Genomic DNA, 125,089 nt, shown 5'->3' with positions numbered 1-125,089 from the left:
CCTCCCCTTATTTCTTCTGTAGTTTAGTATCAGTCTTGAGGGTAAATATGGAAGGTGACAGGACACTGATTGTTCTCTATGAGACTTCAGTGTTTGGGTGGGTGATTACACTTAAGGTGGGGAGGTGTTTTCATTGTTTGAAAACATCCTGTCCATTTTGGGACTGCATTACGTCCCTCCTTGTAAAAACCAGGGAAAGGCAGTGTTGTGGGTAAAGTACCAGGCAGGACCCCAAGAAATCTATGTTCAGTTATGAGCTCCATGAGGTGTTAGCCAACTTCTTAACCTCTTCGCTATCAAATTCATCCTGTGTAATGGGGATAACAACCCTTCCTTTTTCCCACATCAAGGCTGTGTTGATTGTAAGTATCTGGGACCAGCACTCTCCTGGTATGGGTTTGTACAGCACCTAGCGCAAGTAGGCTCCAATCCTGACTGAGGTCTCTGAGTGTCAGAATAATTAGTAGGTGTTTAGAAGGGCCCAGAAAAGGGAGGAAGAGGGGGGAAAGGAAGGGGGAGAGGAAGAGGCAGAGGGAAGGGAAGGGAAGGGACAGGATGGTACCAAATAATAATAATAATTGCCCGGAGTTATTATGACAAGCAGCCTGTCTGGGTGGATTGGCCACCTGGGGTGCATCAGGCAGGCCAAGCTATGAGTCCAGCAGTGCTCTGAGGACCACCCAATAGGCTTGATGCAGAGTGCTAGCTGTCTTGTTCCTGGACAGTCAGCCCTTAATTCCTGGCTTCTTTCTTAACTGTATGACTCTGGATTCAAGTCTCAGCTTTTACTGCTGGGTCTCACTTTCCAGGTCCTAGTAGTATACAAATACTAAAATGGCTTTTTGAAAAGCCCACTCAGCTGTTTCAGTGCTTTTTTAAATAAAATGCTAGGAATCAATGGCATGTCCACATGCAACTTCTACCTTCATAGGTAGCTGTATGTCAGGGGTCAGCAATCTCTGGCAAATGTGCCAGCACATGGCATGCAAAGCCATTTTGCTTGGCATGCCACCGCCAGACTAGGCACTGGGCAGCTGCTGCCAACCATGAAGCCCGGGCTGCTCACCGCAGGCAGCTGGGAGGCTGCAAGCAAGCTGAGCTCCATGGCAGGTAGCAGCTGCCCAGAGCCCAGCCTGGCTGTAGCTGGGAGGCCACACCAAGTGCCAGAGCCACAGCACTAGTTCTGTGCCAGTGGCAACTGCACTCACAACTTTGGGGTGCAGAATGGGGAAGGGCTTGGGGCAGTGCAATCCCAGCCCCTCCCCTACTGTTCACGTGGAGGTACACATGCAGCCACTGCCAGCAAAGAGGATTGGGTGCTTCGCAGCTCACCCTGGTTCACCAAGTTGAGGTATGGGTCAGGGTTGGGATGTTTTTAACACTCTGGCCAAAAGCGTTGCTGCCCCCTGCTCTACACCAACAAACTAAACGTCCTTACATGTGATCCTACAATAACAAACCTGTGAGTGTAACCCCTGCTCCTATCAGCCACTCCATGAATGGGTGTGTGAAACTGCACTTAAAAGTGACCCTGCCGTAACAAAGCAGTGTACTAAGCCTCAGGGTAAGTGAGGAAAGTAACACTGACATGAAATAACAGCCGTTGTTCCAATCCATCACGTGCCTCATGTCCAGGGATCCTGGTTTTTGCTGATAACACCCCTCCCACCCTCTCATTTTCAGATTAAAAAAGCAAACCCAAATCCACATTTTTTCCCTGATCCAAATGAAACACCACTGGTGATCACAGAAAAAATGTGGATTTGGGGTTTGTTTTTTAATCCAAAAAATGGGGATTTTTTTTTAATCAGAGAAAACCACCAGTATCCCTTCTCATGTCTGAGGGCAGAACAGCAGCTTGGGTTGTACAGAGCACCTATCACTAGAGGACTCCAAAGCAGCAGCTACTCCAGCAGCTGCAGCAAACTTAGCCTTGCTGGGAGTCAGGGGGGCATCTGCTGAGCTGAGGGTCAGCCCCAGGCAGTGACAGCTTCAGAGGGATCTGCCATCAGGGAGGACAAGGACAGCTTCACCCAGTGTTGTGAACCCACAGCACCAAGCCGGCATGCTCAGCAGGTTATCTAGGAGTGAGCCAGCCTTAAGAAAATGGAGTGGGCAACCCAAGCCACTTGAGTAACCTTGCAAATAAAAGTATCTGAGTTGCTACCTTTTTAGCTCCCCACTTGCCAGCCAGCTTTGGGCAAGAGTGTGGGGGATGTGGACCCACACATAGCGATGAGGGCACCACAGGGACTTTAACAAGGAGACACAGAACAAATGTGAGGAATTTGTGTCTCTTATGAAATAGTGAGTTGTCATCCAAGGGACTTCACTGCCCCCATCTGTGTGGAATTTAGCCTGCAGCTCATGGCTCTGAGCTGCTGTGAGGACAGCATAAAAATATGTGGAATTTGGTATCAAAGTAAATAGCACAGGAGCTACCATGCTGACTATATTATTCAGTTCCCTCCTTGCATCCTCAGCTGGCCTCAGACCTTGCAGCCACTGTTGGCCCAGAAGAAAACACTTGACTAAAATCTTACTTTGGAAAATAATGGCTTTTGTTGCTGATAGGAAGCCTGAGATGGCTTTTTTTTTCACTGTTGAGCAAGAATCATCTTTTATAAAGTCCTCAGGAGGTAAGTCTCATTGTCCCATACTGAGCCATGGGGGAAAGGAGATGATTTCCTTACAGCAGGACAACATTGAGATGGACCCAGGTGTATCTGGACTCCCTGTGATTCCTTAGTCCACAGCTCTTCTAGGAAAAGGGAAGTTTTTGGCTTAAGAACCTGCCAGTGCACAAACATGTTTCTTACCAATACTGATCCCTCTAGATCGGGAAACGGAGCGGAGTCCAGATCCCACTGATGCTGTGTCCATGTTGTCAAGGTAGCAGGGAGACTTTTATGTGCTTTTATCTTGGAATCAGGCATACACATTTTTTTCAATGGGGTATGTGACCACCTGGTTTCAATTCCCTGCCCTCAGGTGGTTTGAATTCTGCAGGTAGATGACATTTCTCTCTCGGGATCACTTTGGGATCAAAGCAGTTCTCTCTCGCCCCAGTCCCTGGCCTTGTTCTTGCCCGCCACGACTTGATGTTTTTCAGTGTCAAGATCCATTCATGGTATACTTCGTGGCCCAGGATCCCTTGGCAGTCACATCATGGGGCTCCGCCACCCCTGTACCCCAGCCTCACGCCACCTTTAGTGCGTTCTTCTTCTACGGGTCCACATCTTCAGCTGTAGAGTACTATTTCCCACCTGGCCTACCCCTGTCGTGGTGCTTGTCACTAAGCCTGGCCCACAGTCCTGCTGGCCTTCTCCCTGTTTGACCCTGGATGGGGTCTCTGCACAGGTTCTGGCCTCACCAAAATACCCTAGACCTCCCCTTCTATAGGGTTGCCACCTCAGCTCTCCCTCCCCAACCGGGGATATCCCCTGCACCAAAACAACTTAAATCACGCTACTCAGCCCTCGCTCTGCTGAGCCTTCTATCTGGACCTCATCAGTCCTTTTGAGCCATGCTTGACCCCAGCCTTCCTGGTGCCTCCCTCAGCTCACTGCACCAGGATGTGGCGGCGACACCCTCTCGATGTTCTCCAAGGGTTTCTCCCCCTTTGTGAGGCTGAGCCTATGCAGTGTCGCTCCGGCACTTCCCCTGTGGCCCACGCTGCCGTCCCTCTTGTGCTTTGGCGTGCCCTCTGCAGCCACGTTTCCTGCTCCTTCCTCGTCCTGAGCAGCCTCCCACCACGCTGTTTGTCTTTGCCCCTTCAGCACCTCTTCCACCTCCTCAGTCGTCCCGGTCGCCGCCTCTCTTGCTGGCAGAGCCGGTGGCTGTTCTCCCCAGGGGCTATTCGCCATTCCCGCTGGTGGAGCTGGTATCCGATCTCCCGTAGGGTCATCCGCTCCTTCTGCGGCTGCAGCTGTTATTTTTAACACTGCCAGCTGGTGGGTCTCAATGACGTCACCGGCTGGGCATACCCATACGAAAAGGTGGCTGATGCGCCGCGCGGGTCTTTCCGTCGGTGTCGCGTGCTCATCATCCATTTCTGCTGGTAAGTCCTGTTTATTATTTGGCTCCCTGGGACATAACCCCCCCTGTCAGTTGCCTTGTGGCAGTCTGAGGGGGCCCTTATCCCTCGTACCTGGGAGTTGCTGGAACGTGTTTCCTCCTCTTGGATCGTCCTCGAGGTCCTCGGACTCGGGGCATCTGGAGAGAAAGTCTGCTGTTATGTTGTCCTTCCCGGGACGGTACACAGTACGAAATTTGAATGGCTGTAACGCCAGAGCCCACTGCATAATGCGTGCGTTATCAGTTTTAGTGGAGCTAAGCCATTTGAGGGGTGCAGGGTCAGTAACAAGCGTGAATTCCCTCCCCAGCAGATAGTATCTGAAGTGGTCTACTGCCCACCAGATCGCCAAACATTCTTGTTCTACCGTGGCATACCTGGTTTCAGCCGGTAGCAACTTCCAACTTGCGTATGTCACCGGCCGGTCTATACCCGCATCCTGTTGCATCAGCACCACCCCAATGGCAACTTCGGAAGCGTCCATCTGTAACGTAAAAGATTTCATGAAATAAGGGGTATGTATTAATATGTCGTCACATAGGGCTTTCTTCAAAGCCTGGAAGCTACGTAGCATGGGCCCTGTCCACTTGATCCCCTTTCGATATGAGCCGTTTAGTGCCTCAGACAGCGGGGACGCTAGTTCCAAAAACCTGGGAATGAACCTTTGATAATAGTTCACCAATCCCAAGAAGGAGCGTAGTTGTTTTTGAGCGTTTGAGGGGGTTGGAATGACCAGATAGCGTGTACTTTGTCCTCCAGTGGCTGCATAGTTCCCTGGCCCACTAGAAACCCGAGATATTTTGTATACTTTTGAGCTATAGCACACTTTCGGGGATTCGCCGTCAGGCCAGCCTGGCAGAGTTCACTCAATACCGCCTTAAGGGCCCGGAGGTGCTGGTTCCAGAACTGCGTGAATATGACGATGTCGTCAATATACGCTGCTGCGTACTCCGCATGCGGCACTAGAATCCGATCCATGAGGTGTTGAAAGGTGGCAGCCGCTCTGTGTATCCTTACAAATTTGTATAAGCCCCATAGAGTCCCAAAAGCCATCTTGGGGCAGTCACATGGTTGTATGGGTATTTGCCAGTACCCCTTAGCTAAATCTAGGGTGGTTATGAATTAGGCTGCCCCAATGCACTCTACCAGTTCGGTTACCTGAGGCATGGAGAAGGTGTCGAATGTGTCTACCTCATTTAATCTGCGGTAATCAATGCAGAGCCGCAGGGTCCCATCCAGTTTGCGCACGGGCACTAGAGAGCTTCGCCATGGACTCCATGAAGGTCTGATCACCCCCATGACCCGCATCTTCTCTACTTCTTCTCGCACCTCCCCCGCTAGGTGATGTGGTATGGGCTGCCATCGGTCGCGCACAATGACATCGGGGGGAGTCTGGATCGAGTGATAGGTATTCTTCACCCATCCCGGCTCCTCCAAGAAGACCTCCTTAAATTCGTCCAGGAGGCATCCCACTTCCCTCCTCTGGGATGCTGTTAAGTCGTTGTTCACCCGTACGCCCTCCACGGGTGCAGGAACCCTGTGGCTTGTATCAGGTTCTTGATGTTCTAGGTCCTCGCACACCTCTTCTTCAGAGGTAGCCCACCCTTCAGGCTGATGCCATTCATGCAATAGGTTAACATGATAAATCTGCTTTGCCCTCGGATGCCCGGGGCGATATACCTTGTAATTGACAGGTCCAACACGAGCGTGTAATTTTGAATGGTCCCTGCCACTAGGTCAACAGCTTACTGTGCGAGGTGGGTAATAGGACTAGCACTTTCTGCCCTGGCTGGAACTCCCATTCCCTGGAGCGCACGTCGTATTTCTCCTTTTGGCGGTGCTGCACATGCTGTAGGTTGTCAGCACCCAATTCACGGGCGCTTTGGATGTGGCGCTGGAAATCCTGTTGATATTTGGAGGGGCTAGAGACAGCCAGGGGGCCCTGTTCCCATTCCTCCCTAAGAATTTGTAACAGTCTCCGGGGGCGATGGCCTAACACCAATTCAAAGGGAGAATAGCCCAGGGATTCCGATGGCGCGTCCCACAGTACAAACAGAGCTAACGGGAGCATCAGATCCCAACACTGTGGATCACCCTGGATGCATCGCCTGAGCACCTTCTTTAATGTTCCACTGAACCACTCCACCAGCCCATTGGTTTGCAGGTGGTACACCAAGGTCCGCAGTTGCTTGATTCGCAGGGTCTGGCATACCCCTGCAGCACTCCGGACATAAAATTTCACCCCTGGTCGGTCAGAATCTCATGGGGAATCTCCATGCGTGATATCCACTTCACCAGCTCCTCAGCAATTCGGGGGGCCATTACTGACCGCAGCGGCATAGCATTGGGGTACCTTGTGGCATAATCTACAAACACCAGGATGTATTGGTGTCCGCTACTACTGCGGGGTAACGGCCCAACAACATCCATTGTGATGAGGGAGAAGGGCAGGTCAATGACAGGTAAGGGTCTCATGGGTGCCCGTGGGGGCCGATCCTCCCTGGCTTTTTGGCACACCGGACACTCTGTGCACCGCCGGGTCACATCCTCTCCCGTCTTCGGCCAGAAAAACCACCTGAAGATTTTGCCTAGTGTTCGGTCCCTCCCCAGGTGGCCACCCACCAGATTGGCGTAAGCCAATTGCCACACTGCCTTTCAGAAGCAGGAAGGCACTACTAGCTGCACCCCTTCCTCTTGACCCGCCTCCCCACGCCTGGACTCAATATAAGAGATGCCGTCTCACCTCGAATCCCCTGTCCGAGTTGGGCTCTTCCCCTGGCTGAAGACTCTCATCCTTGGTCCTTGTCCAGAGTTCTTGCAGCTCTAGGTCCTCCTCTTGTGCCTGCCGGAATTGCTGGCTGCTAGCGATGTCTTGCCAGTCCATCAGGGGGTCTTCCGTCTCGGCATCACCGAGCCATTCCTCTTGGGTCTGCTGGGCCCGGTGGGTAGTCTCGACATCTTGTACCCTATCCATTATGTCATATAGTGGGGCCCAATCCCTCCCCAAAAGCATATCACACACTAGTCGAGATGTCACCCCTACTAATATTTCACCTTGAAATTCCATGACCCAGAGGTGTACCCATGTTCAGCATATGGCCTGGGTTTCCCCATGCAGGCACGAAACCCTCACTGGCTCCCCTTGATATTCGTATCTGGACAGGAGAAGCTCGGCTTTAATCAGTGACTGGGCGCACCCTGAGTCCAATACAGCCCAGACTGGGTGGCCCTCCACCTGGGCCCTCACCATAGGCTGCTTCCACGTGGGGTTTGAACCACCTATCCCAAAGCTACAGTCCATGGGTTCTCCTTGAACTTGTTCCTTGGGGCCTTCGGCCAGACCTCGCTAATATCCCTGAGCCCACCATCTGTCGGCGACCCGCCCTGGGCACTCCCGGGCAAAATGCCCCATCTGGCCACAATGAAAACATAACATATCCCTCCTGGGGGTTTGTATCCAGGCTTCCGTCACTCCCCCTCTCTTGTTGTCGGTTGTACAGGTCCGCGTCTCTCTCGCGGGTAGTGGCACTCCGCGGCTGTAAAGGACTCTGCCAACTTTACTGCCGCGTCACAGGAGTCAGGGGAATGTTGGCGAACCCATCCCTGGGTCCTTTCTTCAAGATCGTTTATAAACTGCTCCAGTATGACCTTATCTACCAGGGCTGCCAAGGTACTTGTGGGTAAATTGACCCACTTCCCGAAAAGGTCCCGGAGACACTGTAGCAGTAATCGGGGGCGTCTCTCTTCCAGTCCTTTCTTTGCCTGAAAGAGCCGGTGATAGTATTTGGGATTGATCTTGGGGCGATACAAAATAGCGGCTTTGACTGCCTCATAATCTCAGGCTTCCTCCTGTGTCAAGGCCCTATATGCGGCCTGGGCCTTGCCCACAGCCAGGGCCCCCAGCTGACTGGCCCACTATACCTTTTCAAGACCGATAGTAACGGCATGTTGTTCAAAGGCCTCGATGAATGCCTCTGGATCATCATCAGCTGTCATTTTAGGCATCCGGACTGCTGGCGGACCATGCTGCACCATCATATGTTGTTGCGAGCCCACTATCTGGGTCAAGTCTTGTAGGGTCTGTGCTAGTAGATCCGTCGAGGTCATCTTGGCTGGCTGCATGTTGGCAACTCGGACCCTTGACGGTTTCCTGGCCAATGCACCAATCTGTGACTGCTGGGTTTCAATTCCCCGCCCTTGGATGGTTCGAATTCTGCAGGTAGATGACACTCCCCTCTTGGGATCACTTTGGGATCAAAGCAGTTCTCTCTCACCCCAGTCCCCAACCCTGTTCTCGTCCGCCACAACTTGATGTTTTTCAGTGTCGAAGTCGGTTTGTGGTACACTCCATGGCCCAGGATCCCTTGGTGGTCACATCATGGGGCTCCGCCACCCCTGTACCCCGGCCTCACTCCACCTTTAGTGCATTCTTCTACGGGTCCAGGTCTTCAGCTGTAGAATACTATTTCCTACCTGGCCTACCCCTGTCGTGGTGCTCGTCACTAAGCCTGGCCCACGGTCCTGCTGGCATTCTCCCTGTTTGACCCTGGATGGGGTCTCTGCACAGGTTCTGGCCTCACCAAAATACCCTAGACCTCCCCTTCTATAGGGATGCCACCTCAGCTCTCCCTCCCCAACCGGGGATATCCCCTGCACCAAAACAACTTAAATCACGCTACTCAGCCTTCGCTCTGCTGAGCCTTCTATCTGGACCTCATCAGTCCTTTCGAGCCGTGCTTGACCCCAGCCTTCCTGGTGCCTCCCTCAGCTCACTGCACCGGGACGTGGCGGCGACACCCTCTCGGGGTTCTCCAAGGGTTTCTCCCCCTTTGTGAGGCTGAGCCTATGCAGTGTCGCTCCGGCACTTCCCCTGTGGCCCACGCTGCCGTCCCTCTTGTGCTTTGGCGTGCCCTCTGCAGCCACGTTTCCTGCTCCTTCCTCGTCCTGAGCAGCCTCCCACCACGCTGTTTGTCTTTGCCCCTTCAGCTCCTCTTCCACCTCCTCAGTCATCCCAGTCACTGCCTCTCTCGCCGGCAGAGCTGGTGGCTGTTCTCCCTAGGGGCTATCCGCCTCTCCCGCCGGTGGAGCCGGTATCCACACTCCCGCAGGGTCATCCGTTCCTTCCGCAGCTGCAGTTGTTGTTTTTAACTTTGCCAGTTGGTGGGTCTCAATGACATCACTGGCTGGGCGTACCCGTACAAAAAGGTGGCTGACGTGCCGCGCGGGTCTTTCCGTCGGTGTCACATGCTCGTCGTCCATTTCTGCCAGTAAGTCCTGTCTATTATTTGGCTCCCCAGGATAGGGTAACATTGTGTTTTTGACTGATCTCTTAATTTCGTCAAATCAGTCAAGAAATAGGAACCTACAAACTGTTATTGGAGGTTACACAATAAAGGAAGCTGCAGTGGTTTGGACACATCACCCACTTGTGGCAGACATCAAAGTGCAGCCACTGGCAAGGATATTAGAGAACTCATGGTGCTTGGGCGAAGTAGCTGAAGATTGGAAGAAGGGCAGTGTGGTACCCATCTTCAAGGAAGGGAGGAAAGAAGACCCAGGAAACTACAGGCCATTCAGTCTGACTTCAATCCCTGGGAAGATTTTGGGAAAAAAAAATCCAAAAAACCATTCTTGACAGGCTAACAGAAAGCATTCTGAGGGACAGCCAGCATGTGTTTGTTGCGGGTAGATCTTGCCTGCGCAACCTTATCTCCTTCTATAACCAGGTGATGTATCACCTGGACAAAAGGGAAGAGGTTGATATATTTGGACTTTAAAAAAGCTTTTGACCTGGTGTCTCATGATGTCCTCATGGAAAAATTGAGAAACTGCAGCCTTGGCTACTTCTCAGTCCAATGGCTGGGGAACTGGCTCCAAGGTTGGACCCAGAGAGTGGTAAATGACAGAACTGAATCAACATGGCACTCAGTGACTAGTGGTGTCCCTCAAGGCTCTATTCTCAGACCTGTACTTTTTAATGTCTTCATAAATGATCTGGACACTGGTGTCAGAAGCAGAATGGCTAAGATCACGGATGACAATAAACTTTGGAGAAGAGTGTCCACGCTTGAGGATAGGCTGGTGATCCAGGATGACCTCAATAAGCTTGTAAAGTTGGTGGATGAAAACCTGATGGCATTCAATATGGAGAAATGCAAGGTGCTCCACCTCAGGAAAAGAAACCCACATCACACTTATAGGGTCAGCAATGCTACGCTCACTAGCAGCATGACCAAAAGAGACTTGGGGGTAATGATTGACCACAAGATGAACATGAGCCACCAATGCAATACCACAGCTGGCAAAGCGAATAAAATTCTGGCTTGCATCTACTGATGCATCTTGAACAAAACCTAGGATGTCATCCTCCCACTATACTCAGCCTTGGTGAGGCTGCACCTGGAGTACTGCATCCAATTCTGGGCTCCACAATTTAGGAAGGACGTGGAGAAGCTTGAAAGAGTCCAGAGGAAAGCCACATGCATGATCAGAGGGCAGGAGAACAGGCCTTATGAAGAGAGGCTGAGAGCTATGAGACTTGTCAGCTTGGAGAAGCGCAGGGTCAGGGGGGACCTGGTGGCTGCCTATATGTACATAAGGAGTGTGCATCAGGATCTGGGGGAACGTCTGTTCACCAGAGCACCCCAAGGGATGACAAGGTCCAATGGTCACAAACTCCTGCAAGACCATTTTAGGCTGGACATAAGGTAAAACTTCTTTATTGTCCAGGCCCCCAAGGCCTGGAACAGACTTCCCCTAGAGGTGGTGCAAGCACCTACTCTGGACACTTTCAAGAAACGTTTGGATATTTATCTTGCTGGGATCCTTTGACCCCGGCTGACTTCCTACCCCTTGGGCAGGGTGCTGGAACCGATGTTACAAGTTCCCTTCCAGCCCTAATGTCTATGAAATCTATGAAATCACAAGAAGGCTGGACAGCCCTTGCCAAAACCATAATGCAGGGCACAGTGGAGGGAAAAATAAAAAGAGGTAGACCCAAGAACAGCTGGGGAACCAGTATTAAAGACAGGAAGGGGCTTCAACTGACAAAGTGCACAAAGCTCTCCAAACACAGGCCAGAGTGGAAGAGTTATTACAACATCTAAGGTGCTCCAATGGTCGCAGCAGCCTTGGGACTGGCCTGACCTGACATTGTGTTCAAGCTGGGTTTACTATTGGGATCAGAGCTAACAAGGACCATTAAAAAAAAGGATACAGATGCTGGATTGGCCTTTATCAAAATTCCCAGACAGCTCCCTGTTTGTGAGCTTCATGGAAAGCCCTGAGTTCAAGTCACAGCCAGTGGAATCTCTCAGAGAGGGGCTGGGCAACAGGACCTGGTTTATGATTCTCCCACCAACTCTCACAGCACTTACGAGTTCTGTGTTATAATCTTTTGCCACACTTGTTTTCCCAGTCTAGGAGATGTGTGTGTGTGGGGAGGGGAAGCGATCTGCTTTAGCAGAGAAGACAGAGGTCTGATTTTTCCCCTGATCTTCTTTTCCCTTGCTTTAGCTGTTGTCTGAACTTTTTCCTGGCAGTTCCCATGGCTCCACTCTCATCCATTCCCCCTAGAAACATTGTCTTGAGTTTCAGGTTTGCACAAAGGTAAGACGGGAAGGACTGAACTTGTGATTGAGGTGGGAGATGGAGACTTAGGGGTCTTCAATTCATGTCTCCATCTTAGACTCCTTGTGCAACCCAAGGCAAGTGAGTTTTCTTGATTCCCAGTCTGTAAAAAGGGGCTAATAATCCCTTTCACAGGGTGTTTAAGGCCAAGAGAAGCCATTAGTTCAGTAGGCCGCACCATCTCCCAAACTACTAGATTGATTGGCTCTGAACGTCCTGACCTCCATTGTATTACAGGCCATTCTGCTCACTCAGGTTCCTCTGTATGGAGACCAGCAGCTTGTTTCATACTTCCAGCATAAGAAGAACCTTTGTCCTCTCTCTCTCAGGGCTTGTCTGGATCCAGGAAAATGTCTGGGATGCTAAATTGTCATCTACTTGCTAAATAGTCATCTTCACTGATTCTGTATATGGACACTGGAAGCATAAAGAGCAGGGTTTGCGCCCTGGGCAAACCCTGCCAGGGGGAGAGACAGAAGAAAAGGGGGAGAAGGTGCTGTTGAACGCTGGAGGTGTTTCGGAGGGGGGGAATATTACCTATGCTGAGGACTTAAAAACAATCCCTAGCTGCTGTTTCCACAGTGTGGTCTGCCCTTCCCCAATGTCACTCTTACAGCAGCAGTGCAGTGTTGGTGCACCCGGCTGTTGCTTCAAGCAGCAAGCTGTGGGGCTACTCCTCCTGTCAGGGCACAGACCCCACAGGGTGGGGGACAATTCTGCTGCCACCACAAAGTGGGCACTCAGGGCTAAAGCCCCATTCACCCTCACCAAGTTACGCTACTGATGGACACTCATTCCATGCTGAGAGTGTCCTTGTGCAGGTTAGCTCTGTCCATTTGCGAACAAGAGAAGTCATGTGGCATAGCTGCCTGGCTCAGAATTCACACCTAGCAATAACTTTCCTATGTGGACAAGCTCTCCTTCACTTTGTGTGCTTCCTTACAAGTCCCATACTTTCAGTTTATCACCCTTGTTTCCTCAGCTGTTTCCCTTTGGGAGCTAAGACCCATGTGAAAAGACAGTGACCAGAACAGCATTATTTACAGATCAATGAGAATGCAGGGCCAGATGCTTCTTTTATAACAGGGGTCAGCAACCACTGGCACGCATGCTGAGCATGGCATGCAAGGCCATTTTGTTCGGCACACCACTGCCAGCCCAGGCTCTAACCAGCTGCTGCCAGCCACGGAGCCCAGGCTGCTCCCAGCAGGCAGCTGGGAGGCTGCAAGCCCTGCTGCAAGCAGATGGGGCTCCATGGGCTGGCTGCAGCCGGGAGGTTGCAAACAGCTGCTCTGGGCTCCAGCATGTCGGCACTCCGGCACATTCCAAGGTAGACATTGTGGGTTTTTTGGCACCCTGGCCAAAAAATGTTGCCTACCCCTGTTCTATAACATGACATCGTCTTAGCCGTAACACTAAACCACAAAAAAGAGTGGGAGGAGGACCCACCAACCTCCTGCATTCATTATTTTCCATGGTTTGAAGTGGGGTGAAATAGGATCACACTTGGACACCTAAGTCCTCTTAGATGCCTAAGAGGTGGAAAAGGTTCTGGCCTTTAGGCACCTAAGTCCATGTAGGCATGGTAAGTTGAACAGGCTCTGTCTCAGTCATTAGAGAGGAAAGGGTTAAAGCAATAAAAGCTTAGGCCTGTGTTAGCTCACCTAAAGCTTAGCATTTACCTCAAGATTAGGTAGCTCCCAGTTATCTTAGTTGCCCTTATGCTTCTGGGAACCATAATACAACCTCTTCCTCTGCACGCCTTCCTCTGACTCTCCCAGCCTCAAAGTAGTGGGTTTTTAATAGCTGCCATTTGCATTAAGGGCACCCTGTTCTGAGTGCCCCCACCCTCAACCTTAGGTTTACAAGCTGGATCTCCAACCAGTGCCTGATGGGGAAAAGCCTTCAAAGGAACTGACACCTTTATTGTTCAGTATCAGTGACTGGGGCTAACTCTACCTATTGTCTCTCTTTATGCAAACCAACCAGGACTGAATTAACTCTCTGTACCCAGTCTGGAAAGAAACAAAGGCCCATAGTGTCTAGCTAAAACAATAACATGCTGGCATCTCCCACCTTCTGCTTGATTGGATTTCATAGATTTCATAGACATTAGGGCTGGAAGGGACCTCGGGAGATCGAGTCCAGCCCCCTGCCCAAAGGGCAGGAAGTCAGGTGGGGTCATAGGATCCCAGCAAGATAAGCATCCAATTTACTTTTGAAGGTGTTCAATGTAGGTGCTTGAACCACCTCCGCTGGCAGACTGTTCCAGACCTTGGGGGCTCGGACAGGAAAGAAATTCTTCCTTATGTCCAGCCTGAAACGGTCTTGCAGGAGTTTGTGACCGTTCGACCTCGTCACCCCTTGGGGCGCTCTGGTGAACAGACGTTCCCCCAGATCCTGGTGGTCACCCCTGATAAACTTATAGGTGGCCATCAGATCAGCCCTGAGCCTACGCTTTTCCAGGCTAAAGAGTCCCATGGCTCTCAGCCTATCATCGTAAGATCTGTTTTCCTGACCTCTGATCATGCGCATGGCTCGTCTCTGGACTCTCTCAAGCTTCTCCACCTCATTTTTGAATTGTGGAGCCCAAAACTGGACGCAGTACTCCAGCTGCGGCCTCACCAAGGCCGAGTACAAGGGGAGAATGACGTCCCGGGATTTGCTCGAGAAGCATCTACGGATGCAAGCCAGCGTTTTGGTCGCTTTACTAGCCACAGCATCGCATTGCAGGCTCATGTTCATCTTGTGGTCAATGATGACCCCCAAGTCTCTTTCTTCTGTAGTGCTATCCAACGTAGCACTGCAGAGCCTATAAGGATGCTGCAGGTTTTTCCTCCCAAGGTGGAGAACCTTGCATTTTTCGGTGTTAAACACCATCAGGTTCTCGTCTGCCCATTTGCTGAGCTTGTCCAGGTCAGCCTGGATCACCCGCCTATCTTCTGGCGTGGATGCTTTGCCCCAACGTTTGGTGTCATCGGCGAACTTGGCCAGTCCACTCCTGACTCCAATGTCCACATCATTAATGAAGATGGTGAACAGGATGGGTCCCAGGACAGAGCCTTGAGGGACCCCACTGGTCACAGGGCACCATGATGAATGAGTGACTGCCAACGATTACCACCCTCTGGGTCCAACCATGGAGCCAGTTTCCCAGCCAGCGGATCGTGGTGGAGCCAAGGCCACAACTGGCCAGTTTGGCCAAGAGGTGATCGTGGGATACCAGATCAAAGGCTTTTTTGAAGTCAAGATATATGACATCAATCTCTTCTCCCTCGTCCAGGTGATAGGTCACCTGGTCATAGAAGGAAATGAGATTGGTCAAACAAGACCTACCTGCAACAAACCCGTGCTGGCTATCCCTTAGGATGTTAGCCTGGGCCAGTCTGTCAAGGACGGCCTCCTTAATAAACTTTTCTAAGATCTTCCCCAGGATAGAAGTCAGGCTAATGGGCCTGTAGTTAGCCGGATCCACTCTCCTCCCTTTCTTGAAGATCGGCACCACATTGGCCTTCTTCCAGTTTTTGGGCACTACACCAGAGCACCAGGAGTTTTCAAAGATCTGTGCCAGGGGCTGGGCTATGACGCTCGCCAGCTCCTTGAGTACCCTGGGGTGCAGATTGTCAGGGCCGGCTGTCTTGAAGGTATCCAGCTTCTCAAGGTGTTCCTTCACGAAGTCAGCATTTATGGAGGGTAGGGGATCCCCATCACCCGGATCTCCGTCCCATAGCAGGCATGGGCGTTCCATGGGACTGATGAAAGACTGACGCAAAGTACCTATTTAGTAGGTTGGCTTTTTCCTGGGCATCAGTTGTCAGTTGCCCCATCTGGTTCAGCAGGGGTCCAACATTGCCCTTGCTTTTCCTCTGGCTCCCCACATATCTGAAAAAGGACTTTTTGTTGTCCTTGATGCTTGAAGCTAGTTGGAGTTCAGTTGCAGCCTTGGCTTTCCTGGTTTGGTCCCTGCAGGACCGGACCAGCGCGGAGTAATCCTCCTTGGAGGTGAATCCCGTCCTCCATCCTTTGTAGGCTTTCCTTTTTAGCCACAGGAGGTCCGCTAGGTCCCTAGAGAGCCAGGAGGGCTGCTGTGCCTTCTTGCTGCCTTTCCTCCATGTTGGGATAGATTTAGCTTGTGCATTGAGGATCACTTCCTTAAGAAGCAACCACTCTTCTTGAACTCCCATCTCCATGGGGTCACGGTCCCGAGGGCCTGACCGATAAGCCTCTTGAGCTTGTCAAAGTCGGCTTTTCTGAAGTTAAGGACTTCTGTGTTGCTGACTGACTTGCCAGCTTTACGGCGGATGGTGAAGGTGATCAGCTCGTGGTCGCTGTCACCCAGCTTCCCATCGATCACTAGGTCGCCGATTAGGTCGTCCCCCGTAGCCAGTACCAGGTCGAGCAGCGCTTTGCCTCTCGTTGGCCCATAGACTTCTTGAGTCAGGTAGAGGTCATCCACGCACGAGAGAAAGCTTTGCGACCGCTCGGATTTTGCTGAGTGATCTTCCCACGAGATGTCTGGGTAATTGAAGTCACCCATGACAACCAAGGTCCTGGAGCAAGCGGCCTCAGTCAGTTCCCGGGCGAACTCCTGGTCAAGCTCAGGACTTTGAGTGGGAGGTCTGTAGTAGATTCCCACCGCTGGGTCCCCTGTGCCAAATTCCCCACGAATTTTTACCCAGAGGGTCTCTAGCTGTCCATGCCGGTCGCCAACATCAGCTTGCAGGGACATGTAGCTTTCCTTCACATAGAGAGCTACACCCCCGCCCCTTTTGTCAACACGATCCCTCCTGTACAGGGTATAGCCCTCTATACCCGTGGTCCAGTCATGGGTGGAGTCCCACCAGGTCTCCGTTATCCCAATGACATCATATTTCTTTGCACTGAGCAGGAGGACGAGCTCGTCCTGCTTGTTGCCCAGGCTCCTGGCATTAGTGTACAGGCAGGCAAGTGTGCCCTTGGGGGCTCTTGCCTTGCCCACAGATTGTGCCAGGGCTGGGGCAGGGGTGGGCTCCCTTAAGTGCCTTGGTCTGCTGGCTTTGCAAGGGTTGCTCAGCGGGCCAGCAGTGGCAGTCGTCCCCCCATCCCCCAACAGGCTTAGTTTAAAGCCTGGTGGAGCAGGTCAGCCAGTCTGGCTGAGAAAAGCCTCCTCCCCAGGGGAGAGAGGTGGAGGCCATCTCTTCCCAGCAGCTCGCTGCCTCTCTCACCAAAGAGTGGGCTGTGGTCGTGGAAGCCAAAGCCTTCCCGATGACACCAGCTCCGCAGTCTTTGGTTCACTACGTGGATCCTCCTCTTCCTCCTCAGCCCATAGCCCGAGACTGGGAGGATCAATGAAAACACCACCTGAGCTCCCAGACCCCTAAGCCCTGCTCCCAACTCCCTGTAGCGCCTCATGACCTGGCTGGGGGTGCTCCGAGCCGTGTCATTGGTGCCCACGTGAGTAAGGAGCATGGGGTAGTGGTCTGTGGGCTGGAGGAGCTGCAGGATCCTCGCCGCAATTTCTCGGATGCGGGCCCCCCGGAAGCAGCAGACTTCCCGGGCTAAGGGGTCGGGGTGGCAGATTGCCCCCTCAGTGCCCCGCAGGATGGAGTCTCCCACAACAAACACCTTTCGCTTTGACTTGGGGAGAGCGGGAGCAGTAGCTGTGGTTGAGCCTGGGTTGCCTGCGGGAGCTGGCAACTGAGCAGGCTCTGCTGGGGCTGCAAGAGGTGCGAACCTGTTGCTAAGCTCCGGCGAGGGAGGGGCCTTGGTGTGGTGGGCCTTGGGGCCCTTGACCACATTGGTCCATGCCCCTGACTGGGCAGAGCGGGAGGTCCCAGAGTCCTCCTTAGTCACGGAGGGAGACGGTGCTCTACCCTGCGGCTCCCGGGGGAGAAGGGCCTGGCAGTAGGAGTCTATCTCCTGCTCGCAGTCCCTGATGGCACGCAGTCTCTGGACTGTGGCCTGGAGCTCCTCCAGCTGGCACTCCAGAGACCCCAGTAGGGAGCAGACCCCGGCATTACTGCACAGTAGTGTTGCGTCACAGTTTATGTCTGGTGATGCTACTGTGCAGTACAAACAAACTACTGCGCAGTAAGCATCTCATATAAACAAGCCCACTGAGACCAAAGTTAACTCTCTATTCTGCCTCTGCAAGTGCTAGAGCAGCACTGAGAAGCGCATCTCACCCGTGTCATCCTATCCAGTCCAGGGCAAAGCCTGGAAGTTAGATTGTGTAGCCAGTCAGAAGGGTCATGAGTACCTGGGAATCTTAATATATGCAGAGCAGTGCTGCATAGGCCATGTCTGAATTTTTTTCTTGGTGGTCCTCCTGGCCTCACTACAGAGGCAATGCAGACAGGCATTAAGTGACCTGCCTGAGGCCATACAGGAGCCTGTGGCAGAGCTGGAGAACCAAATCTTAATCCTTTACAATGCAAATCTGTGCCTTGATCAGAAATACTACCTTCCTCTCCTCCTGCTGTGTTTGCATCTGAAGTTGAAGTCCAAACCAGTGTTTTAGGGGAGCTTGGAAGCATGAGAACCACAGGCTTGGGCACTGAGATAGGTTCAGACAGAGGTTACAGAGAAGGAATGCGGGAGACAGTGCAGCTCTTCCATTGCTAAAAGCAGAGGGGAGCTCCTCCTTCTTTTTGAGACCCGCCCCTGGTGCTCCCCCACTTCTTTTAGTCTGCTTCAGCCTTTGTGTTCACACTGTCTCCTGCAAAATAACAGCAGAGCTCCAAGCAGGAGAACTCAGTTCCCTCCCCTGGAGCTGCTGTGCAGTTGCTGAGCTGGCAGGAAGCATTGGCTCACTGGTAGGTCTCTTTTCAGCGTCAGGGCCCAGGCAGTTTCAGGCCAACATCTGCATTATTCGTGTGGCACTTGTGTCCCAACTATGCTGCCTCCTGTTCTTCCTGCAGCTCCACTGGGATTGAGCTTTTGCTGTTGGACAGTCTCTGTGCCTCATACCAGATCAGCTCTTTCATCTGGATACACTGAAGGGAGCTGCAGCTGGTTTTTTTTATTGTTCTGGCAAAAGCGACTTCCTTATGACTGCCTCCACTCCAGCCTTCCATTTCTGCTGAAATCTGAGATCCCAGATCCAGAGATCCCAAAGGAATTCCCACTAAAAATGTTCCAGCTAGTTGTGCAAACATTCCACACAGCTGGCTGAGGCAGGGTGGGAGGGGGAGCGAGTGGGCGGCAGGAGCCTGGATTTCCAACTTCTTGTTTTCATTCTCTTATTTTCATGGCAGTAATATCCTGTCTGGGTTGGCTGATTCTGGGGTCAAGACCAGCTCCTAGCTTAGGTCCCTCAGCTTAAGGACTCCTTTCCTGGGGTTTCTGCTTCTTGCCTAGGTCCTGCCAAGCCTGAGGTGGAAGGATGAGGCTGAGCCAGGAATGGTAGGATCCATTCTGAAAAGTCAGAGCTGGGCTGGATGCTGGTGCCCTGGAGCTGCATGGTCTGGCTGGTGCTGGGCAGTGAGTCCTGGCTCAGACAGCTGCTGTTGTTACCAAGGGCAGAATCGCGCCTGTTTACAAATGCTGGATTCTGGGTCACTCTGCAGTTATGCGGTGCCTGGGGGCAGGGGAGTATGTGCGTATGCATCAGTAGGGTGCATGGGAAGGGGCAGAGAGAGAGAGAGATAGAGCCTGAGAGTCAGCGTGCATATTACTGTCTTAAGGTCTGCAATCCAGGATGCAAGGGACTGAACTAAAAAGAAAACGGAGGTCTTTTCTTTTTGTCTGAGGTTCCTCTAGTTGTCTGGTGTATATATGTCAGCAGAATGCCATAGGTGACCCCCCAGCCTGTCCTGTAGGGAAGTCAGTCCACACTGCTCAGGCCCCAGGTGCACCTTGTTGTCAGAGAAGGAAGAGCTGTGCCTGGAGCACAGGTACGGGCCTGGTGATGCTGCCCACAAGGGAAGGATTGTAGCCTGTTCCTGTGTCCTGCTTGACCTTTGCTAGTATGGTAGAAGGGATTGCAGGGGAGGAGAGGGAATGAAGTGTCAGTGCAAGGAGCAGGAAAGTGTATGTGGGAGTTTTAGTAAGAAAATGATCGGACACAGCAGGCCTGGGCAAAGCTGCCGAGAAAAGGACAAATAAGGAGCCATGCTGTTAGCAGAGGCTTGCCTCTAGCTGCTTCAAATGGGCTACAGTGTGAGACTACTCAAAGGCACTAGCTGAGGGACGAAGACCAGGATTCAAAGCCTGGGAGTGTCCAGATGAGACTTGGCAGTCTTTGCCCTTCACTGCCTGTTCCCTGCTGTTCCTTCAACCTCACACTTGGAGGTAGAGCACAAAGACAACTAGCTCCAGCATCTATCTCTAAGAGTAGAATATCTGGAGAGGTCAAATGTTTCCACCCTCCCTGCTCTGTATGTTTTAGTTGCTTCCTCCCCCTCAGCCTTCTCTTTCTTCTTGCACTTGGTGGGTTCCTGGAAGAGTTCTCCCTTCCAGTCCCGAGATCCCTCAGTGGTTAGGAGACCAGCCTTGGGAGTTAATAATTACATGGAGCAACGAGTTAATGTGTTGCCTTGCAAAGCTAAGGATAGTTTTCCCGCCTCCCTGATGCTTCTTGGAGGTAGCAAAGGTTAGGGACACGGTGTCGCAAAAGAGGAGACAGGCAGGACTTTCGGCCTCAGGGCAAAAGGGAGGCTTCCGCTTTCCATGCCCCTCCTATTGACCTGTTATTTGTTCCCAGAGGCCTGCATGGATCCTGGAGGTGTAGTGGAACAACTGACCCACACCTGTGGATGACATGGACTCCTGTGAGTGGCTCTACTGTAAGATACTCTCCCTCAGTCACTGCATTACATCACCAGCTGTGCTTCGCCATGGATGCAGGGACCACCGTGTACAGTCTATGTGCTTTTGATTACCCATCTGAGACTAAAGCGAGGGAAGGGACAGCAGAGACCTGGAATGCCGGTACTCTCATGCGTGAATGTCCTGTCAGGGCGTCACAGGATGGAGAAGGGCCCTCGGCCATAGGAAGGTAGGAAGAAGTTGGTTAAGACCTAAGATGTAAGGGTCTTGAACTGCATCAGGGAAGAGCATGGTGCTTTGGCTTGGTCTGAGGTGGAGCTGAGGGGTGAAAAAGGGTAAGGGCCTGATGGTCAGCATTCACTGCAGGGGCTGGGACAGTGCGTGAGGAAGGTAAAGGTCATGCATTGATAGTCTAGCTTCTCAAAATCTTAATCCTAGCGCCTCCTTTTTCAGTATTCCTGACAGACAGCTGGCACTGTAACTCAGCTGCTTTATCTCCGTTTTCTGTATGTTATTGCATTTTTAAATTCCAGACTTTCCCACTGAGAGGATGAAGTCCTTTTCAGTGGTGAGAGGGATGTACTGGAGACGGGGAAATGGGGGCAGGCAATGGGGAAAGAAGTTGCAGTTGTTGGTGCGAATTTAAATCCCAGCCATACACTGTTATGACCCCCAGCTGGGCTGCTTGGCGTTCTGCTCGTCCAAAACTGCTTCTCCTGTTCCAACAGCAGAATAAAGGGCATCTCAGCTCCTGCGGATCTCAGCTCTAGGGGCAAGTCCTTTTGTTAAGTCCAGCAGTGCAAACCCCAAGCCTTCAGACATTATGAATCAGGACCCCTCAAATCAGAAGATTGGCTTAAAATCATGCAACTCTTTTTTAAAGAGAAAAATAAACTTCCTTTCCTTTCCATTCTGTTTCATTTTGCCTTCTTGTCTCCAAGCTCTTGGTGTGCATTAACTTCACCTTCTTAAGCTCTTCTTTGCAATCATGGGGGTTAGAAACTTGATTCTCACCTTTTTTTTTCAGTTGAATTCCCCTGCAGTCACTTGGTTCCAACCACTGGAGCTTTTTGAGAAACAGCCACTCTCACAAGTCTTGCATTAGACTGATAGAATTGACCACCATGCCTGCCTTCCCCTGAGAAATCGATGTGCTGGCCTCTAGCTCCACACGTCTGTTTCCATATGCTTATTTGCAGGGTTTGGAAAACGGTCTTGTGACTCAGCACTGGGCAAAGATTCAGGAGAGCTGAGATAAATTCCTGGCTGTACCACAGTCTCTGTGTGTGATCTTGAGTACATCATGAAATCTTTGTGCCTCAGTTCCCCATTTCTAAAACAAGGATGCTTGCAAGCTTTCCTTTTTCAGCAGGATGCTGCTTACTCTGCGTGCGGGCTTAACAAAACAGGTCCTGATCTCAGTGGTGTCTTACCAGAGGGCATTTGAATTGCACTAACAACAACCACAACATACAAGCAAGATCCCCATAGTACCAAGGCACTGAGTACTTGTGATAAAACTACCATAAACCAAATGGAGTCTCCCCCACAAAGGTTAAATACAACATGGGCTTCACAGACATCCGGGAGCCTAAACCACACGGCAACTTGAATGCAAACAATGTGATTCCAACTTTGCTGCGCTGTGTCTCAGCCCATTATAACTCTGGGGCAGAACCCGACCTTTAGGTACATTGCACCCACCACCTGCTTCTGGGTGGGTGCTGGTGGGGCCCGCCCCAAGCAGTGGGAGTTGACCCCTCTAGAATATGGACCCTGGCCAAGCTGGCCATGTACTTGATCAGAAAGGAGGGTGTGGCTGGCATGAATGGCTCATGCCTGCTGAGCTGGGGAGGACATGGTGACCACACGCAGGCGGTGGCACCAGTGGCAGTGGTGGGGGTGTGGCGGCAGCGATTGGGGAGTTCCCGCAGGTGGCCGCACTGATGTTGGTGGCCAAGGTGGGCCAAGTGGGGGCCACCCGCAGGCTGCTGCAGCAGTGTTGGTGGGGGGGAGGAGTGGCGAGCACTGACTGGCAGTCGGCAACCACCGGCAGCGTCAGCGGCAAGGGCGGGGGTGGCGCCGAGCAGCGACTGCTGGCAGGCGCCACTGGCACTGTGGGTGGCATCCGGTCTCAGGGGCACCCCCTACACATCGCCAGTGCTGGCCAGGTGGGTCTGCAGGGCCACTTTTCTCTCCTTGCTCCATTCCCATCTCCAAGCTGGGCAGCGTCTGCTGGCTCCTTGGCACTGCCCGTGGCGTGCTGCGCTCCGCGTCCCCGCTTGGCACGCTTCTTTCTGAACCTCTGTCAGGCACTCCTCCCCTGCCTGTTCGGTTTTTTTTCATTCTTTGTCCCATGGATTCTGCTGTCCCCTTTTCCTGTGGCCACCTGCCCAAGGGAGGCTGGTGAGCGACTTGCTGGGCTGGGTCCCTGCTTCCTAGTCAAGGCAGACATGGGGCGCCTAAGGCTTCCCCTGCCCTGGCGAAGGTAGGAGCCCCCTGACATCCTCAGGCGGGGGCGGGGGGGGTCTTTACAGTGCTGACAGGCCCTTGGGAGCCTGCCACCTCTCTCCCCTGCTGCATGCGCGCGCGGGCCCCGACTCGGAGCCCTCTGCTGGGAGGGGCAAGGACACCAGCCGGGGCACCCTGAGGAGCCGGCGGAGGCCGGGAGGGAGGAGCGGGGCATTGCATCCTGCAAGCGGAGCCTCCCCGAGGTCACGTGACCCGTTCCCCATCTCCCGGGCGGAGCCGGCGCCGGAGCGGGCCGGGCTGCAGCCCCGCGCCTCAGAGCCGCGCCGCGCCGCGGAGCCAGCATGTGGCAAGGGTAGGTCTGCAAGGCGTCCCCCCTGCTGCGGGCGGAAACTTTCCTTTGCCCTCCCTGTCCCTGGTCTGGGAGGCTGCGGGAGGGCACTGGGGTGCGCTCCGCTCCACCGCACCCCGCGCAAACCCTTCCTCGCCCCCCACCCCCCGAGCACCATGCCCCTGGGGACAGCAGCTGGCAGAGCCGGGGCGCGAGGTCCTCTGCATTTCCCCGCTGCTCCCTGTGCCCGGCTCGCCTTGGCTTCCCGGAGAAGTTGGGGAGGCTCCGGACCGCGACGTCTTCGCTGGGATGGTGTAGGCGGGGGTGGTGCTGCCTGGAGCAGGGACTAGATGACCTTGTGAGGTGTCTTTCAGCCCAACTTTCCTGTGACCCCCTTCTCGTTTCCCCCTTTGCTGTCTCCCCCCTCCAAGGCTAGAAGGGGCCGGAGTTTGGGCAAGCAGTAGCTGGCACTTTGCTGTGGCTCTGAGGAGAAAGCCCAGGGGCTCCTGGCAGATCCTGCGGGATTCCCACCCTGCGAGGTCTGTCTGGTACCGGTCCTGGGGACTTGGCTCGCTCTAATGTTGGCCTTGAGTGCTTGTGCGCAGACAGGACATGCTCCACGCCGGTGCTCCCCAATGGCTGGGGACAGACCTGCTGGTGTTTTGGATGGGGGAGAGGCTGGTTGTGTTTTTCCATCAGGATGGGCTGCTTTTTGGGAAGAAAGGAGGTGTCTTAATGCCTTCAGCTTCTTGTCCTTGGCTTTGAGCCCAGGGCCATGCTTTCTGCCTTATCTCCCCTAGCCCCTGTGTGTATGTATGTAAAGAGATGGATGAGTGGTGGCAGAGACCTTTGTCTGAGGAAGGTGTCTGTTTGCCCCTGGCATTTGAGCTGTCCGGGACTAAAGCAGAAGTCTGGTCCAAGCAGCTGAGGTGGGAACAGGGAGTGACCTGCGGTTGGTTTCTGCAGTATGCCCAAAGTTTCCAGAACGTCGCATCCAGGAGGCTGCATTTTTTTCCAGAGGTAACTGATATTATTGGCTACGTCTTTGAGGAGCAGCCCGCTTCTGTCAAATGAGGTATGCAGTAGAGAGCAGGCGAAGGGGAGAGACACTCTCTGAGCTGTTCCTTCTTGTTGTGCTTTGAGACCATGTTTGTTCATCAGAGGTTTGTTCTCCTTCAGAAACCTCTCCTTAGCTGAAGGATGGGGCTGTATGAGAGGCAGGAACAGGGGAAAATGTAAAGCAGGAGCCCAGGACTATGAGGAAGCCACTTGCTCAAACAGAAGAAAGGGAGGAAGAAAAAAGACAGGTAAACCAGTGGAACAGAAAAACAGAGGGAAAGATCAGAGAGTGTTAAGAGCACAGAAACAGACTGAAGATGAAGGGACCCCAAAGTGTTAATGGCAGTGAAAAAAGGTGGGAGCCTGGGGATCAAGCTCGTCCTTAGAATTTTAGGTCTGGATCCTGCTGAAGTCAGTGACAGCATTTTTTGCTTACTTCTGTGGGAGCAGGATGGAGCACCTAAAGAGGAAATTGTTTCCTGATATGAAAATTGCCTCTCTCAGAAAATGTGTGATTCACAGAGGCATTGCATTTCTCCTCTTGTGGTGAGATGGGGCAGCTGGCATGCATTACAGGCACCTTGGAAATAAAAAAATGGGAAAATATGCAGCTTCCAAGCATAATGAAACCATGCTGTTGCTAAGATGGGGGGGCTGCACAAGTACCTCTCTTTAAGGTTATCCCAGCATTTCCATTCTAAACGTTGGTTTTGAGTTATTAACACTTTTCACCCATTTCCTCTGTAGCTAGACTAGAAGAAGCCCAGATTTTCAAGCCTTGATCTCCTCTAAGGACAGCTTGTGTGAATGCATGTGCGCATGTGCACATATAGCTAAATCAATAAAGAACTGGACTAAGGCAGTGTGTCGTAACAAAGAGCCAATAGATATATTTGTGTAACACATCGTTCATCTGAAAATGCTAAGTATTACCTAAGCAACATCAAATATGAGAATGCCCTAGATTACTTCTCAGCTGATGAGTGTCTATACAGCCAAATACAAGACTGCTGCATACTGTGTTCCAGCATAGTAAAGAAGGAGCTGTGTTGTTGCGGCAGGGCAGAAGCCTTTGGGCACTGTGCTAGTGCGTGCCTTGGCCTGACAGGTGGGAGAGGTGCACATCTGAAGGTAGATGTGGGATGGCAGTTGTCAGCAGAGCAATGAGTTGGCTAGGGCTGCACTGTACTCTTGGGTTTGCACATCAAATCTTGACTCCAGTATTTTTCCATCTCTGCACATGTGGGTCCCAGGCCTGTCCATGGCAAGAGATCAGAATATCAAGAGGCGGGATCCGCTGTGTAGATTCAGTTGCAGAGTTTAGCCTGGAGAGACCCCTAGGCAGTTCGTACAGGAAATAGCCATGTCAGATCAACTCCACAGGAAACGATTGGGGCCTGCTGGCAAAAGTGCAGATCCTGCACATTTTTTTTTTCCTTTTCTACACAATTCAACAAAAAAGTTTCTAGCTAGCACTTCCCATGCTGACAAGCCTCTGAAACAAACCACATCCTCCTGAAAAACATGGGCCCCCTCTGCACCAGCAATTGCAAAAGAGAGTGAGCCTGCATCACCTGCCTGGCCTCAGTAAGGTGTTGCTTTCAAAGCCAGAGCAGGACAGTGGAGATAGTCTTGTCTGTGCCTGATGGGCTGTATAGTTTAAGATCCCATCTATACTGCATCAGTGCTAGGGTACGCTTTTGAGCAAGGCAGTCCTACGATAGGGGAATGCACTGATTCATCCTACAGTGAAGTCACAGTAGCTGCAGTTTAGGTAGGATTTAAAATGTCCTCTGCGACACCAATTTGTACAAAGTGGGCTCTCTTCTTCCTTATTCCCTGGCATACCCCTGCTTTCCAGGCTAGGTAGGAGTAAGTTTCTTCCTATTATTTTTCATTCTCAGTACATTGGTAACGAGGTGTCTACCCCCCAACACAGAGAAAAGGATCACGGCTCCTTTTCACCAGTACGGATTGTGTGATTTGGGAAGAGGTGCTACACAGCCGCAAGGTTGGCACCTTATTCCCACACCATCAGCACTTCTCCGACCGGTGGGCATGGGGATGGAAGTCTGAGTCTAGAGCTTTGCTACCTGATGGTGATATTCCATCACTGCATTGCTGCTTCAGTGTTATGACTATTTGTTAAAGGGTAAGGGAGGCAGGTAGAGCTTGAGGCTGAGAATCACAAAGCCTGGACTCTTTTTTATTTTTTTAACTTTGTTAAAGCAATTTGATATCTTCTACACTATATGGCCACAAAGCAGGCTTGCTAGTGCTTTATGTGGCAGCAGGTTAACTGTTGGAGAATGGACTCTGCTTTGGGGCTCCTGGTGTTTGTGCCCTGACTTTGCCACTCACTGGGAGGAAGCCTGTTACCTACTTTGTGTTTCAGCCTCCCTATCTCTCAAATGAGATCCCTCCCACACAGGGATGCTATTGGGGCTTTTTAGTTAGTGTTAGGAAGAAACTCTTACAACTGCCAGAGGAAGTATTTAAAGCGAGTCAGCAGTTGTAGCACTTATTGTGCTATTTATTTATTTATTTTCTCCTTCCTTGCTTTCCTTTTAATTAATTCTTCCCCACCTGATTTGTCTCTTCAGTAGTTTTTGCATCATCCTTTGCTTTTTATTGTTCCTCCTTTTTCATAGAGATGAAAAGTCTGACTGGGTACATCCAGAAGAGTGTGCACATGTGGTTTGTGGCGCTTCAGAGATGTCTGAAGTGCCTAAGACCACACATGGTGCACATGTACTCATTCGCTGTGCTGCTAATTTGCAGCGCAGTGCCAAAATTTGATACTGGGAGATCCCAGTGTCAAAAAAAGGTATGTGTATATAAATAAATAAAAGCGCTGTGGCACACATGGCAGCAGCCTGCACCACCAGAAACAGCCTGGCTATCCAGAGCCATGCTCTGGCTGCCGGCCATGCTCTGTGCAGCTGGATTGGCGCTGCTGCTGCCTCAGGAGGCCCCCAGAACCCAAGGTAAGGCTGCAGGTGCTGGCTCCAGCCTCCTCTACGCCACCTGGGACATTTGGTGCACACCAGAGCACACATGCAGGGTCATGCCTTGCAGCACAAAACAGTGGCACAAATATGTTCTGTTGCTATTTGTGCCTTAGCAAATGCACGCCTCTGTGTGTGTACGCTTGTCTGGATGTGCCCACTGAGTCCCAGGTAGCCCATGTCTTGGCTGGCGCAGGAGTGTCTCTGGAGGAGTCCACCTGGCCTAATATTAGGTGTCTGCAGTAATGAAAGTTTCTGGCTGATCATTTACACAACTTGAACAGCTTAATAGACCTCTTATAGTTCTCCTGTTTTAATATCGAATTCATCTTGGGTGCAAATCCACTGATATTCATTGAGGCATATCAAGGCTGGGTTTATCTCAGTTTAAATTTTCCTTTGATTAGTTTCATCTTATTCTTTCTAACGATACTTTATTAGGTCATCCTGACTAATCCTTCTACTTTCTTAGTGTTCATAACCTTCAAACACTTTCTTATCCATTTGTCAATGTTTTGGGAAGCAATGCATATTTGCTTGTGTTAAACTTCCCTCATCAATTAGTTGCAGCTAACCATTACTTCATTTCTCATGCTCTTTCCCGAGTTCTGCCTTATTTGCTGACATGATGGTAGATCTGCGGAAAAGGATGTTGCTTGGTCCCCCTAGTGATGAAGAGTAGACCTCTCACCTCTCTTAATAGTGATGCAGTTCTTCTATGTACACAGCCCCAAACTATATTGCCCAGTTTGCTGGTGCTGCATTGTGGGATTCTTGCTAATTTGGGGTTTGCAGGCCAGGGCTTCTCAGTGGAATGGCTTCTATTGACTTCAGTGGGCTTTGCATTGGTCCCTCCTTTCCTTGATGCATACAGCTGCTTTCCTAATGCCTCTTTCCTACCGAGTGTCTCTGTCTGGATTATTTTTGCTTGGGGGTATCAGGTTATGCTTTTCTAACCAGTGCTTATTCCCTTTCTTGCCTATTCTGTCCCTGCCCATACCCCTCTCCTTGGTGGTATTTTCAACATTTCCCAATTTAGCACTGTCTACACGTAAGTTAGTGAGCAGTTCCCTTCCCTTTCAGATCATCATAGTCTTCAGACCAGCCATCTTTATACCTTTTCTCTTGCCCAGCCTTCCAAGTGTTTTTTTTTTCTCTGCCTCTTATCAGCCATTCATGGCAGGGGGCTGGTCTTCAAACCTGTCTGCCCAGAATTCAGCTCACTTGGTACTTGATCCAGAGTCTATTCAAGTCAGGAAGAATCTTTCCATGTACATGAGGAAGCCTTGGATCACGTCCCTGCTGCTATGCAAATAATAATTTGAGGCATCCTGACTGCCCATACTTCTTTCTCTCAGTTTTCTTCCTCAAAACAGGTCTTGTGAAAGGCACTTGGCTTCTTTGCCTTTGCTTTTAATCCATCCACTTTATCATTCTCCCTGTTTATTAATATACTGACCTATCCTCAGTCAAATACATTCTTGTAGATCCCGTCAGTGGCAGGGGAATGGGGCCTTGCATGTGTGAAAAGTCTTCTTATCCTTCTTGGCCATTTGCAGCCTCACCCAGGATGCTTATCATTGCCTCCCAAGAATTACCCAGCTAGTCATGCTGCCGTTTGGTTGCCACCCCTTTTCCACATGCAGCAGCTGTCTTCTTTTAAGAAGGGTCTCAGACCTGAGCTGGCTGCTGCTGCTTCTTTGCAGCCATCTATTGGAGTGGCAGTCATACCCTCCCCGTCTGTCTTTTGCTTCTTCCTTTTTCTACCTCTTTATTTTCTCTTGGGATCCTTTTGCTTTGCCCCCTTGCACTTGGACATTGCTCCAGATTCATCCTCTGCTAGCTCCCCATTGCCTTTTACCTCTGCTGCTCCCCTTCATGGTATACAAAGCAGCAGAACACAAGCGAAGTGTTGCAGGCTGGCGGTCTCACTCGTATCTACTTCTGATGAGGCCAAAACCCTCACAAGGGGCTATTGACAAGTTATTGACTGACACCTGGGTTGGCTGCTTAATTGCATCTCAAGGTTAGTATGCCTCTGACAGCACTTTGTATCAGAGGCCACGTCGCCTGACAAGTGTTGGGTGGCTGTCTTCTCTGCTGAAGACCCCTCTTTTGTTTTAATCAAACATAAAATGGGCCTTACATATTCACCATCGTGTTCCTGTGGCAAAGGAGATAGGACAGCCCAGAATATACTAACTGATTGCCCTCCATATGGTCCACCAGAGGGAGCGAACAGTCTGAAAGATTGTAGTAATATTGATGGATCTGCTCTTAAATGGTTGGAGGAGTTGACTTTCTGAAGTCATACACGAGGAGGAGAAGACGACGACCCCTCTCGGATTCTAGTGGCACAGCTGTGCATATTCCTTATTCTGAATACCCACAAGGACTTTCCCCTTCCTTTTCTGCACTCATCCCCAGTTCAGGCAATGGGGCAGACTCCTCGCTGGATGTTACCTCTGTCCCAAAACTTTTGGCAGGACTGGAGATGCCCTTCCAAATTGCCTTTGGGTTCTCCAAATCTGCATGCCTCTCTTGCGAGAGCCTTCCTGCAGCAGGTCAGGAGTTGAACTAGTCACAGCAGGATGCTTCTTTGGGAGCCTGTGGCAGTTTCCTAGCCAAGGATCTTGCAGTGCCTTGGAGAGAAATCTGGTGGTCTCTTCAGAGCGGGGCTTGCTAGGTTTCAAGGCCCTTTTTCCTGCCATGGCTGTGTTTGTCAGTCTCTGAAAGCTATCTGTTGGGAAGAAAAAGAGGGGCTTAGCTCTTCAGTGAATGAAAGTACATGGGACTGGCCAGCCTTCTAGGGAGTGTTGTGGGGAGATAGTAAATATATAGAAACACAGTCTGCCCCTTCTTGGCAGGGGTGGTTGTCGCATGTGAGGGAAGTATGGGTTTGCCATGGAAGAGGATGAGGGTTTGCTTGCCAGCTGGAAATTTCGGGCCACGTAGTAATTCCCAGCCCTCCCTTGCTGGTGGGATAGCACTGTCCCTAATTTAACACCTGCTGTGTGTTTGCTTGTATCCCACACAAACCTGCTGTTGTATGCAAATGGGGCAGCGAAAGTGAGACATCAGAAATGCTAGGTTGTGGTGCTGAGGTTAGAAATGGCTCCAGGGTCCCTAGAAATGCCCCAGAGTAATGGGTTTGAGTCCTGCTGCAGTCAGCCTTGGCTGTCATGCTGCTAAATGAGACAAACTGAATTCTGCTGACTTTGCTGCATGTGTGCCAAGGGCCTTTCAGATGAGACCTGAAAAAGCAGGGCCATGACTTTGAAAAGTGACTGGGGCATTGAAGTCAAAGTGGGTAGATTTCCGTGAGTACACAAGGCCTTTTTTAAAATGTCTGAGGCTGAGCACCCAGAATTACTGCTTACTGCTCCCTGAGGGCCTGTCTATTCTGCATGGGGCAAAAAGATTTGGGGGCATTTGTCACAAGTAGGGGTGCAGCAGTAAAGATTTTCTTGGCTGGTATTGATAGCCGATTAACCAGCCACATCAGCTGATATCGATCTGGTAACTTGGGAGTTGTCAGCTGGGGGTACCTGAGAAGGCCCTAGGGGGTATGCACGGGCAGGCAGGGACGGAGCACTACCACACATCATCCCGTGCTGCCCACTCAGCTGGACTCGGACTCGGTGCTTCCTTTCACTCTAGTTGGTGCTCTGTGTTCAGCTGCTGAGGGTACAATGATCCAAAAAGGTTTAAAACCCCTGCGATAACTGGTATTTAGTAATTGTTGAACAAGCTTTAGTTCAAGTGCCCCCATTGCCGTTTCTAAGTGTGGGGATGCTGAGGCAGCAGACATGCGGTACTTCAATTAGAGCTGCTTTCGGACTCACTGTAATTAAAGTGCCATCCCGCTCTTCCCCCCCCCCCCCCCGGACTCCCAGAGCACATGTAAAAGTGCCCCATGCCAGTTGCAGCTCTTTCCCTTCAACTTCAGCGTGAGGGCAGCTGCCTGAGCACGAGGCTGCCCAGAGCTAGGTGGCTCTGGAAGCTGCTCTAATTAAAGCACTGCCCCCCTACTTCCTGGAGTCTTCCTTCCTGCTAGAGGAAGGACCCTGCTGCACACAGTGGGGGGAGTAGCTGCTCCAGCCCGTGGGGCATGGACCCCTGGGAACTCCAGATTAAGTCAGGCTGGGCCCGACCGGGCCGGGGAGCTCAGCTCTGACCGTCCCTCCTTGCCCCAGTCACATCTATGGCTTTCAGTGCCTCTTACAGCGCCCACCCTGGCCCCAACCCACAGTCTACACCAAGACACCACAGCTCTGCTCCAGCCAAGCCCACCAGTTTGGGGATAGGGGTGTATCTGGGATCATCCTGGCTCACAGGAGGAAACCCAGGAGTCGAGGGGCCCCAGCCCTGTGGGCAAAAGGGAATCCAGGAATCCAGGGGTCCCAGCATAATTAATTATCAGAAAACAGTATCAACTACAATAGCCCAAAAAAGCCAATAATGTTAATTTTCCTTTTATTGGTGCTCATCTGATATGCAACCGATATGTCAGTGCACCTCTAGTTAGAAGAGAAAAGGATTTACCCCATAGCTAAAATTCTCTGCTCTCCATTGCTGCACTGTCATGCAGCTGCTGGGTTTGAAGTGGTCCCCAGACCCAGAGGTGACTGCAACTCGGCAGTGAGATTCCAGGAGAAATGGAATCCCCTGTGTCTGTGGTTTGTAAAGCACTTTGTAGGGTGTGGAGAGAGGTTCTTGTGTAAATATATTTTATGGTGACCATTTGCTTGACACTTGGCAAACTGAAAAAGACAACACAATGCAAACAGGGAGCATCTTAAAATTACAGGCAGTGCAGTTCAAGCAGAATATCGCATGCACACAGATATGCTGGACAAATAGCTCTTCCCAGTTCTTATTGCATGTAACTGTTTCAGGCACTGGTTAGTTCTTTTGTCTAGTAGCAGTCATAATAGTCCTTTGCACTTACAGAACCCCTTCCAGCTCAAGCCTCAGAGTATTTTGCAGGCATAAATGGGTTGATAATTCTTGCAAGGTTCCTGAGCTGGAGAAATACCATCTACAGGTTCTGTACCTTCAAACTGCAGCACCCAGGGGTGACATGATGTGTCCGAAGCCACAAGGTTTGGCAGTGATGGGTCTTGGATTAGAACCCACAGGTCCCAGCCCTGAGCTTTGCCTGCACAGCCATTCTGCCCTTCATAAGGTGATGATAAGCAGGGATCCTGGTTTTCTCTGATTTTAAAAAAAATCCCCAATTTTCAGTTTAAAAAAAATAACCCCAAATCTACATTTTTCTGTGATTAAAATAAAACACCACTAATACATGATGTAAATATGTGGATTTGGGGTTACTTTTTTTAATCTGAAAATTGGGGATTTTCCCACCAGTATATATATTGGTGGCATTTAATTTTAATCAGGAAAAAATGTGGATTTGGAGTTACTTTTTTAATCCGAAAATTGAGGATTTTTTTTAAATTGGAGAAAACCAGGATCCCTGATGAGTGTCATTTTTAGCACCGAGATCCAGCTGGGAGTTTTGTCTCAGCCCTAGGCCCTGGTGGTGGTTGTCTTGCTAATCCATGTAGCATCCCTCTTCCCCAACTCCTAGGCTCCCTGCAGAACCTGGTTGGGCCAAGTCTGGGTGGAGAGGTTGCTGTCGCAATGAGGAGTAGGAGTTGTGTTCCGTCCTGGGACGGTTCAGCGCTCTCCTGGGATGGTTGGGAGCTGCATAACAGCAGAAATACATGGGGTGAAGTGGCAGCTGCCACCCCTCTCTACTCCCCCCGCCCCCCCTTTCCCTAATGGCTTTTGGACAGCAACCTTGTAAGGAGCTTCCTGGCCCAGCCTGCCACTGGGGACTCTGTGCAGTCTGTGTTTGAAGAGCTGAATGTGAGGAAATGGCTTGTTTAGGGCTTTCCCTTCCTAGAAGGGCCTCTGCTGGGCTTCAGAGAGGACCCAGCCAAGGGTGAGATGGGGGAAGGGAAAAAAAGAGGACCTAGTGCCTAGCATCTCCTGTGAGCCAGTCCTGTCCCTTGCATCTCCTTCCACTCCTTGGAAAGCCTCTTTCAGTGAGGGAGCAGGCATGCTGGGTTGGTGAGAGAAGGGAGCTGTGGTTGGCCTCCCCTTTCTAGTCCCAGATCTGGAGGGTGCAGGCTGGATGAGGGTTCATGCTTCAGCATCTGGAGTTGGAGACTGAGCCTCTGAGCTGTCACCCTCATACAGCTTCCTTTGGCTTGGAGCTCATGCTCTTGTGCGCTGTGAGCTGAAGCTCCCTTAATGCAGTGTCAGCCTCTTGCCGTGTGCCTGTTTAGCCCCCTGCATGGCTATACTGTGCCTGGAGAGGCAGTAAGCCACTTATGTGTAAAAACCTTTAGCTTCCAGCTGCCTCACTCAGCCCAGCACTGTGGTGTTCTTTCGTGGGCAGGCAAGCCAGAGGAGGGCCTTGCAGTGCATGGGGCATTGGCGTGGGACACTGAGACCGTGACATGTTTCAGCTTGCCTATAAATTTTGCTGGAGGCCAAGTCAGTTTTCAGGATTTCTGTCTTTTAAGCTGATCCTCTGCCTCTGTCTTAGTTAGCTTCACCTCCTGGTATGAAGCTTCCCTCAGCTTCTCCAAGTTACACTTGTTTGCCTGGAACATTGTTATCCCTAGTGATATGAGCAGCATCTCTCTATGTCACCTGGTATCAGAACACATGCCAGAGGGGTGTAGCAGAAATCTGTCTCACAAATGAGGCAGTGATATGCTCAGTTCCTGGTTCTGCTGTCTGTCTGTGCCCTGAATCCCTGACCTGCACAGACCATGTGCTGCCTTTCCCAGGATACTTTTCATGTTTGAATATGCTTGTGTCCTGCAGCCAGGCCCAGTTTGAGGAAGGCAGCCAGAAACAGCAAGTGGTGGGGCAATGGAAGCCGCTAGTGCCTTCCAAAGGTGGAAAGGAGCTGCTGGAGTCGAAGCCTTGTTGCCTGGATGCTGGAGGAGGGGATGAGACCCAGTTCACTGCTCAGCTCAATGTCTCCCGTCTACGCAGCTCCTCAGTGGAAATCCGGGAAAAGGGGTCTGAGTTCCTAAAGGAGGAGCTCCACAAAGCACAGAAGGTAAAGCTCTGAACTGTAAAGCTCAACCTCCCCCTGTGAGCCAAATACGGCCCACAGAGCCATGGCATCTGCGCCATGAGACTCCCCATGGATCAAGAAATATGGCAAAGGAGGAGTGATGGCAGTTAATATGGCCACTGTCTCCCATTACTGAATTTCCAAACCCCAGGGCTCATGGTGGGTCGGAGTCAGGCTATACCCCCTTCCCTCTGCTAGTGGAGTTGGAGCTGGATGGCACCCCCTTCCCCCTGCAGGGCTGGATCAACCCCCCTTCCTCCTGCATGGTGGGTTGGCACTGGGCTGCCCTTGCCCCCCTCTACATGGCTGGATGGGACCCTGCCAGGCCTACCCCAGACGCGGATCACCAGCCAGATCCAGCCCCTGGTTGAGCACCACTGCTCTGAAGATATTGGGCTTTGTGAGCCCAAGAGCGCTGGTAGAGCTGGGGCTGAGCCTGATATTCTTGGGAGACAGTGTTTGCTGTGATTTTGAGAGCTGAGAGGCTGAAGTTTCCATGCTTTTGACAGTGGAAATGTGCCTCAGATGAGTTGGTAACACATGCAGTGGAGTGATTAGGGAGGGGAGTGGAGAGCTGGAGTCTGCATGGAGGTGGCTGAAGGCTGGGATGCAACATTAAGAGGGAGAGAACTGGGTTGGAGGGGCAGCTAGGCACCTTGGGAGAGAGCAAGACCTGTGGGGAAGGTATGGGGGAATTGTGCACTGGCATGCACCTCTGTCCAGGGAACCCAAGTCCCCCTGTCTACCCCTCTGCAGGAGCTGAAGCTGAAGGATGAGGAATGTGAGAGGCTGTCAAAGGTCCGGGAGCAGCTGGAGCAGGAGCTGGAGGAGCTGACGGCCAGTCTGTTTGAGGTACTGCTAGCCTCTCTGCACCTTCCCTGACCCAGGGTCATTCTCTGTCTCCCATTGGACAGGTTCCCTCCACACCTTGGACTGCCTTGCTGGATCCTTTCCTGTGTTTCTCTTCAAATGCTGCCAGCTTGTCTTGTTACACACAGCAGGGACTGCTGGTCTCAAGGGCAGAGCCTGACAGAGGGCAGCTGCTGTGCTCCCAGTGTGGAGGGGCCAATTTGGGAAACAGTCTGTTTGCTTCCCTGCCCCTCCACTTTGCTCCAGTTGCTCCAGCAGTGGTGGCAGAACATGTCCACAGGAAGAGTATGGATCTCTGCCCCCCTCCAGTAGCTGGTGCACATATGATGCCTTTATTTGGCAGATGGTGTTGCTTCTGGCCAGGCAGGTTAGCCCTTTACTCAGTGCCCCTGGCTCAGCCCAGCCTTCTCTTCTGTTGTAACCTGTTCCCTGTTAGCACAATTTTTCCAGGCTGCCTGCATCTTTTCCAACTGCCCTAGATGCCAGTGCTGCCACCATGGTATGCCTGATGAATCATGGGAGCCATTCTGCACCCTATTGGAGACAGGGACTTTGTTCTTGTAACATGGGCACAGTGATTTTGCAGGCTAGTCAAGTCCTGGCTTCCAGCAGCAGTGGATACCTAAACGGCCAACACTGGACAATGGGGGTGAAAAGGGTTGTACTCTGTCACTGAGACATAGGCCCTGCTCCAGGGAGAGCCTAAGGATGCTCTTTTGGGGTGCATGAGGAAGGCACCATGGTTCTTACGGGGGGCAGGAAAGCTGCTGAGTGGCACTTACACATCTGGGAAGCAATGGTGAAGTGACAGGTTCAACTGCCAGTGGTATATATTTATGGGTGGAGCATGGTTCTTGGAGTCTGTCCTGCCCAGGCTGTGCTGTGCTGTGCTCTCGTAAGTGCATCACCCGGTCTGGGATGGGCAGAGTGTGACACGGTGTCTCTGCTGCAGGAAGCGCACAAGATGGTGAGAGAAGCAAACACTAAGCAGGCGGCATCGGAGAAACAGCTGAGGGAGGCGCGAGGAAAGGTGAGGATGGGGCTAATTCCAATGGTGGACCAACGGGCAGGGGCGGGAGGAGGCCATGGCTCTTCGGAGTTCTTATCATGCAATGTGACTTTAAGCATTGCTATGAGAAGCTGGGGGCGGGGCAGAAATGCAAGCATTGGTCCCCGAGTGCCAGAGACCCACGGTGTGTCACTGGCTAACTTTAAGTTGGTCTTGCAGCTCCTGAATCCCTCTTTTCTGCTGCTGCCCACTGTGATCTAGTCTGGTCTGGGCACAGTGGCACCTGTTGACAGGAAGAGGACAAAAAGGCCAGAGGTCTCATGCTGTCTGATCCCCTTCTGGAACTAAGTGTTACCCTGTTCCCTGTACAGTACATGTGGAATATGAGGAGAGGGATCCTGGAAATCAGGAGTAGGCCCAGCTCCACTGTTGTTAGAAACTGGACCCAGGAGTTCACCTGCACCCACCCTCAGGCAGGACTAACTGGCAGCATTACGTCATGGCAGAGCTGGGGCCAAGCTACTGCTCAGAGGCACTGCAATGCTGGGGGGTGGGATTCCCTGGTCAAGCTGCACCAGAGGGTTGCATAGCTGTGTCTGTTGGTGGGTCCTTGTCCAGGATGGGGTGAGGGGGAAAGAGCCTCTGGGCCCTAGAACCCGGATGCAACCTGCCTGCACAGCCTGTTGGGGAGGTAGGGCAGGAAGAGCAGGCTATGGCAATTGTCTCTGCTCCGTATAGATGCACCTCCCTGGTTTGGTGTCCTGTGGCAGTGGGCGAGCTGCTTGGATGCTTTGGAGGGATCAGGAGGAAGGCCCTAGGTTGGGCCTGGGTCTGGGTAGTGCCAGTGTCCCTTTGGGATGTGCATTCCCTGTGGCAGATCCTGTGGTGGGTATGGGGAGTGGCCTCTGTAACTTTCCTTTCTCTTCCATGGCCCAGATTGACATGCTGCAGGCAGAGGTGACGGCACTGAAGACACTGGTGATCACATCTACACCTTCCTCTCCAAATCGGGAGCTGCACCCTCAGCTCCAAAGCCCCACCAAAGCTGTTTTTCGGAAGGGCCATGGGCGGAACAAGAGCACCAGCAGTGCTGTAGGCACAGCCACTGGCCAGAGCCTGCTCTTGGAGCCAGTCAACCATGAGTACAAAGAGGTGGGTTGATACTATGGCCTCGGCCCTGTGGGTTGGTGCAGGACACTGGTATAGGGATCTTGTCAGGGGCTTTCCTTGTGGTTCTGCAGATCCTACAGGCCTGCCCCTGTCCTGTGGTTTCTTTCTTAGGGCACAAGACCCAGGCAGTTTGAGATAGTGTAGTTTGTGGTTTGGAGTCCTCCAAATCCTGCCGTGCTGTGATCTGTGGGTTTCCTGCCAAAATCTCTGAGTGGAGGAACTTCCTTTTGTGGGAGTCTCACCCCAGTCTGAGTTCTGGAAATAGTCTGTGAGTCTTTGGAGGGCCCTATGGATAAGATTCTTCACAGCTCAGACATTAGCACAAGCACCCACAGAAAGAGATGGCACCTGTAATCTCTTCCTGCAGGCCAGGGTCTGGGTTCTGCCACTACTGACTTGCTACATAACCTTAGGCAAATCACTTTCCCTCTCTGTGCCTTGGTTTCCCCACCTACAGGGTAGGTATAGTTTGTCTCTGTTACAAGAGGATTGTTGCTAGAGCTGGGCAATCAAATAGAAAAAAGTAGTTTGAGCATTCTTTCAGCTGACCCCTGTTATTTTCCTCTGTTTTTAACTTCTGTGACTTTTTCCCTTGCTCTCTAAATATGGATCTGAATAAAACTTACCTGTGTCCGTTTTCTACTAATGCAGGTGTAATGGGATGTGCACATGTATCACAACGCAAGCATGTTGGCATGGCTGTCTTGTAAAGCTTTGCTGGCAGGGGAACTCAAAAGGAGGTGGCAGTCTGTTTTGGCATTTGGATGGGAAGAACATAGATATTTTGGCAATGGAGGGGATGCTGGTGCTGTACCCTGATTGCCAGGAGCTGAGATAGCTGCAAGGTGGAAGGGCTTAGGCTAGGGCTGCACAATAAACTTGTTGTTTTGCCTGGAAGTGGCACCCTCACGGATGTGGTGCTGCCCCTAGTGAGTTGCTTGCTAAATCAGAAATACTGCAATTGTGTCCATATGGTGCTGAAAGCAGGTTAATTAGCATGGGCGGCAGTGAGGAGTTGGCCCTATCCCTCAGCAGTGCTAAATAGCCTGCTTGGTGCTGTGCAGATGTGGCTACATCATTGTTGGGCTAGGAAAGTTTTCCATGCAGGTATGGCCTTGCAGAGTGCAGAAACCTTTGGCCTCTGACTCTGCCAGTAATGGCAGCCAAGCAGTGAGGCCTTTAGTTTGACCAGAGGGAGGGGGTTACATCCTTCCCACACAGGACTGAGCTGACAGCTCTGATGTTGCTGTCTATGCACGACTGCAGTGGCTTTAGGTAATATCCCTGGTAGAGGTGCAGATGTGATGTGTAGAATCCTAGAGGTTGAAAGGACCTCATCTAGTCCAACATCCTGCATGTTTCATAGTTTCATAGTTCCTAGGGTTGGAAGGGACCTGAGTAGATCATCTAGTCTGACCCCCTACCATGGCAGGAAATAATACTGGGGTCAAACGACCCCAGTAAGATGTTCATCCAACCTCCTCTTAAAAACCCCCAGGGTAGGAGCTAGCACCACTTCTCTTGGAAGTTGGTTCAGGATCCTAGCCGCCCTGACCGTGAAGTAGCGCTTCCTGATAGCTAGCCTAAACCTGCCCTCTGCCAGCTTGTGACCGTTATTCCTGGTCACTCCTGGCAGTGCACGGGGGAACAGGGACTCCCCCAATGCCTGCTGATCCCCCCTGACTAGTTTATAACAGGCCACTAGATCCCCCCTCAGCCTTCTCTTGTGGAGGCTGAACAGGTTCAGGTCCCATAGCCTCTCCTCATAGGTCCTGCCCTGCTGTCCCCTGATCATGCAAGTGGCCTCCTCTGGACCCTCTCCATGTTATCCACATCCCTCTTGAAGTGCGGCGCCCAGAACTGGACGCAGTACTCCAACTGCGGCCTGACCAGTGCCGCATAGAGGGGGAGGATCACCTCTTTGGACCTGCTTGAGATGCATCTGTGGATGCATGATAAGGTACAGTTGGCCTTCCTGACTGCATCCCCACACTGCCGGCCCATGTTCATCTTGGAGTCAATGATGACTCCAAGATCCTTTTCCGCCTCCGTGCTGACAAGAGGGGAGTTCCCCAACCTGTAGGTACGGTGCCGGTTTTTCCTCCCCAGGTGCATCACCTTGCACTTGTCTGTGTTGAATCCCATCCTATTCTCATCCGCCCACCCTTGTAACCTGTCTAGGTCTGATTGAAGCCTGATGCTTCCTTCTAGTGTGCCAACATCCCCCCACATCTCAGTGTCATCAGCAAATTTGAACAGGGTGCTTTTTACCCCCTCATCCAAATTGCTGATGAAGATGTTGAACAGTGTGGGCTGAAGGACCGAGCCCTGCGGAGCCCCACTGCCCACGTCCTTCCAGGTTGAGAAGGACCCATCCACCACCACCCTCTGGGTGCGGCCCTCCAGCCAGTTGGTGATCCAATTGACTGTGTGGGCATTGACACCACAGTCCCCAAGTTTCTTAATGAGAACGGGGTGAGAGACAGTGTCGAAGGCCTTCCAAAATGTATCCAAAATGTTCCTAAATCAGACAGGTGCTCATCCAGCCACTTGGAAACCACCGGTGGAGGAGCTGCCACAGCTTCCCTGGGCTGCTTGTTCCAACTTGTTCTGTCTGCACAAGGAGTTTGCCTTAGTGCAGCTACAGTGGGGCCTTTTTCAAAAGTGTCCAGCGATTTGAATTTTTTTTTTTTTTTTTGGATGTTGGTATTTTTAGGTACCTGACTTGAGACCAGGTTCTGGTCCCCCACTGCCTCAAAGATTCTGAATTTGAGGGCAGGTGCTCAGCAACTTGTGAAAATTGGGCATCTCAAGTTGGGTGCCTGAAAATGATAGAATACCAAATCTCTGGCCATTTCTGAAAACTTAAGGTATGATCAGCACAGTGCTGAGGATGCTGGCATCTCTTCAGAAGTTCCTGTATCCTTAAAGACAGGGCTGGGGGCTTTTCTATATCTTCTGTTTCTCTCTCATGTTATAACCTTTCTTTCTTTGCCTGTTCCTCTAAACCCACTCCTTGCCTGTCTGTCTGTCCACCTCGCTTTTCCTCTTTGCTCTCAAAGTCTGGGGTGCCCACTCTACTCTCTCTGCTCCTTTGTATCATCCCTGGGAAGGCTATCCACATCACCTATGAGCCTGGATGGCCGTCCCTGGCAGCAGATTCGTCATCCTCATCTTTGCGGCAGGTAACTACTCTGAAGCTAGAATGGGTATGGTATAGAGGGTAGGACAAGGAGAGGGTGGGATTTATTGGCCTTTCACACCTTCAGCCTTTTGGTCCTCTCTCTGATACTAACACCCATTTTTTGTTTTGTTTCTCTAATTGTTTTTCCATATTGTGGCTCTGAAGTTGTCTCCTGGTACCAGGTGAGCAGTCTCCATAGCCCAGCGCTCTTGTACTCTCAGCACAGACCTTTCCCTAGGGCCTGGGCAGCTTTGTTTACTTACATTCTCTTCAGGCTGGGCTTTTTATTTTTCATTTTTGTGTATTTCTTTCTTTCTTTTCTTTTTTTTTTTCCACGTCATCTTTTAAATGACTATAATGGGCTTTGCTGGCCCTTTAAGGCAGTCCCAGTATCATCCTATTTTCTGCTGGAGCCAGGGGTTAGTCTTCCCAGGACTGACAAGGACTGGGGTCCTTTGGAGTAGGGCATGGTGGGAGAGGGCAGGAAAGCAGGATATAAGCAGCAGCCTGCCTTCCAGAAATGAGCAAGAATAGGGGGAAAAGCATGTCCTGGCCTGGGCCCCCATTCAGGGAAGCAGCAGGAAAGCTGCTTGTTCTCTGCAGAAAGACCTATGGCAGGTGTGGTCTCATCTGTGTTCTGATCAAAGGCTGCTTTTTAAACCCTGCTTTCCGCTTTCAGTATACCCAGCTGCCTACAGCTGCAGCCACCTCTGGAAACCACTGCTTCCAGAATGCATCAGCTCTGGGGTCAAGGCTATCTTTAAAGGGCCAGCTCACCTTGCTACCTAGCCCACCTTGCTACCTGGGGGTTCCCCAAAGGGCCAGCCCATACTCGCTTGGTATAGGGATAATGGAGGTCATTGAACAAAAGCTTTTCCTGACTTTTCCCCTTTCCTATAATTATTCACTTCCAGGTTGAGAAGTTGATTCTGCCTTTTGAGTCCAAGGTTTCATGGTCATTCACCCATGGACTAGCCCTGCCCTCCCTTTTATGGGACAGGAGAAGAATTATGCCAGTTCTTTTACTGTGTGGCTGTTTCTCCCAGATGGGTAGGAGTGAGCTGCTCTCATGTTCCCTTGTGGGACTGAGTGACCCTGATGTGGCCAAATAGGTATCCTGTGGGCAAGCTGGCCTGGGTAGGAGATGGAAGGTGTATTCCTTCCAGGCTGATGCAAAGTGCAACCCCAAAGAACAAGCCTGCTTTTTTTTTTCTGCAGTTCTCGCTGTGTTGTTGGACTCGCTTAGGTCCTGAGGTGGCCTTTGTAGTCAGGGTTGGGGGGGTATTGTTCATTAATGGCTGCTTTTGTGTGTGGTGTTTCTCCCTGCTCCCCATCCCCACCTTCCCCTAACATCTGCTATAGGTCGATACCATCCTGTTTGCTGAGTTCCAAGCCTGGAAGGAGGCTCCAACTCTGGATAAAGCCTGCTCCTTCCTGGAGAGAATTTACCGAGAAGACGTGGAGCCCTGTCTAGACTTCACCAGGCATGAGGTGAGTGCAGGCTCAGAAGCAAGAACTTGGGATTTCAGCAGTGATGCATTTGCCTCCTCTCTGGCCATAACCTATGTTGATCCTAGTCCTTATTCTCTGTGTTTTGCTGCAGCTGTCTGAGTTGGTGCGGGCAGCTGTAGAGCAGAACACACTGACCATAGAGCCTGTGGCCTCGCAGATCCTGCCTGTGGTGAAGGTCTCAGCGATAGAATGTGGTGGGCCAAAGTAAGAAACGCCCCATGCACTACTTTTGCCATTGCTAGCCCTTTCACTCAGCTGTCTCAGCACTGCTGTCATCCCTCTACCAGGCTTCCTATATCAAGTTCAGCCAGGCCTTTGTCTTTGCTGTCTGCTTCCTGGCTATTTCTAAGATGCTCACCACCACAGCAACACTGGGTGATAATGAAGAGGCTGCTGTAGGGAAGGCCTTGCTAGATTGCATTTTGCACTGAGGTTTCCTATCCCAAGCCAGTGGAAACAGCTGATCTGTATTTGGGTGGAGCCTGAGGCTTTAGGAGTCCCTTGAATCATTTTGGGAGGCATGGAAAACTATTTGGAGTTCACAGTCCTCCAAAAATGTTTCCTTCTCTCACTTAAACCGGGGGTTAGGGGTTCCCCAAAAGCTGAGTTGATTTGAAAACGTTGTTTCTAAATGGCACATTTTGTTATATTTGTGGAGGGGCGGAGAGGAATGTCATGCATTTGTGTCCTGTAGATGGTGGGGTTTTTTTAACACCTCCCCTCCCTCCAGTCTCTCTACATGTCTCTACGTGAGTGGCACTTAATGTTAGAGTTTGCATGAAACATTTGAACCCAGGGAATGTTCAGGGCGGCCTTGAAATGGGGGTGAGATGCATTCTCTGCTTACAGCTTCTTTGACGCCTCCTTTTCCTACCAGTTTCTTTGACCCCCCTCTACCTCTTTACCCCTGCAGTCACCTTGCTTTCAAAATCACTAGGACAACAACTCTGAAATCACTTCTCTTAGCCAGGGATGCTCAAACGTTGAGGATGAGATTGGACTAGATGACCTTCTGAGGGCCCTTGCAGTCCTATTTTTCTACGACTGTTCCTGCTCATGTCCTACACCAGTTTCTCAAGGAAGGGTAGTGGGTAGAAAGAGGCAAGGTCAACATGAGTACAAACAAACTGGGATCCGGCCCTTGAGCGTCACATTTCTGGATCAGGGAAAAGGACTTTATTCAGATTGTACGTTTTAGATCAGCTTGGGATTTTTCTGCCTCTGAGCAGCAGTTGCTTCCAGACCAGAGTTGATCTGTTAGGACATCACGTAGCAATGAACGTGACAGACGCACAGACTTCACGGCAAGGTTTTCTGCATTCTCTCTCTTCTCAAAACAAATTGCTCCATGAGTGTATTAGCCCCGTGCCAAGAACAACCCATCCTGTATTTATCCTGATCAGTTTCCTTCGGTTTTTTTTTTTCTGTCTCTTTTCACAGTGGGTTCCGGTCACAAATTGTAACGTAAGTGACTTTTAGCCAAAGATTAAAGACCTCTAACCCATTAACAAGTTACTAATGCACCTGGTTACTAATGGCTTTGAGGCTGGATTCAGCCAATAACTTTTTTAATCCTGTTAATTACCATGTGGAAGGTATGATCTGGTCACATCATTATTCGATAAATGGTTAGTGGGTTTTTTTTTTCCTTTGGGTGTCCAACCTGAGGAAACTTAAAGGAACCTGTTTTTCAAAAGGTGAGTGCTTAGCACTTTCCAGAAATCTGCACCTTTTAAAGTGTCTCAAAAATTGGACATTCAGGATGTTTATAGATGAGCTCCAGGAGGCAGGGGCACTTTAAAAAGGGCGGCTGGGCACTTTGAACTGGCTGAATGAGTTTTAGTTCAAAGCATCCCACCACCTTTTTCAGCATGGGGACACTGATGCATGTGATGCTGGAGTCTGCTGGAGCGCAGTAATTACCATGCTCTGGCAGAATCAATTAATCGAGTCTGCTCTGATGCTCTGTAATTACTGCATGTTCGAGCAGCCTCACTGAATGTGTGTAGGAGCCCTCAGATTCTCTGCTTGCTTTGGTAAACTTAATGCTGATGCTTCTGGCATTTTAGTCAGTATCTGCCCACTGTAGTACTTGATGATGGTGGGGGGCAGAAGGTAATGAAGCAAGAACAAAATCCCTCGGGAACATTTTGGAGCCCCCTTCCTAGTTTCTGTGTCTTGCTGCCTGAGTTGTAATTGTCTTAGCTGCCTTCACTTCTGAGCAGCGATGCCAGGCAAGAAATGTTGAAGGAACTCTGAGGAGCGAGATGGTGGTTAAGTGCTGAAAAATACCAGGAAATCCCTACTTAGCTACACTGAGTGAGGATGGAAACACTCCCTTAGGATGGTTATGCAGGAGCTGGAAGCAGAGGTCCTTCCACAAAGGACTGAACACAGCTGAAAGAAAATTGGGACACTGGCATGTCCAGGGGGTGGCCCCTGCTGGTTGTCCTGGGCTCTGGTCTGTCCCTGGTGGACCCCCATTTTCTGCCTGGAGTCTCCTCTAATGTTCTGAAGACCCCCTTTTTTCAGTAATGCATCACAGGCTTAGGCCAAAGACCACTGAAGTCATTGGGAAGGCTGCCATTCACTTCAGTGGTCTTTGAACCAGGCCTAAGCTGATTAAAAGGGACTATGTGGGACTGTAAATTCATTGTCTCCCAAGATCCCTTCTCAGTGGAGCCTGAGTGAAACTGTAGGGTCTCTCCCCCTGTTCAAGACAGGAGAGGCTAAACTATGAGGTTACACAGCAATTCCCCCTCCTCTCCCCCCACCACAGGCTCCTAGTGGCCTCAGTTGGGTTACAGAGGGGATTTAATTTTTCAGCCTTTCATCTTCACTTTTTGAGGTAAGTTGCTAATAGCTAGAAGATAATATTATAACTTATGTATGGTGCATTTGCACGATGTCTGTGCTAGCTTGTCATGGACTTATACTGAGCTAGGGATTCCAGTGGAATAAGGTGCTTGAAAACCCTGCCTCAAAGGACAACAGAGGAATGATGCACTCAGTGGAAAAGGGGATGCCTGGGGAAAGATGAGGAGCTCCATCTACATGCAGGATGCTGGCACAGACCTGGTCTGCACTGCACCACAGAACTTAAGAGTTCAGCCACTTGTAGAGCGGCTATACAGCAGCCAACACTCAAATTTCTGCTAGCGAAGAAGCATATTTGTGCAAGCCAGAGAAGACTGTTGTGTCTGTCTGACAGGGAGCAGATGGCACCTGCTGTGGTCCCTTTAGCAGCCCTGCTTTCTTAGAGTGTGCTTTGCACTGTGCTGGAGTAGTTAATTCAGTGGAGTTGTGTAGATCAGGACAAGCCACATGGAGCAATCCACAGCCATTGGGTGTGCTCACGCTCCAGCAACGTTCTCATGGCCGCTCTGTCTACTGCTGGATCTTTTGAGCTCCCCAGTGTAGACAAGCCCAGTCTCTGCTGTGGTCCTGCTATAGGGCTGAGCCACCTAAGAGGTTATCAGCCTGCTGCTGTTTCCAGATGGTGGGGTTCGTTCTTTTTAAATCAAATGCTGGAGTTCTGTGTGTGTTGAAACGGGGTTCAGTCCCCCACCAGAGTGCAGGTACCTATGAAGAGAGAATTAGGGAATTCAAGCAAAATCCTGATTTTAGTGAATGCTTTGTCTGAATAATGGTTCTGAGCTGAACTGTATCATGGGGAAGAGCAGAGTTACTGAGGCTCCTACCAAACACAGTTGACATCAGAATCTGGTCATTGGTTTGGGAAAAACTTTAAAGGAGTAATCTAGACAGAGACTTCCCAGTGCTGGGAAAAGTAGGACAAGGACTTATAGCTTTAGAGAACAGGACAGGGAAAAGCCAGGAAGATGTTGAGAGCAACTTAGTAGGGAGGCTTCTTTTTTTACCATGCTCAGGAGGAGGTTGGAGATTGTGGAGAGGGGAGTAGAAAGATTTGCAAAAGGCAGCCAAGGCAGACCAGATGGCCTGGAGCCAGCCTGGTCTATCCAGGTCTTTACACTACTGAACAGATATGTTTTCAAAACTCGCCAGTCTGGTTGTCATAATAGAGTAGTACAACACATTAACTCAGTGTTGAGTCTTCAGAAATGGAGTGTTTTGGGCCCTGTCTGAGCCCAGGTAACTAAAATGGGATGTAACTGTGAGTGTGTGGGCTTGTCCCTGACTCTGTTGACTCATACTAATTTTGTCCTCTGGGACAGGGTGGATTGCTGACATACAGAGGCCTGAGCAAAGAGGGTCCAGCCAGAAGTCATGAGGCATAAGTGCTCCAAGTCAAGATTCCTTTATGTAATACTGAGCTAACGTCCAGTGCACAGCTCATGGAGGAGGTATAGAGAACAGGCAGAACTCATTACATGGTGCTTCATCCTACCTTCCAACTATTCTGCATGCACTTCTAGGTTCAGACTATGGTAGGAGGAGCCTTGGTATGGAGGGTCCTGTATTGGTTCACCTGGGCCTTGTACTACTTTCGGTGCCAATGAAAATCTAGTTGTCAGAGGCCACCCATGCTTGCCCCTACTGAGGCTTTTATTTACTTGTCCCCAGAAGCAGGGAACATTGACTCTCTTGCTTTTGGTCTCAGTCTGAACTCGGCCTGGGAGCTGACTGTCATCGGTTTCTGTTCCTCCTGGGAGCTGTCATTTATTGAAGCATTGCTTTCCTTTCTCTCTGCAGGAAATGTGCTCTGAGTGGCCTGTCCCGAACCTGCAAACACCGCATCAAGCTGGGTGATTCTGGGAATTACTACTACATCTCTCCATCCTGCAGGGCCAGGGTGAGTCCTTTAGCTTTTCAAGGTGCATCATCAGTGCTCATTCTAGAAAGCAAAATAGATTAACCCCTGGGACAACTTCAAGGAAATTAGCAGAGAGGTAGCAGGGCTGAATTTTGCTCATGGGCCTGGGCTTGTTGCTCAGTCAGTTTATGTAGAGTGCTGCTCCTCAGCTTTTGGGTTTTTTGCTATCCAGTGGTCAGGATTGTGTCACTCAGCTAAGGTAACAGCAGATTTCAAAATGTCTTCAGTTTATTCTTCCCCATGATTTGATCCTTCACGATACTTGGGTTTGCTTTGTTGCACACTATAATTTGCTTCAGTCTCAATGCCAGCTTCCAATGGAGAGCAGTGACTAAGACTTATAAAACAGACTCTCCTTTTGCTTGGAGGGCATGGAAAAAGTGAATTGTTGTTTTGGCCCTGATTCAAGAAAATAGTTAAACAAATACTTCGTGGTCAGTCCTAGTCGGCAATGCACTGAAGACGCTCCAGGTTCAGCATGGGCTTAAGTGTCTGGTTGAATAGGACATAAAGGAGCCAATCATTTACCAGACCAGTCACCTCTGTCTCCTTGGGAATATTTATGGCAAAGTTCAAACTGTTTCACTTGAACAAAAAGCCCCAGCACTTGTTTTTGGACTGCATGTGTTTCCCAGGAAAGAAGTTCACCTGTTTTGAAACTTCTTTTCAATAAGAAACAGTTGTTGCTTTCAGCCATGGCCCAGTCTGAATTTTCACAGAGTTCAAATATTCTGAGTCATAAACTACTGTAGGACAGAATTGTACCTTCAGATATTTTAGTGAAGTTTTGCCATCCCTCTCATCTATGGGTTCCCCCTATCCTGTATGTGTCTCGACCCTCTTTGTCTCTCAACATAAATTTCTGGTATTTCATTATGTACAAATCCATTCAAATTCTACCTCCCTTCTATTTCCCATTCCCTCCTTAACATACACAGAACTTCTAAGCCTCCCTGCATCCCTAATTCTCAAAGCACTATGGTGGTGTTGCAGATGATGAGACAGGTTTAGCGGGGTCCTTTAGTGAATTGGCAGTGGCGAGATTAGATCCCTTATTTTTCAGTCACTGTCTAACACTGAATCTACTGCCTCATGTTGCCTGTCTGATATAACTCTTTTCTTGCGGGGTACACTCCTGTGTGTCAACCCTAGTTCCACCAAAGGCCACTGCCACAGTGGTACAGAATTCCAGCTGCTCCCTTTGGCTTCAGTTCATATAGCACATGCTTTGCACTTCTGCAAATCAGCCATATCCAAATCACTTCTCTTGAAGTGAGGGTGTTCAGCAGCAAGGCCGAGGTCCTCAGACGCCAGTAAATCTGCATTTACTTTGACGACTTACGCCATCCTGTGCTGTGTCGGAGGCTGTTTTCAAAGGAGTTTTTCTCTCTTGCAGATCACAGCGGTGTGTAATTTCTTCACTTATATTCGCTATATCCAACAGGGCTTGGTGAGACAGGACGGTAAGAGACTGACTTGAGTGCACCCTCACAACAGAGGGTGTGGGGCGGTTGCCCCCTGTTGGTTGTTGGCAGCTATGGCAAGGGCTCTTCAGTGCACCACGGGGATGGGATGGGCCAGGGCAGGCCTGCCCTCTTTCATTCAGAGAGAGTTTAATGGAGGGTGAGAGAGGGCAAGAGGGGTTAGTTTGTCTTCTGGAAGGATGCAAGGGTCCAATCTGCCTGGACCGGGGAGGGTATGGAAAGAATTGAGAGAGTAGCAAGAGGAGGAAAGAAAAAGGCTACTGGAGGGGAAGAGAAGTAAGGGAGAGAGGGAAGAAGAAGAAGAAAGAAGTGTGGAGGGGGGGGATCCTGTCTCACTCCATGGTCTGCACATCCCCATGCTTTAGAGAGCTGTGCCTCATTAGGCAGTGCTGCCTGGCCAAGCAGTGGGGTCCTGCTCCTGTGATTTGCTCCAGTGCATACAGGCTGTCTTTGAGGGACATCATGCCCCCTGGGCCCACTGTTCTGGAAGGGAATGGGTGGGGGTGGATGCCTCACAAGGCATTTCACTAACCCTTCCACCCCTTTTCTTTGCAGTGGAGCTGATGTATTGGGAAATCATGCGGCTTAGGCGGGAGATGTCCATGGCCAAGCTGGGCTTCTACCCCAACGAGATGTAGGCCAGGATGCAGGGGCTGGAGGGAGTTGCCCTTGCGTTAAGGGCATGTGCTCTACCACACAGACCCGCTGACACAGTACGTCTACACCAGCATGGCTCCCTTCCTTTTCTCCCCTGCTGGGAGTGAACCACAGAGTGAGAAGTGCAAGTTACCCCTCCAAAGGCTTCGCTGCTGTTCAGCCAGTGACTGGAATGTGGACACCCCCGGAGCTGGGCAGGTCCTTGATGCTCTGGGGTGAGGCCACCTCTGGCCTGTGCCCATCATGAACTCTATTTCTCCCTCCCTCTATGCAGCCTGTAGCCAGTTTTTAAAATTTTATACACAGTCTGCTTCTGTGGGTTCCCTGGCCCTCGCCCCCCTGTATGACAGGTCCTGGGGCTCCTGTACTTTGCCAGTGGGTCCTCTTCCAGCACAGAACAAGAGCTAGAGGGGATCTTGCCCCCATCCATCCTTCTGCCTGAGAGATGCATCTGCTACAGCCCAGCTGTGTGCCCAGCCCTGGCTGATGCCCCCTGCAAACGCCAGCACCACACAGTAACCTCAGTGAGAGCCATGAAAAGCATGTTTTCCTAGTGCTTCCCTGTTCCTCAGTAAGAAGCCTGCAAGAGTTGCTTTTCATTGGCTGAGTCACAAAGAGGGTTTTGTTTCTGTTTTTAGCTCAGGATTTGGCATTTGGTGTTGTAATCCATCATTGAGCAGGCGTGGGCGGGGGGGGAAGTGTTGAGTCGCAGCCTAGACCCAAGCTCAGTGCCTGGAGGCTCAGTCATAATGCAGAAGGGGAAATTGCGTAACAGAGAGCTGACCACAGCTATGCTGAGGTCAACTGAATTGGGCTGCATGCATCGCCTTGGCATTTCTTGCTGGGACAGCTGTGCTTTGTGGTGGTCCCTGCAGGTAGCAGCAAACCCTGCTGGGCTCCTCTGTTGCTCTGCTCTGGGCCACTCTCCTGCCCCATAAACCACCCCCAGCTGTGGGCAGGTGCCTTCCACCCATCCCTGTTCTAGGCAGTGGCTGCAGACATATACCTTCCTGCTCTTCCATAATAAACCCCAGATGCCCCCTCTCCACAGACCCCAATTCAGGCAGCTCCCTGCTCAGTGGCCAGCCGCAACTGCTAGCCCCAGATATTTGCTGCTGCCATACTCCATTATGCAGCACAAGACCAGAAGGAAGTACTAGATCACCTCATTTGGCCTTGAGTATAACCCAGGCCATAGATGTTACCTCTGTAGTAGATCCAATACTCTCCCATGCTCTCTCAATTAGCTTTCAGCTAGTTACACTACTGCATGTGCCTGTGCAAGACATCCTACCCCACAGACCCCACTGAATATATGTAGTGGCACTGGGAAGAGGATCCAAAGCTCTTTGAAAACTTCATAGCTCTGGATTAGGCCTTGCCTTGCCTTCAACTGAGACTTTACAGAACCTCATAAAGCTACAGTCCTTGCCTTAGGGCCCGCTGTAATCGAGCTAGTAACTTCACGTGCTGTTTGGTCATGTCAGCTGCTGTCTTGCAGTGCTGCATCTCTTGCAGCAGTGCTTGGCCCTCTCTTTCTGGAATGCAACTTTAATGGTACTGACAGAGTGGTGACTTGGCCCAGTGCTACCCGGACCTGGATCATCTCAGCGGACTCTGTTGTGTCACCTCCCCTCCTAGGAGGAGCTTCTACAAAAATTGCCATTGGAAAAAAAATCTAAAGGAAAAGCATCTGAGTGAACCACCTTGGGTTTGCTCTTGGCGGGGTGGGGGGAGGAGAGGGGATGAAGCCATGATGGTGGGCCCTAGTGGCCACAGAATTTTTGTGCGCCTTGGAGCATGCCTCATTGCATGAGAACCCCTGAAGTTTACAGGGTGAAATTCTCTCCTACACAGTGCAGATGCTGGCTGCACCTGCTGCTTTGCTACCCAGTGGGTTTTCTTCCTCACAGCAGTGGTTGCACATAGAACCGCTTGTATGCAGAGGGCAAATTAATATCTGAAATGCGAGCCCTCTCCAGGGGTGCAGCTGGGGAAACATGTTACTGGAAATGCTCCCTATAGGAATTGCTTCTTCCTGCTTAGAACAGGGCTGGCTTGAAATGCAAGCAGTGCTAGCACTTGGTTGTCACCCTAGGATTCTGCTTCCCCAGCCCCACGCAGCAGGAGTGCAAGGCCTCATGCCTTTTCCTGCTTTCCAGCAACTGAGTACCCTATAATTCTATGGCTGATCCTGGCTGAAAAAATGAGTGGCTGTTTCCTCCAAATATGTTTACACTGTGGAGTACAGACTCAGAGGCTATATGGCTGGGGAAATTTAGGCTGGAGGCCAGATTTTTGAGCTGGTGTGAGTCAGCATCTCTCTGACTCCAGCCGAGCTGTATAGGTTGATGTCAGCAGAAGATCTGGCCTTGGATTTTTCCAAAGGGAAAGCTGGGAGCACCTTCCCCAGTTGCAGATTTTCACCTCAGGTAAATCCTTTCCCTTACAGCTCCTGTTGGGTCCATTTTTCTCCTTTACCTCCTGCCCTAGATTGCTATATAATATTGCTGTGCACTATTATCAGCTGCCACGTTCCACCCTTGAGGTCGCTGCATTTTAACGGTGGGTGAGATGATCCCTCTGTGTGGTTTTTCTTATCAATTTGTAAGGCACTTTGGGATGAAAGGAGTTAGATGAATGCAAAGTGGTGTTGTTCTATACACTCTTGTTTTAAATGTAATACAGTTTGTTAGTTATTCTGAAGTCACTCCATTTAAACAGCAGCATGGCTGCACCCTGCTCTTTATAAAAGGAAAATAAACATTTGCTATTAGTCTTCCCAAAGCAATAATCACAATTCCAGACTTGGATTGGCCACATCATGTGGGGAGAAGTTTATTTGCTAAAAAGTGGTTGGTGGATGTTTGTTGGATTCAGTGTGGTCTGTGATCAGACAGTATGATGGGGAGGTCCTAATAGATTGGCTCCCTGTACACATATCCTGGCTTTCATACTCTTTCTTTAAAGCTTCTGCTGCTTGCCACTGCTGGCTGCATGGAGCTTTGGTCTCCCCCTTCCCCCTATTTTAAGGGAGAATATGTCTGGCACTCCTGCTGAGTATATCCTTAGTTCACTGTTCACTTTGGACACTTGGAATGCTTAAAACAGGAGGTGCCATTGCAGTACTTGAGAAGTAAGCAGAGCATAGAAAAAACCAATATTGCATTGGCAAAAGGAGACCCCATCATACTGCTGCAGGAAATGAACAGTAATAGTTGAGTAGCTATCTTAGGAGAATGTGCAGCTTTGTTTCCTTTTAGTGGCTGAAATGCACAGGATGGTTTTGAGTCAGCTGCATCCTTTCCTCAACCATATCAGCCATTTAGCTTGCGGGATGCTACTCAGGCTTTAGTGGTGAAGGATGCTGTTGGCTGCAAGGGAGTTGGTTGCTTGTGGTACTTCAAGTGGAAAATGCTCTGTTCTGGTGACTCCCATCCTGAGTATTGTTTGTGCCACATGCCCCTTCTGGAGTTTTGAAGGAGCTTGGCAAGTAAAATGTGAGCAGGATGCTGGGGGAGCTCAACGTAGGAAGAAACGTGTTACCCCAGAGGTTGTGTTCTGCTGCAGGGTGGGTGGGGGTGCAGTCCTCCCCTAGGAAATGGGCCACCTTGGAGTTTAGACTATGGCCTGGAGGCTCTATGTCTGACTTGCCAGTCTTGGTGCCTTGTGTCCGGGGTTTCTAAGGAACAGTTTTATTTAATCGGCTGTGGAGCCTGCTTAATGCTTCTGACAGCCAAACACCTTTTGCCTTTGGCAGGAGCAGGAGAGGTCCTGTGGTCTGGGCTATAACAGCCAGTGCCCCTTCATCTGCACATGGCCCTTCCTGCTGGGGAGCTTCAGCACCATGGGACTGGAGCGTGAAGAAGCCAAGCCTCTACTGCTGATTAAGGCAGTGAGAAGCTCATAGCTTGGTGCTGGGGGTGGAGGCAGGAGATTGGGAACCAGAGTCAGATGTGATAATGGGGGTGCCATAGTCACTGGCATAACGGGGTGGGGGCGATAGGGATAACCACTCCAGGCACTGACTTTTGTTTTTGTATGTGGAGAGGTGACGGGAAAATGAAAAAAGGTGGCAGCTGCTAGCAGCAACACATTTGCATTCACAATCACAGTGGCAATTAGAAGTGGCTGCTTCTGTTTTGGTCCCAGCACCTGGCTGATGCTGCTGGCTATAATCACTCTGTGCTTGTCCCAAGAAAGGAAAGGCCTCTCTTGCTCTGTGACATGACCTGTGCATCTTTGTTGTTGTAGGACCTGAGCTGAGATACTTTGCTGTTTAATCATCGGGAACCCCGTTCATCAAGGCCCAGCGCCCCCGACACCTGTTTGCAAGGTTCTGCCTCCAGTGCTGCTTGCTGTGGGCTGGCTCCTCTAGAGACCTATTAGGAGACCTCCTTCTTCTCCTTCTCCCCCTCTCCCCACAGTTTTCCTAGTCATAGCAATGCTCCTAACATCCTGTGTCAGTGGGAACAGGACTGGAAGGGGCCTTCTAGGCTGTCAAATCCAAGCACCTGTGTTCACAGGCACTTGTTACTCAAGGGTATTCCCCACCAATGGCCACTTCATGCCCTTGCCCACAACTGCCAAGAATAAAATCTGCTACAACAAAAACACTCTATAAAATGCTATAGGCAATAGCAGGGAGAAAGCTGCCAGTGCCCTACCACTGCAACAAGGGGGAAATGGATAGTTAATAGATGCTCAGAAGATGCTGGGAGATGGGTCATGCCCTGTGTTAGAAGAAGGCACAACTCCCCACACTGTAATGAGGGGAAAACATTTCTTGCCCCTAAATTGGGCAGTTGGTTCAGTGATCAGTTGGTGTGGTGGGAGTAGGGTCTTTTGTAGACACAGCAGGGATGCTGTGGTGCACTCTTAAGAGTGGGGAACCTAGCCTGCAACCCAGTGGGTTCCTAGAATCCTAGCTAATTTCCCTGGCATCCTTCTCTCCTTACTGGGATTTTAATGGAAAAGATGAGATCTCCGGATAGTGGGTAAACTTTATTCCTGGGAGTAGGGCTGTCTCTCTCCTGTGCTATTTTATTCCTCCCAAGCCTGTTTCCATTGCAGCTGCAATACCAGCATTCCCTTCTCCATGCAGAGTTGCTCCTGGTTCACTCTCCCTGCTGAGGCAGGATTAGCCTGAAAGATGAAGTGACTGAGCCTCCCACAGGACTGGTAGACTGTGCCAAGTGAGTGCATTAAACTCCCCACTGAGGTCAGGATTACCCAGCCTTGAGGGTTTAACTGGATTAATGAGGAGGTCACTGGAGGAAGAGATCATCCAGGCTCTAGCTAGACATTTAGTGCTGTGCTCCAGCACATAAGGAAATCATCTCCCATAACCAATAACACACTGTGTGTATGTGTTGAGGGGTCAGTGTAGCCTAGGCTGAGGTTGGCCTGAGCCTACTGCCAGCTAGGTTTGCTCTCAGCATTGCTTTGGACCAGTGGTTCTCAACCTTTGTAGCTTCAAGACACATCTCATCAGACTCGAGGCACCCCTCTATAACTTTTGTGAATTGAGCAATGCCCCATTTCAAAAGCTAATTCATTACAGTACTTACCTCCTTGCAAAGAGGCTGGGCAGTGTTGATAGGCTGATAGTTGAGTCTGCCCCTATCAGCTTATCTCCTCACCCTTCCTTCAGCACCCTGGAAAGGATCTCCCAGTACCTCAGGATGCCCTGGCAACCTGGTTGAGAATCACAGCTCTTGTCTCCTTCCCTTCCCTAGTGGCATTGGTGCCAGTCACTATTGTGGGGACAGGGTAGGGTGAGTGTCTGTCTCAGCACCTGGCACAGGGGCCTATTGTGCCAGGGCTCTTTTTTCATGGGGGGTTTGTTCTTGTGTTGGGGTCCTTTTGTGCCAGCTGGCTTGAAGCAAGGAGGACCTGGGGTCATAGAACCATAGAGAAGCAGGGCTGGAAGTGACCTTCAGAGGTCAACTAGTTCAGCCTCCTGCCTGAGGCAGGATCATCCGTATCCAAATCATCCTATGGCTATGACCCAACTGAGCCTTTGTTCCCCTTGAGAGAGGACTGGGGCTACATGGTTTGCAGACAACACTTGCTAGGTAAAGGGCAGCCGAGGCCGTACCTGCTTCTCAGCTCCTAATCATCCCTGAAACTTATGAAGCTGCTTGTTTGAAAGATGCAGCTTTTCTCTCACAAAAGTGAAATTGGAGTAATCCTCAGGTCCCTTCCATTCACACGCCCTCTTGTATAGATCTGGGAGTTTCGGGGTGCACACTGGTCCCCATCCCCAATCACAACCTATGTCTAGTGTGCCCACAGAGACAGTGTAGCAGCCCTGTGCCAGCAAGCTTTTGCTCACCTGAAGCTGCTGGCTAGCTTGGGTTACTCGAACACTGCAGCAGATGCCATGAACAGAGCCAAGTGGTACATGTAGCAGTGAGTCAAGGATGGCAGATATACACACTGAATCATCTGTTCCATCAGTATGTGGAGTTGGGTCTAGTCTGCTTTAAGAAATCCTAAGCAATGGGTCCCCATCAACTTCTTCTCTGCTTACTATACACTCCCAAACTGGTCCTTCCGAACTGCCTGAGTAGGATCACAGGACTGGAAGGTCCTGCTGTGGTGCTCAAGTGCAGGTGCTTCCAGGAACCACTAACTGAAGGAATCCCCAAGGCAGCTACTTCAAGCCTTCTCCCGCAGCCAGAGGGATGGCAGGGCAGCCACGATACATGCAACAGCACTGGGCTGCTGCAGTACAGATTGTGGTGGCATGTTGAACTGCTGCTGTGATAGCGGCTACTTTTGAGTTCCTCAACAAGGGCAGTGCCCAGAGTGGCTGTCCTGGTCACCACCCCTTCCCACTCCCCCAGTTATGCTACTGCTCACAGCTACAAGGAATCATAACATCCCACTGGGCAAAGCAAGGGAAAAAAGGGAACTGGCACTGGAGATAGTTGGTTAAGGTTTCATCTTGGCTTAGCTCATTCACTCAGAAGGAGACTCCTACATAATCTGGTGATTCTTCAGCCTTCTCTATCATATTTTGGCAATGTCAACCAGGGTGGTTGTAGCTCCTCTTCCCCTCCCACATCCTTCTTTCCCTCGTGCCAACAGTGAGCTAGATTTCTACTGCAGAGATGTTATGCTGTCAAATGGTTTTCATGGGTCAAAAATGCAGTTCACAGGAGCAGAGATCAATGCTGATCCCCTTGGGCAAGGGAAATAAAAGCAGGAACTTAAATAACAACAGGCAGAAGGACTTTGGCATGATAAGTGTGACTCATGCAGATCATACTATAGCGAGTCCAGGGGATTCAGTAGGCACCTTGAGTCTAATTATATTTACTGCTACAGCTACAGGGGTCTTGTACTGTAGGACTTAAGTAGTGTTGTAGGGAGCAATTGAGGCCAGAATTTATCTTTACGATCCTAGTACAGAGCAGATCCCAGCTCACTTGAGCTGGCGCTGGGAGTGATGGTGGGTTTCATGGATACGTTAATCCTGTATGGAGCCACTCTGTGCCAATACTAGATATAAGGGGGCTATGGAGATGTCTTGCCTCCTGGCCAAATTCCAAACTGGTATCTCATTTCTGCCTTTCCACATTCCTGCCAGTGTTTTTGTTGGATGGGATATTGCTCATGCCACAAACTAGTACTTGGTGTTGCTGTGTGCTGTTGAACAGCTCATAGGTGCTGCACCAGTGACAGAAATATTTCCATAGTTGTAGCAAGGGCCAGGCCCCAGGGGTGGCCATAATGCCCCCTGGTGGCCATGCAGCTCCTGTTCTACCCTGGCTCAGAGGATACCCTCCCTGCCTGCCTGCCATGCCTTGATGTAAATATTTACTCGGAAAAGAGAAGCTGCCCAGGGGTCCCAGTAAGAGCTCTCACACACTAACAGGCTGCGCTGTATTACAGTAATTGCCTGAAGGGCAAGTTTCATAGCCTCCAGCCTCCCCCGTAGTGACACCCATGCCTTACAAATGTTGCTGTCCAATCAATCTGTCTTGTTGGGTCCTTGGCCTTTTCATTTGCTGCCCCCTTTCTCTCGCTGGGCCATCTAGCCAAGGTCTACTGTGCTGGACCTGGCTTCTGGGCTCCAGCTCTTTTCTCACCCTGCTCTGTGCTGGGCCTTCCAGCCCTGCCTCCACTCTGCTCTGTGCTTGGGGCTCTCTGGCCCCATCTTTGCCCTCTCACATCTATGGGCCTCTGGCCCTGGTTTATGTCCCTCTTGGGCTTGAGGCCAAGAGGGCAGGAACACAAGCCTGCTATTGCCTGCTTGAGTCCTGTGCACCACCCCTGGCAGGGTTGCAGACCTCACACACCTCTCAGGCACTAAATTGCAGTGCATCCCTCAGGCATCCCCTTGCTGCCTTCTCATCACCCCCTTGCTAGCCATGACTGATCCACAAGTTTAAACTTAAATAGAAACATAAACACACCGGCTACAATCAAACTCTAAGCCCACTCGCTGTAACCTAATTCTAAGCCTACCAGCTCTATAACTAAATCCTCCTTGTCTGGGTTTTGGGTCCCAGCTCCCTACAAGGCCTCAGCCCCTTGTTTGCAGCTCTTAGGTATAACAGGATTCCAGCCAGTTGTTCAGCTACTGCCATCTCCCTGCAGGGCCAGACTGATTGCCTTGATTCAGACCATGGGTTTATATATTTCCTAAACCCAGGCCCTTTCTAGTCAGGTGACTTTCCCAGACTGGCTGCAGGTGTGCCCTTTACCTTGATGGACCACTTACTACCTAAGCAGCAGTGCCTTCTTGCTGCCTTCCCTCTTACAGCTGGCCCCTGCTAGCTGCCTGGGCCCTAGCTGCTGCAGTTTCTCTTCTCTAAGTGCCTTGTTACAATAGTACACAATCTGACTTCCATTGGCAGAGTGCTTTGGCATCCTTTAAGTGCTCTGTACATGTAAGGCTATTCATTAATCTTAATTGTATATGATACGTGGTAACGTACCTTGGACAGGACTCTCACTCTGTTCAGCACGATGTGGCCCTTTGGTGTAATGATAATAACAAACAGTAATGAATAGTTTGGTTATTTTCTATTCATCCACTAGGTGGCACTATGGATTAGGTATCCACATCTCCCAGAAGCAGCTGGATTAAAACTATTAACTCTGGGCAAATGATGGGTCTGATACAGAGTCATCCCACCGGGAAGCTAGTTGTAAGTTTTGAAAGGTTTAAATTAAGTCCCTGAAATCCATTTCTAGCCTTGAAAATGAGGCACATTTGCTGAGGCATTTGCCACTGACACTTGGCAGCTCTAGGAAATCCACCTGCATGGCATTGTTCAGAGGCTGGCATTTCTAGATAGGTAGTGCTAAAGTGGTGATCTACAGTTGATACCTGCTGTTCACCCTCCCCCAGACCTGCCAGCTGTGTATTGTTTCCATGTATACTGGTGGGGGTAGGTGATCTTGCCTAAGATGCTTATATCCATTGGGTGGGGCCTGGAGCTACTTGCTTAGCAGGCACCCAAGGAGCTCACCCTCTTGAGTGCTGGAGGGAAGAGGCTGTGCCACGGCCCCACGCCAAGGAGCCACATTCCAGTACAGTGCTACTCTTCAGGCTGTGCTGGAATCTGGGGAGTGAGCAGGCCGTTAGCAAGCCTATGCTGGGGATTGTTAAATCTTTTGGGGCTAGCCAGCCGCTAAACTGGCCCCCGTAAACACTGGCATGCTTTTGTCCTGACTCCTCTTCAGGCTGAGTACTACAGATTGAGAGACAGAGCTTCCTTGGGATAGAGTAACCTTTATATCAGCATCATCTGCTGGGGCTGGAGTACCAAGCTGAAGGCCTCTCCTCTCAGCATGGGATCCATGCCCACTAAAATCAAAGACTGAAGCAGTGGGGAGTGGTAATATCACTGTGTACTTTGCAAGCATGACTGCAGTCTCACATGCCTCCTGGGAGGTAGGCATGAATTATTGGAGCTGGGGAAGCTGAGGCCTAGAGAGGTTCACCACATTGGCTTAGTGGCAAAGCAGTGACAGAGTTGAGAACACAGCCCACAAGAACTCTGATGTCCAGCCCCTTGTCCCCATGTTACATATAGTATCTCCTCACATGCTCCTTATGGGAACAATTCTGGCTGCAAAACAGTCACAGTCTGGATACAGCAGCCCCAGGGAGCTATTGCTGCCTACCACAGTCTGAGTCCTAGGGCTGTCTCTTCTACAAGTGCATTCAGTGTGGCCCTGATCCTGCATCATAGGAGCAAACAGGAATTCTGTCACTGACTGCAACTGAAGCAAAATCATGCTATGCCTCTTCCCTAATTTGGTGAGAGTGTCCCTTGCTGCTGCAAGGCAGGTATGTCCCCTGCCTATGCATCCCTTTTTAGGCAAGGGGGGGGTCACTCCTTCCCACCAGATCCACTTTCATTAGTGAGCTTTCATGGAAAGGGGAACAAATGATAGAGGAAATTGCTGGGGTTCCTGTTGTAGCACTCCCTCAGTCACAACAGGAAAAGGCTAATGGTGACTTGGGCAAGGTGAAAGGCAGCCCAGGTACAGATTCATAGATGTTTGAGATGGGCAGGTGAGTGGAGCTGTTCTGGCTAGACTGAGGGGGCAGATGTATCTGAGTGGTTTTAGAGTCTAGGAACTCAGGGCTGGAAACTTTCTTGTTTGTAACCTGTCACACCCTGGCCATAAAAGCCTGGGAAGGGTGGAGATGCAGGCCCTAGACTCACAGTGGGCTTAGCTCTGTGACGTCTGTGGAGGCCTTTGCACTGCCTTCACTGAAGGCCAGATGAGGCCCATGCTGAACAGGCACAGGCAAGGGCAAAGGATTGTAGGTAGGCTCTGAGGGAAGCAGACACCTTGGAAGATGAATCCTGTCTGCCTCTGTGCCCAGCACTTGTGCTGCTTTCGCAATGGCAGGTAGTTGTGCCACTACCCCCTGCCAGCTCCACTATTAAAGGTGTGGATTTCTGACAGTGCTGAACACCTGCACTTTCTGCTGGAGTGAGTTATGAGTCTGGAAGCTGGGGTTTTCCAGGCTGAGGGCTGTTTCTTGTCCAGGCCTATTGAACATTGATCCTTGCATTAGCTTCCTTTTGCTGCACAGCTTTATCAGAGGGCTCCTGTGATTAAAGCTGCTCAGATCTAAATCTGTATGAGGGATAACACTTCTCAGTGTGCAGGGTTGCCAGCCCTTCTCTGCCATAGGCAGTTCTGTGAGGCAGCAGCACTGTGTGAGAGAACAGTTGAAGAGCATGTGGTGGGAGCTTGGCCTCATTCATTTCCCATCAAAATCAATGGGAGTCAGCCCACCGGCTTCAGCAGGAGTTGGGTGTGGACCTGCATGAGCAGACCCTGTGCAGGCACTGTGCTGTTGTGGGCTCATCCCCTTAGCTGCAGATGCTCTCCAATGACCTCATGGGTCTCCATGCTCTGTAGGGGCTGAGCTGCAGGGATTTTGTTCTCTCTCAGGAACATCCTGAGCAGGACTGCAGTCCTAAGTACTCAGTAGGGGTCATTAAAACAGGAATCTTGTGTTCACTTCAGTTACTTCTTCAGGGCTGAAATCTGGCTCCTTCCATGTGCTATTAACATGAGCAGCTACATTAAAGCTGCACTTTGAGATGGCCACATAAATATAAATTAAGTGCCTTAGGGGAGGTTGTGTTTTCTCAGAGGCAAAACTAGCAATAGTTGAGTGTTAGGAGGGGTGAGTGCTGGATAATTGTATCTGACCCTGGAGATTCAAAAGCTCTGGATGCTGCCCCCATAGCACCTCCTTTAACTTGGAGGTATCAGGTTTGAGCCTTGTTTGTCTTCTTCTAGTTACGCTATATTCCTGTGGGCATGTCTACATGTACATTTAAGCATGACTAAATTTAATGAGTATTAAGCTAATGAGCATTAAGCAATTTTTGGCAGGTGTCTACATATGCAGAGACTTGGCACTACATTTAGTGCCAAGTCCCTGCAGCCCTGCTGTGTGCCCCTAGTGGCTGGGCAGACCTGGCACTAGTGCTAGGTTGTGTCTACACCTGCATTAATGTGCTTTGACTAAGCGTGCTAATATTTGATGCTTGCATTTTCAGGTATTAAATTTAGGGACAATTAGCCTAATTTTGCCATTTTTAATGCACATTAAGGACCCACATGTATAGATGTGTGCCTGTAATGAGCATTAAATTTGGCTAATCATAGAAATCATAGAAAATTAGGGTTGGAAGGGACCGCAGGAGGTCATCTAGCCCAACCCCCTGCTCAAAGCAGGACCATCCCCAATTAGATTATCCCAGTCAAAGCTTTGTCTACCCAGGTGTTGAAAACCTCCAAGGATGGAGCTTCCATTACATCTCTGAGTAACCTGTTCTAGTGTTTTACTACCATCCTAGTGAGAAAGTTCTTCCTAATATCTAGCTTAAACCTCCCTACTGCAACTTGAGACTGTAGCTCTTGTTCTGTCATCTGCCACCACTGAGAACAGCTCTGTGGTTGGAGCCTCTTGCAGTTGATCCAAGCCTGAGGTGGGGTGCTGAGTGCCTGTGTACATGCACATGTGCACCCCAGCCCAGCAGTCAGTCCGTGGGGGAGGGAAGGGGTGGGGGCTTGATCGAGGCCCCCATGGTGAGGGACAGTGTTGTAGAGGCAGGAGCAGGGGTAAGTTGAGTGAGGCCCCAGCTGGGTAGGACTTACCTGCTGTGGAGGCGTACCCCCAAATAATCTTTTCTTCCTCTGCCTCAATCTGCCCCTGTACTCCCTCCCCACAGACTTACCTGCTGGGTGGGTGGGAAGGGGTGATGGCAGCACACAGTAAATCTTGGGGTGCTTTTAAATGCCAAAGGTGATCTCCTACTTTAAAAGGTTGGAGACCACTGGTCTAGCTCCATCCTATTTTGAACCTCACTTCAGGTAGTTGAAGGCTGCTATTAAATCCCCTTTCAGTCTCCTCTTTTCTAGAGTTAATAAGCCTGGTTCCCTCAACCTGTCCCCATAAGTCATGTGCCCCAGCACCTGAACCATTTTTGTCACCCTTCTCTGGGGGATCTCCAATTTGTCCACATCCTTTCTGTAGTGAGGGACCCAACCCAAAACTGAACACAGTACTCCACATGTGGCTTCACCAATGCTGAATAGAGGGGAATAATCACTTCCCTTGACCTACTGTTAACACAACTCCCAGTGAGCCTTCTTGGCAACAAGAGCACATTGCTGGCTCATATTCAGCTTATTGTCCACTGTAACCTCCAGGTCCTTTTTTTTGCAAGCCAGTCAGCTCCCAGCCTGTACCAGCACATGGGATTGCTTTGTCTCAAGTGCAGGATTTTGCACTTGTCCTTGTTAAACCTCATGAGATTCCTTTTGACCCAATCCTCCAATTTGTCTAGGTCACTCTGCATCCAAGTCTTACTAGGATCTACTACTCCCCCAGCTTGGCATTAATGCATCTCGTGTAGATGTACCTTGTGTTTTCTAGAAGCAAAATGTGTTCTGGAGAGCAATATAACTAAAGTTAGCGGGGGGTGACCGAATACCATGGGAAAACTGAGCTGGAAAGAAAAAGATGAAGCCAGAAGGTGGAAGTATTGCTTTCAAGGTGCAGAAGGCTGATTAAAACACAGAAATAAAGCCCCTCTCTATTGCACCCTTGTCACAGACTCAGAATGTGTTCAGGGAGCCTGTTTGCGGATAGGGGATGAGAAGAGACTCTCTGCATAGAGCAAGGTTAGGATACACTTACAAAGAGAGTTTAACAAGATAATTAGTACAGAATAGGTGTGAGATGTGCTTAGTCTTTCAAGGAGAAATTATGGCAGGAAGTGCACAGAGATGTCTGCTAGGAACAGCTATTGGGTGCAGTGAATACAGAAGAGTCATTCTGTCCTGAGAGGCAGTTTGAGAATCATACTGAGGAATATGTGAGGACAGCATATTGTTAGACAGAGATGGAAAGTCCCCTGGATCAGGAGAAGTTTGAAGAGCTATCCTTCAGAAAGAAATCTGTGAATATTTAAGGCCTGAATTGGAACAGCAGCCAAAATGGGCATGCACCATTCCCCCCGCCCGCCCCATGTTGTCCTAGGTGTCTCCTCCTTGCTACAAAACAGGGAAAGTCCAATTCTTTGGTGCTGGTGTCAGTACCAGAACAGGAGTCCTTAATGAAGGTGCAGGCTGAGGGATCTTCCTCTTAGTGAAGGGTAGGAGATGGAGGCCCCTATGAGAGCACCCTGCTTCACAGCCAGCATCTTCAGCCTGTGGCTGAAAATAAGTATCTAACCAATGAGTCCACACTGCCATGCACCCTGCTGCTGTTCACCCTGAAGCTGATGCTGCGCACTTGCTTTCGAGGTCACAGTTCTCTGGTAAGGAAGCTGGATTTTCCTAGCCTGCAGGCAGGAGATAAGCTAGTGAAGGCCATGAACTGTATCCTCCAATCACACAGATGGAGGTAACCCACAGGGATCTGACCCAGTGGAGACACAGCAATAAATAATCCCTGGCTTGAAGTGAAGACCAAAGGAATCTATCTGTGTATATCTTGGGAGCTCTGCTTGACCCTTGAGACTCTCCAGGTTGGGGTAGGCAATAGTTTGAGCTGGAGGAGTTTCAGTGAGCTGTTGCAAGCTTGGGGGGAGGGTGTTGACCTAGCCTAGCATGGTGTGGCAGGGGGAATGAACTGGAGCCTGCCTGCCCGTCCTGCTCCTGGACGCAGCTCCCTGCCCGTCCATGGCCCCATCTCATCCACCTGGTTGAGTGCACCCTGACCCCAATGTTCTGGTCCAGTCTTCATGCAGACCTCACCCACCTGCTCCATCCAGAGCACCTAGTGGTGGCTGTGGGGCAGACTGGCAGTGTCAGCTGGGCAGCATGAATAGCTGCCATGGAAGCTGCTGGGGAGCCAAGCCCAGCCACCATGCCACCCCTGCCCTGCTGCATGCCCAGGGTGGTGGAACCGGCTGCATGCATCATGGCTTGGGTTGGCCCCTACAAATGGGCTGGACATGGTTGAGGGCCTACCATGGGCTGGAGAGAATTCCTTGGTGGGCTGGATTTGGCCCACCCTTACTCTAGGTGCATCTGTATCCATTTGAATGGGAACCGGGTTGCCTTCTCAATGGTCTTTTTCCTAAATAGTCATCAAAAACCTACAGGAAGGAGTGACATTAAAAAAATTCTTGCTTGTGGCACAGAGCTAGCATTAGAGGGCTGTTTGTTGATTGCCTGTTTAATAGAGAGCATTCAAACTAAAAGATGGCTATTACTCTAGGCAAATCTGAATTTCTGGACTGTGGTAATTAAGCAATGCATGATCTGGTGGGGGATACTGATCACCTGAAGCTGATCTGGGAGTCACCTGACAAAGGGAATGGGAGCTTATAGAAGAAAGAATTTCTCACTAGCCATTTTAGGGAGAGAGAGAGAGATTTTGGAAGGAAATGGGCTGCAGAGAGGGGAAAACGGAGACAGACAGAGAAGGATTCTATATTTCAGAAGGTCGTAGTGAGAGGAAGGATTTTGAACTCCTTAAATTACTTTAAGCTAAGTTGAAGTAAAGCTCATGAAAAATGAGGGAACTGAGGCAGAGATGTGTGTAGGAGTTCATTGTTTTGTCTACAGCTGTATATCTCTTGTGCTAGCTAAAATAAATAGTGACTGGCTTTTTGAGCACCTGCAAAATCTGTGGGTCTGCTGATGTCAAGAGCCCATGGGATTGGAGTGATGGGAAACAAGGCTCTGGTCCTAAGCTCTGGTCCAAACTGAGCTCTGGTCTTGAGAGCCTTGGGCAGCTCAGCCAGGTGGGCTCACTTCTATGAAGAGGTACCAGACAGAGCACCTGTGCTCAGTGAGCGGCCCAGAGCAATCAAGGGACAGTGGTGAGCTTATTCCGACTGAGGGAGCTCTAAGACCTCATAGCTGCTGCATGCTGAGACCCAAGCACAGGAGCCTGCTGAGAGTTTAGCAGGGGGAGTGTTCCTAGGGCTGATGCCCTGAGGCAGGGTGACAACACAGCCAAGGTAATGAATGCAGCAGTAACAGTAGTGCAGACAAAGGCAAGGAGAGCTGACAAGTTGCTTTCCTTTTCCCACAGCCTCAGCCCTTCTCATTACTCTTTTCTACCCCTCCCTCACCCGCATTTCCACCCCGCCCCCCTGGCCCCTGTCTCTCTCCCATCTCTGAGGAAGGATCAGACTAGATGAGGACTGTCCAACTTCAAGACGGCTGGGGGCTGCATGCCCTGTGTGTACAGGGATGTGTCTGGGGATGGATTAATGCAAAGTCCTCAGATGGAAAGCCTAGGGGGACCCCCAACATAGTGGGGATCTTCAGTTGTATGAGGGTGGAAGATACTGTCAGAGCTTTAGGAATTACTGCCGGGCCTGGATTGAGCTATGAGCAGAGCACTGCCTGTTTGCCCCACCTCACAGCTGGTGGATCTGGCTCTCAGGAGGCCAATGCTGCTTTTTAAGAATGAGTGCTGGCAGCAGAGAGACACTTGAGAGCTCTTCCAAAGTGTGCAACCCAGCATAAATGCACCTATCAGCGTGCATTTACATGCACAGTGGCTTAGATGCTGAGGGCTGCAGTTTGGAAAGGCTTCTGATTCCCTCTTTCCAGCAAATGCCTTCCCTTCCCTACCCTGCAGCGGTAGGCTTCTGAATCTACCTTGACTAGGTGCACGCATATACACTTAAGTGCTTGTGCCCATAACTGTGTACGAATGAGTGTGCACACATGCACACCTGACCAAGGCAGAGTCTGGAGCATGTGAGGGAAGTCATTTGTGGGAAGAAGGAAGATTGCAGACTGATGGATCCATGTCGTATCTGTAATACTGCAGCTACCTCTGTAAGAACCAGACCTTTTGATGCACCCTTCCAGAACATGGGCCAAAGCCCACCAAGTGGAGCTCTAAGCCCCCCTTGATGAGGGGGGTCACTAAGGGCACATCACTGATCTCTTGGGACAACTAAAGGACAAAATAGGGATGGGGCCAGAACCTCCCAGCCAGAGCCTCCTTCCTGTCCAGGTATATTGCTAGCTTGGCTAGGGCCAGGAGGATATTGGCCAGGAGGTCCCAGAACCTTTAAGAGCTAGGATACCTGGTAGCCAGCCCTATTCACTCTGCCCTGATTACTACACCTGGGGCTCTCTGGAGGGAAAAAACCTAACAGTAGAAGGCCAGTTGTATGCTTTTTCTGCTTGACTAGAGCCCTGGAGCAGGCTCTGAGGTGATAGAAGGAATGGTGCCTAGCTGAGAAGCTTGGCTCAAAAAGGAGCCATTGAGGGGAGGTTCACATGGCTGCAGACGGCAGGAGAGCTGCCTGTAAGATGAGGAAGAAGAGCAGGAGAGACTGCCTTCTGGAAGAACTGAGTCATGAAGGGCTTATGGAAAGCTGACTCGGGCTGCTTGAGATGGGAGTCCTGGGCTGCAACCCAGGGGAATGGGTGGATTTGGGGGGCCCCCTGTTTCAAGCCTTTCTTCCTCCAGTGCTAGAGGATATTGAAGACTGAAAGAGATCAATGGGTGCTAACCTGGGAGCTGGTCTGAGAAATTTGGGTACAAGCAGGCAAACTGCTTGATTGGGACCAGCAATTTCTGGTGTCATAAGAAAAAGCGAGGAGTGGGCAGTGCAGCTCTTCACATCACTGGAACAGAGAGTGGGGTGTGTTGGGCAGTGAATGAAAATAAGCCCTGACCATTCCCCAAATGGACTGTACCCATAAGGACATCCAAGACCTCCTCACCTTCAGCAGGGGACAAGGTACAAAAGGAAACAAATATCAACTGATGTTCAAGGTAATGTACACCTCCAGAAAAAGGGGGCAGAGGTTCACGCTAAGCAACTTGAAAGGAGATCTTGAGCAGGGAATCCTAGACTGTGCTCGTTGGTCTGGGGCTGAGGGAGTTGGAGGCTATGGGAGCTGTGCCTGGTCACAGGGAAGCAAAAATACCAGGATATGGGCTGCGCAGTCACAGAGAGCATAGAAGACGGCTGTTCCGGGTAAGGCCAGGAGGACCTTATTGCTGAGGTCTCTGGACTCAGTGGGACCTGGATGAGGTGTTAGAAAAAGCACAGCTGGAATTTTACTGGAAGCAGAAGAGGGACTGATGCCCTTCATATAGACATGTGCCAGCACTGTCACCGAAGTGCAGAAATGACTGGTTTCAATTGCTCCAGCACTGTGACTGGGCTAGCTCCAAGAAGAAGCCACCAGACTGAATCCCTGGTGGGATGCAGAGCATGGTTGAAATGTAAATTGGCCTACCTGGTGGGTTGGTTGGGAACCATGGATTTGGACAAGTTCAGGTCCCCCCATGCTCATTGTTCTCTTACTATCTCAGCAGAGCAGAGAAGGACCTACAAAATACACATTGCAAGATAGATATCAACCCTACTAGCAAATGAAGTGGGACCCACCACCTTCTTCTGCACAGGCCACTAAAAACCCACTGTAAGGCAATAGCTTTCAGTGAGGAAGGGTTCTGGCTTGGATTTGAACAGCAAACCAAGGGCTGAAGGGCTGTGGAGCTCACATTCCCTCCACAGCTTTAACCTCTGGGGAACCAGGGGGAGATTGAGTTCAGTTGTGCTCTGAGTAAACTTGGCTGTGTGAATTTAATGGGAGTTTCACCCACGCACCAGAGAGCAGCACAGACTCCGCCACTGTATTTGAATAGTCTACAGTGCTCATAGCTGTCGTGTTTATTGATTCTATTTGTCCTCAGCTGTGCCTTAAAATAGGGATGGTGCATGGAAATAAGGTGCCCTGCCTGTTGGACTGGTTTGAAATTTAATGAGCCCTGCAGACACATATTAGTTCAAATACCTGTTTCCATACATGTGTTTACCTTGTTAAAAGGCCAAATCAACAGAAAGGGCTCCTTTGTTTTCCCTGCTCCCTTCCTAATCCTTTTTCCTGCCACAAAGAACATTCTTATCAATATTTTTATGTTAAGTTTGGGGGCATTTCTTACACACTTTGGCATTGATGCTGCTGCAGTCTCCCTCCCCCTCCCCCCCATCCTGAGGCTTTGTCAAGATAAATGCACATCAGTGTGATTTTTAACCTCTTTCCACAACTGCTTGTGTCAATCCATGTGAGACATGTGGTCACCCATTGAAATGTGATAAGAAGTAGCCAAACGTATGGTTTCTCCTGGTGTGGCATTGGCTTCCTGGATTCATCAGAATGAGACCTGATGCCAGGGAGAGCAGCATTTCCAGATCCAGCTCTGCCACTAGTTCACTGTATGATCTCAAGTATAGTGCTGGTTGTTGTGAACAGTACCAATACAGCTGTCAGTGCATACAAGTACATGAGTGCCTCTGTGCCTATGGTTGGATGCAAAGAACTGGGTCACATCACTTTATTAAGCCACAAGCCCCTTTCTCTGCACCAGCTTGAGTTTTCATGACTCCACTTGACTGTCACTGAGTTTGCAGCAGAGCATGGAGGGTGTCCATGCTGCTTTTATGGTGCTCTTGAGAGTGCTGCTAAGAAGCACAGCTTACACACCTGCTCTGCTCTGCTCTGCATTGTGAAGTAATTTGCAAGGCAAACCCTCTACTGTTCCTGAGCTCTCTGGCTCTGCTGTGCTGGAGAGCAGTTGTGAAGGTGTCCCTGTGGGGAGATTCACTGCCTCATTTGCTGCTTTTTTGCATGCGGACCAGGCATGAACAGGTAAGGCATGTGCCTCAGTGGTACTCTCTCACAGCAGAGGTGGTTTAAACACTCTCCTGGGGTGGGAACCCAAAAAGGGGATGGTTTTGCAGCTTGGGCAGTAGTAGAGACTGGGAATCTGTTTATCTGCAATGTAGTTCCTACTGCTAACTTTCTTTTGTGACCTCAGGCAAATCAGTCACTTCACTTTTCCTATCTATCAAATGGGGGCCATAGTACTTCTAAGCTGGTGTGATGCGATGCCACAACTACTGCACATGAAAGCAAATACAATCACTTCATTGTTACTTTGTCTTCTCCTACCCTGGGCTCTTACTGTTGCATCTCATTGCATGTTTGTGTTGTAAACTGTTCAGGGAATGGAGTGCTTTATTAGAGACCCAGTGCCTAGCCAAGTGAGATTCTGCTTCCTGATTGGTGCCACTATGACTATTATAATAATAAATTAAGCATTACAGATCATTCTGGATGAAAGAGTTCTAGGGATTATTCTGTTGCAGTGGTGTTTTACATTGCAAGTGGCTGAATTAACACTGTGGTGGGAAAGGGGAATGGAATACTTAAATTACCTGAGTTCTTTTCAGCCCTAGATCTCAAATGGCTACATGGATTATAACAGGGGGACAGGGGCTGCTGAAGCTGCAGCAAAGAGGTCCCCAGGTGGAGGAAGAATGTGCATTAAAGACTGGCAGTCAGGGATCCACAGGGGTCCTATTGTGGGACTAGCTGCCTAGCAGTCGGGCAATAGGGCAGAGCTCTGGCCAGGCAGCAAGAGCACTACCATAGCTCAGCTGGAGAAATGTCACTAAGTTGTTCTGGAGTCTGAGGGGGACATACCTGTGGCCAGTTGGGAGACCACCTGCCCAGAAAGAAAAAAGCCCTGGGGATGTAAGCCTGGGTCCCTGAGGAAGAGGGACAGTGCATCCCTGAACTCATCAGGGAGAGGAACTCTTGCCTGCTCAGGCTGATGGGGAGTGGGAGCAGCAAGCCATGGCAGGTGCGCACAAGGCTGAGACAGCCAGAGAGTGGGGAGGTGGTTTGATATAGTCTGATGACCCAGAGGGGGAGTGTTTGAGTTTGAAGTGGTTGCTTGTATTTTTGTTCTAGTTTTAGATTGGAGGACCGGATTTGGCTGATATGGGAAGCCACACAGGTGCCCCAGGGGCACCCAGCATAGAACCCTTCTAGGGTCTGGGACCCAGTGGGCTGCATGGGGCAGAAGGCCAAACACTTCAGAGGGAGGCAGAACAAAGAGCAGCCTTGCCCTGGGTCAGGGACGCCAGGGGGGTTGGACTGAACTGAGAGCAGCCTTCCCTTGGGTCAGGGACACCAGGGTGGGCTGGGACAAGGCACAAGACACAGTTGAGGGGCCCAGAGACCAAAGACACAGAGGGCATCTTTACATGTGCTCTGGGTTGGAGGTGGGAGTGCTTTAATTAGAACAGCTTCCAGAGCCACTCTAGTTAAAGCACCAGCAGCATCGTGTATTCATTATCCTGTGCTTCAAAATAGCAGTGGGGGCACTTTCACTAAAGCTTGTTTGATTAATTGAGTCTGCTCTGATGCATGCTAATTAGTACACATTGGAGCAGATGTCCGGCACATGTATAAGGGCCCAGAGCGGGCTGAGATTGAGAGAACTGGGCCTGAATCAGTGGGCTAGGGCTGGAAGCTTGCAGCCAGAGAAAAGAGGGGCTAAAGCTGAGGCCCCTACAAGAGGACTAGTAACATCTGTGAGGCTTGCTTGTAGCTGTAGGGGTGAAAGGAGACCATGAATAGCCCTTAAGGAGACTGATGCCCTGAGGTACTGATGGGGCCAAGCAGGGGTCCTACTTAAGGCTTGAAAAACAGGACTGGGGGTCAGTTGGATCTGGGAGGAACCCATTGACCAAAGCAGACTAGGGCTCCCTTGAGGAGCCTCCCTTTTACAGCAGAAAATAATACTAGCAGACAAGAGGAGAAGGGAGGGTCCCTGAGGAGACAGAGTGGGGTGGGAACTGCATGGCCACCAGGGGTATCACAGCCACCCCTGGAGTCTTGTCCTGTCACATGGACAAATATTGTTATTCCACTTTAATGGCTAAGGAAACTGATCCCAGAATAGAGAAGTGTTTTGATCACTTAATTAACGCAGCCGGGATAAGTTTATGGAGTGGATACAGAAAGACAAGTTCTGGCTGTCAAGTTAGAGGGTATGATATGTGGAGTTAGGTGTGCTCTCTGCAGGTTAGAATAGAATAGAGGGTGCTTGATTGTTCCCATGCTTCTGGGCTTTGCTGGTTGCTGCATGGGGCCGGGAAGGAATTTTTCCTCCTTCTTTTACTACAGGTGTCAGGGTTGGGTTTTTTTGCCTGCCTTAGAATCAGTGAGTATTGGCTGCAGTCAAGGCTGGGGATTTTGACTGAGGTGTGCTAATTCTCCTGCTGTGATTAAATCCCATCAGTTTCTGATTAGCGGACTTTACCCCTGTTTAGGATCAGACCAATTGCCATCTTTAGGATCAGAATGAAATGCCCCATGATCAGATTGGTTTTTGCCTGCCTCTATAAAGGGGGGCATGGTCCTTTTCTTTGCATCTCTCAAGTGCATTTTAACAACTGTTGCAGTGGCAGGACACTGATAGCCCTTGTTCCTCAACTGTACCTGTGGTAGGTTAGGGTGCTTCTGGTGTCTTGAGGCAATATGCCTAGCAGTTGTGCAACAGGGTTGATTGTGTAGTTTTAGGAACAGCTTAAACAAGGACTTGTATGGGATGGTCTGGATAAGGATGATCCTGCCTCAGGTAGGCGATTGGACTTGATTATCTCTAGAGATTCATTCTAGCCATACATTTCATAGAATCATAGAAGATGAGGGTTGGAAGGGACATCAGGAGTTCAGCTAGTCCAACCGCTGCTCAAACCAGAACCATCCCCAACTAGATCACTCAGCCAAGGCTTTGTCTATCCAGTTCTTAAAAACCTCCAAGGATGGAGCTTCCACCACCTCTCTGGGTGACCTGTTCCAGTGTTTTACTACCCTCCTAGTGAGAGAGTTCTTCCTAATACCTAACCTAAACTTTCCTTTCTGCAACTTGAGGCCATTGCTCCTTGTTCTGTCATCTGCCATCACTGAGAACAGTCTAACTCCATCCTCTTTGGAATCACCTTTCAGGTAGTTGAAGGCTGCTATCAAATTCCCCCTTAGTCTTCTCTTCTGCAGACTAAATAAGCCAAGTTCCTTCAGCCTCTCCTCTGAAATCATGTACTGCAGCCCAAAAATGATTTTCGTTGCCCTCTCTGGACTGTCTCCAATTTGTCTACATCCTTTCTGTAGTAGGGGGCCCAAAACTGGACATAGTGCTCCAGGTGTGGCCTCACCAGTGCTGAATACAGGGGATGAATCACTTCCCTTGATCTGCTGGCAGTGCTCCTAATGATGCAGCCCAGTATGGCATTATCCTTCTTGGCAAGAGCACATTGATGACTCATATACAGCTTATTGTCTGCTGTAACCCCTAGGTACTTTTTTCAGAGCTGCTACTTAGCCAATCAGTCCCCAGTCTATACCAGTTCATGTGTTTGTTCTGTCTTAAGTGGAGGACTTTGCACTTGTCCTTATTAAACCTCATGAGATTTCTTTTGATCCAATCCTCCAATCTGTTGAGGTCTCTGTGAATCTTCGACCTACCCTCGAGCATATCCACTATTTCCCCCAGCTTGGTGTCATCCGTGAACTTAATGAGGGAACACTCCATCCCATCTTACAGGTCACTGATGAAGATACAGAACAAAACCAGCCCCAGGACTGACCCCTGGGGCAGTCCATGTGACACCAACAATCAACTAAACATTGAGCCATTGACTTTACCCTCTGAGCCTGATGATCCATCCAGTTTCCTATCCACCTGAAAGTTCATTTCTTCAACGCATACTTCCTTAGCTTGCTTGTGAGAATATTGTAGCAGACCATATCAAAAGCCTTGATAAAGCCAAGCTATGTCACATTCACTGGTCTACCCGCATCCCCAGAGCCAGTCATCTCATCAGAGAAGGCAATCAGGTTGGTCAGGCATGACTTGTCCTTGGTTAATCCATGCTGACTGCTCCTAATCACCTTCTCTTCTTCCAAGTGCTTAGAAATGGCTTCTTTGAGGACCTGCTCCATGATTTTTGCAGGGACCGAGATGTGGCTGACTGATCTGTACTTCCGTGAATCCTCCTCCTTCCCTTTCTTAAAGATGGGTGCTATATTTGCCCTTTTCCAATCAGATGGGACCTCTTCTGGTCACCATGAATTTTCAAAGATGATGGCTAGTGGCTCTGTAATCACATTAGCCAACTCCCTCAACAACCTCTGGTACATTTCATTTGGCTCCATGGCCGTGCATACATCAGCTTTTATAAATAGTCCCTAACCTGTTCTTTTGCCACTTTTGCCTGCTCACCTTCTCCCCAAAATGTGCTTCCAGGTGCAAGAGTCTGGGACCTGACCTTGCATGTGAAGACTGAAGTGAAAAAGGCATTGCATACTTCAGTTTTTTCCACCTCACCTGTCACTAGGTTTCCTCACCCATTTAGTAAGGGATCCACACTTTCCCTGATCTTCCTCTTCTTGGTGACATATAGAAACCCTTCTTGTTACTTTCTATGTGCCTTGCTAGTTGCAATTATAATTGTACGTTAATCTTCCTGATTTCATGCCTGCATGTCCATACAATACTCTTATACTCCTCCTTAGCTGTGCAAGCTTCCACTTCTTGTAAGTTTTCTTTTTATGTTTTAGCTCACCAAAGAGTTCTCTGCTAAGCCAAGATGGTCTTCTGCCATACTTGCTAGTCTTCCTGCACCTCAGGTTGGTTTGTTCCTGTGTCCTCAATAAGGTTTCTTAAAAGTACAGCCAGGTCTCCTGGACTCCTCTCCCCCTCAGACTGAATTCCTATGGGATTTTGCCCATGAGTTCCCTGAGTGACTCAGAGTCTGTTTTTCTGAAGTCCAGAATCCTTACTCCACTGCTTTCCTTCCTTTCCTCAGGATCCTGAATTCAGTCATTTCATGGTTGCTGCTGCCCAAGTTGCTATCTACTACTATATTCCCCACCAATTCTTCCCTGTTTGTGAGCAGCAGATCAAGAAAAGCATGGCCTCTAGTCAACCTCTCCAACACTTGCACTAGGAAGTTGTCCCCTGTACTCTTCAAAAACTTCCTGGATTGCTTGTGCACTGCTGTATTGCCCTCCCAGCAGATGCCAGGGTGATTGAAGTTCCACAAGAGAAATGGCCTGTGATTGGGAAACTTGTGCTAGCTGTTTGAAGAAAGCCTCATCCACCACATTCAGCTTAGGTTTCCTAGCTTCAAGTCAAGCAGATCATACTTTTTCCTGGGAAGAACGTGATGAGTGAAGGGATGGAGGTGAAGACAGGAGGTCAGATCTACTGCAAAGAGCAGATCTGGGTACAAATGCTGTGTTGGAACTTGGGATTGGAGCAATTAGGGGTCACGTCACGTCACGTCACGTCCAGACTGCACTATATAAAGCAAGGGTGCTCAACTCCTGCATGTGGGCCATATCTGACCCCTAGCACTGTGTCATTTGGCCCATGGGGCTCCCCACAAGTCTGAAAATTTAGTTGTGGGAGAGTGGTGCCACTGCTTCCCAGCTGCCAATTTTTTCCAAATTTCTGGGAGCCTCATGGGCCAGGTAGCTTGGTTCTGTGCAATGGCTCAGGCCTGATCCCAGCACATGGGGCCAGGCAGGGACAGCGTAGGGCCTTGGAGCCCAATCCTGGCATGTGGGGCTGATCCCAGTGTGTGGGGCCAGGAGGGGGAGGCGCAGGGCTCAATCCTGGTTTGTGGGCTGGGTGAGGCAACATGGGATCCAGTCCTCTTGTGTGGGACCCAATGCAGCCTACGGACCAGCCCCACACCACTCATCTGGCCCATGGAGCCAAAAGGTCAAGCACCATTGATCTAAAACAACTTAGCTGCTGCAGGGACAGTAACTTCAAGCACTTGGACAGGGCTAATGTGCTTGTGTGTGTGTCTGTGGTGTGGATATAAGTGGACTTTAAGAAGAAGAAACAGGAAGACAGAGAATGAGATTATAGGACCTAAGTTGCTTCCTGACCAACACCCCTAATTTCCCCATGGTTATCCTTTCTATCCCTCTCCCTTTCCCTCCTCAAAGCAGAAATAGAGCCCGGGTGTCCTGGCTCCTAGCCACACCTCTACTTGCCAGCCCTTTAGTGCCAAGGCAGAGCTATGCAGGCAAGAAATGGTATTGAAACTTAACTTGTGACTACTCATAGCACATTTTAACTTTTAACACCGCTTAACATTCCACAGATTTAATATGATCTAAGTGTAATGTGTAACTTCAACCTTTAATTAAATGTCTAAGTGCTGTTCTATTCCACCCTGCTCAAGTCCTTGGAAAAATAGTTAATGCAAAGGCTATAGACAACTAAGTGGATTTCAACAATGAATAAGTGGAATAGAATCTGACCCCTTAGCTGTGGTGTATGGAGGCAACTGGGCTTAGGGGCCTATATAGGAAGGAGAAAGGGTGTGTGTGTGTGTGTGTGTGTGTGTGCACGCGCACGCCATCTATTTTGACTCAATATGAAGTAAAGCAGCCTAGAAAGGTAGCCCATAATGGTTTGGATGATCATGGCCACCAGGGGGCAGTTGCTTGCTCGCTATACTTTCTTGGCACATACTTTATGCAGGGAGCTACAAGGAGATGGTGTTGGGGTTGGGTTATACCAGCACTACCCCCAACAAGGATTCCCTCATAGGACCAGTCTTAGTGGTAGCACTGATTATCTGATAGAGCAAGACAGTTTTTGCATTTATATAAAGGCTATTAGGATAGCAGCCAAACTGATAAGAAGCTGATAAGAGCCAAAATGTAAACACCACCCCAGATTTCAAGGGAATTGGACTTTGTACTGGGTCACCTAACAGTTCTGGCTCACGTTCATAGGATTATCTGGGGAGAAAGGGAGCTAGAACATTTGCCAAAGTCAAGTCACCCCACTAGGGTAGCCTCTCAAGGGCAATAGTAGGCAAGGGAAGTTTTTGACCATAGTTACTGAATGGATATAAAGAGGCTTTTCAGATCTGCACGCTAACCAAACCACATTGGTTCATTTGCCTCTGAAGTGAGAAAAGGGAACAAAAAGGAACGACTAGAGGGGTGCACCTCTAACGAGATGTCTGTAGTCTAACACTGTGCTTATCGTTTACGTAGCAGTAGAGCCCTGACGCCACTCAGGGTTTGTGGCACTCATGTGTTAAACACTGTAAAACATGCAAAAGAACTTGGTTCCCATTTTCAGTTTTTACAGGCTACTAGTTACAGGTAAGTAACCTTCAGCTAAAAACAGCATGTCACTTTTGAAACAGATAGAACAGACTGACTTATACCGGAAATGTGGGCTGGAATTTCTCACTATTTCTATCTCTGTTACATCACCAGTGGGTGGTAGCAATGAGTCTCTGTGTAGACAAGGTACCAGTAGCTTCCAGCAGTTATAAGCATTGTCAGGTAGACAAGTGTTGAGCAGATTTTGATGGTATGCACCAGTTGCTTTGAGTCTGGCCTATATTAAGCTTCCTCTGGTGGTAGGAATGTGAGGGCAAACTCCTACAAATCCCAGTGCAGGCAGGTTTAATCAGATTAGACCCCAGTCAAAGTGGCTGCTGAAAATGACTGACTCTTGAGATTTGCGTTACAAAAGGCATTGATCTCTCCTGGTACAACACATGGTGTTGACAGTGGTAATCTTCCCTGCCAGTAATTTCTCTAGAGCTGCCTAGACATTCCTGAATTGGCAGTGTTGCCAACCCACCCAGCTTCCTTGGGGGTTAACAACAGTTAGTCATATCTGGAGTGAGCCTGGCTATGCTTGAGAAATGCAAGCTGTTGTAAAAATGTCAGTTCTGACTAGGAAAAAAGCCTTTTAGGCAGTTCTCCCTCTGCCCTTAGGATTCAAGATGGGTTCTGGGGATAGGAGATGTTTAAGGAGGGGTGGGGTGAGGAGTTTACCCCCATTCTCATGGGGGCAGTGGGCAGAGGAGAAGGAAGCAGAACGCTTCCCAGGAGTTTAAGGTGGTTCAGCTCCCTTCTCACCTCTCTCAAGCAACTGGTCCATCTATTCCCTGTTCCTCCTCCTTTGTGGCAACCTCTGCTGTTAGGAAGTGGAAGGAAAAAAATCTCTGGAGCTGCCTACATGCCACCAGGCCTGCAGACAGGGAGAAAAGAACCTTTCTAGGGTGGTGTCCCATCCTTCGGTGTGGGTATGACGAACCCCCTGGAAATACTGGAGGAGCAAAGCTGAAGCGGGGAGAGAGGGGAAAATGAACTATGTGGAGCTGGGTAAAGAGCTGAAATTAATAGTTGGGTTGGGTATTAGGTTCTGTGCCTATCGCAATAACATGGGTCAGGCCAGCTACAGCAGCAGTAGCAGCTGGGCCAGTAGCAGCAGCGATGGCTCTTCTTTTGCCCCATTTAAGTGGGCACCACAGCCTAGAGGCCAGTTCACTCCCCCTATTCCCCCCACTCCATTATGCTACTGGTGGGCAGATGTACATAGGACAGATAACTACTTAGCTACTATTCTGTGGGAGAAGTGGGAAGCTGAACCCCACCCATGATAGCTCTTGCAGTAGGGGGCTTACATCACCTTGCCTTACACACTTGACACAGCTGACAACACTAATTGTCATGTGCACTCCCTGAGGATGGGCAGAAGGTGTTGAAAATTCCAGGCAGATGAAAACCCACTCTCTTGCCTCTATTTATTTTCTTTTAAAAGACTCCTTTCAAATGGTAGGGAATCTAAAATATGAAAGACTGGCAATGCTGTTATCCTTACGGGCCAGACTTTTTGCAAACATGTATGGGTGTGTAAACAGTGGCTGCATTATGAAAACATGTTGCACTACCTTTCCCAGTTTCATATTCTGGCTTTGTATGCCCAGCTGTGTGCACACAAAGCCCAGCTCCTTGATGCATTTGTCCAATGACCAAGTCATGGAGTGAAATGCATCCCCATTAGGACCCAATGCAACTCTTGTTTAAACTGGCATACATCTGGAGTAATTGGAATGTTGTCAGTGGAGTTGCTGTAGATGTTCACTACAGTAAATGAAAGAAGGATCTGTCCTTAAACTATTTAAAATCCATATACTCAGTTAATAGGGCTGTGTGAGTCGGTAGCGATCCACTCTGGCTTCAGATCCGTCCGCTTCAGATGGCAGCAATCCAATCCGGAGCTCCAGACCAGGTTTCCACCTCGATCAGGCTGACAAGGAGGTCAAAACTGCAGGGCTGGTAGCTCTTGCTGTGGTCAGAAAGCCTGCCAAGTTTCAAGAAGATCAGTGCAGGGGTTTGGGGGGAACTACTAGCAAAACTCGTGCCATGGGTTACCCTGCATGTGTAAAGGTGCAGCGGGGTGACAGCTGCAGGGATGGTGGCCCCTGCTGAGGCCACGATGCCTGCCAGCTGTGGAGGAGATTGGTGCAGGGGGGTTCTGGGGCCCTGCACTCCTAGCTGCTGACAGACAAAACTCGTGTCATGGGTGCTTCCCCCTCCCAGCCACTTCACCATGCTTAGGAGGAGTCTTGGGGTAGGGTACAGAATATTGTCAAGAAGAAAAAAGGTCTTCTTGCCTATATATACATACATACATATATATACTCAAATACATACACACATACACATATACATATACACACACACACGTACATACATATGTGTGTGTGTATATATATATATATGTATGTGTATATATGTGTGTGTGTGTGTGTGTGTAAGACCTCTTTTCTTCCTGATGATTGTTTTCTTTCTCCATATGTGATCCTTAAATGCCTTATTCAGAGCCATGCAATATTCTGTGCTTTCACTATGCGAATAATCCATTAGGAAACAATGTCACAGTCAGACAAAGCAACTATGGATCCTCTGACCCCAGCTGACTTCCTGCCCTTTGGGCGGAGGGCTGGACTCGATGATCTTCCGAGGTCCGTTCCAGCCCTAGTGTCTATGAAATCTATGAAACTGAAAAATGTTGTTTCTGGTACCATTTCTGGGTATCAGATTTGGAAACAACAGGAAGAGTCTTGGTTTCTACCTTATTTCTGTTGCAGTGCTATCTAGGGCTGTAAAAAGACATCTTATTAGATGCTGGCCTGATTGCACAAGGGTTTGACTGGGATCAAAACAGGTGCAGCACATGCATTTACAGGGTTTGACAGGGTGGGGTGGGGGGAGGCTGAAAGCAGGAAGTGAAGCCACCCCTGCAGCATTGGTTGCTGCTTCTGCAGCCCCTTTAAAATCTGGGATATACCCATGCACAGGAACCTAATTGTTCTGGGAATGATGCTTCTGGAAAGGAAAAGGTGGTTCCTCCCCTTAGTTGGTCACTGTGTCTAAGAAACTCAAAGCCTCAGTGGCTTCTTAGAGTCATAGTTCAAATGCCCTTTTTAAATTTGGGATCAGAGTGTTCTTACAGCCATGATGGTCCAGAAAATATAGGAGAGGCAAGGATTTTTGTGATATCTTTTATTGGACTAAAAGTATCGTTAGGAGAAAGGTTAGACATGCTTTTGGCTATAAACAACCTTCCCCAGTTCTCTGCCAAAGAGCCCTTGTCTAATCTTTGCCAACTGTACAGTTGATCCAATAAAAGAGATCACAAAAAGTGATCTTGCCTCTGGTTTGTATCTGACATTCACTTAATCGTTGTCAGCACCAGATGTTAGGTTTCACTATGCCAGCTAAAGGTGGCATTCTTTTCCTTCTTGGTCATCTAAGTAGTCATTTTTTTGGTTGCTTACATGGCATTTTTGCCACTTACGTGCAGGTAGGAATTTTATTCTTGGCTACATAAGCCTACTTGTGTAGAATAATCATGTTCAGTAAGCTATGCTCTGGCATGGTATGGACATGTAGCAGCCTTCAAGACCCAAAAATGAACCTTCAAGACCCATTGAATGAAATGCACAGACAGTGGGTGTTAAAAGATCCTTCTGTCTTTTCCCCACCAATAGCTGAGGAGTCCCACGGTCCTAGTTCCACACACACAGCTCCACAATCCTGGCCCCAGCTCCACCCACCCATCCCACTCCTGGAGGCCCCTGCCTGCAGCCCCATCACCATTTGCCTGTGTCCTGCCTGTGGGGGTCCCAGGCCACTCTCCAGGGAGACCCCACCTACCTAACCACCCATTGCCCTAGCAGTGGGTGGGGGGCAGATGAGCCAGGGCCAGATAGGGTTAATTGCTCTCCCCACTCCAGCCATACTGTGGACCAGGCTGAGTCAGCATTTGGTCCCTGTCCCCCTGTCCCCCTTACCCCAGCCTGCAACAGCTCACCCAAACTTCTTCAGTGGCCCTCCAGCCCAAATAATTGCCCATCCCTGCCTTATGATGAGTGTAAGCAAAGCTGTTTTCATTTGCCAAGAATGGAGCTATTGCACATCTTGTTTTTCACTTGTTGAAAGGATAGAGTAAGCACTTTATTGCAGAAGTCAATTGATCAACTAATTCCAAAATTATAAAAATCACTAGTGACGTAAGTAACCACCACAAGGTGTTGCTATTTAAAAAAAGTTGTTCTCTGAAAGACAGGGTTCTTTCCTGGAGCCTTGCACACAGTGAGGCAAGCTACTGTCCTCCACCCACTTTTTTCCAATGTCTGTATTGAATGCAAAGGGCAGAGGCAGTTTCAAAAGGAGTGCCTGAGAAGGGGCTAGATAATGCCTGGCCTGTAGTATATATGGATGTGTACAAGCGTTCACAAAGCATGAAGAAAAAAGATTTTAAGTTAGGCAGTTTATTTTGAGTGACCTGAACCTGCATCAATAGAGCAGTGTGCAAACATTTGCCATTGGAGAGGAGGTCTGCAGGCAACCTGCACTGATGACAACCCGCAGACGCACAGAGGGCCCTTTCGCACACATCCCAGCATGACCTGTGGCCTTCTCAGGCTTCTGAACATTTTCCAAGTGCAGCCAAGTGCCCGGGCTACCCTTAACTGGCTGGGTACCATGGGGAACCATGACCCTCATCCCTCCCCCTGCCTGCCTGTGGAGCAGACCTAGCTCAGGCTCCTCCTAGCTTGTGTGGAAGGTATTGGAAGAGATAATGGAATGAGTGCCCTCTCTTGTTAATTGCTGTAAACTTGCTGAGGTTGCACTCTATTTCATCTTCCAGATCATTGATGAAAATATTGAAAAAACCGGCCCTAGGACCTGGCCGAGTCACTCCACTTGAATGTGCAATGCCACACATCGATGGAGGATTCTGAGTATACTTTTAAATTTGATTCTCTTATTGCATGGGCCTTTGCAAGTGGGATGTTAAAATTTTGCATCATAACTGGAGTTTATGAGAGGGCTTTTTAAGGAATATTGTAGCTGGATGAAGTTTGCTTTATCACCTCTGCTAGTACTGCAGATAGTGACTCCTTTGCCCTAGGTGGCTATTACCATTTTGTGGCTCTTTTAAGATTGTAGTTAAAGAATAGCGTATTTTAAATACACATCATGGCATCATTATATTTCTTGTGAGAAGATATTCCTACTTTCAGATTAGTATGTTGTATATATTGATTTTATTTGATCCTAAAACCAAACAGGATATGAGGCAAGGGAGAATTCCCCTTCACCTTTAACTCTATTAAGCCTAATAGGATTTTCTCTTTCCTGAACTAATTTACCTTGAAAGGGTATAGATATTGAAGTGATAGGTACTTTAGAAATCACGTATGGACTTGGTGTTAAAACTACAAGAATGTTTCCAGAAGTCCACCTCAGATTTTACAGGAAACCCGTTCTTAAAGGCAGGACTCCAGTAAGGTATTGCAAGGGAGGTTTAGGTTGGATATTAGGAAACACCTCACTAGGAGGGTAGTAAAGCACTGGAACAGGTTACCCAGAGAGGTGGTGGAAGCTCCAGTCTTGGGGGTTTTCAAAACTCGATTAGGCAAAGCTTTGGCTGGGATGATCTGGTTGGGGATGGTCCTGCTTTGAGCAGGGGATTGGATTTAATAACTTCCTGGGGTCCCTTCCAACCCTAATTTTCTATGATTCTATGAATAGCTGTGAAGTCCTTGTATGTTCAGTAAAGTTAGCTGTTCCTTTTGCAGTAGGAATATAAGAATCCCTTGATTGTTTTGGGACTGCCTAACTTTGCTCGTGTGGGAGGTGGGGGCACTTCCCATTTTGGAAACAGAAACTAGAGGAATTCTATTTCAAGTTTAAGATGAATGTATAAGTTTTTAAATAAATTTATAGAGATCATATGTCAACTTTATTTTGCTCATTATATTTTAATGTCTATTGTGGAAAAGACCTCCCTCTGTCAGATGAGGAGAGAAACTGGCGGGATGCTGTGCTGGAAGTGAAGCACGGTGAAAGTGAAACTGCGGCATTTCTGCCCGCTGTGGCAAAGAAAGAAAAGGAAAAAAGCCTGCTGAGTTGGAAGGAGCCAGGTTCGGCTCCCATGTTGGTGTGGGCATGCTTTATAACAGTGTGCCAGGGCTGATTCATGGCCCAGAAACCTGAAGCCAGGATAAAAGGCCCAGCAGGGAATCAGCGGGCAGGACTGGAAGCGAGGTCCTCAACCAGCCCGGAGGGGCCAGATACTGAAGGCAGTCCCAGCTCAGGGACATGGTGACTACACCAGAAAGGGGCTTCCTTGAAGAGTCAGAGCCAGAGATGGCTCCACAACTTACCGGTGGAGATTCTGTGGACATCAGAGATCCACAGCACAGATTGGGTCTCGGCAGAACCAGATAAAGGATCAATGGACAACCGACCCATGGCAGGTATAACACTTGAGTTGAGAGTGGGACGCTGGGGAACATGACAGGCTGAGACCAACAAGACACATAAATAAGGCAAGGTGCGGCAGGGAGTAACTGGGTCAAATAACATCCCGATCCCACCATAATAAATCCAAAAGGCCAAGACACCAAAGTGTGCATAGTACTAACCCTGGTGGCCCACGCAACACCATCTTTGGTTGGTGTTAGGTGGGGTATAGGGGAGGTGGAGCCCCAAGTAAGAAGGACAACCAGAACAACTGAAGGAAGGTACCAGGAGGGACAGGATAGACCATCTTCTTCCCCATCAAAATTAATTTTCCAGCAAGGACGTGGCAAGTGAAACCCCCCTGGGGTACCAACCAAGGTCCATTCCATTAACAAGACCGTTCCTTCCTTAAAGCAACAACGAAGCCAGAAAAATCCACATGGACTTAACACACAGGTGAAAGGCATGGGAAATTACACTATTTTTTCAGGCCTTCTTCTGAGCTTGGGGGCCTGGTACTACTGTACCTCATTCTTTGCCCCTCTCCCTCATAGACTCTGCACCTAGGTGAAAACATGTACGTAGGATTAAAGAGGCTGTAATTTAAACTCTCATCCCTCTGAATTGCAGTTGGGTTTGAATTTCTTATTGTTCGTACAGTGTGTGTTTCATTTCTTGGTTTGGGATCCAAAATGGGACAGAAGTTTTCTGCTTCTCAATTGGAGGTTTCCTATCCCAAGAACAGCAGTGACAGAAATGAATTTGAATTCTAAACCTGATTCAGTTTTAATCCCAAATTGCACCTTAAATCCTTGCTAGTTATGGATTTGAACACACCCTTGACCCAGACTTTCTGTATGAGGAATGATGTATGACCTTGGTACAAGTAATGCAATAGTAGAATGGTCCAAAATAGTTTAGATATCTTCTTCTCTGTTTCAGTCAGGTATGTGTGTATACCTGAAGCTGCCTCAAGAAGTGTGTAGGTTAACAGGTTCCATTAACTACCACAATGACTTTGAATATAATGGAATTAACTGTGAAACAAACAACAAACCATTATGATTTTATTAAGTAGTGGAAACTCTAGAAAAAAATAGGTCCTTTGATATATATTGAAATATTTACTTGTAGAATGATACAATCAAGAGTTTTTCTATGATCAGCTTTGTATTGATGCTTTTGTGGTTCTTTTTTAAACTAACGCTAGATCCAACTAAATTTTAAGGCTGTGTTAAGGAAAGCTTCTAGGAAAGCATCTGCTGAAAAAGATCATGGCTGGAGTAGCAGCTTGTTACAGAAAGAAACTGATGTCTTTGTAACAACATTGCCTGAAGGATTCAAGGACATAAAACTTGTTCGGCATTAGTCACAAAGAAACCGACTCCACCTCCTATAATGAAGGAGCTGTAGTAATTTGGAGACCGCTACTTGTGTTCAGGGTAATGATGATGAGGGCTCTAATCCATGGTACATAAATACATCATGGTTAGTAGATCCTCCCTCACAATCTCATTGAGACTGACTGACTAATAACTACCAGTGTTCACAGAGAACACAAGAAATACAAGACAAGATCCCCATATGGTACAAATAGTCCAGAAACATTGAGTTCATTGGAGCTGCATAAGTCAATGCCAGCTGAGTATCTACTTCACAGCTTTTAGGGGTTTTCCTAATTGGCTAGCCCAGTATATATTTCAGAGTGCTGGGGAAGCACACCCCTCTGAAGGAACTGAAATGCCCTGATGAAGTATGTCACATTCATTTTGTAACTGCCCTACTCTGCTAGTGAGGTGGGAGTAGGATACACCTATGGGCCTTTTGAGGTATCTAGTGCTGCTGTCTGTATTTGACATGCCCAGTTCTTGTTCTGCAAGAACAGGGACTGAGAAGGAGTCTTCTCCTTCAGCTTATACCTTCTTTCTTCATAGGGTACCCATGGAAAGGAAGTCTTTTAATTTAAGCAATTATTTGGTCAGGTAACAATGAGAGAGCATGTGGGAGTGTTGTGTGGTTCTTTTCCTCCCCACACTAGTCTCTTTTCCTTTCTTCTGTTACCACCATCCTTTTTCTCCCTCTCATGCTTGCCTACCTGACCTTCTTGCTCTCTCACCCACATACCTCTACCCCAGCTGCCTACTACCTCTTTTTCCTGCCTTCATTTCCTGTCTCTCTCCTGTCCCAGGACTTCTGCTGCTCTCACACTTCTTTCTTGCAACACTTTCCCCTTTCAACTGTCAAGCCTGAGAGTCATACAACCTTTTGGCCTCAATGTTCTGCCCAATCCGTACTACTAGAGTAACTGGAGGGAAGCAAAGACTGTAACTCCTTGTCTTCCTAGTTCATTATTGTCTCTTGAAATAGCATGCATATCACAAACTCATGGCCTCTAGAATAACTCCACCCCTTCCTGGTGCCAAATCATGTATGGTACAGATCAAGTTTGTCTGAAGGCCCCAACAGGAGCCCAACATGTTCTAGAGTTTATTGTGTGCTTAAATGCCTTTAAAATGCAACGAATCATGCAAAATAAAACCAGTGTAACCTTGCCCTTTCTTGGAGGGAATATCATTCATTTACTTTCTGAGAGTGTTTGGGCAAACATGATTTAAGTTTGCATTTTAGTACACTGAGGGTCAGGTTGGAACCCAGAAACATATAAAAGTCACACTGAAGTGAAATAGCTCAGTTTTGTCTGGTCTGGGGCCAAAGCCAGACAAGTTCCCTTTAGTTCTGCATATCGTATTTCAAATCCTTAAATAATGCTATGGTCACTCAATGTGCAGCCAAGGTTTGAAGATTTCATGGTATACCTGTCTGTAATTTCACTGTATTTTAGAATGGAGTAAAGCTTTTACAATGGGCCAGATTTATCTCTGGCTTCAAGGGCTTTATATGAGAGATCAGACTGGCTTCCTTCAGTTTATACATGGAGAAATGTTGACTAAGTGGAACATTGTAATTGGAGAGAGGAGAGACCTTATTTCTAGTGAAAGAGGGAAACTTTGGAGAACGCTGCTCATCTTTGATTACTAACTAAGACTGGCCATAGTGACAGCAACCAGAGGGAATGCATTTTCCAGAGCTTCCAGGAGCTATGTTTTTCATCAGAGGAATTTGTTTTCTCATGTTAGTCAACAAGGTAGGAAAAACACACCTGGCAAGCTATAAACAGGTCACAAACTTCCTGTGTACAGAGAAGATTTTTATCTTCTAGTAGAAGCAATGAGACATGACATGAACTTCTCCTAATTGTAAGATTGCACAGTGTTTATTTCAGGAGCTTGAGTGATTCCTCATTTTCCATGAACAAGAATGTTTCTATGGTTTAAACAAAAGCTGCCAGCTGGCCTGGCTGTAGCAGGAAAAGATAAAATCATGGGGTCTCCTGTCCTGTTGGATTCCCTTGATGTGTCTTCTGTGTAGGACTAATGAAACAATAATTCCTTTGTTTGAGAACTGTCCCTTCCTTCAGCAGATTGTCCCAGCAAAATGTCTCTCCTAGAAGGTTTTAGAGTCCTACAGCTGTTAGTAGCGGTAGCTACCATCTCACAAAGCTGGGCAGGGGGTTCTGCTGGAGTTGTATTTTTCTTTTATTAAAGCATTGGTCCCTGTAACAACTGATCTGTGAGAAGACCAAAACCAAGTAACTGGATTTAAGGTTACTGATTTGGAATGGATCAGCGGACCATTCTGATTTCTGAGGTTCCTCTGAGTGTTACCAAGCAAATGGACAACTTTCTAGTAAGGTAGATATCAAAGATGACAAAGCCAGGGAGGAAATGACAACTGAATTCAGAACAAACCCTTTCTGGAGATTAGAACTCAAAGAACAAAGGATATAAACCTTAAAGAAAAGCAAGCTGTATGTTGGAAGTTTGCGTACCAGAAGCTAGAATATATCCCTGCTGGACCAGAGAAATTCGAGATGCATTCATGGAGTCAGAAAATGGCAAAATAAGGCATTCTTAATGGTGTTGCTAATACGAAATACTAACCCATCATTTCCTTGCACTAGAAAGTTACAATATTCAGAAAGATATTACTGGTTATACTGCTAGAGTTCAATATAAAAGATGACTGAGACTGATTTAAATTCAAATGCCCAGGATGGTAACGGTTTGCTCTAATGACTGCTAGTGATATTTAGGGATTGTAATCTGAATAAGATCACCTACATATTTAGCTCCCTTCCCCCCTACATTCCTTCTGCTTTTTGGAAACCTTCGGTCTCAGTGGGCAGGTTGTTACTGATCTCTGCAATGAATTTCCTGCCTCTAGTAGAGTTAAATCAGAACCTTGGGACTTTATATTTTTCCAAAATGTGGCAGTAAATATTATGAATGTCAACCCATGATCCTGAGCTCTCTTCATTTGGGCAGACACCCATTCAGTGGCACCATCAGGATACTGGGCTCTACCTGTATGCTGGTTGATGGATTGGGACAAAATAATGTGCTTGCAAACTTGCAGTCAGGTAACTGCAGGACTAAAACTCTGTTTTTCACATGGAGGTGTTGGTCTTGACTAAACAATGACATTGAGGGCAGGAGGTTAGAGGCTACTTTGGAAACTGTAATCCTTAATGTTTTCTGAATGCTGTATTTCTCTCTTTTCAGCTGTATTAAACCAGGGCCTCTAGATCTGATCTAAAGACTGCTGATTTCACCAGCAGACTTTCTGTTGCCTTCAATAGGCCTCTGATTGGTTTTAGGGCTGGGGTGGGTCAATAGCAGTTGCTTCCTCCCTCCCATCTGAGCTGCTAATGGATTTTGGTAACTATGTATTGGACAAAAAAGAAAAGGTTTGGACAAATTAAGACTCTTGCTAATCTATGGAATGGTTCATACCAAAAGAAAATCCAGACCAGCTTTACACTCAGCTGAATTTGTGAACAGTTTGGAAGAGGGCTAGGGTGGGCACTCCTCTTTGCTGAAGTTTCCTGCAGTATATGTGCACTAGATGAGCACAATGCCTGCAATCATGCTGGACTCCTAGCGTCAAGGAGAATTAGTTTCCTATTCTATGTCCTATTGTTGGGCACCCGTAGAAGTGCAGAAACCCTAATGTCTACCTAGTAGCAAAACTAGAGGTGGGCAAGTGGGGCACCAGCCCTTGACACTGATTTAGAGGGGGTACAAGACTGGCAGCTGCTGCCTCTTCCTAAGGTGTGAAAACTGACTGTGAGGACAGTGAAAGTGTTGCTCTGTTTTAACCTCTCCTTTCTTTCATTCCCTGAAATAGAGAGCCCCAACCTGCTTGGTTTTTTTCCCCACCAGCTTGTGCTTGTGTGATTATTATGGGCATTTTGAGTCATCCCTGAAGACTTTGCCAAAAGTCTTAACTCTCAGGTTTTTAACAGGTTGCCTGAATACCCCCCACCCTCCCTCAGTAGCATCCAATGAGACAGGAAACTCCCCTCAAATTGTATACGCAGAGAGAGACTGAAATCTGATAGCAAAACACACACAAATAACCCCTATCCCTCCCCATCACCACATCTCCCTATTAAGATCAGGTTTCATTTATGGAGGTAGGCATCCAACCAGAGATCTCCAGATTTCTTTAGGGACCTATGGAAAGAGAAGAGAGGCATTAGAGTGGTCTGGGAGTCAATAGCCTCCAATTACAGAAATGCTAACAGGAGATGCCTACTTCTACATCAGGTTACTATTCCTCAGGAGGCCAAAATTTCTTTCCCTAGCTTGCATACATAAAGTAAGAAGATATGTCAGTCTGTTTTACCTTCTAGATACGTTAGATTGCTGAATTAAACTCTAGTGGGCAAGATCCTCAGCTACAGTCTATCATATTATTCTGCTGATCTCATTGAAATTATACTGAGTTACACTCACTGAGTGCATCTACACATGTACTTTACTGTGCAGTAGACTAATAAGCTCTGCAGTAAAGCATCACTGTCTACATGTGTGCTGGTATTAGGATGCACTAAACTAATTTACTTGGGGAGGGTACTATTTTATGGCAGAGTAATTAACTGCACTGAAACGCATGAGTAGAAAGTGACTGGGTGGGGGCCAGGCTCCTGGCTGCCCCTGGCCACACAGTTCTCCAAGTTCTGCACCCTTGTGCCTTGGCCAGTCCCTCCACTGCCTGATGATGCCACCTGGAGCCCGGGACTGCCCCGTCCCCCCTGCCAGCCTGGGTTTGCTCCATCCCAGCTCAAATTGCTGTTGTCTCTGGCACACATGTAGATGCTGTACCCAGGAGCAGTTTACTCTGGCTGAAACAGCTCCATAGTTTATTGCTTTGCTTTAATTTCACATGTAGATGCACCCATGGAGGATGTGACCTAAAAGAAAACAAAAATCAGCTCCACAAAGAACAACTGGCAACTAACCAGAATTCACACTAAAAGAATTTCCCTTTCCCCTCCCTGTTGTTCCCCTTTATGGGTTCCAGCCACCATCAGCACTCCTAAAACAATTAATTATGTACCTTGAAAAGAACTGAGCTATGTTGGAACAAAACTTCCTATTCACAACACAATCCTTGGGCTTGGGAATACTTTGCATGGCTTAGAATACACAAGTGTGAGGAACTTCTCAGGGATGAGGCTTTTACTTTCAAACAGGGGCCACACAGATGCTTCCCCATGGAGTATGTGACATAGTTGCTACCATGTTCAGCTGGCTGAAATGGCTGTGATACTCTTGCCAACAATGAATAGCCCTGTATTCCATAGGGGCTCATACTGTCTTACTGGAATGAGGTGGGGAAAACATCTCTGAATTTAGATCTATATTCACCTATCTTGAGGTTGCCAAAGAAAGGGCTATATACTCTCCCTTTTCTTGATAGCAGGAAGGTTTTATTATTTAGATTTGACTGGGATATAGCTTGATATGCTTCACAGCAGGAGCTCCTATATTAAAGGTCAAATAAATTCAGTGCTTGGTTCATTTGAGGGAACTTGTATGTGTTGCAGCCACATGAATTGAAAAATGCCATGCTGACAAATGCCAAGCAGATTGACTCATGCACATCAGAGCAGCACTCAATGTACCTGAGGACAAGAGGGCAGAAGCAGAGGTGGTTTGCTGCCCTATCTCCCTGTTCATCTTAATTTCTGCCCATTCTCCCGGCTAAGACTACATTCCCTATGTCTCAGAACTATCAGATAAACAGGGAGATGCTGTAGGCAATGACACAATTGCTTCTCAGGTTTAAATAGGCAACTACCAGTATAGCATGCTGGGAAAAGTGTCATATACCTAATAATCACCAAGCAAACAAACTCCTGGCTATGCAATGCTTTGCTGACCAGGATGGAAGGCACTCTGTGTTTTACAGAATTGTGCCTACTTCTGTTTTGGGGATTGCTATGTCTTTTGTCTTCCTATGATGATGTGATCTGGGTTTCCCATTGATCTAAACTGTCTTCACCCCATCAGAGGCAGTGGCATCATATCACTTCTACAATAAATCAGTATTTCTAAAATGGCAGTCCAGATGCTTTTTTATGTGGGGCAAAAAACCTGTCATTGCACTAATGTTTTAAGCTCTGATGCCATTTCTTAAGGTGCAGGGGTCAATAAAGCCAGAGCTCTGTATATTAGGGGGGAAAAAAGAGGTTACCGGAATGCTGGCATTGGCACTGCAGCCTCCAGATAGTAATGAAAGCCCCTTACCCAACTATGTCTATGAAAGCTCTTCCAAGAGTTTTCTCTTCATAGTGGATTCCATACTTGGCGCACAACGATTTGACCAGCGGTTTAATCTTCCAAAAGTTGTGACGTGGCATTGTTGGAAACAGGCTTGAATAAAGAAATAGAGAGAGACTGAGAAAAGCCTAGCAACAGTGCTCAGGGGACACGCATTTCTTTCTGCCTCCTACAGCTAATTATTTCTCCTTCTCCCTCAACAATACAGGCAGATAGAACAAAGTGAGTGAAATGCAAGCTTTGAAGTACTCTCTTTTAAGGATGCTCTCAAAAACAAATACAATCATTCCCATTCCAGCTGTGTCATGCCTCAAAACAAAAACATCTTTAGAAAGAGAATAAAAGATTGGCTTGACAAACAGAAGGAGATGCTGTCACCAGTACAGATGGCATATTAGTGTAGTAGGCAGTAAGGAAACATTGCTTGGCCTACTGAGGTGGCTGCCATTCTCTTTGGACAACAGCTTATTGTCTGTTGCTGAAGTGAATTGTCAGTGACTTCCTTTCATGTGCCTAGATGCTCGAAAAGCAGAGAAACAAATAAAGAATTTGTGGTCACATTACCCTATGCTGCTCAGTTGGGAACTGTTTTATTTCCTAAGCCAACTTCCAGGCCTGCCTTCACATGACCTCTGCTTTAAAATTCACATTGTCCTGGGTAACAATTCTGAAGAGTGGATCTAAATATGTCAATATCTTTGAACACTAGTATTCCCCCACTAGGTATAGGAGGGGCAGAGGGTGGGGGGCGCTGCTCTATAAATTGAAGACAATTCTTGGCTGGCAGAAGACAGAAAGATTTGATATAAAATAGATAGAAAAGCTCAATTTTGAGATGATTTAGTTGCCATTTTAATCCACAGGAGCCTTTCCATTGCTCTTAATCAGTGTCAAATTAAACTTTAAGGTCAGGAGGGTGAAAAGTTAAGTTGCTTGCGGTGATAGGTGAAAAATATTTGTGCTATCTGTGAAAAGAGATTAACTCCAGTTGATTTTCTGATCCTATAATATTCACTGGTACACATTCATGTCCCTTCTTCTCCCCAGCTACCATCTGCCCTCTTTGATCCCACCCCTGCCCAGACTGCCCAGGTTGTGACCTGCTTGTGTCCATAAGATCCCTTGCTATTATACCAGACTCATACTCACTGGTGCTCAATTTGGAAGTTCAGGTGTCCGGTGAACCAGTCATTGAAAAAGGACTGCTCAATATTGCACGTGGCAGCCAACTGCAAAGACAAGAAGACAACCATAAATGCCAGTGAAGCCTGAAAACACTTGAATGCCACTGGGTCCTTCCTGCATGTGACAGACACCAAAGCAGAGGTGTAACAATGCAGCCAGGTGCCTAGAACAGCAGAGACTTTTGGCTGCTGCTGTACCACTGGTGTGATGAGGTAGCCCGAGAGATACTTCAAATCGAACATGGAGATGTACCTCAATGCACCAGCAACCTGTAAGGTAAAACATTTGCTCAGAAGCTTTAGCTTTAGATAGGTCCCCTATATTCCTCTAAGCCAGTGTTAAACAAAATATGGCCCTGTAGCAGGGACCCCTAGCCCCTCCTCCTTGAGAGGTAAGGAGCCAACACCAAAGGGCTACAGTTATGTAGGCAGCTGGGCAAGGAGCAGTTACAGAGCAACATGCAGCCAGAAGAACCTACAAGGGGTTAAAGGGCAGTACAAAGCTGGAGCCTAGTAGCTAAGCTGCAGCACCTGGTAGCTGGTTGAGTATGGGGCCATGTGGTCTGAAGGGGCAGAGCTCCAGCCTACTAAAAGTGTGGATCTCTAAGCCAGAGGGCTTAGTCTGGCCCTATTTCCTACTGTGACCAGAATTTCTGCTGGCCTGGAACGTAACAATGGGGAATCCAACTAACCAGGTACCTGAAGACTTGCAATAGAGCCAGCAGCCAAAGGGTAGGTGACTTGGGCTTGGGGGGGCCAAATGTGCAGATGCTTACTGCACAGTAACTTGGTCTACCCCATGGTTAATTTGCTACCTGCAAATGCAGGTAGTAAATTAACTGTGGAGTAGTTACTGTTCAATAATGCATGTGTAGATGGCTGACCAGGAGCAAATTTGCTCCTGGGCAGCAAGGAGCAGGAGATCACTCCCTGCCCCCAGAAACTGCCTGTTGCCAGGATGGGTTCCAAGCTCAGAGTCTGGCCAGGACAATGTCCCCTTGCCCTGGCAGCAGGCAGCTTCCAGACTGGGCTTTGTGATTGGAGCAGGGGCTGGGAGACTGCTGTCCATGGGGATCTGCCTGCTCATGGGGTGGGCTCCAAGCTCAGAGCCCACCCTAGCAGCAAGCAGCTCCCAGGATCATGGAGCAATCTCCCAGCCCCTGCTCTGATTGCAGAGCAGAGGCTGGGACCTCCCTGCATGTGCAGATTTCCCCCCACCGCCTGACAGTTCCTGGCCAGCCCCAGGCTACACAGCGAAGTCTGCGTATGCAGCCTGGAGCTGGCTGGGGATTGTCCTGTTGTGGGGCAGGTTCCAGCCAGCTCTAGGCTGCACATGCAGACTTCCCCATGCAGCCCAAGGCTAGGTTCCAGCCCTACAGCTCTCTCAGCCCTGTGCCCTGATCAGGTGAGTGAGGCATGGGGCTTGGAAAGGGCTGTGGGGGAGGGGCAGGTTCCAGTTCTCTGTCCTGACCCAGCTGGGGACTTGCTGCTAGCTGCTCCACTGGTGGGACAGCTCCTCGCCACCCCTGGTTGAACAGGGACTCCCCCTGCCCCCTTCCCCCTCAGCTGGGGCTCACTGCTAGCTGCCCCACCTTCAGATCAGTGCACAGGGCTGGGACCTGCCCCTCTCTTGTATCTCTCTCCTAGCCCCATGTCCTGATCAAGCCATGGGGCTGGGAAATAGCTGCAGGAGGCACGCACAGCAGGGCCAGCCACAGGGAGTCCCCGCTGGGTACAAAGCTTGCCCCCATATGCACGGGGTGGGACAGCTCTGCAGCAACAGCCCTCCTGCCCCATCCACAGTGGGACGCCTTCCAATGTGTACAGGGCCAGGGATGTCTCTTGGCCCTGTGCTCCCTGTCAGCCCCTGGGCTAGTACCCCTGGGGAGCCTGGAGCTCCCCCAAGCTCCTGCAGGGGGGTAGAGCAGAGTAGGAGCAAATCTGCTCCCAAGAGGGAGCACATGTAGATGTGCTCCCCAGTAGGCTTACTACGCAGAATTTTTATTGTGCAATAAGCCTACTTCAAATTAATTGCACATGTGGACATGCCAAGGGAGACCCAGAAGGGGTTTATCAGTAGCTGGCATGGAACTGGAGGATCAAATGTAGCTGATAGGGGTGGATAGGACGCTTGAGGGGCACCCAACATATTGGGTCCTAGACTGTAAGAGCAATGTGCTGCATGGGACTGAAGCCCAAATGGTTTGGAGGCTGAAGAAAGCAGCTCTGCAGAGTCGGGCTCAGGAGGCTATGCCCAGTTAAGAGACCAGAGGCTCTCAAAAAGTAAGCATAGCCTTGCTGGGACCAGGGGCCTGGGATAGATTGTAGGCAGCCTTGCCAGGGCCAGAGGTGCTAGGGGGATGGCCAATGTGAGATAGGGCCAGAGACCTGGAAAATAAGACAGGCCTTGGTGCCTGGGGAGGGAAGTAAAGCCAAGGGGCTGACCCTAAGGAAACCAGGCCAGGACTAGAGTAACACCTATAAGATATGGATATGCATGTGGCTGTAGGAGAGGATGGAGGCCACAATTCTAGCCCTTAAGGCAACTGGGGCCTTAGGGGCTGGATCCCTATGTAGACAGACAGTATGTTGAGGGGTCAGAACCCCACAGGGAGAGCTGATATGGATTGGGTTGGAGTCCCAAGGCCAAAAGACTGGGCAGCTGGGCCAAGTCAAGCCCAAATAGGGACAGAATACAGAGAAAGCACCCAGAGCTCACCAAGCCTTTGAGGGCAGCCTCCCTTCTGTATTAATACCACCACGGCATGATATGGGCAAGGCAGCAGAGTGAGACCCTGAGGGGCTCAAGACTAAGGTGGCCATCGGGAAGCATCACAGCCACCCTTGGGGCTTATCCTGCCACAAGGTTATGGGCCAGATTTGGCTTGCAGGGCTCCCTGCAGCTCTGGAAATGTATCAGTATGGTGAATGGTAGCAGCACTAATTGTTGCAACTCCTGGAACTGTGACAATTAATACTATTCATACTCATCTTGCCACATTTCTGGATCTGTGGGGAGCCCTGCAGGCCAAACTTGGAGTGTGGCAGGCAGTGTTTTGATTTTTCAGAATAACAGGGCTGATTTGAAATTATTCTCATTGTTTTAGGTGTTGACCTGATCTCCTTGTAATTATTGTAACAGTAACCTCCTTATTTTTAACAGGAGGAAGCTCTTAGAAATGTCTATCACTTCCAAGTCAGAGGCTTGGAGGAGAGAAGAAGGGGTACTAAAAACCACACTATCAGCTCCCCTGCTTCTTCGGAGTAAATAGTTGCATTGCCTTTGGCTAGCTCCACAGGTCCAAGTTGCAAGTTGTAAAACCTGTGGCTTTGGCACCAAAACTGGATGCAGCCTTTAGCTATGGCCTATGTTCTCTGCCTTGAGAGCAAGTGTCTGTGTGCGTGTGTGCGGGGGGAATAAATAAATTGCATGTCTAGCTGGCTGCGTAATACTGAGAAAGTAGAGTGGAGGGTTGGGAGGAAAATGCAGTGTATAAGAAAATTCCCTTCTACACAGGGTTTTCATCTGACCCTAAAGCACAAAGTTTGAATACTACAGCATTTTTCCTCAGCTTCTGTTACCAATAATTATAAAACGTATATATCCTATCTTAAAAGTCTTATGCACTTTGTCTTGCTAAGCCATTGAAATCAATTCTACATGGTGACTACACAAGAAGTGCATTTCCAAACCATGCACCTAATTTCTAAACTCATAAAGAATCCTGCAGACCTCAAGAAGTTTTACTCTCATGCTTAAAGATAACAAAATACTTAAATGTACCATTGGATCTGGGCCCAAGTGAGTAGAAAATCTTGCCAACCTTTGGAAGCTATACCTTGAGGAAGATGACCTCAGTAGCTACTGTTACTTTATTTAGGGGAGAGGTTCAGTTTTTACTGATATCACCTTTAACACAGTATGAGGTACCTTGAACCAACTGAGATCTGAATTTAGTTCAGAACACCATGGGTAAGATGTTGTATCCTCTCATCTGGAAGCTTACTTAAGGCTGTGGAAGGCATTTTGGAGACACTGCTGCTTCTATTACTGGTTTTCCTATAATATGTTCAGACTTCATTTTTTTTCCTTTTAAACTCTTCAGGAGGAGTTAACTGGTTTGGTGTGCCTGTGGCTGATGTCCAGGAAGCTGCACTGACTTATACTACCTGAAAATCTAGTCCCTTGACTTTCATGGAATTATTTCTGATTTACATGCATGTGTTCCCAATGGGCAGATCTAAGGTTTTGAAAAGGGGGGTGCAAATGATGCAACTAGTGTTGCAGGGACCCATTCCCAAAGCAGACAGAACGTTCCACAGCAGCCTCTGCCAGGGACTTCCTTGAGTCTCTGAAGCTGATGTCTCTCCCCCATGTATGCACCACTGTCCTCAGCTGACCCTGGGAGAAGGAAGCCCCAGAGCCACTCCTGTCACTGCAGCACCCTTTTGGAGTACCCCACCTGCATGGGGTGTCATGCTTAGCCAGAGACACCAGTGGTGATGAGTAGGTCACCCCTTCTTTACCTGCCTTCTGCTTGATCCCTCTGGGTATTAGGCCTGTGCAAAGCAGCAAGTATTTAATTCTGATTCAGTCGATTTGGAAGGACAGTGATTTCAATTTGGTGATTCAAGTCACTGTCCCAATTTGATTTGGCCAAATCGGATTCAGAGATTTGGCGCTGATACAGAGATTCAGCCATAGACTATAACAGGGAATCACTAAAATACCTATAACTTTGCCAATTTTGCTGATTCAGATGAAAATACCAAGGATGGTACCCCCTTCTGAGGGCATGAAGCCTGCCAAGTTTCAAGGAGACAGGTGCAGGGGTTTCTGTGAAAGTGCCCCTCAAACAGTTGAAAGCAAAACTCATGTATCACTTGTGTGTGTTAAGATGTGTAAGTTGTAGCCGTGTTGGTCTAAAGACATAGGCAGACAAGGTTCTTTGGGTCAATCTGATATCTCTTATTAGACCAACTGAATAGTTGGAGAAATATATCTTAGCAAGCTTTCGGGTTTAAAAACCCTTAGTCAGGCTGAGGAACCATCTGCAGTTGGTGTGTGTGCTCTTCCTGAATGGAAGGAATAGTAAAGATGCTAGACACTGGGCTGCAGGCAAGAAAGCCAGTCGGTGAAAATGTAAATTGAGGTGTCGGGGGGGTAAGAGACAGGCAGCGGTGGAAGGGGGTGTAGCAGTTAAATAGTGGAGAGGTACCTGGGGAGTTGGATGTCAGGCAGGTTATAGTACATCATAAAACCAATGTCTATATTGAGTCAATGATTTTTTATATATCCTGTAGATTTATGAAGTGAAATTTGTAGGCTTGTCTGTGGAAAAGTGCTTTGAAAATTTATACAAGCACTGAACTTCGCTAACCTCATCACCAGAAGCAAACTTCCAATAGCCCAAAACACACTGAATGGATTCAGAACATGCCATGACAAGAAATGCAAAGCCTGTCAACATATCTCTAGTACCCCCACAATTATTATATCCCACAACAGAAGCATCACCATTCCTGAATCTTACAGCTGCATTTCCAGAAATGTTATATACCTCATCACCAAATGCCCTGATAGAAAATACATAGGAGAGACCAGACAACAACTGCACACCAGAATGAACGCACACTGGAAATCTATTAAAGACAAAAACACTCAATTACCAGTGGGAGGACATTTCTCAAAAGAAAACCACTCTCTCTCCAATCTCTCAGTTGTGATCCTCAAAGGAAATCTACAAAATGCCTTTTGTAGACAAGACTACAAACTTCACTTCATAAATCTACTAGATATAAAAAATCATGGACTCAATATAAACATTGGATTTATGACACACTATAACCTACCTGACTCCCCAGGTACCACTTTTACCTGCTACATCCCCCTCCTACCCTCCCCGACTGCCCAGCCATTCTCTAAGTAGCAAATTTAATTTCTCACCTATTTTTAGGGTGAACAGGGTTGGGAACATTAGTACCATAGCCATTACCTGAGAGCTGAGCCAATCTCTGTGCTTCTCATTGTCAATTTCCATTGGAATATGGTTCATCTGTGTTACCCACACAAACCAGTGACTTTCCAGAAACCTTCAAAAGGAAGAACAACAGCTGACATCCCAGATCAAAACACAGTCCATAAAAATTGCCATGGCGGTGCAGAGTAGCCTAGGTAAAGCTAACAACAGAGGAGATAAAGGGAGTGGAATATAGATTGTAGTCGTATTATATACAGAGGAGGCATAAGATGTCACAAGTATTTCTTCAAGGGAATGGCAAAGTCTCTGATTCTGAAGAGTAGAAAGAATCAGTTCTGCAGTACGTTTGTTCCCTCTTCTGGCATTCCCTCTAAGGGCTTAAAGCAATTAGGATACTGCACCATGTTAACCGTTAACACTCTCTCCTTCTTAGGTGGATTGCTTTTTCATGCTGCTCTCTGGTTTTCATCTCAATTCACCACTTTGCATGTCAGACAGTAAGAATGAACCTGGAAACACACTCTGAACTCGCATTGATCCCAGAGATTGTATTCTCTCAACCCCTACCACTCCCTGCCCATAGTCACTGATAGTTTTCTGGTTTTCAGCCTCAGTAGAGGCCAAAAATGGAACAGGCCCTAGGAGCCAAAATGCCTAAGCAAATCTTCAGTTTGGGACAAATGGAGACCTTGACTGGGTAGTTATATTGTTTATACCCTTGTTTAGCACTTTTTCTTTAAAAACATAGATGAATTCAATCTACATGGTTTTCTGCCTTTTCCCAGAAGTAACTTCAAATATAAGCCAGAAAGAACAAGGTGAAGAAGGATCTAATAACTGTTCTCAGGTCTTTTCGATGGCCTTGGTGGTTGTTGTGCACCCCACATGTACTGTGTAGTATTTTAACCTGGCAGCTAAAGGATTAAGGTCTGACTTCTGCAATGTGATGCACAGCTTAATTAGAACAATCTGAGCTTGTGATTCCTCCAGCTGCCTGGATGTGCCTGGGGTCAAACTAAAGGTAGAGACTTGCATTTATATTCTAATAATAGTGATGTCTCTGTACAGTCTGTATCTTCTCTGAGCAATGAGGGCACCTATACATGTGCATCAAGGCTGCTCCGATATGCTGTAATTACAAGACACTGGAGTGGACTCAATTAACTGAGTCTGCTGGAGCATGGTAATTACCACAATCCAGCAACTCCAGTGTCATATGCATCAACATCCCCGCACTGAAAAATGGTGGCAGGGGTGCTTTAACTAAAGCTTGTTTGAGCTTTAGTTAAAGCACCCCACCGCCACTTTTTTGGCATGGGGATGCTGATGCATAAGATGCTTTGGGCACTTTAATTAGATCTGCTTTCAGAGCTGCTCTAATTAGTGCCCCCTCCCCCCTTCCATCTCCTGGAGCACGTGTATAAATGCCCTGAGAGACCAGCAAGGGAGAGTTTTCATAACTGATTAGAATGCCAGGCTTCTCTACAAAACTCCTTGCACTCTTTCCTTATTACCTCAACTTTAAGTCAACTGTTGTTGCTACAGAAATGCCGCTTATTGATTCTTCATTAAGAACAGGAAGCAATATTAGTGGGAGGAAACCTGATCCTATATCCAACCAAAACAAGGAAATCCAGCAACAATAGCTCAGCTGTTGTAAGATTTCCAGCTTGACTGAAGAAGGAATTGGCTTGCTAAACTTTTAATCGCATGAACATTTACCATGATTTCATTAATCAATTTAATGACAACTTTTGAGGGTCATGTTTCTCTAAGGACCTGATCCAACATCAGTTGAAATGAGGAAGTCCTAAATCATGGCCAGAGTAATTAAAATAACATGGAAATAGAATTCAGATCCCATAATTTAAAGAACCTTTATATAGTTTTTCCTTTTTTGGGGTAGAAGAATCATCTTTAGATTAATTTCTTCCTTTTTTAAGGATTTGAGTAGTAGAATTGAATATGCACCTGCCTGCACCCTGGGCATGACTTAGCAGGGTCACAGAAAGTACTTCTAGAATAGAGGCATGAATTAAATTCTGTGCTAGTTTGGAACATCAGTCAATCATTGTGTAACCCTTTGAGTGTTTGGTGTAAGCCCTGTTCTGTTCCTCATCCACATTAAAATGTGATTGGTTGCAATCTATCACTCCAGAGCTGGAGCTTTTTAAGTCCAGCTGTAGCAGTTTGTGCTTTTCACTCGGGTCCTAAGTTGAATTCTTGGTGTAATCAGCTAAGAGGTAGTCATCACAATGGCACCATTTTTATAACGGGAATATAGAAGTAATGATCCTTGAGTGTGTGGACTAGGGGCCACCCAGCAATGCACATTGCCATGCTGGGCGATCAGACTGTAAGTTCATGTATGACTTCTCTCTGCCAGGAATTGGAAGTACTGTGAAGGTGGTGTTTTCCCCTCTCAGAAAAAGAGAACACCCTCCATTGTTCCTAAGCTACTCTCCAGCTGATCTGGGAGGAAGTTGCCCTGAAGGGCTGGATGACATGGAGCCACTGGGGCAACTTCACATGTGTGGGGGAAGGAGGATGGAGAGGTGTGCAGAAGGGAGGTGAAGATGGAGAGTCTCATCTGCCTTCACCAACATTAGGGACTTCTTAATAAGGAAGCAGACACTAAAACCCAGTAACAGACCAATTGGTGTAGGGGTAAGCTTGAAGACAAACTAAAATGGAGGTTAAGGGGGAGATTGAGACAGGGGAAGCTAATGAAGATAGTGGTAGGAAGCAGCAGAGACTGGGAGGGATGAAGAGAGAATCTGGATAGCGTGATGTAGAGCAGAATGAGTTTAGCTTGGCATTGCTTATCCCCCTAGGATGGTTTATGGTGCCCATGGTGAAGGGAGGGGAGAGCAGTGGGGAGGCCCTTTATCTCTCCTACCTGACAAAGGTGAGGAGAAACAGGGACCCCAGAACTCCATAGAAAGGGATGAATGTGATGAAGTAGCGTATGTAATAACTGAAGGCCCAGATCAGGTCCTAGGGAGAGAAAGAAGAGATTATGTATTACAGGCAATGTACGGTCTTCCACCTCCCTCTTTAAACCAGCTGTCCTTGCAATAAGGACATAATCCTCTTCTCTCCCTCCTCAAAGAAGGTTCTTTTGGGTATCAGTTGGGCCTTTTCTTCCCCACCCTCCAGATGAGATGGGGCTCGATGCGCAGGACAGAGATGTTCTTTCACTCACCGCCCAGAACTTGTGCCTGATCATGCTCATCATGATTTGCATTTGGAAGTACACAGGGATGAGGAGAGGTGGGAAAACTGAAAAGCAAATGCAAGGTATCAGCCATCAGGAGGCAACTGACTGTAACATGAGATAAATGGACACTCTGGGAGATGGAATTATGGACAGCTGCCTGCAAAGAATACCTGGGGGAGGAGGGGGTGAGAGCTGTTAATAGGCAACGCACAGCTCTTTCCTACTGCTTCTCTGTCCTGATTACCTTCAGGTTCTCAAGCAATTAGACCTTAGACTGTGTTCAGAAGCCCAGCGCTTCTGCTGACAGGTCTTTATGTTGAGGGCTGTCACCTACTCTCAACCATTTGCCTTACTTTATTTAGCCACTTAGTGTCAGCAATGATGTCATGAAGAAAGCAGGGCACCTGACACATTGCAGGTAAAGTGCGAAAGTGATTACAGGCTCTAAAAAGGGATTAATAAAAAGGTGGAAAATTGTTCTCCCAAAGCAGGAGGGAGTGGAACAGTAAAGGGGCATTTTCCACCCTGTGAGCACTTTGGGAAATGAAGGGCACAGTGCGGATACTCACCAAGGAAGAAGTACTCATGCTGATGGTTGTAAGGCAGGTACTTCAGCTTCTTCTTGCCATACTAGAAGGGGAAAGTGGATGTCAAAGATCTGGCTCAGCTTGTTACACTCATAGGTAAGGAGGAACCTATTGAGGATACCTCTTTAAGTTTAAATATCTCTAGTCAGAGCTGGAGACTTGTGACCTAATCTGGTTCTCCTGAAGTCAAGGAGTGTTTTGCTATCACTTTAATTGGGAGTGGGATCAAATGCTCACAAAGCTGTTTCAGTTTCCTGCTGTATGTAGATTAGGATACTTGAAAAATAGGTTGGCTAATCACTGTCAGTCCTACTGTACGGGTGTGGGCTGATCTTGCATTGACAACTTGTTTTAGCATGACTTCCTAGTGAACGCTGCATGCAAATCCCCTTCGGATTTTTCTATTCTCTTCCTAAACAGAGGGGATTAAACATACTAATCAACATGTGTTTGCAGAGTATTTCTTGTCTTCCTATTTTGGGCCCAGTACAGGAGCTGAGGAATGCTTCTCGTTGGTGGGAGCAAGAGAGATGGAAACATGGTAGGACTTGTTCTTGTTTCTGCCATGGACCCTGTTTGATTTAAGAAAAATTATCAAGGGCAGGTAATCAGTGAGAAAAGAATATTATTTCCAAGCTTCTGTACATAAGCCCAATGGCGTTCACTTTTGTGAAACACTGCCATCCGTAACAGGGTGACTGGACTTTTTGATTAAAGCAAATCCTGTTTACATGTGATAGAATAGGTGCATCCTAGCTACACCTGATTAGCAGGAGGAGGTGACACTTGGAGCTAATAAAGGGAGAAAGAGGAAGCAGGAGTTCCCTCGACTGTGTGGTCTTGGGATCTTGTGCGAGGTCTTTAAGACTAAGGACTAGGATGGTAGCAGAAGGGCTTGGATACTAATCTTCAGTCAGTCATTCAGCCAGACAGGACTGGAGAAGACTGCGGATACAAAAAGCAGCAAAACTGTAGAAGTGGGAAAGCGGTAGTCAGAGGTGCCTGTACACATGGTGGGAAGCTGCTATGAAGTGGGATGACTACAGCACATTGGAACAGACTAGATTAATTGAGTCTGCTGGAGTGTGCTAATTAGTGTGCTCTAGCCAGCCACCATGTCTTGTGTATCAGCGTGGCCATGCTTCAAAATGGTGGTGGGGGCGGTTTAATTAAAGCTCATTCAACGAGTTTTAGTTAAAGCACCCCTGCTGCCATTTTGAAGTGTGGGGACACTGACACATGAGACACCGTGGGCTCCTTAATTAGAGCAGCTCTCAGAGCCACTCTAATTAAAGCCCCCACCGCAAACACGTGTAAAAACATTGCAGATGTAAGGAGGACCTGCCCTCCTTACCTAGAGAGGCCAGTAGAACAGACACAGCAGATGGTCATTCCCACGTACTTCTCCGAGATGGAGGGCTGCAGGGAGAAAGCTAAGGAATGAAGGAGTCAGAGGGGCTTGCTGTCCTGTCCAGAATAACTGTAGTGGGATGTCAAACACTGGGCTGCTAACACTAAGGTGTTGGGTCATAAATTTGGTTATAGAAAGTATATACTCAAGGTCATTCTTTTTTTGACGAAGTATAAACAAAAGCAGGGCGAGGTTTGGTAGGGCCATTGTGGCTGATGCGCTAGGAAAAAGGCTGTGGAAAGAAACAAAGATAAGAGCAGATTCTGATTGCTAATTATCTTTTTGTGTGAAATTTTAAAAGAAAGTTATATTTTCTGCAACTTTTTCTTCAAAAAAACCAAAAAACAAAAAAAACCCAGAGCCCAGCTTTTACTGAAAATTGAATATTCTTATCTGAAATGTTTGGATTTTGGTTCCCAGTTCTCATTAAAGAACTGGAAAACTCTGACCCCCAACAAAAAGTAATAATCCGGTTAAAAAGGTTCTCTCATTTTGCTTGAAACATTATTTTATTTCTCATTGACTAAACTATTTTTTCAAATTTTAGCCAGCTCTAAGGAAAAAAACATACTCTCAGGCAAAAAAAATGCTTTGTGGCTAAGATACTGGATCAGGATGTGCATCAGGAGATCTGGATTAACTGCCAACACTGCACAGCTTTCTTGTCATAGAATCAAAGAAGTCGGATCGGAAGGGACCTTGTAGATCTTCAAGTCCGACCCCCCGCCTGGGCAGGAGAAAAAACAAAACAAAACAAAAAACTGGGCTCAAATGATCCCAGCCAGGGAGGCATCAAGCCTCCTCTTCAAGACCCCCAGGGTAGGAGCCAGGACCACTTCCCTTGGAAGTTGGTTCCAGATCCTAGCCGCCCTGACCATGAAATAGTGCCTTTGGATGTCTAATCTAAACCTCCTCTCCGACAACTTGTGGCCGTTATTCCTTGTTATGCCAGGGGGTGCTAGGGGGAACAAGTCTCTCCCAAACCCTTCTGGTCCCCCCCTAGCGAGTTTACAGACAGTCACCAGGTCTCCCCTCAGCCTTCTCTTGTGAAGGCTGAACAGGTTCAGGTCCTGCAGTCTCTCACTGTAGGGTCTCCCCTGTTGTCTCCAGATCACGTGGGTGGCCCTCCTCTGGACCCTCTCCATATTGTCCCCATCCCTCTTGAAGTGTGGCGCCCAGAACTGGACACAGTACTCCAGCTGTGGCCTGACCAGCGCCGCATAGAGGAGGAGGATCACCTCCTTGGCCCTACTTGAGATGCACCTGTGGATGCACGACAAGGCCCGGTTAGCCCTGCCAACTGTGACCTCGCATTGTCGGCCCATGTTCATCTTGGAGTCAATAATGACTCCAAGATCCCTTTCTGCCTCCATGCTCTCAAGAAGGGAGTTTCCCATCTTATAAGTGTGCTGCTGGTTACTACTGCCCAAGTGCAGCACCCTGCACTTGTCAGTATTGAAACACATCCTGTTTTTGTTAGCCCACCCCTGTAACCTATCCAGGTCTTGCTGCAGTCTTTCCCTCCCTACTAGTGTGCTCACCTCACCCCAAATTTTGATATCATCAGCAAATTTAAACAGGGTGCTTTTCATCCTGTCGTCTAAATCACTGATAAAGAAATTGAACAGTGTGGGCCCAAGAACCGAGCCCTCGGGGACTCCGCTGCCCACTTCCCGCCAGGTCGAATATGACCCATCTACCACCACCCTCTGAGTGTGACCCTTGAGCCAATCTGCAATCCATCTGACTGTGTAGGCATCAATGCCACAGTCACCTAGTTTTTTAATGAGGATGGGGTGGGAGACGGTGTCAAAGGCCTTGCTGAAGTCCAGAAAGACTATGTCCACGGCAACACCTGCATCCAAGGTGTGACCCGGTGATTGAGTCATTTCATTCCCCAGTGTTTCTCATCTACAAAGTGGTTATAATAAGCTTTCTTTTTCTTTTCCCCCATTGGCTGTCTTACTTGTCTATTTAGATTGGATAGGTTGGAGAGTGGGGACAGTTGCCCTTTATAGACACTGGTACATGTTTGTGCTGCAGCACTGGATGCTTTTAAAAGAGGTGCCAGGTGCCGCAGTGCAATATGCATCTGTTTGCATGCAACACACCGGATCTCCAGTGCATCGCAGCATGAAATGTATGTGTATAAATGCTCTATGTGTCTTGTGTAGAGCCTCTCTCAACAAAGTCCTGAACTCAGCTGAGGCCTGTGACGATCCCATCTTAATAATAAGAGGGCAGTTGCAGAGATACTTTTGATTCCATTAAATCTATATAATGGCATTGTGGATTTACACTGTGCAGGCTACTCTGAATGGACATGGCCTATGGCCAATCTTAGCATGCACAAAGAGGGAGTGCGTGTGAGGGAACTTACTCCCGAAGTAAGCTATCTCTTCTAAGGGTGTCCTCGTGGGGAATTAGTGCAGAGTAGCCTAAGCACTGTAAATTTACGTGTTTGCTTACTGCACCATAGCTTCCCTGGGTAAACAAGCCCTTCGCCTCCCTGCAGCATCTGTAACTCAGGCAAGCTGTGCAAAGTAATAGCCTGTAATATTGTGTGCAGTAGCACTGATGCGAGTTTTATTATGGTTTTGTAATGTGTTACATTACAGGTCTGCAACAGGGGGTTGGACTATCTGACCTCCTAGGTCCCGTCCAACCCTATTAATCTATGATTTTGTTGTTAGTAATAAGCAATATTCATATGGTTATGGCAGTAAAGTTAAATTACCAGAACTGTAAAGATAGTGGCAGAAGAATAGCAGGTACACATGACTGATAAAATCAGGTCACGGACAGTCTGGTAGTCTCCACTATATAAAATAAATCTACAGTGTCCAACTTGTATCCAGCAGACTGCTGCTGCTGTTAGTGGCAGTGGGGAGGCCAAGGTGTGATTAGACCAGGCTAAGAAATGATCCCTCATAGTAAGGGCTATGCTCAGAGCTGAGAACCTACCACAGTGGCTGTCTTTCATATGGAAGAGGAGAGTATCCTGCACCAGCAACCTAATACCACTAATTGTGTGAAGTCCTTTGCTTGGTGTCTCCACTCAGTTTTCTTGTTTTAAAATCTCTGATTCTGAGGTGCCATTGCTGTTATCATCATTTTTTTTTTTTTTTGTCCCAAGTAATCTCTTGATTTCTGGGGCCTGTGATTTATGCCCCCCTTACCTCCCCACTAGATTTACCTTCTCATGGGGCTTTATCTACCTTCACCACACATCAAGAGGGCTCATATTTGTCACCAGTTTTCTGGGGTTCTCTCCTGTGTTCCCCCCACTAGTACTTTTCTTTTACATGTTTATCTCCAAATTTCTGCCCGTCTCCTTGGACAATTTTTACTGATTCCCCACTCCCAACTATTTTGTCCCTTTCCCTCTCAGTGAGTGAGGTCTTCTGGGGCTTGTTCATGTCCATGAGTTTGATCCAACAGATCAGTACCCTTTGTCACTTATAAATTCCCACACCTTATGTAGCACCAATGACTTCATGGATTGCACTTTTATTTGGAGGGAATTAAGCAAGATCTGAGTTCCGCAGGGCTCCAATTTTGGCTCCATCACAGAAAGGTCTGGACACATAAGAGGATCCAAATACAGTTATGGTCTACATACTGTACTTCTAACATACATCTTCAGAGAGCAAAACAGATTCTCCATTGCCATAAGCATCCATATTTTGTTATTTCATGACAATGGGACTATGATCTTTGTGCAAAACTCAGCCAGCAGGAGCCAGATTTTCACAAAATAAATTGGCATACTTCATTGACTTCACTATGGTGATGCGCCCAGTATGAAACCTCCTCTGGGTCTGAAGTGGTGGATTTAATTGCTGTGCCTTAATATACCCTGTAACTAAGTGTGCAGTGTGGCTCTCAGTAGCTGTGGAGCCATGACCAAGAAACTCAGTTGCCGTAAATCACTGTAGCTTCAGTGATTTACACAGTTGAGGACTTGGACCTTTGTCTTTTAATAAACTGGTTTTCCTTGTTTCTCAAGGAGGCATCCTGCTTCTGAATTGCCTCCGTTTTTGCTTACTCAAGGGCAGGGGCAATAATCATTTGCTGCTAGCCCATGCTGGCAGAAAACCATTCCACCCCATGCTGCCAGCTCAGCTTTGCTGGCTGGTGCATTAAGAGATGTAGTCAAGAGTTCATTTTTTTCCTGCCAATTCCCCTACCAGCTCTGGCTGGGAAACAAGCAAGTATTTTGCACACCTTTTACTGGCAAGCCCAAAGCCCACATCTGGACTAGATGCAGGGATACATGTCGGGGCTTAATCTCCATGGGTATAAATTGTTCAAGCAGGACTGGCAGGGAGGAAAAGACAGGAAGGAAGCAAGGGGAGCAGCAAAATGAAGACATCAGATTTCAGAAAGACAGGCCTTAAGAAACTCAGGGAACTGGTTGGCAGGATTCTCTGGGAGACCAGTCTGAGAAGAAAGTTTGTTCAGGAGAGCTGGTCTTACTTTAAGACTATTGCTCCTTGTCCTGTCTGCTGTGGCCAAAGAAAATAGACTATATGCATCCTCCATCTAATGATCATTCAGGTATTTGAAGAGAAACTTCTGGAGATGACGAGCATGACAGGATCAAGCCCCAGAGGTGGCCACAACACCCCTTAGTGGCTGCACCATTCCTACCCTGCACAGACTCTTTAGGTATCCTCCCTTTCCTTTTGCCTGCACACCTTTGTTAGGATTAATTGGTTATGAAAAGGGAGGCTACCACAGGGTCCCTGAGTGAGCCCTTGTCTTGTTACTGGTCGGTGGGTCCATCTCAAACTCTGCTGATCCCTGTCCTGTCTCTCAGGCATTAAGTGGGGTCCTCCTGGCCCCTTCCGTGTTCTAACGCACCAGTTCCCTTACGGGCTAAAATCCTGCCTTGTGGCTTAACCTCAGTATGCCCTAGACACTCCACAGCAGTCTCCTCATAGCCCCTTGTAGCCACCTCCGCTAGCTTAAACTTAAGCAAACAAAAAATAACAAGCAACTGCTTAACATACACTATCTCCCCCTCTTGGGGTTCAAGCCCAGTGGTTCCCAAACTCTGACCGATTGGGCACCACCAATTTAAAATGATACAATCTTAAGTACCACCAGCACATTTTTGTCATATAAGGTCATTATAATAAATCTGCTAATGCACACCACTAACAGGTTGTCTGCATAGCACTGGTGGTACCTGTACCACAGATTGGGAACCACTGTTCTAGCCCAGCACAGCTGTCCTTCCTTTATTCTGATATGCAAATTATGGCTGCTAGTTTGGTTGCCATACCAGTACCCTTGCTACTCAAACAGGGCTCTGCCCTACCGTCCTATTGCTAGCCAGCTAGCCCAGCAATAGGTGCTTGCAACCTATGTGTCCCTGGCTGCTTATTCCCTTGCAGCCAGCCCATAATGAGCAGTCTTCCCTCTGACCTGGGGAGCTTCCTGCAGATGCGTCTTCCTTAAACTAAAGGAGTCCCCAGTTCCTTGTTACAGAGGGTTTGATTAGGTGACCTCCTGAGGTCCCTTCCAACCTTACTATTCTGTGATTTTGATTGCACCCCTGCGTGGGTGTTCAGTTCAACCAAGACTTGTACTTAACATCTAAAATTGAAGTACTGTAGGATTCTGCACCCTATACAATTTCCTCAGATCTTGTCTAAAGCTGGACAAAGCAAAAAATCCTTGCACCCGTGTTACCATGATAGCTCACCTCAGCTGAACTGCAAGGGGTCCAGTTAAGTACACATTTCTACTCATGCTTAGTATATATGGAAAATGGCTACACTAAATATTGAAAGACTCTGTATGCCGAAAATGAGATCAACTTTTTAACTAAATCTATTTGTACTCAAAAGTGAGTGTCCTCTGCCATTCTCTCTCTATACCTTAGCTCATATTTCTGGATGAAATTTTTTTACTGGCTTTCTACATCCTGTTTTCACTCTCATTCCTATCATTCTCCCCCCTTTCACTCCCCCTGCTGCAATTCAAAAATACAACTATCTTTGGGCTGGGAATGGGGATGAGAATTTATATTGGTTGACCTAATCATGGCCCTTGCATCTTTCCAAAACTTGGGCCCAACTCCTGTCAGGCAATTTTCTTTTGGGTTGGGATACTTCTTCTCTGCATTTCTTTGATATTGAATCTTAACAACTAGAGTTTGGTCCATCAGATACAGATCGCCTTTTTAAAATTTCACATACACAATATTTGCTGAAGACTTTCAGGGAAAGTGCCACTTTCTTTTCATCCCACTGTCTTACCTCAACAGGCTGAGAATCTCCCAGGACAAATATGTGTATCATGTTCACATCTGGGTCCTTCTTGAAGATATTGGGCTTTGCATGATGTTGGAAGTGACGGTGATTCCACCAGTTTGCTGAAGCACCCTAGGGATGGGAAGAAGGAAGAATAGTTAGTCTGTAAAAAGGCATAGTTTCTCCCTACTATGATATCCATTTCAGTGCAATTTTGATTATACCCAAACAATAGACTATCTTTTAAAATTGTTATAAATGTTAAAGAGCTACATCCTTAGTTCATATAAATCTCACTAATATAGGGGAACCGATTGAGACTATAAAGGGGGAGATACTATGGCACTATGGGTAGAAGCTCACTCTTGTAAGGGAAGGAAGGTGTGAGAGTAGCAGGATAAGGATAAGGGAGTTCAGAAAAGCAGATTTCAGTACACTCAGGGAGCTTGTAGGGAGACTGTCTTGGGAAGATGTTTTTAAATGATGCACGAATGTAGAAGAGAGGTCAATTTCTGAAAGAGACCACATTAATGAACAACTGAAAGCCATCATGACATGGAGGAGAGAGGGGAAGCATCATATGAGACCACTGTGGCTTCCTGAGGAGCTCTCTACTGATCTGAAAATCAAGAAGGAATAGCAGCAGAAGAAAACATGAGGACACATAGTGAATGAAGAGCACAAAAGAATAGCAGGAATCTGTAGGAAAGTTAGGTCAGAAGGACAGTTAGGTACAAAACTAAATTCTTTTAACAAGGAGCGTGTTAACAAGGAGCAACTAAAATCATTTAACAGCAACAACAAATCTTCTGTGAATATATGAAGAGAATGAAGAAAACAAAGGGATACAGAGGTCCATTACCACATGTAAAAGGAGAGCAAATAAAGGACGACACAGAGAAGGCTGAGGTATCTGAGGTTGTCTTTGCTCCAGTCTTCATGAAAAAGGCAAACTGTGATCAGACACTTCATTAGCGATGATAAAGAAAGGACATGTTATAGAATAGGTAGATGACAGACGGATCAGCCAAATCTAATGAAATTCACTGCGTGCTGTTTAAGAACCTAGCTGAAGGAATATCTGAACCACTGGTCGTTATCTTCAAGAATCTGTGGAGGATGGGGAGAGGTCCCAGAAAGGCCAGGCAAATATAGCACCTACCTTTGGGTGGGGGGCGGGGAAGAGGAAAAAGGAGGTTTTCTGGAAGTTCCAAACCAGTCAGCCTAACTTTGATTCCTGGAAAGATTCTGCAACATATTATTAAGCCACCAGTTTGCAAGTACCTAGAAGATAAGGGGATTTTTTTTTTTAAAGCAAGCAAGCCAATGTGGGCTTGTTAAATATAGATTCTGTCAAACAAATCTAATTTTCTTCCTTTGACAGGGTTACTGGACTAATGGATAAGAAGGAGGCTGCATATATTATATATCTTTAATTCAGTAAGGCTTTTAACACTGTCCTCACAATATTCTCTTAAACAAGGTAAGAAAATATGAACCTAATATAATCAATTCAAGGCAGGTGCACAGGTGTTTGAGACACTGCTCTCAGAGAATAGTTCTCTCTAACTGGGAGGGCATTTTAAATGCTTTTCTGCTTAGGTCTGCCCTATTACTGTTCAATATTTTCATTAAAGATTTGGAAGAATAGGAGTCAAGAACGTGAGACCAGATGGAATGGTGCGCCCAGTTTTGAGCACTAGCCCTTACAAAAGATCACGACAAACCGGTAGAATCTAGAGGAGAAAAAGAATGACGTCAGGTTTGGAAAACATGGCACACGAAGAAGAATGCTGCGGGGGACAGAGTTATTTAAGTCACTTGCTTTGGAAAAGGCTGTTATAATAATGATGACCATTTGTTCTCTGTTGATACTATGAAAAGGGCAAGATGCAAGAATTCATAACTCAATGGTTGTGAAAAGTTAGAATAAGCTATACAAGGATGTTGTAGAATCTGCTTAATGGGAGGTATTTAAGAACAGATTTTTTGTGTATATAGTCTAGGTATACCTGACATTGCCTCATTTCAGGGTGGTAGGCTCAATGGCCTCTTGAGGACCCTTTCCATTCTTTATTTTTATGATTCTATGAATTCAGTTTAGCTGAATTAAAACATTCTATTCACTTTGTGTGCATGTGAAATCAGCCCAAACTGCACGTAATCCCTAATATTTTTAGTCTAAAAAGCAGGCAGGCAGAAACCTGTTCAGCATGGGGAGTACAAGAGAAATGACATTCTTTGCTCTAACCTCTATCATTAGTGTCATCAGGCAAGTCAATGGTAATCGTAGCAACAATGTGATGAAGGCTAATCTGTGTTGGTTTGTGTCATGGAAGAATCAAGTTGCGTGTGGGGGCCAATGACTCAATAGAAAACTGGCTAGTGAAGATTTTCCTCCCAAACTTTTAAAAGGGTCTTAATGGAAAATAAACAAGGGGGTGGGGAAGTACTGGACAGTGCCCCTAGCAGTCTTATACCCTCATTGTCTCTCCAGCTCCTGAGAAATGCAGTCCCAAGCTGTGTCACTGCCAAGGAAGTTCAGGCAGGAGGCCAGCAAAGCATTTGCCTTGTGAGTGGCAAGACGCATTGTGGACTGCTGGCTTCTCATGCTGCTCCTAATCTCTTCCAAGAATTCAGAGTATACAGAGAGCCTCTTTTTCACAAAGTAGCCTTGAGTTTGGCTATGGAAAGATGATGAAGATACTTCGCTCTAATGAAGTATGTTGGAAAATGGTTGCCCCAGGACTCAGCAATAGTCCTGCAATTGGCTGTTGGAATTTCTCCATAAATGACTGACTAGCCATGAAGTAGGAGCTCTTGTTAGACTGCTGAGATAAGTTGTTTTGCATTATGCTTCCCTGGTGTTTTCTGTTCAGGATTTGTGAGTGATCATTTGTGGAGTGAATTAGGAAGGTCTGACAGTGAGAATGTTAAAGGTCCAACTGTGCCCACCCCTCATGCTAGAAGGAAATTTACTGCTCTGCTTACGATACCTAAATCTAATAGTTTATCCATGTGATGTGCTTTTATCTTTAAAGCCTGCTGATACCATTGTGCACCTGATCTCGTCCTCTGTCCTCTTTGGTATTTTGCCTGCCTTCTGCCTCATGTTTTTCTGTACTAACCAACCTGACCTGGAGAAGCAATTTCTTTTAGAACGCACTCTACCAGCTCATGTAACCTTATTCATATGAATGAAGCTCTACCTCTAGTCCCTTTGCATACTCTAGAAATAAATGGAGTCCTAGTGGGAAATGCCCTTCCTCCTCTCTCTGTAAAAGTATGTTAAGAAACAGTCAAACAATGTGTGTGCTGGTTGCAAACTAATAAAAAACTTCTGGCAGATACTTTCTGTGCTGGATACTAAGGAGGGCAGTGGAAGGGTATGGCCACATGCTATGGAAAGGCAGTATTGTTGCAACTCCAGGAGGCTGCTTGTTACTGCACTTGCCAGTAGATGAAACCCTATGTTGGGAAACACAAGCTATTTCTTATTGCTGTCATAATTATTGCTAGTGGTTGCAGTCCAAGCCTGTGCAACCAAATAGGCAATTGATAATATGTACCATTTCCTTGTTTCCTACAAGACCTCCCCTTTCCAGGAACATATGCTAGATCAGTGATCCTTAACCATGGTGCCTTGGAACAAAAGAAACCCAGAAGTTTTGACCAGGAATCCATAGTGTTAAAAATGTTCTGCGCTTTTGTGGCCTTTCAGAGTTCTTTGCAACTTAAAAATGGCTCTTGTCTTTTTCTGCAATCAAAAATGAGTGAAAACAAAGAGCCAGCATTTTCTGAGGAATGCCTTGAGTTTAAGGCGGGGGGTTGCCTTGACTCTAGAAAGGTTGAGAACAACTGTTCTACACAGCTGTATTGCACAGAACTCTGCATTGAACCTTATTGAGTTTGTGAGTGTAAATCAAGTAGTTCCACTGAAGTCCCTGGGAGTATAGCTGCTAAAGCTATAGTTGCTGGGACTATAGCTGTAAGTTGCTAAAGTCCTGGATTCACATCTGATCTTTGCTCCAGCTTCACAGGGAATCGGTAGCAAATTCATCTTCCCTGTGTGGGTTTATTGCTTTTCCATCTAAAGCATGTGACAAGGGACTGATAAGATCCCCAGACTTCTCCACTGCAATTGTCTCCTTAGCACAGAGTGTACCATCTTCCTTTACCTTCAGGTGCCCAATCACAAACTTGTGGACTATGTGGTTCCATACAGACTTCTTAAAGACAGAGAGGTGACCAAAGTCATGTTGCAGCCACCCAGCCTGGGCCTGGGGAAGAAAAGAAACAGGTCACAGGGTGGCTAGAACGCAAAGGCAGGCAAGATATAGAGTGAAAGGCAAGTACTGTGTGTGTCAACATGATGGTGTGTATGGTCCTACCAAAAGCAAAGGTATGGAAGAGGAGATGAATTTCTACGCTTGCTACAGGGGTTACTGGATCCAGGAGAGAGGGACATGGGAGAAAAAGGTGTTCAGGGAGCATGAACATTATGTGGTGAGGGGGTGATTGGTCTTGGAATGTGCTTCTAAAGGGAGTTTGGTACTAATCTTGGCAGGAAAGGCTCTGAACAACTGGATGCATGGATGGGTCAGCTTTCACAGAAGCACGTGCAAGTTGACTACCTAGGACCCACTACTTCTCACCTGGGAGGTTGCAAGGATGCAGGAAAGGATAAAAGTTGTGATCCAGCCGGTGCCATAATATGAAATCATTAACAAAGCCAAAGCTTCCATAATCAAGATATGACAGAGGTAAAGTGAGAAGAATACAGGATCTGCTTTGAACAAGTTCATTTCTTCTGCTGTCTTCCTCAAGGCTCGGAAATCCTCCACCAGCTGAGACTATGAAAAGGAAATGCAAAACAAAACATTCACTGTCTATACAGGTCTGATTTTTTCCCATGAAGCTTTGGGCTTCAACTCTAATGCCCCCATCACTGTTTTGGAACAATAAAGTCTACATACTCAGGCAGTTGTCAGCTGTTTCTCCAGGAATGTGATCCTATTCTCTCACCTTCTAAGATTAATTTTGCCTCCTTGACCTACTCTTTTTGAAACAGGAAGGGAGTTTAAGTCCAGATTCTTAGCTGGTGTAAGTCATCTGAGCCATACTGAAGAAATAAAGCTACATAAGTTTATACCAGGGATTTAAATCTCATTTTGACCACATGGTATGGCCAGCCTGTGGGCCAGGAATGAGGGGCTACCCACAAGGCTGAAAATATGATGGCAGTAGCTCCCAGAGTTGTGGGAGCCAAAGCTCTTGCAGCCACCAAATTTCTAGCCCCATGGACAGACCCACAGGACAGGTGACATGGCTCTGTGCTCTGGATCCATTCCTGTGGGAGTCCTGTGGGCTGTATGATCAGGAGGCAGCAAGGCAGGCCCTGTGAGGAAAGGCTGCGGGACCTGAACCTGTTCAGCCTCCAGAACAGAAGTCTGAGAGGGGATCTGGTGACCATCTATAAACTGGCCAAGGGGGACCAGCAGACAACGGGAGAGTCCCTGTTCCTCCAAGCACTACCAGGAGTAACAAGGAATAACAGCCATAAGTTGACTGAGAATAGATTCAGGCTAGGTATCAGGAGGCGCTACTTCACAGTCAGGGTGGCTAGGAGCTGGAATCAACTTCCAAGGGAAGTGGTGCTCACTCCTATCCTGGGAGTCTTCAAAAGGAGGCTAGACTGATGCCTAGCCGGGGTCATTTGACCTCAGTACTCTTTCCTGCCCATGGCAGGGGGTCAGACTTGATGATTTGCTCAGGTCCCTTCTGACCCTACCATCTATGAAACTATAAACTTGGCAGTGGGACAATCACTGGCAGTATTAATTGGGAGCTGGGAGCTTTAGTGATTAACACTACTACTACTGCTGCCATTGAATTTCCAGCACTGTGAGGAGCCCTGCACACCAGATGACAGCTTTATCGATAATATCTTTACCATGCCTGACTTGCATGAACCAAAGATTTAGCCTATTTTCTTTTTCCCTGAAATTACGATTCAGTCCATTCACCTATCCACAGCCCTGAAGCTCTGTTGTTGTGCGAGTGTTGCATCTAAAGCAGCCATTTTCTCTTTTTGACTGGTCAGTTGCTGTGTGTAGTCATTTATGAAGGTTAATGTAATCACCCCCTGTTGTTGATGACGAAAGTATATATTAAATTCCGTCATCTAAAGAACAATAGAGATGAGGAAGGATTTCACTTTAGAAAGCAGCCAGGCAGCACACAACATTTGAATAATGAATGAATGGAACATTTGGTAGGTGTATAGCACTGGTCCCATGATGTGAAACAAATGAGAGGACAGCTCTGCAGCTTTATAAGCACAGTACTCAGCCCAAACCATTTTTGTTTGCTTTCTCCCATTGGCATTTCATCCCCATGCCACATGTGCCATCAACATGGCTACTCTTTTGAACTACTTCTTCATCTGAGGGCTCAGCAGAAGCTGATCTGAATTTTGGAGTAGAATTTCCTTGGGGTGAGCCGTCTAAAGGATGTTATGGAGCAGACTGTAGAAGGGACAGGTGGCAAGCAGTATCCATGTCATTATTTTGAAGCCCTTTTATCCATAGCAAAAAAACCAACAAGCTCTATGAATGACTGGCAGAACCAGGACATCAGAATATGAACAGCAAGACTATTGATTAGAGATGTGTCCCAGCCCCAAAGACTGGAACCAGATCTAGCCTAATCTTGATTCTTTTCCCTTTCATTTTATGGGCATTGCAATCTGGATGCTAAGGGCTAGACTTGCCTGACTGTTACAGAAAGAAGTTGAGCTGCACAAGTGTAGCTACTGAAGAAACTGCAGGAATAGAACAGGAAGGCCTGTTGCAAGTATGGTATCCTCGTACTTGTCAACACTGGAACATACACAGAGGTGTCTTGAATGTGAGTGTCTTTTCCCCAGGTTTCTGTGCTCTCTGGAGCTGCTTATAGTGAGGCAGACTTGTGCATTGTGTATAACAGCACTGGACACAGGAACTTGGAGGGTGGCTTGATAATTAAGATGGAATGGGCAGATTATGGATTCCTGTCGAGCAGAAAACCCCTAACTGAGAGCTACTCACATTTTTATCTCGATCCTGGCTGGGTTCTCCTGGGGCAAGCTCTCCAATAAGTAATGGCTTGAGAAACTTCTGCACAAAGCTGGGATTGATGTGAAAGGCCCAGAAAGCATCCTGGGGAAGAAACACAGGTAAATAAACAAGATTCAATAGCAGCTATTGGCCATTTCACACTGGTTCATTCCTTTCTGTCTCCTGCAGTACCCTCCTCCACACCATTTTCCCATACTTATTCAGCAGTAGTATAATGGTATTGGCAGTAGCATAATGAAGGGGGGAAAGGGGGATGACTACAGCAACAGCCTCAGGTTATAACCCCAGAAGGGAAGGGGGTATGTGAAAAAACAGAAGCAGCTGCATTGCAGGACTTGCTGCTGCTGTGCCACCATCATCACAGGCAGTGATGTCACATTACACCATTGACCATTGGCTCAATTGCAACCCCACAGTACACAATTCTTCTCAATGCTGTGCTTCCAGGTCAAGAAGATAACTGCAATGTTAGTCATCTAAAGATGCTGATAGAAATCTGTCTTGTGGGATTTCCCAATAGGAATTAGGTACCTCATTGTTTGCTTTGAATGGAAATTAGGTACTTATGAAAATCCCAAGGGGTGCTCACTGATTTTAGGCATCTCTACCAGTAGGTGCCTAAATACCTTTCAAAATCTTGCCTTAAGGACTTGTGGCATTGCACTGCATTCAACAAAAGGTTCTCCCCACTCCACTGCAAGATCAAGTTTGCTGGCCAGAGACTCTCTGGCGCAATCCTAAAGCTTTTGCTTTTGATGGGTTGTAAACTAGTATGGTATCAAACCAAACACCAGAACTAGCAATGGCTACATTCATAAGTGTGTCTGAAAGCAGTGAAATTTTACCATTGGGAAAGCTAGTTCCTTTATAACCAATATATTATAAATTACAATGGATTGCTAACTGATCAAGAAAGATTGGTTACACTTACTGGTATATTCTATTGTAGAACTGCTGACTCCCAATAATCGCTTAGAAAACTCCATATGCTTTTCGTGTTTACTGTGTGTCTGGAAGGACCTAGATGTCCTGATTTGAGAAATATTTTGCAAGGTATATGTTGAGGCCTTAGATGTCAGGGAGAAAAGGCTGAGTCTGCCAGATTTATGTAGGGGACTTCCCTGGTATATAGCCAATACCCTTCTCTGTTCCTTGATAAGATTTGAACTAACTTCTCCCTCATCTCATGCTTCCTCCTACATATCTTCCAGCACCAAGATCCCACAGAGTCCTAGCAGGGAGAAGGACTGATACCTCCAAAGGTATTTTGCAGTTGTTCATAATCTCCCTTCTTTCCACCAGTCAGACTGTGGTCCAGAAAGGTGGTGCTGGTCCAGAATGATGGGGAGATTTTCATAAAAGTTACTCCATCCCTGCTCTTTCTTCCGTGAATCCCAGAACTATGTAGTAGCCGAATCTTTCCAGAACTTGCAAGTGAATTTTAGTTGTTCCCCATGATCCCAAGAGCTTCTATTACAAAGAGTCCCATCAGAGACTTGCTTATCTATTCAAATTGCCAAATTCCCAATCTACAATGTCTCCCGTGGCTTTAGAACTCAAAAGGGGATTCTGGGCATTATTCTTGTTGGGTTTTTTTTCCCCCTGATGCTGTATGCTGCATACAAGGTTCCCTCCAAACTGTGCATGTGCATGGCTGCACATGCTTTAAAATAATGCCGCATACCTGCCTGGAGAGGTGCATCATAAAAGTGACACTAGAAGAGGCATGGTGGAGGCACCAGGGCTGGCACAGGGCACTTACCGGAGGTAAGCTCAGGCAGCGGCTCCTCCCTAAGGCCATGTGTCTCCTTCCCAGCCCCGATGCCATGTGTCTCCTCACTCTCACAAGCATGGTGAGGTAGGACTGGGGGCTGGCGTAGGCTCTGCTGACGCTGGGATACTGCTCTGCTCCCCAGCCCTGATGCTACGTGCCTCCTCGCTCCTGGAGGCAAGGAGGGGGCTGGGGCTGGGAAACTGCTCTGCTCCCAGAGGCAATGCAGGGGCTGGGGGCTGGTGCGGGCTCTGCCAGTGCCGGGAAGCTGCTCTGCTCCCCAGCCCTGATGCCATGTGCCTCCTCACTCCCAAAGCTGAGGTGGGGGCTGGGGCCTGGAAACCTCTCTGCTCTGGGAGGCGATGCTGGGGCTGGGGACTGGCACAGGCACTGGGAAACTGCTCCACTCCCCAGCCCCAATGCCATGTGCCTCCTTGCTCCTGGAGGCGGGGGCTAGGGGTACCACCAGTTTTTTTGCCATTTTTTAGCCATTTAGCAGTTTGTCGTTATTGTCACTAGTTTATGCATTTGAATTTAAAGTATTAAAGAGAAAAAGAAGCTGAAAATGGTGTTTTTATCAGAAGAATCCTAAACTGTGTAATCTTGAATTTGGGAGTTCTAGTTACAGCTGTGTCTAAGGGCAGAGGCAGACAAAGTGGTTTGGGTGCTGTGGGGCAGACCGAAGCGGCGTGATCATAGACCGCCACATCTTAAAGGGAGCATTGGCTGCACAGTGTTTCTGCCCATTGCCAGTATGACAGCTTTCACTTGTCACACAGACAGGCTAGTGAATGTGGTCACCATGCCACCTAGCACAAGAGGGCTAACATTTTCAAGGGAATCAAAAGGGAGGAAAATTTAGAGACAGTTAGTTGCCTGACCCCCTTAGAGTCCCAGGATAATACCACCCCATGCTGCCACAACTCTTTTCACCCATGAAACTCAAAGCATTCACTTAAATATGTTTTGCAATTTTAATAATGTTACTCATTTTGCACAAACCAAGGCACAGAGAAGTGCCTTTCCATGGTATAAAAGCTAGGAATAGGACTCAGAAGTACCCACCTATTTTCTAAACACAAAATCCAGATTTTCATGTGCTTGTTCTCTGTAGCTGACCTACCTGGGTGCTGAGCTCTTTAGAAAATCTAGGTCTGACTCTAGGTGCTGAATCCTGAATAGTCTAGGCAGGGTCCAAAGCTCAATGGAGTCAATGGGAGCTTTTCAAATGACCTTCTTCCTTCCTTCCTCATGTTTTTGTGTGACAAGGTATTTAGCATAATTTGCAGATTCACTGGAATGTCAGGGCTATGCTGTAAGCACTTCTGTTCTGGCCTTGAACTTGTGATCTCTGTGCTGGCAACCATGTGTCTTAGTGCCCACACCACTGTAGCCCCCTTCAAATTACTCTAATTAGGACTTTGCATTGCACCCTAAGACTGCATTCTGCCCAAGAAACATTTGCTGACAGAAAGGGATGAGATGAAGAAGGAAGGGGGGAGACAATCCCAGTCATTTAACTTGAGGTTCAAGAAATGCAGGAAGAAGCCATGTCCTTCTGATATATGAGAAGTAAAGGCTAGAACAGGGACAGAGGAGGACAGAAACCAGGTACAGTTACTAGAAGAAAAGAAAAAGTGTAGGGAATAATTCAGAGGTTAAGAAAGCTGTACAATGCTAGCATCTTAGCAGGGAAAGAGGTAAACATCCAGCAGCCTAAGAGAACTGAGGGAAGCAGGACACAGTGCTGAATAAATCTGACTTACAAAATGCACATTTTTTGTAGCATTTGGATTTTCCAATTAGCTGTGGGAGCATCTTGACACCTCATTACCTCAGCGAGGGAATGAAAACCTCTCTTCTTAATGGGCAGCTTGCAATTGAGTGTTGAAAAAAAATACCCTTTTGGAATCAAGTGGGGAATAAAGGGAAAGCCTGTTACTGTAGCAGATTATTTGCAGTGAGACTGGGTCTGTTTATGCCTTTGTAACATAAGGGGCTGGCCTTGGTTTAAATCATCACTATAATCCTCTCATGTAGACAAGGAAAGCTGTGATTTAGACTGGCAGAGCTTACTTGGATATCAAATAAGAGTGAGTCCTGCTGATTCCAGCTACAGCTTGCCTGGCATGTATTTGAGAGTTAACACAGCTACACTAATGGCTGAAACTGGGACAACCTCCCAGGGCACACTGGGAATGGTTTGGAGCTCTTCTCCTTTTCTCTGCCCCAGGTCAAAGACACCTTGTCTTGAGTCTCTAAGTTTACCTACTTATATATCTGCAAACGTACTTGTATGGCCTCCCTCACTACAGTATGTGTTCTTCACACTCTTTAATGCATTTATTCTTGCAATACCTCTATGAGATAGGGAAGAGCTATGATTACCATTGCATATAGAGGATATTGAGGTATGGAGAAGCCGAGTGACTTTTTCTAAAGTCAAACATAAAAGCTGTAGCAGAGTGGGGACTTGAAACCAGATCTCCCCAGTTAACGTGGTAAACCCTCACAATAAGCTAATACCCCCAGAATTTAATGGAAAAAACCTGGTTACCTGAATTCGATTCCTTTCAGATACTGGCTAAAATGCTTACCTAAACAGAAAATCTCACTTGTTAGATGTCAGCTTTCAGACCTGTTGCCACAGCAAATTCATAAAATAGACCTCCTCCTCCTCATTTGTGTTTAAAGCACGCTCCTGGTCCCTTCATCGGGGATTGGGAGTGGGGTGGAGGAGGCAGGGGACAAATGAAGCTTGTCTAACTAATGGCGGTCTATCTATACCTTTCCAAGGCTATAGGCATTTTCTTATTTGCAAAGGGCCAGGTTCCTATTCAGGTGCCTTTGAGGCCCTGGATGTGAGGGAGAACAAAGACCAAGTCTGCCAAATTTATGCGAGGGTCTGCCTTCCCTGTCAGTGCACATCACTGTGTCACCATGTAGCAAATAATCATGGAGGGATATGCATGGGAGAAAGGGTGTGAAAAGAATTAAAGTTTGCGATGGATATCCAAGGATCCTTGCTGCCCGGTCAGTGACTCAGAGCAAAGATCCTGGGGAAAGACAAGAGAGAGGGCCTGGACCACAAGGGAAATGAGACATTGCCAGATGTGTATCATTTATACCATGAACTAGTGGAATTAGTGTGTCTTCTGAGGAATGCTCTGGTCTCATCCTGATTACAGCCTTGGAGTGGTCTGCTGAGCCACTTGATGTTAATGGAGGGGCAGCTCAGAGAAGCAGTTTCTGCCTGCCTCTTGGAAGGTATTTTCATCCACTTGTATTTAGCCTGGTGATTCCTTCTCTACTTCCTTAACATGCACTTCCTAAATACATTGTGAGTATTTCATAATGTATCTTGGGAAAGATGCTTTCCCTCCATCTCTGCTCTGGATCCTTCTTTGGGTCTTGGAGGGGCTTTGAAACTTTGAGCAATGTCCGATTGTTTCATGCTTCTACGAGAGGGAAGGGAAAGGAGCTGAAACTGTTTAGAAATACAAGTACACACGTGCACAGTATCAGAACAAAAGGGTTTCTCTCTAGTTTCATTTTGACCTTGCACCTCCCCACTACCCTAGCACATGTCTCAAAGGAGACCCCAGCAGGTGGGTTCATTGAGTCCTTCTATTCAAGGATGGCTGATAAAGAGTAGGCATGTCACTGACATATGCGGTGGGGAATGTTTCAGTATGCCGCCATGGAAGCATGAAGAATGCCATCTCCTGAATATTTAATACTGAGTTTCTCTCTCAACAAGATAAAGATGATGACAGAGTTGCCCTTTCATTAGATATACCTCTTACATGTGCAATTTCTTTTAGGGTAGGAGGTCATGAGTTCAGGTCCTATACTGGGATTGTAGGGCACCCTCTATGCCTTACATAAGGAAAGGTGGGGTAGAAGATGGACTCTGAGAAGTGATGAGGTATTTGGATATACTACAGCCAGGTCTGGACTGCCTGACACCAGTGAGATGTCCAGTAAGGTTGAAGGTTCATGGCAGTGTGAACATGTCAGCGGGAGTGAGGGAAAGGGTTGTCCTGATCTCTGTCAGTTAAGCAATTTTTAATCTCCAGAGATGGGGGTTGTAGCCTGTGTGTAACCTGTGATGCATGTGAAGGCACTATTGGTGTGCGTCGCCATAGTGCAGCCTATGATGGACGTTTAGGTGTTAATTTTGTGAGTGCCCTAAGGGCTGATATTTTATAAGAACAGGAAATAAGATTTGCATTTCAGACTTATGGGGGGGTTTTTTTGCAGGGTGGTGGTGGGGGGGAGCATTGTTGCTACCGCTTCCATGTTCCCACTGGACCACAATTTCCTGGAGCACAAAACAAAAAGCTGTCATTTTTCTTGGCATCATTTTCCAGCTGAATGAGGTTATTTTGTAATCATAGATTTCTTTTAAAATAGGAAAGTTGTAAAGCAAATGCTTCTTCAAATCCCTTTGACCAGCACAGCTTAGGAGAAAGGGGACCTAAATCTTGGGCTACATTTAAATCGTTCGCTCTCCTTCTGTGCTTGTTTCTCTGAAAACTGTGGAATGGGTTGTAGTGGGGGAGAAACAGCCTCGCGGTGGAGCCACAAATGTACATCAAGATCTTTCTCTCAGAGTGACAAGAAGGCCAAATGCACTTGGATTTACAGCTGCAGGTATTTGAACCAAATTCTCCTATCTTTTACACATGTACAGCCCCTCTGATTTCGGTGGGTGCGCATTAATGCACCTGCAAGGAGAATTTTGACCATTTATTCCCCTAAGAGACTGTGATGGAAGGAGATAACGCAGCAAGGCACATCACAGTGTTTTAAGGAAAATATTCAGTAATAACCTCAGAGCCAGTGACTGGCAGCAAGTACAGATTGGTGGATAGCCAGGTGTTTGTAATTCATGCAAATTCTGTCACATCTACCATTCCTTTCTGCAAAGGAGCTCACAAATCATGGTAAATGAATGGTTGTCCTTTCTTGCTCCTTGTCATCTCCAGTGTTCATAATCTCTGAAGAGCTACAGTGCAGCATAATTATTATTAAAGGTGGACTGATGCCCTCTTCTGAGCACATGCTCTGACTGCAATTTTGGAGACAGTGGCTTGGGAAAAGCCAGACTACAGCCAACAGAGGGATAATAGATGTGTTCCTTTTAGTTCTCATTTTTCAGAGAGGCACTGAAATGTGAGACAGTACTGAGGAAACCAACTGTTAACTGCAAGAAGCAGCTGTGCGCAGGGGCAGCAGCCAAGGGAGAAATGGATACTTTTCTTCCAAACCTGTGGTAGAAACCTCTGGAGGATTCCCTCCTGGGGAACCACAAAACAGCTCCTGCTGCTCCACCTCTGCAGCTTGCCATCCGCACAAAAGCCTCTTTGGATTATAGGAACCCATTTCAACCAGGAGAGATCCTTGATCATAACACTGAAGCAACTAGCAGCATCTTACAAACAGAAACAAAGTGGGAAACAAGATGTGCCTGGCAGTCTTTGAAGAGCAAATCTCCAGAGCCAGATGGTCAGCTCCTGTCCATTACCATTGATCATTGGATTCAAAAGAGGCATAGATTACTTGGATTCAAGAGTGCTATATGCTAATTTATACCAACATCTCTCCCCCTTATCCCCCCTCCATTTTTTTTTTTTTTGCATCCTGGAGCTAAAGCTCCCAAATAGATCAGTTGTAAGTACAGCAGGTGTTAGGCAGGGAGACAGCAGCACAAAGAGTAAATCCCTGCGGGGACCCCAGCCTCAGTGTCTCCACTGGAGAGAGCCCAGCGCAGCTGTCCTTACCGTGGCATCCTCGCCAGCATAGTGGCTGATCACGCGGTGGCCCCCAGGGTGCCTCCTCACCCAGTTGGTGATGTTGTAGACCTTCCTGTCGATCACCAGCCACTTGTCTGTCTTCAGGTTGTGCTTCTGGATCTCCTCCCAGCTGTAGAAGCGGATCTGGGCCTCAGGCTCCCCCGTCTCCTCGCCTTTCTCCCCCCCTTTCCCCATGGGCCGGCCTTGCCTTGGCCAGAAGCAGACACTGCCCGGTCCCTGGCTGCACCCCCGCTCTGGCCTGCAAGGGAGGAGGGTTTCCTTCCTGGGTGAGCTCAGCTGATCCCCGGTTCTCTCCCTTTGCCTTCTCTCATGTCGTTCCTCCCTCCTCCTCTTTGTCTCTGCTCCCCTCTCCCCCCTGCCGGCTGGGCGGCCGCCCCTCTCCGCTGCCTGCTCGGAAGTGCCCTCTAGGCGGCTCTTGCCGGCACTTCTGGACTTTCCCCTCTCCTGCAACCCTGCCCGGGGGGAACCTCAGCCTCCCATCCTCCTCCATTCAGTACTGATGGGGTTTCCACAGTGATCAGCAGAGCTCCTGCGCCAATCCCGGCTCTCCCCCAGCAGCGCTGTACTCTCCCATTGGCCGGCGCTGATCTTTCGAAGGGAAGCAGGCTGGAGTCCAGCAGAGCCTAAAGAAGCCTTGACATTGTATCCCACTGGGACTGGGGCCAGGGGGGCAGCAGGAGGGGGCATTTGGGAATTAAGGTAGCAAAAAAAAAAAAAAGGGGGGGGTGCTCCCCTCTCTCTCTCTTTCTGCTCCTTTGTGCATTTGGGCTCAAACTGTAAAAAAAAAAAAAAATGCCATTTCAATCCTGCCACCTCTTTTCTTAATTAGTCTCCTTGTAGAAAGGAGAGATTTGTATTATGACTGAAATTAGCATCATGTGCTCTATGTTTGTCCTGTTGAGTTATGGCGGTGATCACCAGGGATCCTCCTTTTCACTGACTAAAACCAAAAAACACCCCCCTCAATTTTTGGTGTAACCCTCTCCCAACCCTGAATCCACATTTTTTCCAGGATTCAAATGCAGCAGCACTATAAAAAAGTAACCTCAGATCCACATTTTTCCAGGATTAAGGTGAAACACCACTATATATATGAGTGGTGTTACATCTGAATCATGGACAAATGTGGATTTGGCGTTACTTCTTTAAAACCGAAAATTGGGGATATTTTTGTGGTGTTACATTTGAACCATGGGAAAATGTGGATTTGAGGTTACTTTTTTATAGTGGTAACCCCAAATCCACATCTTTCCGTGAGTCAAATGAAACACCACTATATATAAGAGTGGTGTTGTATTTGAATCATGGACAAATGTGGATTTGGCGTTACTTCTTTAAAACCGAAAATTGGGGATATTTTTGTGGTGTTACATCTGAACCATGGGAAAATGTGGATTTGACATTACTTTTTAAAAATTCCCAACACTGTTCTCAGCCCCGTGCCCTGATCGCTGAAATAACTGCAGGAGAGGGGCACAGGGGCAAGGTCAAAAAATCCAAT

The 125,089-nt window shown here is 48.1% G+C and overlaps 2 protein-coding genes across 8 annotated transcripts; one reads left to right on the top strand and one right to left on the bottom strand.

Annotated features, from left to right (window-relative positions):
* Positions 1 to 18,375: 18,375 nt before the first annotated feature.
* Positions 18,376 to 64,732, top strand: RAB3IL1 (RAB3A interacting protein like 1). 6 transcript variants are annotated; one of them, XM_090032295.1, is made up of 12 exons: positions 18,376 to 18,498; positions 20,388 to 20,681; positions 34,166 to 34,406; positions 35,181 to 35,276; positions 36,247 to 36,324; positions 37,240 to 37,455; positions 42,020 to 42,148; positions 42,261 to 42,373; positions 43,610 to 43,633; positions 46,844 to 46,943; positions 48,361 to 48,427; positions 49,004 to 64,732. In XM_090032295.1, exons 2-12 carry the CDS (start codon positions 20,440 to 20,442, stop codon positions 49,084 to 49,086), a joined length of 1,389 nt encoding a protein of 462 aa, XP_089888421.1. In that variant the 5' UTR covers positions 18,376 to 18,498; positions 20,388 to 20,439; the 3' UTR covers positions 49,087 to 64,732. The 6 variants fall into 6 exon arrangements, with proteins under 6 accessions (XP_089888421.1, XP_089888424.1, XP_089888423.1 ...); XM_090032297.1 differs by lacking the exon at positions 18,376 to 18,498 and adding an exon at positions 18,982 to 19,087; XM_090032298.1 differs by lacking the exon at positions 43,610 to 43,633.
* A 21,066-nt stretch (positions 64,733 to 85,798) lies between these two features.
* Positions 85,799 to 124,068, bottom strand: LOC149871313 (acyl-CoA 6-desaturase-like). 2 transcript variants are annotated; one of them, XM_090032301.1, is made up of 12 exons: positions 123,556 to 124,066; positions 115,969 to 116,079; positions 113,536 to 113,733; positions 113,059 to 113,160; positions 108,887 to 109,012; positions 101,189 to 101,249; positions 100,605 to 100,681; positions 100,299 to 100,396; positions 97,415 to 97,511; positions 91,384 to 91,463; positions 90,202 to 90,327; positions 85,799 to 88,122 (listed from the first exon to the last, which is right to left on the bottom strand). In XM_090032301.1, the coding sequence occupies exons 1-12, from the start codon at positions 123,760 to 123,762 to the stop codon at positions 88,071 to 88,073; spliced, it is 1,335 nt and encodes a 444-aa protein (XP_089888427.1). In that variant the 5' UTR covers positions 123,763 to 124,066; the 3' UTR covers positions 85,799 to 88,070. The 2 variants fall into 2 exon arrangements, with proteins under 2 accessions (XP_089888427.1, XP_089888428.1); XM_090032302.1 differs by lacking the exon at positions 113,059 to 113,160 and having other exon boundaries at positions 123,556 to 124,068.
* Positions 124,069 to 125,089: the final 1,021 nt, after the last annotated feature.

This window comes from Crocodylus siamensis, chromosome 2, assembly GCF_052110815.1.
Source record: "Crocodylus siamensis isolate JL-2025a chromosome 2, ASM5211081v1, whole genome shotgun sequence".
Taxonomy (NCBI): domain Eukaryota; kingdom Metazoa; phylum Chordata; order Crocodylia; family Crocodylidae; genus Crocodylus; species Crocodylus siamensis.
This window is presented reverse-complemented; position numbering and strand designations above follow the sequence as displayed.

Bases quoted from the DNA above. Each gene is read 5' to 3' on its own strand.
- RAB3IL1 (XM_090032295.1), top strand. From the start codon at position 20,440: ATGACATGGACTCCTGTGAGTGGCTCTACTGTAAGATACTCTCCCTCA. The intron at 37,456-42,019 runs GTGGGTTGATAC...CATCTGCTATAG, and splicing joins TCAACCATGAGTACAAAGAG to GTCGATACCATCCTGTTTGC. The intron at 42,149-42,260 runs GTGAGTGCAGGC...GTTTTGCTGCAG, and splicing joins TAGACTTCACCAGGCATGAG to CTGTCTGAGTTGGTGCGGGC.
- LOC149871313 (XM_090032301.1), bottom strand. From the start codon at position 123,762: ATGGGGAAAGGGGGGGAGAAAGGCGAGGAGACGGGGGAGCCTGAGGCC. The intron at 113,161-113,535 runs GTGAGAAGTAGT...TTTCTTCCCCAG, and splicing joins GCATCCTTGCAACCTCCCAG to GCCCAGGCTGGGTGGCTGCA. The intron at 101,250-108,886 runs GTAAGACAGTGG...TTCCCCTTCTAG, and splicing joins GAGATTCTCAGCCTGTTGAG to TATGGCAAGAAGAAGCTGAA.